Source organism: Myotis myotis, unplaced genomic scaffold, assembly GCF_014108235.1.
Source record: "Myotis myotis isolate mMyoMyo1 unplaced genomic scaffold, mMyoMyo1.p scaffold_m19_p_10, whole genome shotgun sequence".
In the NCBI taxonomy this organism is placed as follows: domain Eukaryota; kingdom Metazoa; phylum Chordata; class Mammalia; order Chiroptera; family Vespertilionidae; genus Myotis; species Myotis myotis.
Window position 1 is genome coordinate 46,319,816 of NW_023416314.1, and position 144,179 is coordinate 46,463,994.

General features: G+C 41.7%; 2 protein-coding genes and 1 pseudogene across 13 annotated transcripts; all 3 read right to left on the bottom strand.

Annotated features, from left to right (window-relative positions):
• Positions 1 to 8,339: 8,339 nt before the first annotated feature.
• DENND5A (DENN domain containing 5A) lies at positions 8,340 to 88,589 on the bottom strand. Of its 12 annotated transcripts, none has more exons than XM_036325319.1 (24): positions 88,212 to 88,586; positions 60,268 to 60,339; positions 59,385 to 59,494; positions 57,512 to 58,169; positions 53,920 to 54,107; positions 45,144 to 45,461; positions 42,399 to 42,614; positions 41,214 to 41,448; positions 37,310 to 37,460; positions 34,824 to 34,917; positions 34,065 to 34,214; positions 31,590 to 31,721; positions 29,947 to 30,099; positions 23,246 to 23,330; positions 21,644 to 21,728; positions 21,054 to 21,182; positions 15,957 to 16,078; positions 14,204 to 14,349; positions 13,530 to 13,648; positions 12,978 to 13,159; positions 12,322 to 12,404; positions 11,699 to 11,822; positions 10,817 to 11,096; positions 8,340 to 9,356 (listed from the first exon to the last, which is right to left on the bottom strand). In XM_036325319.1, exons 1-24 carry the CDS (start codon positions 88,324 to 88,326, stop codon positions 9,173 to 9,175), a joined length of 4,131 nt encoding a protein of 1,376 aa, XP_036181212.1. In that variant the 5' UTR covers positions 88,327 to 88,586; the 3' UTR covers positions 8,340 to 9,172. The 12 variants fall into 12 exon arrangements, with proteins under 12 accessions (XP_036181212.1, XP_036181214.1, XP_036181223.1 ...); XM_036325321.1 differs by having other exon boundaries at positions 10,928 to 11,206; XM_036325320.1 differs by having other exon boundaries at positions 9,221 to 9,356; positions 10,817 to 11,206; positions 88,212 to 88,588.
• Positions 88,590 to 101,053: 12,464 nt separating this feature from the next.
• Positions 101,054 to 102,790, bottom strand: LOC118664805 (annotated as a pseudogene).
• Positions 102,791 to 103,242: 452 nt separating this feature from the next.
• On the bottom strand, positions 103,243 to 136,778 carry TMEM41B (transmembrane protein 41B). The gene is made up of 7 exons (XM_036325331.1): positions 136,464 to 136,778; positions 123,130 to 123,247; positions 120,021 to 120,149; positions 110,894 to 110,987; positions 109,741 to 109,845; positions 106,743 to 106,881; positions 103,243 to 104,874 (listed from the first exon to the last, which is right to left on the bottom strand). The coding sequence occupies exons 1-7, from the start codon at positions 136,582 to 136,584 to the stop codon at positions 104,705 to 104,707; spliced, it is 876 nt and encodes a 291-aa protein (XP_036181224.1). The 5' UTR covers positions 136,585 to 136,778; the 3' UTR covers positions 103,243 to 104,704.
• Positions 136,779 to 144,179: the final 7,401 nt, after the last annotated feature.

Consider the following 144,179-nt stretch of genomic DNA (forward strand, 5'->3'; position numbering starts at 1 on the left):
GGGCTAAAGTCATGCAATTCCAACTTTCATCAGAGGGGCCTCCCAATGCCAAAACTAAAACAATGAGGCAGCACACAAAGCCAGGAAGCTTTTAGAACGTCTTACAAGATCTTGGTTAAAGGTTTCTTTGTTTCGGTTCTCAGTTGTAACATCACTGAGAACAGTAACATTATGGGAAAGTGAAGCATCAGGAGTCAAACAGCTGCTTGATGCATGACTGCCCACAGAGGTAGGGATGGTATTGGCTGTCCCAGAGGCCAGAAGTTAGCAAGGACAGAGCAAGAGATTGGGATTCAAGAATTTGAACCAAGATGGAAAGTAACACAATCTGATCCAGGGATGCCCTTGGCCCAGCTCTGGGATGAGCAATCAAGGTATGGAAACCAGGCTCTCAGCAATTAATCCTGTAGTTCCGAGGTTGCTACAACTGTCCAGCCTGCGCAGCTCAAGTTAAAGGTCAGACCCTAGAATAAACCTTTCGGAAGTTGAGATCACTATGACCCCAGCCAAGGCTGAAGTGTTCAGGGCCTGCCCCAACCCAGAGGAAACAGCAGGGTCAGGGAAAGGCAGGACGGAACCTCAAGATCCAGGGATTTTCATGTGCCCAGCCTGCCCCACCTCCTCAGAATTAGTATGAGTGAAGGAAGTTCAAAACAGCTGACAGGTGTCCCACAGGCGAATGTAAGCCTATGAGCATGGACATACATGCCACCACACACGTTTTAGCTTGGCTAAAATCACAAGTCTATGTAGTGAACTGAGGCGTAGGCTGTGCATCCCTAAGGCCTGGGAGACATCTTGACAACTCTTCTTCCTTATCCCTAATCCAATCCATCACCAGGTTGTATAGTCTTGCCTCTGAAGCAACACTAGAATCCTGTCCCTTCCCTCTAATTCCACCACTGCCCCTACTGCTTCTTAAATGCCTAGAACAGTGTCTGGCACATAATTGGGACTCAATAAATATTTGTTGGAAAAATGAACAGAAGAATAAATAAAAACACTATTGTTTTTAAGTGTCAGTCAGAAGACTGCACCATGCTGACCTACTGGACTACCTCCAGCAGGCCAGAGCTGACAGAGAGGCAAGCTAGCTCAGAAATGGTCATAGAAATGATGAGGCCCTGAAGTAAAAGAGGCCAGTTGGTAGAACTTAACCATCAGATGCCAGGAGGCCATCATTACCTCAAAGCCTGACAAGGTTGGAAAGACAGACAAGGGTGCTTGACCAGCAGGGAGCTGTGAAAATGGTCAATAGAACATAATGTCCCTAGGAGCAAAACTGACCGCCAACAAGGGAGCTACTTAACTTCCACAACCAGAACTGAGTAGCAGAGGGTGGCCACCTCAATAGAAAGCATGATCAGTTCCCAGAGCTATGCCAATATTTAGATACAAAACTCACTGACTAAAGGGAAGGCCAGTCCCCAAGACCTAGTGACAACTATTTACTACATAGATTCCTGTAGGAATCCAGGAATGACCTATGGCTATCACCACTTACCCAGGCGACGGTACTGTGGCGACTGTGGGAAGGGGAATGCCCGGGTGTTTCAAGGACTACTGGGAAAAAGGTCTGATCTACTATTAACATACAAAGACCCAAAGTGTCATCATGACCCCTGCCCTATTAGAGTAGGACTTCTGGGGCTAGATAAATAGAGCCCTGGCTAAAGCTCAGTTGCAGTCCCCTGAGTCCACAGATCAGTCCAATTGGTCATTTCCCCAATCCCCATGTGTGTAATTGGAATTGATATACTGGCAATTACAGTAACCTCAACACTGAGTCCTTAGCCTAGAGATCTGAGCAATCATAGTGGGAACACCAAGCAGAAGTCTCTGAAATTGCTCCCCACCCCCACCTAGCCAAGATTTAAATTTTTAAAAAATCACAACTTGTGGGAAAGATTAATGCCACCAAAAGACCTAAAGGATGCAGGGATGGTGGACCCTATTATATCTCCATTTAATTCTCCAGTCTGGCCCCTGGAAAGCCAGATGAATCCTGAAGAATAACATAGGCTATCACAGCTCAGCCAAGGAGTTGCCCTAACTGTTGTGCTGGATGTGCTATCATTGCTAGAGCAGGCACTCAGATCTCAGATACATGGTATGTGACCACTGAGTTGGTAAATGTGTTCTTTTCTATTCCAATGGAACAGGAGGATCAGAAACAGTTCACACTCATGTGGAACAGACAATAATATTCATTTACCGTTTCCCCCAAAGTTACGTTAACTCTTTTGCCTTCAGTGGTAATAATGTCCAAAGAGATCTGGACCATCTGGACAACCCATAGAGCATTACAGATCCGTTACATCATGGTGATTGAGTGGGAAAAGCAGGAGGTGGCTAGTTTATTGAAAACCTTGGTAAGACACGTGATCCAGAAGGTGGGTATAAACCAGTGATGGCGAACCTTTTGAGCTTGGCGTGTCAGCATTTTGAAAAACCCTAACTTAACTCTGGTGCCATGTCACATATAGAAATTTTTTGATATTTGCAACCATAGTAAAACAAAGACTTATATTTTTGATATTTATTTTATATATTTAAATGCCATTTAACAAAGAAAAATCAACCAAAAAAATGAGTTTGCGTGTCACCTCTGACACGCGTGTCATAGGTTCGCCATCACTGGTATAAACCCTAAGAAGACTCAGTGATTTGCTACCCTGGAGCAGAAGAAGGTTCTACAAGAGATTCAAGCTGCTAAGCAAATATTTTATCATTTGGGTCATATAATCCAGTGGACTCTATAGTGTTGGAAGTGTCAGTGATGAGTAAAGAAGCAATGTAGTGCTCACTGCAAACCCCAGTGAAAGAATCACAAAGCAGGCCCCTGGGCTTCTGGAGCAAAGCCATGCCATCTGCACCTTTTGAGAAACAGTCCCTGGCATGTGGCTTGGCCCTGGCTTAAATGAAACGCTAGCCCTGGCCAGTGCGGCTCAACTAGTTGGAGCGTCGTCCCATATACCAAAGGTGGTGGGTTCAATTCCTGGTCAGGACACATACCCAGGTTGTGGGTTCGATCACCAGTTGGGTTGCATGCAAGAGGCAACCAATCAATGTTTCTCTCTCATCGATGTTTCTCTTTCTCTCCCCTTCCTCTCTCTAAAATCAATTTTTTAAAAAATGAAATAAAAATAAATGAAATGCTAGACCATGAGCATCAAGGGACAGTACATCAAGAACTCCCCGTTATAAACTGGATTCTATCAGACCTGCCAAGTCATAAAGCCAGGTGCAGCCAGCAGTATTTCATTGTAAGACGGAAATGGTAACTGAGCTTGGTTTGCTAATGGGTCAGCTTGGTATGTGGGTGGAAGCTGAAAATGGACAGTGGCTGCCTGACAGTTACACCCAGGAGCTGCCTAGAAAGACAGTAGGAAGCCAGGGAAAGCAAGAGAAAAATCTACCCAATGAGCAGAGCTGCAGGTGGTGCACCTGGTTATGGAAGGAGAGCTATATGCAGGAGAGTATATATACATTCCTGGGCAGTGGCCAGTGGTCTAGCTGGCTGGTCAGAGGACTGGAAAAGAAAAGTCTGGAAGACTGAGGGCAAGAAGGTCTGGGAAGAGGCATATGGATGGACATTTTAGGAGTAGGCACAAAGCATGAAAGCCTTTTGTATCACACATTAGTGCCACCACAAAGCATCTACCATAGAAGAAAACTGAACACACAAGTAGATTAAGTGACTCAGCCACTTTGTCATTGGCCATCCTGGAACTGGCTTAATAGGCACATCAAGGAGTTGGTCACAATGGCAAAGACGGAGGCTATGCATAGGCCCAACAGCATGGCCTCCATGTACCAGCGCTATTCTAGCTACTGCTACCTCTGAATGTCCAATCTGCCAGCAAGAGACCAATGCTGAGTCCCCGATAAGAGGAGATCAACCAGCCACTTGATGGCAAATCAACTATATTAGGCCTTTTCCATCCCGAGAGAGCCAGCAGTTCATCTTCACAGGGACACAGCTCTATTCTGGGAATAAGTTAGTTAGTCTTTTCTGCCCACAGAACCTGAGACAGCACCAATATCCAGAAGTTCAGACCTGATCATCAGGTATGGAATTCCCTCCAGCATGGCTTCCAACCAGCACGTCCATTTCACAGGGAAGGAAGTTAGGGAGCGGGCCCATGCTATTAGGATCTACTGGTTATCTATATACTGCACCATTCGGAAACTGCCAACCTCAAAGAGCACTGGAATGGCCTACTGAAGGCACAACTGAAGCACTAGCTTCAATAATCTGAGGCAATAATATGCAAGGATGGGGGAGTGCCATCCTTCAGATTATAATGCATTAAATCAGAGACATGTATGTGGTACTGTGTGTCCCTAAGGAAGAACACATAGGTCCCAAAACCAAGAAGCAGGAATGGCCACAGTTACAATCACTTCCAAAGACCCACTGAGGGAGACTGTGCTTCCTGATCCTTGAACTCTGGGTTCTGCAGGGTTGGAAGTGCTGGTCCCCAGAAAGCGCACTCTCTTGCGAGGGACCTAAGCTCTATAGGTCCCAGTACCCTGCCATCAGGGTCATTTGGACCACTTGTGTCTAAGGACCAGCAGACCAAAAAAAAGTCACCATCTTGGCAAGATCATTAAACCTGAACAGCAGAAGGTGGCAGGGCTGCCTTTATACATCAGGGATGGGTAAAACACATGTGAAGCTTCTTAGCAAAATTACTAATTCCAAGTCGAGGACAGAAAATGTACAAGAAGAGCCTATAGCATCTTGAAATACCAGAAAGCAACCACTAGTCATCTCAGGAGCCAACTTAAAGAGGCTCCTAACAGCCAAATAGGAACAATAATAATAATAATTGCAATGGGATGAAACCATCAACTACATTTAAACCTGAGTTCATCATCGTATTTTTTTTTAAATGCCACCTTCTGAGGATAACAGGGAGCCAAGTCCAGTTCGCTATCTTAAAAGTTGAGTAAATAAAATTACACACTTATCCTGCTTTTCCTATACAAACTCTGAGAGATCAAATAGATGAGGGGCAGCATTTCCTAATAAAATTACTTCATCTAATAAATTAAAACAAAAAGATAGGTTAGAATATCTCTATGTTGCATTGCCCCCACCCAAGTAAATTACTTATAGGATGTAGGCATTGAGCATCAATGGCTGCTAACATCAAAAAAGTAAACACCATCCCTCGCCGGTTTGGCTCGATGGATGGAGTGTCTGCCTGCAGACTGAAAGGTCCCGGGTTTGATTCCAGTCAAGGGTACATGCCTGGGTTGCAGGTTCGATCCCTGGTGGAGGGTGTGCAGGAGGCAGCCAATCAATGATTCTCTCTCATCATTGATGTTTCTCTCTCTCTCTCTCTCTCTCTCTCTCCCTTTCCCTTCCTCTCTGAAATCAATAAAAATATTTTTTTAAAAAAAGTAAACACCAGACATGATGTGCCTCCTGATAAATGAGCATACAACCATCTAGAGTTCATCAAACCTGAGGCAGATCAGGTCTCTGGATCTAGCTGCTCATTTGCAGAAAACGCAGAGATGATGGAGCACAGTAAACTGCACCCTAGCATAAAATTAGCAAAATCCAGACTGGAAAACTACAGATCAATGGCCCAGGTTCTTCAACAGATAAACTGTAAAAAAAAAAAAAAAAAAGGCTGTGTGTGTAGAAGGGGCCCTTTAAAACAAAACTTAAAAGCTGTATCACATTTTTTAAAACTGAGGCTGAAAACTATAGTATGTAAGGATACACACTGGGTGATAAAACAATAAAGAAACTTGCCGTGGCCACGTTTTCTCAGTGGTTAGAGCATCAGCCCTCGGACTGAAAGGTTGCAGGTTTGAGTCCGATCAAGGGCATGTACCTCAATTGCAGGCTTGATCCCTGGCCCTGGTCAACCAATCGATGTGTCACTGTCATATCAATGTTTCTTTCTCTCTCTGTCTCTCCCTTCCTTCCACTCCCTCTAAAAATCAATGGAAAAAATATCCCCAGGTGAGGAGTAACAAAAACAAACAATAAAGAAACTCAAGTAAGTGATTATTACTATAATGTCAAGAAGTTGAATGGAGGGAGGTAGTTGGGACTGGGATGAGGAGCAGGGGAACATGGAGTTCTGGGGAGACTGGTAAAGCTCTATTCTTGACCTGGGGTGCTCCCCCGTCTGTCTCAGACTCTTCTCTAGCACTAGACTTCCTATAATCTTCACTATCTAGCACCTTCACAGCTCCATCCATGCCTTTGCTCCTGCTGTTCTCTCTACATGTATCTCACTCCCCCACAGCACTTGCCTCTCAGCTCCTTAAGGACAAGAGGTCTGGATCTCAAGTCAGGAACCAGAACAGGGCTTAATACGATAGGTTAATTATAACCACCAACATTTATCAAGCACTTAGTATACACCTTATCCTATTGCAAGCATACAGGTAGAGCCATTTAGTCCTCACAACAACCCTATGATGCAGACACTATTATCATTCCCATTTTATAGATGACTGACATTCGGGAGTTATGTAGCTTGCTCTAGTTGACAGTAACAGAGCAAGGATTCAACCTAAGAACTTTGGCTCCGTAGTCTTAACCACTGCCAATGAATTCACTTATTCCACAGATTCTTATTGGTTACCTACCATGTACCAGTTACTACTTAGTGAACAAAGCAGACCATGTCCCTCCCTTATAAAATACACATTTAGAATTAGCAATTAATGAGTATAATGATTGTGTTAGGAAGGAAAATAAAACAAAATGAGAAGGTAAAAAGTGACTGACCTGTTGGTATTTTAGAGCAGTCAGGGTAGGTCTCTCTGATGACATCTGAGCAGAGACCTGCATCAAATAAGGGAGTAGTGGTCAATGGAAAAGCCACAAGCCTAGAGTGACAGTTCTGGTAACTACAAACTGCTTATGAAATAGTGTGGCCTTAGGCAAGTGATTAAACTCTGAGCTTTGCTTTCCTCACCTGTAAACCAGGGATAATCTACAGAGTTGTGAGGAAAGAGGTGTGTGTGTAAAGCATGACTTAAGGACACCTCTGGCCTAGGCCCATAAGAGCCATAACATAGATGAGGTCCATGCTGCCCTTCTCACCCAGCCAGAAATCCCCCTTCCTGCTCCAGAAGCTGCACTTCCAAAAAACCTGAAGACTCCCCTTGGCCTTCAGTTAGACAGCTGTAGTGCAGCCCACTAACGCCCCCTGCCTGCAGGATGCTGCACTGCTGCCGTCTTAGGAGCCTCCAGTCCCCTTGGTCATCTCTTCAAAAAGCCTTAGCTGGCACTCACCACCTGTCAGACACCAGGGACTAAATGAACAAGAGGCCCTCTCTGCCCTCTAGGCGCTCAGGCTAGGAAGTGGCCCCAACATGAAGGCAGCAATGAAAAATGAAGGAAATGCCAACATGTAAGAAACTATAGGAGCACAATGAGGGAATGATCAACCGTGCCCACCGGAATTAAGGAAGGCTTTATGATGGGTGACTCCTAAAGTACACCTTGAACAATGAACAGGAAGTGGGCATGAGGGGAGGCAGGGTGAACAGCACATGCTGAAATCAGGGAAACACAAGAAGATACTGGTTTGAGGTGTTCTACCTGATCATTGCCTCCATAAAGCAGCTTGTTTGAAGAGCTGGTTCCCAACACTCTCATAAAGCTACACCTGCCATCCCAGGAAAAGTAAGCCCCTGTCTCAAGAAAGAGCTTTTTTCCTGGGAGCTGTCAGGATCTCAAGTGTCCTATGTTCCCACCCCTACCCCTCAAGAAATGGCCCATCCTGCCTGTCAAGTGACGATCTTTGCAACCTTGGCCAGGTGTTTGCCCTTCTGTCTAGTCCAGTGATGGCGAACCTTTTGAACTTGGCGTGTCAGCATTTTGAAAAACCCTAACTTAACTCTGGTGCTGTGTCACATATAGAAATTTTTTGATATTTGCAACCATAGTAAAAGAAAGACTTATATTTTTGACATTTATTTTATATATTTAAATGCCATTTAACAAAGAAAAATCAACCAAAAAAATGAGTTTGCGTGTCACCTCTGACACGCGTGTCATAGGTTCGCCATCACTGGTCTAGCCTTTTTCTTTGTAGAGTAGGAAAATAACCTGTGTGCATCCCTCTCAAATAACCATGTGAGTTAACAGCTGTGAAAGCTCCTAGTGCTGCAGCGGGAAGGACCCAGGAGACACAACCCCTCAGAGGCACCCTGGGCAGCCCACAGCCCTGAGCCAGCGAGCCAGCGGGGAGAGGGGAGAGAAGCGATGCTGCAGCCCGGTCCTCAGTAGTGAGACCACACTGCACCCTCCGCCACCCACTGCTCATAAACCCCCATAAAAATCAGGGACCATGCAGTTTTGTTTCAGGTGTTTTATTAAGTGGGCCATACTGTAGCTGGTTTCTAAGTTGCAAAACAACATAAATTTAACAATAATATAGCCAGTTAGACTGTGACAAGCTTTTTCTTTCCTTAAAAAAAGAAAAAAAGAAAGACTTAAAACACACAATGGAGGGTTAAATAAATAATATGGGGGGGAAAGGAAAACCTGTTAAAACATGCTTGCTTTCTTCTGCGCAACTGCGTGCCAAGAGGAAACGTGATTTTTCTACATAATGAAACATCTTAGCATGTCTTCTTCCCAAATAATACTGACAAAAAAAGAAAAGAAAAGATGTGGACTGACTTGTCAGTGCTTGAAGAGGCACTACTAAAAATCCCTTTGATTGGAGCTTCGGGCTTCCACTCAGCACACCTGTGTGTGGCCCAGGAAAGTCAAATATCCATAATAATGTTAATATAGAAAACATTAGTTAAAAACGATGTGGAATGGCCTCACTGACGCAGCAGGGCAAGGAAGCGGAACTGCCCTGCACGCGGTGCCAACCTCAGTCCAGGGAGGCCGCAGGCTCCCAGCACGCGGCCACAGCGAGGGAGGGCACCAGCTTCAAAATAAGCAGCACCAACCTCGTCTCCCTCTCCCTATCACTCTTTCACATGAAAGTGTGTAAAAAGCAAATCAGCAAATAAACTCTAAAATAGATTATTTATTCCAAAAATCCTCTAGTTTTCTTTTTACAGTGAGTGTACATCTCCGTCTCCTGCACAACTCGCTTAAGTCCTTGGGGAAGACGGGTCAGAGCTGCAGGGTGAGTCTTTCTCAGTCCTGTTGCTAGCTGGTGCTGAGAGGTCAGATGTCGATGCCCTTGACCAGGGACGTCTCTAGCGTGATATTGAACTCCTGCAATGTCTGCAGCACGCGGATCAAGGAATTGACAAGTGTGTGGTCTTTGATCAGCGCCACATCCTCATACATGTGTGCGGTGATGGGGCAGTCAGCCAACAGGGCAATCCAGTGGTGTAGGAGGTGATCTCTGGCAGGGCAGGATCAGTCCAGGTGGGTCAGAGGGAAAGAAAGGGAGACAGTTAGTGGAAGGCCAAGGGGAAACCTTGAACAAAGTCTGAAGCTGGAGAAGTGGATAGCTCCCCACAACCCCTTTTTTCCTCCAATAAGGGCTTGGGAAAGAGGCCTTACACAGCAATAAAAGACTCCTACTGAGGGCTGCCCTGCCCAGGACACCAGCCCAACCTGACCCAAATCAGCCCTGACATCTGCCACCAGGCCTGTTCCTCTTTAGATAACCCCGCCACCAAACAGACACCAACTCCAGTCAGCACCACTACATCCATCTCAACAGCCAGTCTCTAACCAATAGCAGTCAATCCTTCCTCCCCACAGCTACCACCACCAGGAGTGATACTGAGAGCTAACATCCACATAGAGCTCGGCATGTACCAAGCACTGTCATAAGGTATTTAACGGTCACTCCACCCTATGATATGATATAATGCCATTACTGCTGTTATAATCCCCACTTTATACAAGAAGAAATTGAGAAGCATAGAGGTTAAATAGCTTTTCCAAGATCACACGGTTATTAAGTGGCTGATGTGGGATGTGAATCCCACACCCACTCCCTGCCTTTTGTGCCTGAACAAACTATTGCCTTAGGTTCATTAGGGCTTCATGCTCTCACCTGACCTACTGGACTAGCCCCTAACCATCTTGCCCACTCTCATGCACACCATCCATGATATCAAATTAGTATCATTTCAGTCCCCTGGTTAAACAACTCTATCTTAACAGGGAAGGATCCTCTGGCCCAGGTCCTTAGCGCCTCCTCCCTGAAGCCTTCTCTGATCTTTCTCCTCTGTATTTCCAGCATACTGTATAATATAAATGTGTACCTCTTGTTGGGCTCTCACAACCTCCTGCCTTGTACTGTATTTAATTGGGACAAGTAAACTTCCACACGGTAGAGGCATGTTTCATTCAGCTCTAGTCACACTATCTCTATTCCCACCATCACGAGGCCTGGCACATTCATATGTTTGTTGAAGGAATGACTATATATACTCTTTTAAATTTCTCCAGTGGGTGGTTTTATTCCTTCCATCAACATGTGGCTCTTGGGCCTGGTTGGTATGGCTTATTCATTGAACTTTGACCTATAAACCAGGAGGTCACAGTTCTATCCCGGTCAGGGCACATGCCCGGATTATGGGCTTGATCCCCAGTGGGGGGGGGGGGGGGGGGGGGGGCAGGGGAGTGCAGGAGGCAGCCAACTGATCAATGATTCTCACATTGATATTTCTCTCTCTCTCCCCCTCTCCCTTCCTCTCTGAAATCAATATATATAATGTATATATATTTTTAATGTGGCTCTTCTTCCCCAGCTACACACACTCTCACCCCCACCTCCACAGATCCCCACCCATACACATGGTACATAAAGGAAATTAAGGGGCTCTAGGAAGTCCTCTAAGGCCTCACCTGCCCAAGAATGCCTGGTCATCAGCTACTCCCCACCCCTGCACCACACTAGGACTCCAGCACCACTTCCAAGGCTGGCTGCTATGTACTCTGGGGTTGAGGCTGCAGTACCTGGCTCCCAAGCACACCAGCATCTGGAACTTGCCATCCTTGCCAATGTTCCGGGGAGTATTGTTGATTGCAGTGACAAATCGGCAGAAATTCCGGGCCCTTGTATGCCAATTTTCCTCAGGAACAACTTCATTCTGCTCCAAAGTCTCATAATAGGTTTGTGCTTTTTCTGTGAAGAGGAGAAAGCTTGCTGATGACAAAGCCTCTTAAAGCCGCCCTGTCTCTGACAGTCCTGCAGGCCACCAGCCATGGGCATCTCAATGTTATTGATGTAAGCAACTTAATGAGAATAACATGAGTGTTCTGATGTTACTCATCACCTTTCAAAATGATTCCTATATTCCTTAACCTTATTTTTAAAATTTACGTGGCCCTGATATAAAGATGCTACTTTCTCTAGTCTTAAGATTTCTAAAAAACTCTTGAAGGAGAAGCTCCTTGCATAAAAATTCTCTAAGGGGTGCAACACAGGGCTTGGGCTGGCCTTCTAGATCTCCAAGAAAAGAGTGTGAGGACTCATGACTAAGCCTGTGATATACAACAGATGCTTAGAGAGAACCTTCTCCATCCGGTTCTCAGGAGGTGAGGGGTGAAGGTGGGGAGAACTTCTGTCATTACCTTTGGGAAAAGGCAGAGCAAACAACAGATCTAATCTGAGAGTTACCTGATTTGGCTTCTGTACCTCAGGCCCCAGTGGTTAGCACCCACGTTATGCTGGTGAGTCCCCATGTCTCTCCATGCTTTCCCACCACACATCCTAGTCCAACTCACCCAGGAAATCCCAAATGAAGACATTTTTGAAGAGACGGGGCGATTTAAATCCATGCTGGAAAGCCTGTTCCAGAGCCGAGACAAGGCCACACTCTCCACAAAGCAACAGCGTCAGACTGCCTCTCTAGTAAGGAAACAGGAGAGTGACAGGCTTGCCTCAAGCTGCCCTCCCACCACTGCATCCTCAAATCCACAACCCACAGCTGAGAGGGCAGCAAAAGACAGGCAGGGACCTTGTCTGTTCCCCTAGCACCTGGCACAGTGCCTGGCTCAGAACAGCTCTCAGTGAATAGCTATTGAGTAAATGAATAAATGAATAGATGATGAATATGGGTTCCCACCAGGGGGACAAAGCCAATGTGGCCATTATTCAGGGAGATGGGCAAATCCTGAAGAAAATAGGAATATACACTGTTCACTAGAGGCCCCAGGACTCTGTTGGGCCATTAGTGTGTAAGGAAAACAGGGTAACCCAAGCAGAGATCCCCAGAGGAAAAAATCTGCTCAGTCTCAAACTGAGGCACACACTCTACACTCCAGGCTGTCCAAGCACATGGGCCAAGAACAGTATTATTCTCTCTCACTCAATGTAAGGCCCTGGGCTGGAGGACAGGAAGGCTTACCTCTTTCTCAGGCTTATGGAAGTGCTTCACGATGCCATTGACTGCCTCCCCAATGGACTCCTGGATCTGCCCAGTGTTCAGCTCTGATAAAAATCAAGCAGACACCCCTCACCAATCTCAGAGGCTAACAGTGCTTAGCTGCCTGAGCAGGACACTGAGGACATTGTGAGGGCTCATGGGAGAGGTAGGGGAGCCTGACCTTAGCAAAATCAGCTCTCACCCACCAAACTGTGCTGAGCTAGCTCTTCCTAAAATCTTGGGGAGGAAAGCAAAGTCAATACCTTCAAGTTCTGTCTCTAAGAGATGCTGGTAAAGTTTATTTTCCATTTACCCTGGAACGTTTGGCAGCCAAAAGAGGGCCAAGACTGGCTGTGAAGCCCAGGAACCAGGAAAGAGAAGGCCTGCAGTTGACCCCTCACCTCTCTAGGATCATATACAAATAGTACGGAGGCGCCAAGCCAGCCTCCATAAGCGCTCCCTCTCCTTCCAGGCCTCTACGGAGAGTGTTAGATCCCCTGAGGCTGCTTTGGTGACAGAGGTGGTTCCTGAGGCAGCTCACAAGCTGGGATTTGGGCTAACATATCAGGGCTCCCAGAGATCTGCCCACATTTCCCAGGCTGGGTAGGCATGAGGGCCCAGCCTCTCTTCCCACTTACTAGGCTTGTTGTTAGGTGAGATGGTAACAAGCCTGCGGATGACGCTGGGGGACTGCTGCAGGGGCGGGGTCCGACACGGCCTCTCGTCCACCTCGGGCTGGGATGTGAGCAGCTCTCCCACTAGGACCCGCTCCAGGCTTCCGTCGTCCATGCCCTTCCCCAGCCACCGGCCGCAGGGGAACCTACAGGTCGGACAATGGCCTGTCAGAGCTGCCAGCTCCTCCCATGCCCGTCCCCCTACTGCTCAGAAAGAGCCATCAACAAAGCCATCCCTGAGGATCCCTCAAGGGCCTGCTCATCCATCCCCTGTGCACAATCAGGGAGTGATGGGTGAGCTGGAACCTCTCACAGCAATGTCACACATCTTCCCTTGATAAACTCTCCTCCTATTTTTTTTTTTCAGGTGCATGAGGCAGAGCCAAATAGGAAGTTGCCCCAGCCTATCACAGCCTAAGCAGCCTCCTTGAGAACTCCACATACCCAAGCATCAAACACAGCCCCTGGTGGTACCCTTGCCCCAGCATTTTAGAGCACAGCTAAGGGAACACTTACTTGTAGGTATGTCCTGTGATCTCATTCCTGACCATCACATACTCCACCAGCCATTTGGCATACAGCCCAGAGTTATCATGGCCTATCTGCACAGTAGTGAGCTTCCCCAGGTTCTGGCACTATGAGAGAACAGCCAGAGAAGATGAAGTAGAAAAAGGAAATAGGAAAAACTAGTGACACTCCTTGGAGGCAGACATCTGATTGGCTGCCTGCAACCTGGCAGGGACAGAGCTCATGGTTCCACCTGTCACCAAAGCCAACAGTACAGTACCATCTCATGAGGGGTCGATGGCTGCTACCTACAGAGAGAACAGGGCCCGGGAGCCTACAGCTCTGGAAATGGGATAGCAGTCTGAGGTCCAGAGGTCTCTGTGAACATATGGGCCCAGCAGCTGAAAGAACTCTTGGGGATTTCTCAGCACACCATGGTCAGGGAGGTATGAAAATTCAGATGGGTAAGTGCTTTCCAGCCAGAGACTATTTAGACAGGGAAGGCTCCCCCCTCCTTGGGTCAGCCCTTGGCTCCAATCATCTCAGGACAGGTCAGCCGTGCTGATGCATAACACTGTATAGAGCAAAGCCTCCAAAAACCTCTGCAGAAAGCTCCAGAAAAGCAACTGTTGCAAACTCAGATTTCCACAGAGCTTAGAGTGTGGTTCCCGGACAACACGTACCTCGAAGGTCATCTCCAACACGTTCCTGGGAATCTGCAGGATCTGTGTCTCACCCAATTCTCCCGAGATGCAAATCCATGGGTTGGCAGTGAACATGGAGCCCCCCAGCTTCTTGCTCGGTACAATCAGGATGTGGTAGGGGATCACTGTTTAGAGGAAGCCACAAAGGCATGGAGGAGGATCAGGAATCCCTCCCATACCTAAAAGGGCCTGACCTGCTCCAGGCATGCTCACATGATAGCAGCCCCAGCACAGCCGGAGCTGCAAGTCACCAGGATCTAGTCTCTGGTTGGCTCAGAATATTAGCCAACCCTCCCATCAATCTCACTCCCCCTGGGGTTACCCCAAACATCAAAGATCCAAGCCCATATGCAGGCTCAGAGCTAAGTCAACCTATTCCTTAAATAACATCACCAACTCAACATTGTACTGAATTGCTTTTCAGAGCACTTCCACCTATCATCTCTTGCACTCTAATAACAATCTCAGGAGAGGACATGCAGGTATTCTGTTGCCTTTTCTGAGGCACTGAGAGGGAATTCGTTTCCCTTGGGTCTCCTAAATTCTAGTTCAGTGCTGCTTCTACTGAAGCCTACAGCCCTCTTCTCTGAGAGGGAAGACGGATGTCATGTAGAAACAAAAGTGCACGCTGTGACATTCAGCTGACCATTTGGGACCACAGAATTTCCATCCTAGAACCATGGCCCAATTTGTCCGCAACCTTGTGGAGAAGGCCCCTGTGCTAGTAAATGCTGCTGTGACGGACTCAAAGCCTTACTTGGCCACATTTTGGCACTGTGCCGAGGCTGAGCTGATTCCTCTAACCCTTGCTGAGAGCCTGAAAAAAAAAGTCACTAGTACTCAAAATGATAGCTTCAAACAGCTGTTAAGGAAGCTCTGCTGAGTAGTTTGGTGGCCACTGAGGTGTGGATGTGATTTTATGTTGCGAGACCATAGACAAGCATGGCATCACTGACTCTAATGTATGAAGACCAATCTTTAACATCTGCTTCTTTTTGGTCTATTATTTGAATGTTCTTGGACCATGAGCGATCAGAATGGTATTTGAATTTAAAAAGATATGTAACAAAAGAGTCCACACCACACCACTGAGGCTGTTGAGTCACTGGCCAAACAATTAGTCATGGGACAAATTCAGAGACTACCCCCCACCCAACATCCTGGCACCAAAGAAAGATGAGGCTCCAGGGGCCTGCCTTAGACTATTCTGAACCCTCTTCCTCACTCTGCAAATAGGGGACTGAGGCCCACAGGAGGGGCAAACTCTGCTCACAGAAACATAATGAGTTAGGGTCTGGACCCAAACCTTCATGGCTATGTGGAAGAGCTGCTTGTCCCTGTGGGCAGTTCTGAAACCTTCCGTGATACTGAATAATGACTCTCTCAGCCCAAAAACAAAGGGAAATTTCTTTACAGGTATCTAGAGGGCAGTGAACTCCCCCACCACACCCAATCCGATCCATCACCTGAGGCTCCCAGGGCAGTGCCTAGAACAACAGTGACAACACGATGGCCAAAAAGACTGAGCTCCCCAGTTCAGAGCAACAATAAGCAGCTTCGGAGAAAAATAACCTCCAAGGAGGGCACTGCACCTCTCTCCCACAGAAGCAAAAGGCAAATCAAAAGTACAACTGATCATCTTTTTTCTTAAAAAGGGGACAGTGAGTTAGCCTCAGGCAGGCTCATGGAGACAGGAACTAAGAAGGCTAGTGGGGAGCACAGGGCTACTCACGGATAGTTGTGAAGACATTGGTGAAGCAAAAGTAATCGACGGCATTGAAAGAGAGGAGGTGGTAGAGGAACTGCTCCTTCTCGTCATCACAGCGCAGGAAGGCATAGCGCTTGTACAGCTTTCTGTCGGAGAGGAAGCAATACATCAGTCTCCCAGCCAAGAGGAGAGGAAAGAGACTAGAATTACTCAGTTCTGGAAGGAGCCAGCTAGGGGAAGAATGAGATGTCAAGCCCTAAGTTCTTTAGAGCTACCTGAAAAAGGAACAAAGCCAGTTACTCCAACTGAGGGCTAGAGGGAATGTGGCTTAAGCTATAGCAGGAACAACAAAAACCAAACTCTACCCTGTGTCCAAGGGTTGATGTTCCTACAATGTAGTGTCAGAGGTCTTGGAATCTCCTTCCTTAAACTGAGGGCCCAAATGCAATTTTCTCTGGGAAAGACACAGGCCCTCTCAGGCATCTTGCTAGGGCTTCACCTAGTGTGTGGTGTTGGAAGAGCAACGACAGAAGATCTGCGATCAATACTCATTCCCAGGCCAAGTCTCAGATCCCAGCTGACCTGAGACCCACGAGTCAGAAAACTGCTCTGAATGTGAATGTAAGCCAGGGACACTTCAGAGACAATAAAGGGCAATGAAGGGAATGAGCCAGCTCACAGACCAGGGAGAGCTATGCAGGCCATTTCCTTCCCCCCCCCTTTTTTTTAATTAAATCTTTATTGTTCAGATTATTACATTTGTTCCTCTTTTTTCCCCCCCATAACTCCCCTCCTCCCAGTTCCCACCCCACCCTCCGCCCTCACTCCCCACCCACTGTCCTCATCCATAGGTGCACGATTTTTGTCAAGTCTCTTCCCGCATCCCCCACACCCCTTTCCCCCTCAAGAATAGTCAGTCCATTCCCTTTCTATGTCCCTGATTCTATTATAATCACCAGTTCATTCTGTTCATCACATGATTTATTCACTTGATTCTTAGATTCACTTGTTGATAGATGCATATTTGTTGTTCATAATTTGTATCTTTACCTTTTTCTTCTTCTTCCTCTTCTTAAAGGATACCTTTCAGCATTTCATATAATACTGGTTTGGTGGTGATGAACTCCTTTAGCTTTTCCTTATCTGTGAAGCTCTTTATCTGACCTTCAATTCTGAATGATAGCTTTGCTGGATAAAGTAATCTTGGCTGTAGGTTCTTGGTATTCATCACTTTGAATATTTCTTGCCACTTCCTTCTGGCCTGCAAAGTTTCTGTTGAGAAATCAGCTGACAGTCGTATGGGTATTCCCTTGTAGGTAACTGAGTTTCTTTCTCTTGCTGCTTTTAAGATTCTCTCTTTGTCTTTTGCTCTTGGCATTTTAATTATGATGTGTCTTGGTGTGGTCCTCTTTGGATTCCTTTTGTTTGGGGTTCTCTGCGCTTCCTGGACTTGTAAGTCTATTTCTTTCACCAGGTGGGGGAAGTTTTCTGTCATTATTTCTTCAAATAGGTTTTCAATATCTTGGTCTCTCTCATCTTCTGGCACCCCTATAATTCTGATGTTGGTACGCTTGAAGCTGTCCCAGAGGCTCCTTACACTATCTTCGTATTTTCGGATTCTTTTTTCATTTTGCTTTTCCGGTTGGGTGTTTTTTGCTTCTTCGCATTTCAAATCTTTAACTTGATTCTTGCGCTCCTCTGGTCTGCTGTTAGGAGTCTGTATAATATTCGTTATTTCAGTCCGTGTATGCTTAATTTCTAGTTGGTTCCCCAATATAACATCGAGGGTCTCATTAGTTTTCTTGTAGATCTCATTAAGTTTATCGGCGGCTTCTAAACAGTTCTTGAGAGACCTTAAAAGTGTGGTTCTGAACTCTGTATCTTCCATTGACAATTTTGTCCTGTTTCTTTGTCTCCGCATTTTGTTATGCTTCCTTGGTGCACCCCCTAGTGGTCTTTGTGCGCAGTCCTATAAACCTTGATTGTTGTAGCTAATACCAGGGAGGGTTTGACCTCCAGGCCAAGTGGCTATGAGAATCAGCTGTGTCTGCAGTGAGAGAACTTCTGTCCTCTAGGGAGGTGCTAATCTGGCGTTTGCCTGAGGCTATCCGGCAAATGCCTCTGTGCAGGGCTTGGGCGGGGCGGGTCGCACAGGATCAACAGGGTGGGCCAGAGAGAGCAGTTATGGCGGCTCTCAGTCCTGTCCCCCGGGGCTCTGCCTCTCTGAGTCCCAGCACCCGCTGCAAACCTCGGACAGAAAGCTGCACTCGCTCTGACCGAAGCCAGACAGTCCCGCCTCTCCCGGTTTGAGTCTGGGTCCCTAAAGACTCGCCTGTATCTGGAGCTCAGAGTCTGCGACTCCCTCCCGATTGAAAACGCCAACTGCGCCCTCCGCCGCCAGCCCGCTCCGCGCACTCCGCACCTCAGAATTTGACTTCAGCACTGCGCCTCCTCTGAGTGTCCGTATGCGTTTCTCTTTCCTCCTAGTTGTAGGACTTCCACTCAGCCAGTGTTCCTGTGGTTCGGGGTGATGTCCGTTCAGTCTTTTAGTTTCACTTTTGAAGTAGTTGTTCAAGGCAGCAAACTCCGGTGTTAACCTATGCCGCCATCTTGGTTCTCTCTTCTTTGCATTTCAAATCTTTAACTTGATTCTTGCGCTCCTCTGGTCTGCTGTTAGGAGTCTGTATAATATTCTTTATTTCAGTCAGTGTATGCTTAATTTCTAGTTGGTCCTTTATCACAACATCAAGGGTCTCATTAGATTTCTTGAGGATCTCACTATATTATAATCGGCGGTCTCACCAGTCTTTTCGAGGGCCTTACTAAATTTATCAGCGGTCTCACCAGTCTTTTCGAGGGCCTTACTAAATTTACCGGCGGCTTCTAGACAGTTCTTGAGAGACCTTAAAAGTGTGGTTTTGAGCTCTATATCCAGCATTTTGCCTTCCTCCATTTCTGTCCTGTTTCTTTGTCTCCGCATTTTTTATGCTTTCTTGGTGCACCCCCTAGTGGTCTTTGTGCACCATCTTGTTGTAGTTAAGCCTTGATTGTTGTAGGTAACACTAGGGGGGATTTGACCTCCAGGCCAACTGGCTGTGAGAATCAGCTGTGTCTGCAGTGGGAGAACTTCTGTCCTCTAGGGAGGTGCTATTAGTCTAGCCTTTGCCTGAGGCTAACCAGCTAATGCCTCTGTGCAGGGCGGGTCCCAGAGGATCAACAGGGCAGGCCGAGCGAGCGAGTGAGCGAGCAGTTATGGCTGCTCTCAGTCCCGTCCCCAGAGGCTCTGCCTCTCAGTGTCCCAGCGACCGCTGCAAGTACCTCAGAGAGAAAGCTGCCCTCGAGTTCCGACCGATGCCAGACAGTCCCGCTTCTCCCGTTTGAGTCTGGGTCCCCAGAGACTCGCCTGGAACTGGAGCCCAGAGCCTGAGACTCCCTCCTGATTGAAAATGACAACTGCGCCCTCAGCCGCCAGCCCACTCGGCACGCACCTCTGCACCTTAGTATTTTACTTCCATACTGCACCTCCTCTGAGTCTCGGTATGCTTTTCTCTTTCCTTCTAGTTGCAGAATTTCCCCTCAGCCAGCTTTTCTGTGGTTCTGGGTGATGTCTGTTCCGTCTTTTAGTTGTATTTTTGAAATGGTTGTGCGAGGCAGCATTCTCCGGTGTTTACCTATGCCGCCATCTTGGTTTCCTATCCCTTCCCCTTTTTAAACTTTCTCCCATCTCCACCCGCATCCCCACTGCTTACTCATCAAAGACCAACTCCTTTGTCTGACATTGCAGGCCTTCTGCAACTGCTCAGCAATGATACCTTCTCCAAGGAGAGGGGACACAGAGAGCCAAATGTACAGGCCCTCAGCACAGAGGAATGCACACATACACAAAACAAAAGAATGTAACTATCCTGGTTGCCAAGATTGCAATCATCATGGCCAAAGAGGTATGGGATTCAGTATACCTGTCAGGTTCTACCTAATCAGGTTTATTAGGTACTTTCAACAGATACTTCACCAAACAAGGTCTACTATGTGCAGGTGCTAGAGAGGAAAGCACCTACCCTCAAATACAGTATAGGTGAATTAGTCAGGTAAAGGCCACAGTATAAGACTGCCCATAATGAGCTGCCAAATGCAAGGCTCTCTGGAAATTTAAAGAGCCATAAACTTCAATGTTCCTAGAACAAGAGGAGCCTGAAAGACAGCACAAATTTAAACAGGCACATAGGAAGAGGATAACAGAATGTGGAAACCAGTTTGACTAGGGTTGAGGGCTCAGAAAAGTGATCAGTTAGCAATGAGCCTGAAAAGTTAGGCTAGAGTCAAATGAAGGAAGGCCCTAAATATTTAAGCCAAAGGGCCCTGCCAGCATGGCTCAGTGGTTGAGTGTCAACTTATGAACCAGAAGGTCACATTTCAATTCCCAATTGGGGCATATATCTGGGTTTCAGGTTCAATCCCCAGTGTGGGGAGTGCAGGAGGCAGCTAATCAAATGATTCTCTCTCATCACTGATGTTTCTATCTCTCCCTCTCTCCCTTCCTCTCTGAAATCAATAAGAATATATTTAAATATAAAATATAATTTTATATATTTAAGCTAATATCTGCAAATCTGCCCTACAAATAATAGGTTCCTACAACTTGCCCTAGAAGTAAAGGTCCAGAGAGGAAGAGCAAGGACTTGGTTACTGTGGGCTTGCCCTGGGCCCAGGAGAGAACAGAAGAGATAAGGGTATATATATATTTTATAAGTTTCCTTGTAATTCTCCAATCCTTCAGGAAAGAGACAGAAAAAATGCCTGTGATATACAAGTCACCAGAGTGCATAGAGAGGAGGAGCCCCCAAACTCTGAGGTAGCCAATGAGGACCCCATCCTTCTCACTACTCTATAAGAAAGCCATTTTGGGCATGCCGATTGGGAAGGTAGGGAGAACAAATACAGCAGAATTATTCTTCTGCAGATAGAAGTGGAAATGCTTCAAAACCTTCATATGCAAATTGAGTTTAGCTGAATACAACAGTGATGACATATTGACTACCCCCGCCCCCCTTCCCACACAGGGGTTTCTAATCCCCCCAGCATTCCTGAGAGTCTGTTCTACTCCAGGTGGAGTGGACTTACTTGGTGAGCTCATGGTCTGAGAGAAGCTGCTTCAGGTGTCTGGAAAGTAACTTTTTTTCCATGGAGAGTCGCACCCATGCTCTGGCCTTTCCCACGTCAGTCTTGATTTCCCCGATGTTCTGGATATGCCTGAAGGGGAAATGGGAAAAAGTGAGGGTGGGTGGGAGATGAACTCACTACCAATACCTCCCCCGTAAAGCCAAAGGAGACCTAGAGAGACAGCTCTATCCACCCCTGGGAGAGTACATCTCTCTTATTCTATAAATCCTGGGCTTCCATGTAGCTTTGCCAGATAGGCTCACCTGGCAAAGGATGGGGGTTGGAGGTGACAGTACAGCTCTCAAAAAAAGTCAGGTTAATCCCAGAGCCCTTAGGCCTGGAGATACTCTGATATAATTCTCCAAAAATGTCAGGAAACCCAACTGCTCTATAAACACATCATAAAGCACAAGACCAATGAGAAGGGCTTTCTGGTTAACTGAGATGCTGTGGAAGCACGGGTCACTGAGACCCTGCTCCATAACGTGGACACCTAAGCAGCAACTGGAAACAGGATTTCAGTGGCTTATTATGTCTGAGCCCACACTGACCTCATATCCTGAATGAGGGAGATTCTCAAGGGAGACATGACTGAGCTGGCATCGGACTTCCTCCGTTCTGAATCAACAAGTATTCCTAGAACAAAGAAACTGGTCATTTCTAAGATCGGACTATCCAAATAGCTAACTACCCTTCTAATCTAAAATCACATATTTCTACAGGAAACAGTTATTTTTTTTTAACACTTTGAACAATCATTTCATAATATTTATTAACTACCCATTAGGTTTCAGATTTAATACTTGTATGCATATTATCACATCTAATTATTTAATAACTTATGAGATAACCAAAGAAGGTATCATAGAGGGAACCGAAATTCAGACAGGTTAGCTGCTTTGCCCAGTCACCAAGTGGCAAAGTCAGATCCTCTGGCTCCTAACCTGCACGTTCTCATCATAATGCATTAGAAGGTAGTGCTTCCACTTGGAGGCACTACTTTTGTCCTGCTCTTGCCTCAAAATAGGTTACAAAAGAGCCAACAGGATGTGTAAAAAAACACATGTTGCAGAAAACCAGACCTCTATATATAATACCTTTATATCTGCACATCTGGCCCAACGTTTAAAACTTACTACCCTGATTACTCGGCTGTTGAGAATTTTCGGCTATAGTTTACCCCTTAGCAATAATGTCAATAGCCTTCCTGAGAAGACTCTCATATCCAGAAAGTGAACCAAAAAACTCTTAAAAGGCTACTTAGGGAGCTCTTGTACCTCGTTTTCAGTCAATTATTCTCCCCACTTTCAGTGCTAGTTGAGGTCAACGAACTCAAGAGCAAAGACGACACTGAGTTCATGCCTATCTTTTAACCCCCATTTAAACTGATCTTTATCATTAGGATAAGAACATCCAAGAAAGGTGAACAAACTCCTGAGCAGAGAGAGAAGAATGAAAGAGGTGTGAAGGGGAGATGTTGAAAAGAAGAAGAGGAAGGAGGAGGACTGTCCTGGAAGGGACACTGTAGAATGGTCTAAAGAACACAAGATTAGGAGACAAGAGAACGGCTCCTAATCTGGCCTCCTCTATCAATTCACTGGGTGATCTCTTGTAAATTCAATTCCTCTCTCAATCCCAGTTTCCTCCTCTTGTAAATAAGGGGCTGGACTAGGATATCTCTGGGGTCCCAGACAACTCTGATATTTTCATTAAATTAGAAACAGAAAGGAAGTGTAAGGAATTATTCACACCAGGCCTTAAGGTAGGACATTGCAAACAGGCTCCCTTACTTGATAGGATAGATCATCTCAATGCCCATCTAAGAGAAATAAAACAAAAGACTCTGAAAACAGTCTGCTCCAAACACAAGACATTAGTACCACCCAAATTCATTTAAAACTTAAACTCATTCTAATGAGACATGCCTTGCTGATATGTCTTCTATTTCACTGATCAAAAGAGTACATAATGAAAGCAAACTCCATGGCTATGGCATGCTCTGTGGTTCAAAGGACCCGGGGGCTTAATATGTAAAGAAGAAAACATCACAGACCAAAGGCTTCAGTGGCCTGAATCACTCCTGCTGTTCTCTCCAGTGGGGGATGGAATGTGGGTGGAGGGCGTTCTCTCCAATGAAGCGGAGACAGTCTTACCTGAGGTACTGAGGCTTCCGGATGTGAGCTTTCTCTGTCGGTTTTCCTGATAATGTAACAGGTGAGACCACAAGGCTGATTTCCCCTGGAACCAACACAAGGGGAAAATATCTATCAGTTTAGATTTCAGAGGCCAAGGCATCCAGTGGACAGAGACAGAGATAATTTAAACATACAGATTCCAGCTTTTGATAAAAAGTACCTGTACAGCAAGTCCTCAAATAACATTTCATTCAATGTTATTTTGTTGTAATGTTGATGAGATGTCATAGAAACTTAACTCTTGTTTATATAAATTGGCCTATGGTAAAACTGGTTTCGTTGTACATCATTTAACTTAAAGTCTCAGAATCTATCAACAACGTTAAGTGAGGACTTGCTGTACTATTTCTTACCTCAGTGTACACCAGATGCAATGTATACACATATACCCTGCTACTAAAATCCTGGAGAAACATAAGAAACAGAAAAGAAAAAAGGTCCCCACTGGGAAGGAGGAGGTCATGGTCAGAAAGAGTTGTGAATGAACCAGTGGATGAGAAAAAGTCAAATAACCTCTAAATGGTTTGCTAGTTGAAGGTCAGCTTAGGTAGAGTATGAGTTTTGCATAGAGAAGCTGATATCCAGTCTACAAGATTGTAAGACAGCTCCTGAATTTCCTAAAATACTGACATTCCTGCCCTTAGTGCAGGCTGGGGAGAATAAATCATCACTAAGAGGAGGATTTACTATTGAAGGTACAGTGGAAGAAGCCTGCAGGAAGGTAGGCTGTTACTCTACTGCAAAGCTGAGATATTGCAGTCAGCATAAGAGAACCTTGGCATTTGCAGTTGAAATTATGGGGTGGGGCAAAAGTAAGTTTACAGTTGTGAGTACACAAAACACAGTTTCTTATTCTATTATTATTTGTTAATTATTGTATTATTTCCCATATGAACAACTGCAAACCTACTTTTGTCCCACCCTGTGTTTGAGTCATGTAGTAATTAGTCATTTTATTTTATTTTATATATCTTTATTGGTTTCAGAGAGGAAGGTAGAGAGAGATAGAGATAAAAACATCAATGATGAGAATAATTGATTGGCTGTTTACCCGCATGCCCCCTACCGGGGATCAAGCCCGCAACCCAGGCTTGTGCCCTTGACCAGAATAGAACCTAGGACCTTTTAGTCCCCAGGCCAACGCTCTATCCACTGAGTTAAACCCGCTCTCATCCCTTCTTTCCCCTCCAGGGCTCCAAGTGCTGACAGCTCTGGGCCACACTATGGGCTAGGGCAGTGTTCGGCAAACTGCAAATACCACATACGGGCGCGCACGTACAGTGCAATTGAAACTTCATGGCCACACCCAAGGGGCCAAAGAGTCGCATGTGGCTCGCGAACCGCAGTTTGCTAACCACTGGGCTAGGGCATAATTAGTCATTTCAATAAGACACAAATATGAATAGCACTTGCAATCCTGATGTAAGGGAGCAATTTGCCTATGCAGTGAATGAGCCCAGCTAGCCCCCCAGCAACTGCTTTGTCTCTTCCCAGTCATCCTTCAGTACACAGAGACTCTCATTATGTGATAAAACCTTTATTTCAGATTCATGGTGAATGTTCCTATACAGTTGATACAATATAATGTAACATAATGTTTGTTTTAGTAGTAGAATTTATTATAAGTTTTATAAATAACTTTAGTTCTGCATTTTATGAAAGTAATAATAATGACAGAAGCTACCATGTCTTGCTTGAGGTGTGCTATAAACTATGTTAAATGTTTAAAATATAACATTTTATTTAATGCTCCCCAAAATCCTATAAGGTAGGTACCCCTATCCTCATTTTCTTTAGAAAAGAGCAAATTGGGGATCAGAAAGATTGTAAGAGATCACACAGCTAGTAAGTAGAGTGTTGAAATTCAAGCTTAAGTCAGGTAACCACTACTCTTAATAATGACGCTAGGCAGACTGCTTCTGAAAGGGATCATTTACCTTTGAAGTTATACCTTCTGAAGAAAATTTTATGCTCTGGGATAAATGTGAAACTTTAAGGTCTCAAGATTTTTCCCTTGAAAATATCAATAACCTATTTTGTTTCTACCCATCACTTTGATCTATTTGGGGGGAGGGGGGAATAAAGCATCTGAATGAGAGAAAACCCTCATCAATGGATCAGCAAGCTGTTATCATATGTTTGCTGTATATTTGGATTTCCTACAAGATTTAACCAGCTTAAAACAAAACCCAACTTCAATGGCGATTTTAAAAAAACACACACACAAACACACAAACATACACATTAAAACTACAGAAGGCCATTTTTTTTATTCATTGAAATACCAAAACTTTGAAAAAATAGAGGTTCAACAAAAATCAATGAGACTTACAGCTCCCATACACTGTTACTGTTATATTAATAGAATATATGTAGAATACAAAAGCTTAAAATAGCCATGCTCTTTGAGATAGTAATTCAACTTCTAGAAATCCATTCATCCATTCATTTATCAAAACCATTAGAGTAGGCTCCTAAAAGGGCAGGGACTTTGACTTACTCATCACTATAGTCCTAGCATCTAGACTGACTTGGAAGACAGCCTCCCTTACAGGACTGTGTGGATGTGATACAAACTAAATATAGCTGGTCACCTGAGAGCCCTCACATGCCATGCTGCTGAAGAACCAAGGGCAAGAGCAACACCAGGCCACTGTGCCAGAAGGATGCCCGGGCTCACAGTGATTATACTAGTCAAGGAGGGAGGGCAAGGCAAAAAGTGAGAGAGTAGCTGAAGCTTAGTAAGAGGGCACTGGGGTCTTTCTAGTGCAAAAGACATGAATTACTCTTTTTCCTCTTTTGCAAAAGGACTGATAGAGACTGCAAGGTTCAATATAGTCTGACTACCCATTCAGGGATGTGGCCACATGACACATAGATAGTACCAGATTCTCCAAGAATGTCAATGCATAAAGGGTTAGAAACAACCCCTTTTCACTTACCAGTCCCCAAATGACAGTAATTATAAAACTATTATGAAAAATCAAACCTCACCTCTTACTGTCAGATAAATATCCTAGAGCAGGATACCTATTTCCTTGGAATATGTCATCGAAAGTGAAAGAGAGTGGTGAGGATTTGCTGCAGACAGCCTTCCATGCAGACCAACACGGCTGATAACAAAATTTAGGAAGCTAGCAGTAAAAACTGCCGGTTGGTTCTCCCTACTTTATAAGTAGATAAAATAGGCAGTTGGTCAGTAAGGTGCCTCCAGGAAGAGATAAGATAGTCCTCTGAGAGTGAATTTGGTCACAATCTGTGCATGATCATGCACAGTCTGCATGATGGAGGAGACCAGGTAACCAGGTATAACCTTTGGATTGGAACATCACTGAGGACTGTCTCAGCAGAAGAAAGGTGCTCTACACACAGACCACGAAAATGGAGATCTAAGGAGCATGCTGTAGGAGCCCAACAGAGATAGTCAGGGTCACTCTCCAGTGAACATGTGTCCCTCAGGGCATAATTGCCCTGCCACAGGCACAGGCCCTCACTTCCCTCCAGTGACACTTTAATGACCCAAAAGCAGAACTCAGAAAACAGAACCTGAACAAAAAAGCCCCCATTTATGTTGTACTGGTTTCGCACCAAATAAGTAGCCTCTGTCTACCCAAACTGAGAGAGGGATCAAATGAATCCCAAAAGAAATCCCCATAATCTCTTGTAGAATATGTTGCCAAGCTTCAGAGGACAGGTTTAGAACATGTGATGATAAGGTTATTTTTTTTAAATGCCTTAAGATTTTTATGGCAAATATTAAAAAGTTTTGAGGGCATGTTTTATCAAAAAGCTCAAAGAGCTTACTTAACCATAGTGTCAGGCTTGCTAAACTTTCAGAAAAACGATAGAATAATTATGTATATTTTACTTATTTGTTTACAAAGAAAAGGAAAGAGCCCTGGTCAGTGTGCTCAGTTGCTTGAGCATCATCATACACACCAAAAGGTTGCCGGTTCGATTCCCAGTAGGGCAACATACCCAGGTTGTGGGTTTGGTCATGGGTCAGGGTGCATACGGAGGCAACCGATCAATGCTTCTCTCTCATATCAAAGTTTTTTTTCTCACATCAATGTTTCTCTCTCCCTTCCTCTCTCTAAAATCAGTAAAAACATATTTTTAAAAAATAAAGAAAAGGAAAGAAACAGAAATCCTTCATGTAGAACCTAGCATAATCATAGCTGTCATATGTTACATACCCACCACATGCCAGGTACTTATTTTTATTACATCTAATTATCATAACAACCCTGAAAGGTAGGTTTTATTAATTCTGTATTTTGGACAAGGAAAATTACTGTCAAAAACTGCAAATCACTAGAAGTCACCCAGTGGAGCTAAGATTCAAATCCGTCTTTCTGACTCCAAAGCTCATAGTGTTGCTATTACACAACAGCACTCTCAAAATTGTAGGAATGTGACACACAATCTTTAACATTTTTAAAAAATCTGTAATCGCGATGTTGTTTACAATACTGACAAATCAAAATAACCTAAATGACCAATGATAAGGGATTGATTCAAGTATGGCACATCTATACAATAATACATTAATTAAAACTGAGATTTTAGAAGAAGAATAACCACAAATATTTACTAAGAATCTCCCAGATACCAGGCTTTGAGCTTAGTGCTTTACATGAATTATCAAATCCTCACAAGAATCCTATGGAGGTGGGTACTTTTAAAATTCCATCATACATATGAGGAAACAGAAACTTAGAAAAGCTAGGTACCTTGCTCAGTTTCATAAAATTATTAAGTGGGAATCAAACCCAAGTCTATCTGATTTATAGTCTGAGCTCTTAAATACTGTAATATCATCTAAAAATTAGTTAAGGACATGGAAAAAATAATGAGGGGAAAAAAAGCAAGTTATAAAACATTATGTACAGTATAATCCAATTGGATTTTTTAAACAGCTTTATCAAGATATAATTCATATTACCATAAAATTCATACTTATAAAGTATATAATTTTCTGCACACACAAAAAATCTGGTTTCTAATATATTCAAAGAGTTGCGCAACCATCAACACTACTTAATTTTAGAACATTTTCATCACCCCAAACAGAAACCCCATATCCATTAGCAGTCACTCCCAGTCCTCCCTCCCTCCCACCTCTGGCATCTTTTAATCTTTCTGTCTATGGATTTGCCTAAATGGGTCATACAATATGTGGTCTTTTGTGACTGCTTCTTTCATTTAGTATGTTTTCACAGCTCATCGATGTTGTGCTATGTATCCATAATTTATTCTTATTAAATAATATTCCATTATATGGATAGGCCACACACATTTAGTTTATGTATTCATCAGCTGATGGACATTTGGGATTTTCCACGTTGGGCCTATTTGGAATAATGCTGCTATGAACAGTGTGTACATGTTTTTATGTAGACATGTTCCCATTTCTCTTGAATACATAGCTAGAAGTGGACTTACTGGGTCACAACACTATGGTTAACATTTTGAGGAACTGCCAGACAATTTTCCAAAGTAGCTGTACCATTTTACATTCCACCAGCAATGTTATGAAGGTTCTAATTTCTCCAAATCCTAACACTTTATCTTTTTTTGTTTTAGTTATCCTAGTGGGTGTGAAAAATTAATTCATTGTGATATTGCTGGATTTTTTTAATACACACCTGTATATGGGTATACTAGTATGTGCACAAAAAAATGTTTTGAAGGGCACATGTGGTAGCCTGCCTCCAAACCATGAGAATGGAAACTCCAGAAGGGCAGAGATACTGGTCTGTTTTTGTTGTTGTTTTTGTTTTTGTTGAAATAGAAACATCAATGATGAGAGAGATTCCTTCATCGGCTGCCTCCTGCACACCCCCTTCTGGGGACTGGGTCTGTAACCCATGTATTGGCCCTGGAGCAGAATCGAACCCTTCAGTCCGCAGGCCGACACTCTTATCCACGGAGCCAAACCAGCTAGGGCATCTTGATCTGTTTTGTTTACTAAGGTTATCTCAAGTGCCTACAATAGTTCCTGGAATACTGTAAGCCCTCAATAAATATTTGCTGGATACTTATATATAGTTTCTAATTTGTCCAAAATAAAATTGCTTCTGATAATGTTTCAAGTTCTTTTCAAATTAAAAAATGCATAAAAGTAAAAGTTGTCCATCTTGACTTTTCAAATTAGAGTATTTTCAAATAAGAACATTCTCTGGGTATTAAGCAGTAAAAATCAAACTTACTCAACCTCTCTCAGATCTTTAGATAGCTAAGCTATCCACATGTAAACGAAATGTTAATGACAGACCTTTATCCACTGGGAATGTACAGCTAATGAAGGACTCAGGGTACTAGTATGTTTGGTACTTCTGAGCCTCACGTCCCCTCTTTCTCTATGCTCTATCTCTAGGGCCAGCTGCCAAACAGGATCTATCAGTATGGCCTTAAGCTCTATTTGCAGGACAGAAGCACCACTTTTAAAATGTCTGACAAACACACAGATTTATGAAGTTTATTTTTAAACAAAATAGTTTAGATCCTATTTAATTGTTTGTTTACCTATTTCTAATCTCACTCCATGCATACTATGTACCATTCTCCAAAGCCAGCCAGCTGGAAGAGTATGGGAAAGCTAGTAAGTGAAAACAAGAAGATAGTTTGCACAGCAGAAAGGGCTCTACATTCATTACCTGTTTTACTTGAAGTCCATGGCTCCAGATCCTTTCCAAGAGGTCACAAAGGCTGGCAATCAAGGTGTTCTCTTCCACCCCTGTGATGTTGACCTCTCCGTGGCCTAGCTCCACAGCCTCTCGGCCCATCTTCTCCACCAGCATTCTCTTGGTCTACAAGGAATCAGTCAGTAGGATTAGACAACCACAGTGAACAAGGTCACATGCAACTGGAGAGGGTTGTGGCCACCTGCACATCTGTTGAGCTGGGAGGGACAAGATAAGTGAAACCCAGATACATAGAGTATATTTCTTCTCCACCATACAGATATAGGTCAGGTCATGATGAAACGTATTCTTTAAAAGTTTAGTTAAAAGATAAGAACATAGCAATTACTGAATGACCCTGAACAAGTGATTTCATCACTCTGGATTCAGTTTTTACATTTATGAGATAAAAAGAGTTGAATAAAACCCTCTGGTCATGCTCACTTCATACATTCTGATTCTCACTGCTTAACTGATCTCATTAAACAAAACTTCAAGTGCACAAATACTGCACTTATATGGGGTATCTAAAATAGTCAGACTCACAGAAGCAGGAAATAGAATAGTGGTTACCAGGGGTTGTGGGGAGTAAAATTGTTGCTGGATAGATATGAAGTTTCAGTATGCAGATGAGTAAGTTCTAGAGATCTGTTATACAACATAGTACCTATAATTAACAACAGTATTATGCATTTTAAAATATGTTAAGAGAATAGATATCATATTGTGTTCTTATCACAAAAAAACAAACAAGTGAAAACCACAAAAGAACATAAAATTTTGGGAAGAAATCGATATATTTAGCACCTTGATCATAGTAATAGTATCACGGGTGCATGTGTATATCCGAAGATACATACATTAAATGTGTGCAATTTTTTGTATATCAATTCTCAGTAAAGTTTTTTTTAAAATGACTGTCTTTGTAGAATTGAGAAAAACACCCCATAACAGCTTAAACTGAATAACACTCTTTGGCCTGGCACATAGTAGGCATTCATAAATTCTTGTGTCTAGACATATGAAATCATTGCTATCAAATTAAAATAGAGGCAACATTTTCATGTGTGTAAGACTAATCTGCTGAAGACAATTCAACTACAATGATTTCAAAAAACGTTAGATGTCTAAAATTAAAACTGTATCTCTCAGTTTTAAAGAATACATATTTTATCAACAAACTGTGCTTGATCTTGATTAATGGTTTATTTTATGTAAAACAAATATGCCGCCCAGCCAGTGTGGCTCAGTGATTATCAACCTATGAACCAGGAGGTTAGGGTTCAATTCCTGGTCAGGGCACATGCCTGGGTTGTGGGCTCCATCCCCAGTGTGGGGCGTGCAGGAGGCAGCCGATCAATGATTCTCTCTCATCGTTGATGTTTTTCTCTCCCTCTTGCTTCCTCTCTGAAATCAACAAAAAAAAATTTTTTTAAAGATGAGAAAAAAAGAAAAAACAATATGCCTAATTCCAAGTTAACAGGATCTTAAAATTCATACTATCCCATTATATTAACAATATTTTTAAAACCAAGAAAGAACAGTCAGAGCCAAGCCTTGGTCTCACCTTGGCTGCCAAGGGAAATAGCACACACACAGAGGCGTCCACAGCTCACCTTGTTGCGGCATTCCTTCAGTAGGCCCTCTACAAACTTCCAGTTGGTTTGGGCAATCACTGACGGGGAGAGGTTGGACAGTTTGGGCTGGCGGATGGTGCTGCCCATATTCCTGGCTTCTTGGATGTACTTCTACAGCAAACAGAAAAACAAAGACTCTATCCATGCACACAAGATAGGCGACCAGTACTGGTGAGTGCCTGAAGAGGGCACTACCACCCAGCGCTTTCTTACTGCTTCTTTCCAAGGCTCAGATAAAGTTGGGGCAGAAAGTTTAAAATGTAACTCTGTAGCCCTGGCTGGGTAGTTCAGCTGGTTACAGCATTGTCCCTATACCCCAAGGTTGCAGGTTCAATACCCGGTCAGGGCACATATACAAGAATCAACCAATGCATGCATAAATAAGTGGAACAACAAATAGGTGTTTCTCTCTCTCTCTTTAAAAGCAATCAAAGATTTTTTTCCAAATGCAATTCTATATAAAAGGGAAAACCTGAGAAAATATGAATTCTGTTTTCTCTGATGTAAAGCACTTCGTAACTGCTGTAATTACCTTTTCTTTAAAGATACAAAAAAAACATAGCTGCAGCTTGTATAGATCAGTTTGTCAACCCAAATCTCAGAGTATTACTGAAAAAAATCATTTTACCTAAGCTGGGAGGAATTTAACTCTTCTGCCCATATCAAAGATAACTACTGTTTTCATCATAAAGTATAACAACCTTGCACAAAACAACAACTGTATTTTCTGCAAAGTGTTGGTGATTCTCCACATGCTGTTTGTTTTAACACAGAATGCATATAAATGCAGAGAACTGCACACTGACATCCTCTCAGTATTCCAGGTCACAACAAACACTTTTACCCCAGGCTTCCTTCTTCCCCCATATTTATCCCAGTAGAACATTTCTGTCTGGCCCCTCAATATGCCCTTACTACCAATCCCCAAGGTTAGGCTTCAATTACTACCTGGACTACTGCTACCTGCCTCCTAACTTGCTAGCTATGTAGCCACTTCTAATACCTCCTTCCTCCAAACATTCTGCCAGTCTTCATTACATAACAACCACCAAGCTTTTGGTCCTGTATTTCCTCTACTTAAAATATTTTTCTTTGTCTCTATAACAATCCTATCATCCTCCAAGGCCTCAAACAGATTTTGACTCCACCAAAAAGTTTTGTTTGATGACTACCCCAGGTAGAACTGACATCTGCTTTCTCTAATCAGTGATCACACACTGGCTTGCCTCTTATATGACCCTTTAACCAGACTCTTCTACTAAAGTTATTTGTGTACCTGACTTTGCTCCCTTAATAAACTGGTAGTCCCTGAGGACAAGGCTAACGTCTTGTCATCTTTATATTTCAAAGTGCTTACGACAGTGATTTTGACCAAGAAAATGTGCTCAATAAATACTGCTGAAAGAAGTAATCAGGAGGTGAGGTGGAAAACCCAGGGGAGACTTTAAAAATAACACCAATACCCAACACCCCTTACAGCACACTCGCAGAACTCTAAGCACAACTGTATCCTATAAAGCAGCAGTTAAAAATTTATAACCATACCTTGTGATTTTAATATATTCCTTTAAAATATAGCAAAGGCAAAACATGCAATTTTCCCATTCACTGAGGTGCCAAACACATATGAAAACAATATGCTTTATTGGGTTTTATATGTATACTAGAGGCCCAGTGCACAAATTCGTGCACAGGTGGGGTCTCTTGGCCTGGCTGGTGATCGGGGCTGATTGGGCTGGCCCGCCCTGATTGGGGCTGATCAGGGCCAGCTGGTGGGGGGGGGGGGGGGTGAGGGATTGCAGGAGATGGGTTGGCCGGCCTGCCTCAATTGAGGCCATCGGGTCTGGCTGGCTGGCCCAGGGGGAGGGACTGAGGGAAGTTGGCTGGCCACGAGAGGTTGGCTGTATGAGTGCACTGACCACCAGAGGGAAGCTCCTGCGTTGAGCGTCTGTCCCCTGGTGGTCAGTGCATGTTGGTTGTTCAGTCACTTAGGCTTTTATATATATAGATAACACAATTTGCAAGGTATTTTCTCAAAGAGAAGTTCCTGAAACAGGTTTCTGAAGGTTAAATTCCCATTTTCACAACTTCTCTGCAACTGAGTCAGGCAGGCAGGGTTTCCAACTTGAGTTTTATAACTAAAAGCTTTACTGGGAACAAGTTATAGTAGAGCTGAAAACTCAGCCTATAAGCAATGAGGACTCAGGAGGTCAATTCAAGAAGCCTCAACACCCCAGGCACCTGAAGATAACATTCCTCTCGTTTGCTCCTCAAAGAAAAAAAAGTCAAGATTATCTGTTTTAAATTACGATACATAAAAAATAGGGGGAAAGTACTCCCTCCTCCCAGGTTCAGATATTGACAGCATTAACCCAAGTTCAGCTTTTCTTCCTTCTAATTCTAACAAAATTAATTCTTCACTACCATACCACACACAAAAGAAGCCTCACAAACTTTAAAAGGATTTCTCCCAAGTCTCGGGCTCTCATCTCCTGAGGTTCTGTCACACTCCCCCAGGAGTATGATGTATGAGGAGTCCTGAAAGGACAGTGAAAGGCTCTCTTCTAAGACTGCCATCATTCCTGAGTTGGCTGCAAACAGGGCCTGGCACAGAGAGAGGACCTACATGGTTAGTGGCTAGCTGTCATGTGCAAAACATCATACATCCTAGATTTGTCCTAACCTAGGCCCAGTATCAGGTATCAGGAACTACTCTACTATTAACCCTTCTTTACGGGGAGAAGTCTCTAAATGTGGAGTAGAGGCGACCCCAACAGTCTGCACAGACAATCTCTGCTTAGACCCCATCCCTGTAAGTAACTTCCCTACAACAAATCCCATTATAATCTATAGTAGGGGTGGGAACTTTTTATCTGCCAAGGGCCATTTGGATATTTATAACATCATTCTCAGGCCATCCAAAATTATCCACTTAAAACTTAGCTGCTATATTTGGTCAAACATGTAATTAACTCACCCCTAATGCCTTGACAGGGCCAGACCAAATGATCTCATTGGTCTTATACAGCCTGAAGGCTGGATGTTCTATAGGGGTGGCTGCTTTGTTTTTTGGCCTCAAATAACCTTCTTGGTTCGGTGGTCACTGTACTGTTAAGACACTTGAATCAGACCAGAGGTCAAAAAAATAGGAAAAGAGAAAGAGAATGTAGCATGATAATAGGCCCATTTCTTGTCAATCATAAGGTGGCCTACCTCTCTCTGGTCATTGTCTAAACGCAGGTGTTCTGTGTGCTGCTTCTGCCGATCTTTCCGCCTCCACTGGGCAGGGGCATTCCTTTTTGTCCATCTAAAAGAATCAAAACAGGGAATTAACAATATCCCAGTAAAAAGTAAGGTCAGCCCTGGACGGTGGCTCAGTGGTTAGAGTGCTGGCCCACATATTCCCCATGCCGAACTCAAAGGCTAACACGGGCCATAAAACAAGGTTTAAAGTTTATGTGGCCCCATAAAACAAGCATGTCAAACTCAAAGGCTAACACAGACCAAATAAACAAGGTTTAAAGTTTATGTGGCCGCAAAAAAAAAAAAGCTTCAATTTTCATAGAAACATAGGTTTATTTTGATAGAGACATGCTGAATACAAAGGGCTGAAATAAATAATTGTTGTAAAATAGAACATTTTAATAAAAATTAATATTTTTTCTTGAACATTAACTTACCAGACATTGAATAACTGCACAAATTAATAAGCATAACGCAAATAAACCTATTTTTCTTGTTCTCTGAAAGCAAAATATCTCCTGCTGCGCACACCAAACAAGTCAGTACAAGACTAATGACGTGGCAATCGGCTGCTAAAATATTCACTGCTGCCTTAGCCGGTTTGGCTCAGTGGATAGAGCGTCAGCCTGCGGACTGAAGGGTCCCAGGTTCAATTCTAGTCAAGGGCATGTACCTTGGTTGCGGGCACATCCCCAGTGGGGGGTATGCAGGAGGCAGCTGATCGATGTTTCTCTCTCATCAATGTTTCTAACTCTCTATCCCTCACCCTTCCTCTCTATAAAATATCAATAAAATATATTTTTAAAAAAATAATAAAATAAAATATTCACTGCTAATATTAATGGAGAGAAATGGTGTACCTGTGTGTAAGGCACGTAAGGGAAATGAATGCAACACAATTATAGTAATCAGTCATTAGCAAACGTTGTAGTTCATTTATATATATAAAAGGCTAAGTGGCCGACCATACATCTGTCTGACCGGCGGGTGCATATGACATGCACTGGCAATTTAAAAATAAACATTGACTCATGCATGCTTGATACATATAAAGCTCTCGCTGGTGCCAACAGCACACATGTTTCAATCTGTCATTGTTGATCCTGAATTTGGTTAATTTGAAGACAGTTTCCCGTGATGCCAGCATCTGCAATGACTATTAATAAATCACAAGGACAAACTCTAGACAGTGTAGGAATATTCCTACCTAAACCCGTTTTTGGACACAGTCAGTTATATGCTGTTTTCTTTTGAGTTCGAAGAGCATGTAACGTTAAAGTTAAAGTTGTAAATACTTCATCACAAGGGAAATTAGTCAAGCACTCTGAAAGTGTTTTTACTCCTAATGTGGCATACAGGGAGATATTAGAAAAAGTTTAATCAATTTATCAGTCATTGCTTTTATCAATGTTTTTTATCATGTTTTTGTTGTTTTTATATCATGTCTTTGTTGTTATAGCATGTTGTTATTGTTTATTTGTTAATCAATTTATATATTATTTTCATATACATTTTACTAATTTTCTTTCATCTCTGACACTTCTATTACAGAGAAAGGGTGAATAGTGATATTAAAATATTTCTTCTAATTAATTTCCTTTCAATGTGCATGAATCCGGGCACCGGGCCACTAGTTATTAATAATTATGTATAACAGGATATTGTAAAAATTAAGTTATATACCGTTATATTGGCTGGGCTGCGAGTTTGATATGCTTGCACTAAAGGGTGTGGGTTCAATTCCCAGCCCAGTTGGGGCGTGTGTGGGAGGCAACCAATCAATGTGTCTCTCTTACACCTCCCTCTCTTCCACTCTCTCTAAAGATCAATGGAAAAAATAGCCTCTGGTGAGGATTAACAACAACAAAATTCTTTTTAAAATAAAAGTAAGGTCAACTGACAGAAAAAAACTGGAATGTCTAGGGACCAGTTCTGGGCACAGAAAACCACCAAAGAGTCACCAGAGATAGCTCAGAGAGCTTGGGGAAGAGCAGCTTAAAGATCAGTGAGTGGGCAAGAAGAATAACTCCCCAAGGAACACAGACATATCTCTCTTCAAACATTTACATCAAGTTCACATGCAGATCCAAACTATACTCAGCTCTGTCTGAGCTTTGTTATATTCATCTCCAAACATAACTAAAGACCAGTAATCCTGCTAAGTTACCTACTTCCAGTTCAGACTCCATTTCAACTACCACTTACTGGAGATAAAATGCCAGTTACATGTTGTATGGGATTTAGTCATGAGATCATTTCAACCCATCTGCAGCCTGGCTTTTTGCAGATCCTGGGCATATACTCTGTCACCCATTTTCTTGTTCAAAAAGTGAAAAACCTGGAGAGTTTTGGTCTTCTCCATATTTGCTTTATAAAATTCAGGGGTCTTCTACCAGCTCAGGCCCAGATACTGGATGGTTAGGGAGCTGAATCAGGGAATCCCGGGGTTGACTCACTTGTTGCTGGCAGGCCCAATGGAAAGCACATCAGACTGCAACTTTGGGAAGAAACCTGGTTCATACTTCCCTTGTCCAATCTTCATATCAAGTAAATGGGGGTGAACCGCAGTATGGTCTATTTTTGCCAGACGCAGCTCAATTGCTTTCTCTGGATAAGAAAAAAAAATTCAAACTTTTAAAAAATATACCATATTCTGGGCCATATAACACTCAATAAATTTAAAACAATTTGAATACAAAATATGTCCTCTGACTACAATAATCATTAAGAACATCTTAAAACTGAATAACACACTTCCAAATAACCCACCATCAAAAAAATCAAAAGGGAAATAAGAACTGAATAAAAATAAGAACACAAAATATAAGAATTTGTAGTATGTCATTATTACTTGAAAGAAAATTTATGGCACTAAATGCCTATCTTAGAAAAAAGAAGAAAGGTCTCAAATTAATGACCGTGGCTTTCACCTTATAAAAACTAGAAAAAAGACTAGCAAATTAAATTCAAAGTACAAGAAAGGAAATAATAAAGGCCAGAGTGAAATCAATGAAATAAACAAATTAATAAATCCAAAAACTGTCCTTTCAGAAGATCAGTAAAACTAATAAATTTCTAATCAGACTGATAAAAATAGAAAGTAAAAAAACACAAATTACCAAAATCAGTAATGAGAGAAGTGACAGACTCTACAGATATTAATACAGGACATACTATAAAAAAAACTTAATGCCAACAAATTTGACAACAGGTGAAAGGGACAAATTCCTTGAAGGATGCAAACAGCCAAAGCTCACTCAAGAAGAAATAGCTCATCCGAATAGCCCTATTTTTTAAAATGAATCTATAGTTTAAAATCTTCTCACACAAAAAAACAGCAACAACAAAAAAAACCTCCAAGCCCAGAGGGCTTCACTGATGAATTCTGCCAAACATCTAAAGAAAAAGTAGTAACAAGCTCTTCTCGGAAACTGAAGAGGAGAGAATACTTCCTAACTTTTCTTTCAGGCCAACATTATAGTGACACCAAATCAGACAAGGTATTACAAACAAACTATGAGCTGATATCCTTCATGAGCATAGATGCAAAAATTCTGAACAAAACTGTAGTAAATTGAATTCAACAATATACAAAAAAAAAATCATAATCACATAAAGACTTTATCTCAAGAATGCAAGGTTAGTTTACTAGTACACCTTTAAAAATCAATAAATTGCCATATTAACAAACTAAGACTAAAAAACCACACAATTATCCCAATAAAAGCCTTAACCAAGAGGGCTGTCATCTTAATGAAAGAATTGAATTGAGAACTGAAAGGTAAAGATAGAAGGCTAGAGAATGTACTCAATGAAGGCAAATGAAGGCATGACTTTGTCCAAACTGTCACCAGTTGTATCTTCAAAACTTAGAAAAATGTGTATCCTCAGATGAAGATTAAAAATAAATTTAAAAAGCTATATGTTTAAAACCTAGAAAAATGCTTGACATGTTTATTCATTCAGTACATATATTTGTGAGCACTTACCATATGTTAAGCATGTACTGGGTATCTATCTACACTAATAGAAGAGAAACATGCAAATTGGTGTCACTCTGCTATGCCCACCAGCCAATCAGATGTGTATGCAAATTAACCCAACAGAGATGGCGGTTAATTTGCATACACGGGAGCAGAGCAAAGACTGAAGGCTCTGGCCTGAGTGAAGACTGAAGACTGAAGAGGCTTGGCTTCTCGGCTGCGGCTGCAGTGGAGAAGCCAAGCGGCCACAGAGCTGGAGGCATGGGTTGCCCCCAGCAATGGAGGAAGCCAAGCTTCCAGCCCGCCCTGGCCGCCACTCAAGGAAGAGAACAACAGCAGGCATAGCCAGGAGCCTGAGAGATCAACACAGGGGCACCTGCTCCAAGCCTCCACACACGGGGCAACTGCTCCGAGCCTACATGGTGCGGCTGGAGGCAGGCCCCTAGTGGACACACACACATGCGTGCGCACACACACACAGAGGGTGCCTGCTCCGAGCCTCTGTGGCGTGGCTGGGGGCAGCCACCAGTGGACACACACACACACACGGGGCGACTGCTCTGAGCCTCCGATGTGGCTGGGGGCAGGCCCCCAGCGGACACACACACACACACACTCACACACACACACACACACATACGCACACACACACGAGGCAACTGCTCCGAGCCTCTGTGGAGCGGCTGGGGGCAGCCACCAGTGGACACACACACACACACACACACATACACACGGTGTCTGCTCTGAGCCTCTGCTGCCAGACTGTGGCATAGACCTGCTCCAGGAGCGGGTCTAAGCCGTCAGTAGGACATCCACTGAGGGCTCCCAGACTGTGAGAGGGGGCAGGCTGGGCTGAGGGATCCCCACCTCCCTGCATGAATTTCATGCACCGGGCCTCTAGTTTATAATATTTAGTAAATGAATGAACAATATATACAAAATAGCCACAAGGACACTGAACATCCTATAAGAAAGTGAACAAACTACTTAATCTGCACCTCAAACTGAGACTATTCTCTAGCTATACTCATCTAGATGGGACGTCTATGAACAAAAAGGCCTTTTCAATCATGCATGTAGCAAACCACTTTTTAAAAAATATATTTTTACTGATTTCAGAGAGGGGGAGAAGGAGAGAGAGAAACATCAATGATGAGAGAGAATAATTGATCAGCTGCCTCCTACATGCCCCCTACTGGGGATCGAGCCCACAACCTGGCATGTACCCTTAACTGAAATTGAACCCAGGACCCTTCAGTCAGCAGGCTGATGCTCTATCCACTGAGCCAAACCAGCGAGGGTTAGCAAACCACTTTTAACATCTGTCATAAATACAATGCTAGAAGTTGGGGCAAGAAAATAAGTAAATACAGTCTCTGCTCTTAAGTTGTTCCCTAGTAATGACAGCTCAAAAGAACAGAGATTACAGAGGGGAGGTAAGAACAAAGCACCACAGGATAGAGGAGGAATCCACCAACTCAGCCTGAGGGCATCAGAGAGGGCTTCACAGAGGAGACATACCAGGTAAGTTTTTGTGGCAAACACTATGAACTGCTTACTCATAACTCATTTGCTCCTTCTTTCTTGCTAATAAAACTCCGACATTGTTCAGGGTAACATTACATCCAATTCACTACTCCCTTTCAGTCTTTCTGGCACTTAAGTATAGTCACATAACATGGTTCTGGCCTATGAGACAACAGAAAGCTTTGGCTGATAGCAGCCTCCCCTCTTCTTACCCTGAATATGAACATAAAAAGCCTCTGGTAGGCCAAGCCGGTGTGGCTCAATTGGTTCAGCACTGTCCCATTCACCAAGATGCAGGTTTGATTCCTGGTCAGGGCACATGCTCAGGTTGCAGGCAGGGGGCATGCAGGAGGAAGCTGATTGATCTTTCTCTTTCTCTCTCTCTCTCTCTCTCTCTCTCTCTCTCTCTCTCTCTCTCTCTCTCTCTCTCTAGTAAAATAAAATGAATAAAAACATATTTTTTAAAATTCCCAGCATGAATATAAGTCGATACACTAAGGATAGCTGGGTAAAGACAGAACCTCAGTTCCTGATTACACTGTCGAGCAGCTGAACCAACACCAGCAACCACCAATTCTGCATTTCTTGCTAATCTGGGGAACATATCTCATGTTTCTAGCCCACTGCTAATTAGATTCTCTTCTCTATTACCTACAGCAGGACCCATTCCCAATTGACACAGTGTTAAAGGATGAAAAGAGCTAACCAGGCAAAAAAGGAAAGAGCTTTTCAGGCTATGGGGAAAACTTAAGCAAAAGCAGAAACAGAAAGAAGCTGGCATGTTTAGGAGCAGGGACACATTAGTGACATAATCCAAGAAGCTAGAAGTACAGCAACAAGGAGGCCTCACCTGCTTCATCCACAGTGGTACACTTCTGGTACATGGATGTGCGGAGAGTAGGCGTCCGAACATTCAACAGTCTGATCTTATCTACTCGGGAATCAAACACCCGGAGCACAGGGTCTTTATCATCATCATCATGAAACATAATTTTATTGTCAATGAAAGAAGCAAACATCTGGGTCTCCAGGAATCTTGAGAGAAAGGGCAAGTAGGGCTCAGGCTGATCTGATAGAAAAGATGCCTGGTGAGACAAGGAAACAGACAGTCATCCATCAACAGAGAAGAGGAAAAAGGGAAAAGGGTATCTCACCTTTAACCAGCAAAGGCAACATACCCAAAGGATCTAATGGGATAATTCTCTGAAGCTTCCTAGGTCTTTATGAAAAGCCAATAGCAAAATCTCTTCAGCATTTTTTTTTAAACAATGAAGGTAAATCACCTGATAGTAAGAACCAGCACTCTGTTCTAAAGCAACAAGACCTTGCATTTTATCAGCACCAGAAGGATCATGAACTTGTTTCCCATATTTAATCTTGAACAACATAGGTTTGAACTGCACAGGTCCATTTATACATATATATTTTTCAATAAACATACAATTGGCCCTCCATCCGTATCCCTAGATTTTGCATTTGTGGAGTTAAACAACTGCAGATCGAAAATACTGTTGGGAATCCATGGATGTGGTGGGCTGACAGTATGCCTTTTTCTAAATCATTTTTAAACTGGCCGGCATGGCTCAGTGGTTGAGCGTCACCTATGTACCAGGAGGTTATGGTTCGATTCCCGGTCAGGGCACATGCCTGGATTGTGGGTTCGATCCCCTCCCCAGTTGTGGGGCATGCAGGAGGCAGCCAATCAATGATTCTCTCTCATCATTGGATGTTTCTATCTCTCTCTTCCTCTCTGAAATCAATAAAAATATTTTAAAATAAGTAAATAAAAATAAAAATGGAACTTGAGCATCTGCAAATTTTGGTATCCATGGGGTCCCGGAATCAAGCACCAACAGATACCAAAGGACATCTGGAGTTTTGGAGGAGTCAAAAGCTATAGGCAAATTTCTGACTATGAAGGAGATTGACACCCCTAACCCCCACATTGTTCAAGGGTCATCTGTATTATGAAAGAAAAACTCATTATCAGTTAAATCTTCATTCCTCACCCTCCTCCCCAGCAAATTACACTCACTTTATCAAAGTTTTGCATCTGTTCCCTGTTATTAAACCAGGACTCCTTATCCTGGCTGGGCTGAATGACAAACACCTCATAATCTGCAAACATCTGAGTGAAACGATTTGCAAAAACTTCCCGGATCTGAATGTTTAACTGGTAAATCCTGAGTTCTTCTTCATCACACTGAACTTTCAGATCCTTATTGCTGCTGGGGTCTTCACGCACTTCCAACTATAAAAAAAGAGAAATGACAATTGAGAACACACAAGCTTTTCCTTTTATCCCTAAGAAATGCAACTGGTTCGTTCCTTTTCCCTTCCCCCTTATCATTTACTTTGCAGCAAATGGAAATGAGGGAAAAAGAGAAAATGGGAGGAAAAAAAGAAAGGAATTCTGACATGGAGAAGAGATAAATGAGATGTTTCACTTGCAGGTACCCAGTAACTCAGTGAAAGTAATCATTATGGGCAGAGAGAGATTCAGCAATAGAGAAAGGTGCAACTTATCTCAAGGGTCTGGGGAAAGAGGGAATCTGGAAGTCAGTAAGAAAATGATACTGCAAAGCAACATGGTTAGATTCTAGCTCTACCTACATCTCTTTGATTTTCTCCCACATAACACTTACCTTATCTTTCTCCCTAAGAATTTTTCCTTATTGTGTTTTTCTTTAACCTTTTTAATATATCTCAATACTTCTCTGCTCTACAACTGGCCATGATTTTTAACTTATTTTTTTAAAATAAATTGATTTCAGAGAGGAAGGGAGGAGAGAGATAGAAACATCAATGATGAGAGAGAATCATTGATTGGCTGCCTCCTGCACACCCCCCACTGGGGAACGAGCCCGCAACCCAGGCATGTGCCCTTAGCTGGAATCGAACCTGGGACCCTTTAGTCCGCAGGCTGATGCTCTATCCACTGAGCCAAGCCGGCTACGGCCTGGCCATGATTTTTTAAAAATATTTTCAATTAGAGTTAACATGCAATATTATTTTATATTAGTTTCAAGTGTATAGCATAGTGGTTAGACAAACATGCACTTTACAAAGTATTCCCCTGATATTTCCAGTATCCAACTGGCACCATACATAGTTACTACTAACTAGCCATGATTTTTTTAAAATATCTGCTCAACTAACTAAATAAAGCAGGAAAATGAAATGTTTCACACTTCACTAAGAAATAGCCCAGCAAACCCTGGCCTGAATGGCTCAGTTGGTTGGAGCATTGTCCATGCACTGCAAGGTCCCAGGTTCAATTCCCAGTCAGGGCACATAGGACAGGCAATAGATTAATATATCTCTCTCGCCGAAACCAGTTTGGCTCAGTGGATAGAGTGTCGGCCTGCGGACTGAAAGGTCCCAGGTTCGATTCCGGTCAAGGGCATGTACCTGGGTTGCGGGCACATCCCCGGTGGGGGGTGTGCAGGAGGCAGCTGATCGATGTTTCTCTCTCATCGATGTTTCTAGCTCTCTATCTCTCTCCCTTTCTCTCTGTAAAAAAATCAATAAAATATATTTTAAAATAAAAATAAAAAAATAATATCTCTCTCTCACATCAATGTTTCTGTTTCTTCTCTCTCTCTCTCTCTCTCTCTCTCTCTCTCTCTCTCTTCCTCTCTAAAAAAAATAAAATAAAAATAGCCCAGCAAAATGATTACACTGGCACATTTTGCTTATATGTAATTTACAAATATAATTTAACAATGAGAATAGGGGAGGGTGAAGAGATGGGTAAAAAAACTGATAGTCTCATCAAAGTCAAACAAGGGAAAGCTAAGTAGATCCCTGGAAAGAGCATAGGACTACAATTCAAGGGGACCAGGGTCTAGCCCAGGGGTGGGCAAACTTTTTGACTCGAGGGCCACAATGGGTTCTTAAACTGACCGGAGGGCGGGAACAAAAGCATGGATGGAGTGTTTGTGTGAACTAATATAAATTCAAAGTAAACATCATTACATAAAAGAGTACGGTCTTTTTTTTTTTTTTTTTTTTTTTTAGTTTTATTCATTTCAAACTGGCCATAGTTTGCCCACGGCTGGTCTAGCCTCAACTCAGCCACTTACTAGGCCAATGTTAGGCAAAGCACTCAGGCTCTCCTCGGTTCCTTGTGTCAAAAGAGAGATAAGCCCTTGCCTGTCTGGCTCAGTGGACAGACTGAAGGGTCTGTCAGCCCGCAGACTGAAGGTTCCTGGGTTCGATTCCAGCCAAGGGTACATACCTCAATAGCAGGCTCAATCCCTGGCTCTGGTTGGGGCACGTGCAGGAGGCAACTAATCAATGTGTCTCTCTGACATCGATGTTTCTCTCTCTGTGTCTCTCCCCCTGCCTTCCACTCTCTCTAAAAAAAAAAAATCAATGGAAAAATATCCTCAGGTGAGAATTAACAACAACAAAAAAAAAGTTAAAAATACCTGCTCTTGTATGCTTTAGGCTGCTGAGAAAGAGGTATGAACACAAGAGATTACCAATATCATCTCTCCGAGTCGCTCTGCTGCGTGTTCACATAGGATGAGAGCAGACTCTCTTTAATGCCCAAGTGAGAAAGTACCCAGATTTAACCCCCAATTTAGATTCCAGTAGCTTTTGCGAGGATAATATTTTCCAAAGCTGAATCCAGTCTCCCATACCAGAGCATTCTTTCACTCTGACAAATGTGCCTTTTCCTGAACTGAGTGCTTTCTCACCCGACAACTTAATTCACCAGGACAGTACCCTAGCACAGACCAAACCTGTCACAGATTCGTACGCAGCATCTTACCTTTTCCAGGCTCACCCCAGTCCTCTTGACCAAGGCTTGCAGCCGGGCGATAGTTTCATTCTCCTTGAGTAGCTCATAGGAATGCAAAGGGGAGCCTGCAATGTTCCCATTCCTCTTGTCAGAGACAAGCTCAGAGGCCCGGAGCCTCTTCAGCTTGGAGGCACTCTCACTGCAATGAAGGTTCCCTTCAGGGGGAATGCCAAATGCCATGAGAATCTCAGAGACTTCCTGGACAAACTCCAATTTGTTGGGAAACTGAGGCAAGTCCTCTGGCAGCTCAATGAAGTGGTTGTCAATATCCACAAAGCAGAGGTTAGCCTGGCAGTCAAAAAAAGGATGAGGAGTGTAAACAAAGCACTAAGAAATAGTTTTAGGAAGGATAATGAACAAATAGGAAAGAGAAAACATCTGACATGGGCACATATGAAGTACGGTATAAAGAAGATGGGGCTTGCCCTAGCTGGTGTGACTCAGTTGGTTGGAGCATCATCCCGTACACCAAAGGTGATGGGTTCGATTCCCAGTCAGAGCGCATACCTAAGTTTCAGGTTTGATCCCTGGTGGGGATGTGTACGGGAGGCAACCAATCAATGTTTGATCAATGTTTCTCTTTCTTTCTCTCTCCCTCTCTCTTTTCCCCTCTCTTTAAAAATCAGTAACACATATTCTCAATAAGGGTCTTTTTTTAAAAAGAAGATGGGGCTCAGGAAGAAAACAGACCTAGGTTCCAATATTACCCTGCCACTTTCTAGGTGTATGATCTTGAGAAAGTTATTTAACCTCTCTGATTCTGCTTCCTCAGCTATAAAATGGAAATAAAGAGATAAAATCAGAGTGGTAAGGATTATTATCCTGAAGTCTCACAAATAATGCTCATAAATGTTTAATTCATGAATTCTTACAATAGTAAAAAGAACACCAGGAGTAAGTCAGAAAGTCTAGGTTTCAGACCTGACTCTGTCACTATCTCTCTACATGACCCTGAGCGGACCATTCTCTCTTTCTGAGCCTCTGTCCTGATTTGGAAGATTTAGTGGCTGTTCATGATGCTTTCTGTGCTTCCTTCTGGCTTTAAGATTGCTTCTGGATAGAGAGACTCTCATACATTGCTGGTGAGGTGGGTAATCTAGACTAACAAAGAACAATTTGGCAATATCTATCTATCCTTATTTTACAAACAAAACTGACACAGAGAGATAAATCTGTCCAAAGTCACACAGCTGGTAAGTAGTGGAGCTGGGATTTGAACTCCGCTTACCCTGACTTCAGTCATACCCTCAAGCTCTTAACCATCCACTCTTCCCCTTAGTGGTCATATATATTTCTTGTTCGGTTTGACTGAAATATTTTATAGTTCCTGTCCCTGTTGGGATTGTCTTGCAACTGTAAATCAGAAATGCCTATTACTTTGTATTTATCTTATGTCCATGAACCTGTTCTAGCCAAGATAGGTGTCATTTCCTTCACTGAACTGCACTGCTGTTTAAAAATTTGTCTCTTTCATTCATATAAGAGGAATATTACCTATATCACAGGTTTGTTTTGAGGATTATAAAACAATAAATGTCAAAGACTTAGCACAGTGCCAGGCCCATAGTACATAACAAATGTTAATTAACATTGTTAATGTAGAATATAAAACTTCAATAGATATATAAATACAGTACTACTAGATAGGAAAATTCCATAATAAAAGATGCTAATGTTGGTATCATCAGATTTCTTAATTTTGCCACTGAAATGAGTGAATTTACACTTCTGATCCCTAGGAAATTTTAAAATGTGTATGTTTTATGTAATACTTTTCATGTTTTTAACCCGCTTTTCTATTGGATTACTTAGCATCATTCTTACTGATTTGTAGGAGTTCTTTATTACCTGCTGATGCTAATACTTTGTAGGTTATATGCGTTACACATATCTTGTCATAGTTATCTTTTCATTTTAAGATGTCCTTTTCTTAATTTATAAAATCAAATTTATTAATATTTTATTTTATGTTTTCTGTATCCTATTTATGAAGTCCCTACCCAGATGTCAGAAAGGTACTTATTAATATTTTCTTCCAGAAGACTTAGAGTTTTGCTTTTGACATTTAACTTCTTAATCCATCTCAAGTTTATTTTGTTATGGTGTGAGGTAAGGATCCTTTTCTACTGTTTTCCCCTTTGAACAAGCAAATTTTCCAGCTCTGTTATTAAGCAGTCCCTCCTTTGGCATGGTACCTCTATTGTATAACAAAGTGATGGTCCATTGATTTTTTTTGTTTATCCCTGTGCCTATTAAGTCTTGTATTCTAAAAGAAAGGCCGGAGGGTAACATAAGTCCAGCTTAATATAACTATTTCACAAACTCTCAATCTATCAAAACTGTATGTTTTAACATATCTGTGCATGCATTCATTCAATAAACATTTGCTCAATGCATAAATTACTCTGCCTACCAATCTATAACTAAAAAAGAAAACTTTCCTATATCCATGATCCAAAGATTAGGAGAAGAATCACTTTAAATTTAGCTTTCTACAGTATCTCACAAAATAACAACTTTAAGCCCTGCCTAAGTTAAAGGGCCAATAATGTTTAAGATCTAAAAATAGGCTATTTTTGTTTATTCTATTAAGACTTTAAAATTATAAATGCTTTCAGAACAAATAATTTAAAAAGATAGTAAAGACAGAATTAAATTATCTAGGCATAAAGATAACCTGCCTGCTTCCTTAGCCCTGTCCATACAGCTAACAGAAGAAAGCACTGTGACCCACCAGAGGCACAATGCATGTACCCCATGGGTTCTCCTCTTTTTAGAAGAAAAAAAGCAGTTTGTGCAATAGGAAACACAGAGGTAGCTAAAAATAATTGCATCCGCTCAACAATGCCTGGTTGGCTTTTCTCCCAATGCTGTGAGCCAAATATAGAATGTCTGTAAAGAATTTTATGAAGTCCAAATGCTATCTCCACACATTGAAGATACACTCCTGATCAGAGGTGGCTAGAGTAGAGGAAGCCACTCAGGCACACCTCACAGATGCAGAGTAAGATAGGTGCCTATGAGTAGATTCCACTAGCCATTCTTTGCAGAGTTGGCTTAAAGGAGATAAAGATAAGAAACCAAAGTAAAAAAAGGAGGCCGTTCACTTGCTAGGCTCATAGAATAGCCTCATGCTATTTCCTGCCAGCACAGGGAGGGCTCTGACAAACAAAAGTGTGCCTCAAACTCCTCATGCACCCCTTTCCTCAGCTGAGAAGAGTAGTACTGCAAAACAGACTGGCGGACAAAAGTATTCTGTAAGAGGCACTAAATCCAAGTGATAGGTTTTCCTCAGTTAACCTCCTGCCTTCTTGGGAAAGGCCATGTCAAGACTTAACTACTCTGAGGTAGTGACCACACGGATCTCCCAAATCCCAAAATCTCTTCCAAATTTCTTCCTGCAAGAGATCACAATGCCCTTGCCCAGCCCTAAGTTCCTAACACCAAATCACAGCCAGCCTGACCTCCTAGTCCTCAGTGATGGCGTGTCAGAGGTGACACGCGAACTCATTTTTTTGGTTGATTTTTCTTTGTTAAATGGCATTTAAATATATAAAATAAATATCAAAAATATAAATCTTTGTTTTACTATGGTTGCAAATATCAAAAAATTTCTATATGTGACACGGCACCAGAGTTAAGTTAGGGTTTTTCAAAATGCTGATACGCCGAGCTCAAAAGGTTCGCCATCACTGTCCTAGTCTCTCTCCATGTTATTCATTGAAGGGAAGCCCAATCCACAAATTACTGGGTAAAGACACTGAAGGAGTATTCTGAGAAAGACGGGGGAAAGCAGGAGAGAAAGAAGGGCACAAGAGAGAAAGAAGTAGCACCCCCTTCTTTACTCACATCTTCTGCTTGCTTCTCCTCACATAGCTGTGGATGAATTGCCTCCTTCCTGAACTTAGACAATGAAACCCAGAAGGGAAGGACAGGACAAAGGATGCCTCACAAAGGAGCCCAGCACTCTCACTTGCTCAGGGCCAGCTGAGATCATGTGTTGGTGTAAAGAGAAACAAAGGGCTTCTCAGACTTTTGATGCTCAAAGATGGAGCAGCAACTGATGAATTCTGACACAGAGGAGGGTCAGGGAATGTACACTCTACACTCTGGATCAGGGATGGGGAACCATTTTTCTGCCAAGGGCCATTTGGATATTTATAACATCATTCACAGGCCAAAATTATCAACTTAAAAATTAGCCTATTATATTTTATCAAACATTTAAATAACTCACCCTTAATGCCTTGGCAGGGCCAGACCAAATGATTTCTCGGGTCTTATTTGGCCTGAGGGCTGGACATTCCCCACCCTTATGATAAAGTCCCTTTTACAGATCAAGCCTGCCTTATCCCAGTACCCTGATAATGCCTTTTTGCACAAGTCCAGGCGAATTTCCCTAGTACTGCCTCAAAGCTTCCTTCTAGCAGCATAAATATACCACAGGATGCCCACCAAAATGTTGAAAGTAATTATCTCTGGGTGGTAAAATTAGAAATAATTTTTACTTTATTCTTTATGCTTTTGTGCACTGTTAGCATTTTTTACTATATACTAGAGGCCCGGTGCATGAACTCGTGCAGCAGTGGGGTCCCTCAGCCTGGCCTGCGGGATAGGGCCAAAACCGGCTCTCCAACATCCCCTGAGGAGTCCCGAATTGCAAGAAGGCGCAGGCCAGGCCTAGGGACCCCACCGGTGCATGATGGGAGGTTGGCCAGATGGGGAGGGGCTGCAGGAGGGATCCAGGGCATGTCCAGCCCATCTCGCTCAGTCCCGATAGGCCGGACCCCAGCAGCAAGCTAAGCTACCAGTTGGAGCGTCTGCCCCCTGGTGGTCAGTGCACTTCATAGCAAGCGGTTGAGTGGCCTTAGCATATCATTAATATATTACGCTTTGATTGGTTGAACGGCTAACTGGACAACTACACACTTAGCATATTAGGCTTTTATTATATTGGATATACCACTTATGAGACATCCCAAAGTTGTCTTTCAGAAATATTACCATTCTCCATTCATTATGTGTACCCATCGGTAATACACAGATATCCCAGAGGTCATCTGCTAAAAATCAATGTAGAAAATATCCAGTTATGAAACTGCCCCCTGGGTGAAGTGGGACTCTGAAACCCTATAACTGCTTATTAAGTACAGACATGTATTCTATAGTCCCAGTGTCACCACTCCTTCCCAAATAGACCACAGGGAGAATCAAAGGATGCAGCAATGATGGGGAAAACTGCAAAAGTGAAAGCCCCAATACCCAGAACAGTGTGAACTCTCAGGTTTCTCAAACAATCCTGCTAAGAAAATTGCTAATGTCCTTGCAATATCTTCATACAAACATATATATGAAGCACACAAAAAATGATGCTGAGCCTTAGCCAGTTTGGCTTAGTGCACAGAAAGTCAGCCCATGGATTAAAGGATCCCAGGTTCGATTCCAGTCAAGAGCACATACCTCGGTTGGAAGCTAGATCCCCAGCCCAGTGGTCAGAGTGCGTGCAGGAGGCAACCAGGCAATGTGTCTCTCTCACATCAATGTTTCTCTCTGTCTCTCCCCCACCCTTCCACTCTTTCTAAAAATCAATGGAAAAATACCCTCGGATAAGGATTAACAAAAAATAAAACAAAATAAATAAATAAAACATTCCATTAAAAACAAAAAATTATGCTGAGAGATCCTAGAGGGAACAGAACTTGCCCTAAGTATACAGCAAGCTAATGCCAAAGATTAAAATAAAACTGACAAATCTGGCTTGTTGCCTAGTGACCTATTTATTGGATTATGCATGTAGCATGCCTTTTTGGCTTTACAGTTTCAACCATTTTTGTTATTTTTATTTTGACTTTACAAAATTATAATTAGGTTTACTAGGAAGAAATGTCAATATTAAATATGCATTTGTTTAGAATAAACAAAACAAAAAATCCCTGTTCTCCAATCTTTGGTATCTACTCTTAATGTATCACAGTGTCCCTAAAAAATGTACACACATTTTAACAGCTGACAGCTCAATTTTGAAAATGAAATGTATTTTAATAAACACTGCCTTTATAATTATTCAAAGTGTGTATATACATTTTTTGGAACACCCTATATTTATCAGTAGAGTAGACAAATACATATAAAAACTCAATACTCCCAATAGTTTTCCCCATCATTTAGATATTTTCTTCCTTTATTAATTAATCTTGTCCCATCCAAAATAGCACAAAGCTCTACAGAATCAAAGGAGCAAAAAAGGCAGAAATTTAAAAAGCTACAAGAAGACATTTTAATTCTAAAACCAAAGGAGAGGAAAAAAGAGTACAGAGATGCATTTGACTATAATTTAAATATCATAAATGTGATCTAATTATCAGCAATTTCATCAAGCCTGCTGTCCAGATATGCCTAACAACCTGAATGCTGCTCAGATACAGGAGGTCCCCTTAATCATATTCTTCAGTTACACCCCAAAAATTTCCTCCTCAAAAAAATTCTGATGGAGGAAAGAAAGTCATGTTCCAAAGTCTTCTTCCCAGACCTTTCTAATGTCTAAGAAAATCAGAGTAAGGCCCGGCTGGTGTGACTCATCGGTTGAGTGTGGACTCAGGAAATAAGAGGTCACCCTTTAGATTCCCATTCAGGGCACATGTTCGGGTTGATCCCCAGTAGTGGGGAAGAGGCAGCCAACTGATGTTGATGTTTTTCTCTCATTTATGTTTCTATCTCTCTATCCCTCTCCCTACCTCTCTCTCTAAAAATCAATAAAAGCATATTTTAAAAAAAGAAAGTCACAGTAGGAAAGCCGTCTTCCCAGCTAGTTTCATACCAGTCACAAAATGACCTAAAAAGGTAAACCAGTTCTATTGGTAATTGTAGGAAAATAAAAAGTAAAATAATCTTATTTAAAAGCATGCTTTAAATCTATTTAAAATGAACTAGGAAATAAACATGTAAATACAAATTTTTAATCAATTCTTTTGGTATTAAAAATAGGGAAGAAGAGCAGGCCACCCTCACAGCAAGAGAAGCATTTTCTCAAGGCCTTCCTATACAGAACAAGGAAAGTTTATTAAGCTGACTCTGTACCACAAGAATCACAATGATCAAGTCAACTTTTATAGATCAACTGTGGCCTGTAAAAGAAAACCACTGATTTATTAATATACAGCTGATTACTAGAGTATATATAAAACTAGAGGCCCGGTGCACAAAAATTTGTGCACTCGGGGGAGGGGGGGGTCCCTCAGCCCGGCCTGTGCCCTCTCGCAGTCTGGGACTCCTCGGGGGATGTCCACCTGCTGGCTTAGGCCTGCTCCCCGGGTGATCAGGCCTAAGATGGAAGTCAGACATCCCTCTGGCAACCCAGGAGGCCTCGGGGGATGTCCACTTGCCAGCAGGGAGCAGGCCTAAGCTGCAGTCGTAGATCCTTAGCGCTGCTGAGGAGGCAGGAGAGGCTCCTGCCACCACTGCTGTGCTGGCAGCCGTCAGCCTGTCTTGTGGCTGAGCAGAGCTCCAGCGTCTGCCCCCTGGTGGTCAGTGTCATAGTGACCAGTCATTCCCAGTCATTCTGCTGTTAGGGTCAATTTGCATATTACCCTTTTATTATATAGGATGGAGGCCTGGTGCACAGGTGGGGGCCAGCTGGGGTGCCTGACCAGCCTTGGTGAGGGGCTGAGGGCCGATTTCAGGCTGGCCATACCCCCTTCGGGTGGGGGGCCCCGCTGGGGTGCCTGGCCAGCCTGGGTGAGGGGCTGATGGCTGTTTACAGGCTGGTCAAGCCCCCCAGTGGGGACCTTCACCCCATGGGGGTGTGGCCAGCCTGGGTGAGGGGCTGAGGGCTTTTTTCATGCTGGCCACACCCCCTTCAGGGTGGGGGTCCCCACTGGGGTGCCTGGCCACCTGGGTGAGGGGCTGATGGCCATTTTCAGGCTGGCCACGCCCCCCAATGACCCAAGCTCCCAGCCTCTCTTTTTTTTTCTTTTTTTTTCCTGGGATTTATTTATCTTCTATAATTGAAACTTTGTAGCCTTGTGCAGAGCACAGGTCTCCTGGAAGCCTGGGTTGCCCCTGGTAACCCAGGCTCCCAGCCCCTCCTTGAGCCGGCTAGAAGCAGGTATCTGGGATTTATTTATCTTCTATGATTGAAACTTTGTAGCCTTGAGCAGAGCCCAGTGCCCGGGGGCAACCCAAGCCTCCTGCTCACTTCAGCTCCGTGGCCATCGCCATCTTTGTGATGGAGTGACAGAGTGATGGTTAATTTGCATATTGCTCTTTTATTAGATAGGATTCTATTTTGTGGATTTCCTTAAAATAAAGGAGGCAGAAGGTATAGAAATAAAAAATAACATAAAATATAACGTATAACTATTGAAGCTCTGGGCACTGAGAACATACAAATTCCTTATGCTACTCTTTTGTATATGTTTAAAGTTTTATATAATAAAAAGAGTTTCTAATAAATACCTTTAAAAGTGTGTGAAGTACTGTGTTTGAAAACCTGTATGAAAAAGGCAATTCACAACTGTATAAACACAGAGATATGTCATGTGATAAAAATGACCACTGTTTCTGGAATGATATAAACCGAGCTAAATGTTCATTGTTTTTTACTTTTTTCCTGGAAAGTTATTAATGTTCCCCAAAATAAAAGAAAACAAACTTGGTGACACCACAGTGGGCATATTCCAAAAGCCCTTCTCTCCCAATCCTAGATTGGGCCAAGGGCATCAGCACTCAAGCTCCACATTTCTCTCACCTCTTGAGGCAGCTCCAGCTTTGACCGGTCATCCAGGCCATTGGAATGCAAGCCCATCAGGTATGGAACAGGAGCATCTAAGAAATGTAGGAGAGAAGCCGGGAGAATAGGGACATAGACATGCTGCCACTGGAAAGGAAACATGAGAGCTGTAATTGTCTCCGCCACAGTCATCAGTCTCTGGTAATCTAGGCCAAAAAAAAACACACACACAAACCAAACAGTCAAAAATGAGGCACTTGCTTCTCAAATAGTAAGTTAAAATTACAATTTCACATTTAGAAAGGATCAGAGTAAATTTCAGCAAGGGTATGCGTGTGAATCCCTAGTGGGTGTCAGAGACCTCAACAGATCACAAGTTGAAATATACCCTCCTACATACAGGTCCCTGCTTATAATAAAATTTAATGTGAAAATATTATAGAAATCATAAATAGCACCTTGTTAAACCAGAATGTTAAGTAGATTCTCTTAAGTGGAACTGAAATGAAAAGAACAGTAGTCTGGGTCTCCGTTCGTTCAGCATGGAAGCCCAAACAGGCCTTTTAGCACTCAGATGTGTCTGCATTCTATAAGCTACAACCTTTCCTGAATGAGAACAGCACAAAGGTGTTATTTTAACACTTCCCTAGAACTTGAAAGACCCACAAGACTTAACTTTAATGACTCAAAATTCTTGTTTTAGGTCAAAGATAGAGTGGAGAGGAAGGCTTGTGCTCAAAGTTTAGCTCTTCTTCAGAATGCAATTTCTAGAACTGTTTTATTATTTTTAAATGAGTAATAAATACACTGGCAAAGCCAATAAAATGGACCAGTTAAAATTGAAACTAAAAAAACTACTATTCATAAATGGTATGTCCCTTTTTCAGGCAAAAAGGGCCAACGCAGGAACATACATTTTAAAATCATCCTTCGGGAATGGCTGGCTTCAAATGAGCTTTCATAAGGGTTAGTGGTTTCATGTACTAAAAACCCACCCCATCATTTAAAATCACAGCTTGGTTCATAAAGAAGTTATAAGTAACAAGAAGCTTTCCAGAAAATGAGGAAGACTGAGTAGGAACAGAAACTGGTATGTATCAACTAGGTAGAAGTTTAACAAAGAATCCTATATCTGCTTACTAATGCTTTGAAAGTTATCACCCTGCTCTTGGCTAAGGAAAGAACAAGACCTGGAAATCATTTTATTATTTTTTTAACTAGTAATGCAAATATAGCAATTATTGACTAAAACAGGGGTCCTTAAACTATGGCCCGCGGGCCACATGCGGCCTGCCGAAAACATTTATCCGGCCCACCCAGTGTTTTTGCCGCCGCTGCCTGTCCTGCTTAGCCTGTCCTGCTTAGCAGCCGACTCGTCCCGGGCCCACAGTGCACATGTGTGGAATGTCTGAGGGACAGTGAACTGGCCCCCTGTTTAAAAAGTTTGAGGACCTCTGGACTAAAACTTCATCATTTATAACATTTTGTTGCTGTTGTTAATCCTCACCCAAGGATATATATTTTTTCCATTAAGAGAGAGAGGAAGGGATGAAGAGGGAGAGAAAGAAACATCAATGTGAGAAAGACACATTGATTGGTTGCCTCCTGCACGCACCCCACTCAGGCTAGGGATCAAACCCATGACCCTTCAGTTCACAGGCCAGCGCTCTAGCCACTGAACTACCGGCCAAGGCCATAGTCTCTAACATTTTTATTATACTACAGAAAAGTGCATCAAGGAAGATGATCTGACTGGGTGGTGAGTGCACAATGCAATATGCAAATTATGTATCATAGTAATGTACACTTGAAACCTATCTGACCCTATTAGCCAATGTCACCCCAATAAATTTAATTTTAAAATTAAATTAACACGTGTGTACTCAATGTTTACATAAAAATAGTGCATTGTTTAAAAATATTTGGGAGGAGGGCATTAAAATAATTAAAAGATCATGGGGGTAGAACTCTAGATCAAAAAAGAGGAAAACTTACAACTTTCTCTGCATTGTTTGTCCACATATTATTTGTTTTTTAAAACTATAATTTTCATTAGGAATACACAAAAAATTTGATCTGTGGCAACCACAGGAGAGAAAGAGGGAAGATTTCATTTACTACCTTTAGAATTGTTTTAAGTATATGACTTGAGCATACATTATTTTTGCAATAAAAAAACTAATGTCGGGCGGTGGGGGGGAGGTTGGGGGTTAATGGGGGGGATGAGGACACATTTGTAATACCTTAACTAATAATAAAAAAAATATATATATATATTAAAACAAACAAACAAACAAAAAACCAATTCTGGCCCGGCCAGCATGGCTCAGGGGCTGAGCGTTGACCTCTGAACCAGGAGGTCAGGGTTCGATTCCCAGTCAGGGCACATGCCCAGGTTGTGGGCTCCATCCCCAGTGTGGGGTGTGCAGGAGGCAGCCTATTCGTGATTCTCTCTCCTCATGGATGTTTCTATCTCTCTCTACCTCTTCCTTCCTCCCTGACACCAATAAAAATATTTAAAAAAAAAAAAAAACTAATGTCAAGGATTTGTTTGTACTAGTTGAACCTATAACTGGATTATATACTTTAGCCAAATAGTATGCAAACAAGTGGTGAAATACAAGGGCAAAAGAAAGAACAGTTTCTGTGAAAACAAAAGTCAATGCTTTAAAAAGATTCAGTAATACAAAGTCGCTAAAGTACTATAGTGAATTAGGAATATCTTGAGGCAATAAAGTACAAACTAGGGAAAACTGCAACAATCTACAGGTAGCCTCCATTCTGGTTCTTTTGCAATGTTCTTAAGTTCTAGCTCCATTTTTTAAAACCGGTATCTGCTAGGGGTGGGAGTGATGGGGAGAGGTCAATGGGGGAGGGGGGAGGAGACATATGTAATACTCTAAACAATAAAGAGTTTAAATTTTAAAAAAAGATATCTGGCACCCTGGCTGCTGTTGTTCAGTGGTTAGAGCAGTGGTTCTCAACCTTCTGGCCCTTTAAGTACAGTTCCTCATGTTGTGACCCAACCATAAAATTATTTTCGTTGCTACTTCGTAACTGTAATGTTGCTTCTGTTACGAATCGTAATGTAAATATCTGGTACACAGGATGGTCTTAGGCCACCCCTGTGAAAGGGTCGTTCGACCACCAAAGGGGTTGCGACCCACAGGTTGAGAACTGCTTGGTTAGAGCATCATCCCATGTACCAAAGGGTCATGGCTTCATGGCTTCCTCGTCAAGGGCACATACCTAGGTTGCAGGTTTGATCCCTGGCCCTAGTCAGGGCCAGAGCAGGAGGCAACCAATCAATGTCTCTCTCTCACATCCATGTTTCTCTTTCTCCCTGCCTCTCTCTTTCTCTCTCTCTCCTGCCCTCCCTCCCTTCCACTCTTAAAAATCAATGGGAAAAATATCCTCAGGTGAGGATTAACAACAAAAAGAACCGGTATCCCTCTCATGGTCCATTGGTTTGCCATCTACCACATACCTGTAAAAGATCTGAGTTTTGCTCAAATTGTAACAACCCTAGACCTTTACAGTCAGCCCCACTGTATCCGATATGAAAAGGGAGGCCCTATGCAAGAAGAGAGCTGAGTAAGCACTGACTTACGCTGTGAGTAGAGCAGAATCTGAAACTCCAGAAGAGCACAAGTAAAAAGCTGAAACACATTCTCCACCCCAAGCAGTTCAAAGACTTCTTTGACAGGAAAGTCGAATAGGGGAAGCTCATTGGTACTTGGTCTCTGGCAGATTATTGGCCCATAGACCCCAGAAAACTTCAAGGACCGGCCGGGAGGTGGGAGTGGCACCTCGTAGAGTACGTTATATATGTAGCTCTCAAGGGGCAGTGGAGGGGGCTGAGGTGAAGTGACTGCCTGGTGAAGTTGTTCCAGAACACTCCGACATGCTTTCATGAAGGACATGGGCGTGATGAGGCAGATGCACTTAGAGACATACAACGTGTCCCGGCTAATGTCATAGGAGTTGAAGCGCTGCAGCTTGGTCCCAGGAGTGCCTTCACCATCCTCCATGTCACTGTGGTCTCGGCCATCAGCAGGATGAGCATGTATGACATCATACTCAGCATTATGCATGTGGTAGAGCGTCTGCATTGCACTGCAGATCTGCTTGCTAGTCACCTCCTCATAAAATGTGAGGGCAAACCCAAATGTCCGAGAGCCATCCTCCCTTGTGATAATAAAGGCATGGAACTGTGGCTCTCTGGGATCAGCCTGGGTCTTGAATGCTAGCCCTTTGGGCATGCATAGCTGCAAAGACAAGGGAACAAGTGGTGAGAATACTCACTGCTGACCCTCTTTTCAGAACACCCACCACTATTTCTTTACTTATAGTGCACCCACTTCCTGGGTGTTTGGGATATCAAGATCACACAGCTAAATACCTGTCCTAAAGGTCTCCCATTCTAAGTAAGATATACAAGTAAATAAAATGATAATGCAGTTATCAGGGCTATAGAGAAGTATATACAAAGTGCTAGGGGAAGAAAGAACAGACAACTCAGTCTAGGAACATCAGAAAAGGCTTCACAGATGAGGTTATGTTACAATTCATCAGGTAGACAAGGAAAAGAAGGGTATTTGAGAGACAGGAAAAATGCACAAAGGAAAGAAGGAAAAAGAAAGCAGCATGATAGCACATATTGAAAGATGATGCTAGAAATATATCTGAAAATCAGATAGATATAACTTTGTATCTAAAAATAAAATAAACTTTTAGACTCTATCAGCTCACAGAATTTTGTCATCAATAAAACCTTCTTTCTATTCATAGAAAAAAGGGTGCTCATTTCATACAAAGCAAGGAGATGACATAATCAGGATAAAGATGTACTTTTTTCACTTTAACTCAGATGGATTATATAAAGAAACTTGGAAAGCTAATCAAATTGACTTGAATCAATCAGTCCCCATTTACATTTTACACAATCCTGCCTATACAAACGAACTACCAGCAGCCTGGATTAACAAATACAACGACCTACATTATGTTATATCCATTAGCCTTGACCTTGACTTCCCAAAGTCTAGGTGTTTTTAGAATATAACATGAAATAAGCACTGGACTAGGCATTTAAAAACTTGAGGCTCTCCAAGACTGTTAAAAGTAACAGTGTTTTTATACATGTCCTACCTAAAATGATGATGAAACAAAAATAGTCATTTCTGTCATATAACTCAGACATGTATAACACAGATTGAGATTACTTTTAAACCTAACTCTTAGGTAATCCCAGTGCTATAAGCAACCAACAGTTAAGTACCACACAAAAAGAGTTTGCTGACCCATTATTATATATTTGTCTGACACAATAGAAACACACTGTGACTTTTAGTATTTTGATATATGTATTCTGAATATCTGATATACTGATCAAAATGCAGAATCATGAGCAATATACATACAACCCCTTTTTTAAAATTTGCTCTTGTAAATTCTCATATTTGTGGTTAACAAATACTAACCATTCCCACTGCGTCTTGGTCAAAGGGATTCCATTCTACATTCTCAGGATATCGTGCAAGGACCTTAGATTTGAATGTTCGTCTTAATGGTGTCTGCTCAAAATTTTCGCCTACAAGAAAAAGAAAGAAGTAAATCATCTCCACAAAGTCCCTTGCAATCTCAGGATTATGAATGTCTGAGCTTGGTAGTCCAGCAATGTACAGAAATAAAGGCAAAGCAAGTACAGAAATGCCAGCCATCTAAGAATAGGAAAGGTATTAAAGTTATTAGGTAAGTAAAGATGCTGAAAGTTTAGCATGGTTAATATTGGACATCACTAGCTATCATTCCTTTTCATTAAAATGAAAATAATTACTACAAACCCAACAGTTAATTTTCTTGGGAGAGAGGGGAGAAAGCACAAGGAAAGGTAAAGGATTATATCCATCTCTTTTTTTCTGAATGCCATATTTAGTTTGCTTAAAGTTAACTAATAACAGCATTGAAGCATAAATGTTTTTAAGGTCAGAATGAAATATGCATTTCTATGCTCTCTTTAAAAATACAAAGGAACTAAAAGATTCAGGAACAGCAAGAAAGCAGATTTTAATGAAAATCTAACAAGCTATTTTATCAATTCAAAATCATTCAAAATTTCTGAAATTCTCCTTTGTTTCCCCCTTCTTCCTCCTAAAAACATTACAGCATATTGAAAACAGAGCATTACAGTGAAAAGAGGAAGAACCAAAGAACCCACCGCCTAGAGGGATACAAATGTGAAAAATCTACTAGTCAAATAGGCACAAGAAAGTTAGAAGGTCAAAGGGCACAAAATGCCACCAGAGAGACATATTTAGAGGCACCAGAAAGCTTTGGGTAGTCTCAATTTTGTTTTGTTTTTACCTTCAGTTGTACTGGAAATGAAAGGGCTGGCGCCGTCCCTGGCTTTAGAAGCCTGTATGTACTGGCATAATGCTATATGACAAATGAAATAACAGAGTATTACAATAAAGTAGTGTGATTCAAACTTTTTGACCATGACTCCAGTATGAAATAAATTTTTCATCATGAAGCAATAAACACACACATATGTATATCTAAATTTACCTAAAACAAAATTTCACAAAATACTTACCCTCTCATAATTTCTGCTCTATATCATTAAAACTAAATATGCTAATTGCTGACCTACTAATGGTTACAATTCAATTTGAAAAACATTACAATATAGTATAATGGGATAAAGGGCTCAACCAGTATCAAAGTACTACAAAGTTACTAGTGATTTATCCAAAAGTATGCTACCCAAAATATTGCTTTTCCTTAGGGGTTACGGAGTAGGGAACAAATTAAATGTGCCTAAATACGTCAAACAAATAAATTTATTAGGAGTCACAGAAAAATATGTAGGAAATATGATCAAGGACAATTCAATTGAATTCTATGTCTGTTTATTGAGCAATTGAATTCTATATCTATTTATGCTATTCAAGGGCCTTAAGTACTGTGGGGGTTAAAAATAATCCAGATGAGCAACTATTCTTAAGGACCTTACTATCAAATATATATAGGGAAAATAACATATACAAATAACCATTCACAGGGAGGTTCTTATCAGGGAGGCTCCAAATCTTCAGTTTATTTGGTCTAACTATTCAGACAAACTTGTAGGATCCAGTTCACATGCCCTAGTTGATATAATAAATTGTGTTCCAACTATAGTTTTTATAAGTTGGTTTGAAACCCAAAGGGGCTGGTGATTACTAAGAAAGATGCATTCTTGCCAAAACCGGTTTGGCTCAGTGGATAGAGCGTCGGCCTGCGGACTGGAAGGTCCCAGGTTCGATTCCGGTCAAGGGCATGTACCTGGGTTGCGGGCACATCCCCAGTGGGGGATGTGCAGGAGGCGGCTGATCGATGTTTCTCTCTCATCGATGTTTCTGACTCTCTATCTCTCTCCCTTCCTCCCTGTAAAAAATCAATAAAATATATTTAAAAAAAAAAAAAAAAAGAAAGATGCATTCTTCACCAATACTGAATTGGGGTGACCTAAAGTCAGACAGTCCTTCACTCTAAATCATCCCAGAGACATTGAAAAAAAATTTTTTTTAAGTATATTTTGGCCCTGGCCAGTATGGCTCAGTTGGTTGAGTGTCATCCCATGCACCAAAGGGGTTTCAGGTTCAATACCCAGTCAAGGTGTGTGTGAGAGGCAACCGATAGATGTTTCTCCTCTTCTCTCTTCTCTTCTCTTTTCTTGTCTCTCTTTCTCTCCCTCCCTCTCCCTTTTTTTCTCTAAAAAAGATTTTTTAAAGAATATTTTGTAATAATTCTAAGGCACCTGTTCCAGAAACTAATAATGTTACTGCTTTTAAAACAAAATCTTCACTTCCATTCTCTCAGGTTTTGTCCATCATCACTGTAAGCCCACTTATTCATAATTTTCAACTTCCTTTCTGTTAGTAAAGCAAGTACCACAATTTCAATTCCTCCCATTTCCTGATCCCTTCTTCCAAACTGACTTTTCTGAAACTCTTTTCCAATAAATTGCATCTCTTAAATGACATTTGGTAATCGTCACTAAAGAACACTGGCAAAATCAGCAGGCCACTGGTACCAGCAGTATCAATAAAGCCCTGCAACACTGCAGAGCTGGTCTCGGAGCTTTCAGTGACACCTGCAAAGAGCCCACCCATTCCAATCTGCACTTATAGTACAAAGTAATTAAACAGCAAGCAGACGACATAATGATCTTGTCTACAGTCTGAGATTCTCAGAATGTATTTTTAAACTGTATTCAGTTCTGAGAGAAGATAAGAATTTCTTCCTGCTAAGCTTCTTCACTTTTGTCAGTTTGCTCATTTCTTCCTTATTAGACTAGAAAATCCCCTCATCAAAAACCACAAAATGTATGAACCTACAGTAAGTCCTCACTTAATGTCATCAATAGGTTCTTGGAAACTGCAACTTTAAGCAAAAAGACGTATAATGAAACTAATTTTACAATAGGACAATTGATATAAACTAGAATTAAGCTCCTTTTGCATATTTCTGGTCACAAAAACATCACTAAACTTCTAAATAAAGACCCAAGACACTTCTAATATTAAACTCTGAAATATGAAATATATATATATATATATATGTGTGTGTGTATGTGTGTGTGAATATATATGTATATATGTGTGTATATATGAAAGATTAATACAAACAAGTAAGATCATTATTTCCCAACCCACTTATTCCCGTTCAGGGTTGCAGGTGGTCATCTGACAGAGCAAAGCAGTACCCAACCCTGAACAGGATGCCATTCCATTGCAGGGAGCATTAACACCCATACTCACTCAGACTGAGACAATGCAGACAAGCCAATTCACCTGACATGAACATCTTTGGAATGTGGGAGGAAACCACAGTATCCAGAGAAAACTCATGCAGATATGGGGAGAATGTGCCAACTCCACACAGACAGTAGCCCCAGCCCAAAATCAATTATTTTTTCATCAATGTTATAATGAAATGACATTGAATGAAACTACATTATTTGAGGACATGCTGTATATAGGAATCAGGGCAGTTACCACTGCCCTATTTGAAAGCCTTTAGAAAAAGATATTTTCCTAAGATGGCAATGAAGTGCCTCCTAAGAAATAATGAGCATTGAAATGATGAAGGAGATTACTTAAGGAGATAATTTAAAAAAAAAAAAAAAGATGAAGCAGAGGTAAACATGATGAGCTGAACTGTTGCATAGACAAAGAAGAAGAGGAAGCTATGAATTACAGGGAGAAATGGTCTTTAGATCCTCTGTCCTCACCATCACCTCTCCACCTCCTGCCGCTTCTTCAAACAAGCTGAATAAAGAAGTCTTAAAGATAAAGAGTCCGGTTCTGAGTAGAGGCACCACAGAGAGTGCCAACCTTAAAGAAAAATCCTCCTGTGTATTAGATTGGGCCTATCAACAGGAGCATAGCATTTTCACTGCGAGGGAAAAGGGAGGTGTACTAAGAAGAGTTATGAGGCCCCTGAGAACCAATCATGTTTATCATAGCCACCCTATAAAGAGTGTGAGAAAAGTAATAGACAAAAGCGATTCACAAAACTAAGGTTTTTTTTTATTAAAAAAACAATTGGCCCTGGCCGGTTTGGCTCAGTGGATAGAGTGTCGGCCTGCGGACTCAAGGGTCCCAGGTTCGATTCTGGTCAGGGGCATGTACCTTGATTGTGGGCACATACCCAGTAGGGAATGTGCAGGAGGCAGCTGATCGATGGTTCTCTCTCATCGATGTTTCTAATTCTCTATCCCTCTCCCTTCCTCTCTGTAAAAAAATCAATAATATATATTTTTTTTTTTTTAAAATTGAATTTTTCATCATTTTACTGAGGGCTGAGTTTTGAAAATAAGCACTAGAGCAGTGGTTCTCAACCCTGGCTGCACATTAGAATCACCTGGGAATCTTTTTAAAATCCTGATTGCTGGGCCTCATCCTCCGGAAATTCTGTTTCTTTGTTACTAATGTTGTGGCCCCACCCCATAACAAAGAAACAGAATTTCCAGAGGATGAGGCCCAGAAATCAGGATTTTAAAAAGATTCCCAGGTGATTCTAATGTGCAGCCAAGGTTGAGAACCACTGCCCTAGAGACTTAATGCCTCAAGAACACCAACCTTAGCCCTAACTCCTGAAACCTGTATGCATATCACAAGCTAATCCTCAATTATTTAGAACTTTGAAAAAGTAAACAGGCCAGGCTGGTGTAGTTCCGCGGATTGAATGTCATCTCATGGACCAAGAGGTTCCAGATTCGATTCCCGGGGTGTGGGCTCAATCCCCAGTAGGGGGCGTGCTGGAGGCAGTCGATTGATGTGTTTCTCGTTGATGTTTCTATCTCTCCCTCTCCCTTCCTATTTAAAAATGAATAAAAACATATTTTGAAAAAAGTTAAACAATATTAGGAATATGACATCACAACCACAACTGTCCTATTGTCCTAGAAATAATAAGCTATTATTTGCCCAACACATACAGAGCATACAAATATTGGTAGGTCTGGATATCAAAACTAAGGCCCATTTCTAACAGCTAGATTACAATTAGTCAAATAGGTGTCTATCTTTGTGAATCTGCCACCAGGAAAATACAGTTCAGATAAATCATTGCAGATTTTTTTTTAAGCTTGTATGCCTTGCAAAGACTTTCTAATAGGTTCTTTGTTTACTTGTTCTGCTCTGACCAAGCCAGAAACAAACTGACATTTGTATTGCTATTTGCCCGTTGGTACTTGTTTAATTTGAATAACCCTAAATGAGGGATGCTTATGCTGAAAAGCTTCGAAGCCAAAGTCTCTGAAGATTTATAAAAATTTGTATAAATATAAATTTTGTTTAAATATAAATACGTTTATATTTAATATGTGCATTTTTCTGGGGAGAGAACACAATTTTCATCAGTCTCAAAGAGTCCCATGACCCAAAAAGGTTAGAAACCACAGCTCCAAGTGTTTCTTCTAATTTGGGCAGGAAACATTTTGATCACTTACAGATTAACCTAAATGGGCAGGTTTTCACAGAATCTAAAGTAGAACGTATGTACTACTAAATAACTACTTTCTAGGTAAACAAAAAATAATAATTGACTTTGTCAATAGAATAATTTTTATCTGTGATGAGGGTTTTGCTTCCAGTTATGGCAAAGAGCTCCTATGAGACCAACTCTCTTACACATATATATGAACTCTGGACAAAATATTTTTTTTAAGAACAACTATCCAAAGGTACTGAAGAAGAAAAAGCATGCAGATTCTGAAGTAGGAAGGAGGGTCAACACTTGGAAGAAGGTAACAACACTGGTTTCCCTTATTATGGCTTTGGGCCAAGGAGGTCTCAGTCTGTACCATGAGAGGTGGCTAAAATTCAGACAAAAGCCCACAGTCTTACTAGCTTGAAGAACCTGAATACAGACTATAAAGCAACCACTGCAGCTGGCAAGTGAGGGTGGGAAATTCCAGAGAAAGTCAGAAAGGAGATACCCCAACCCATGTATAAACTCTGTCCAAATCTCTGGATGATCCTGGAACCATACATGCATGGAGCAGACCCCAAGCAACCAAGTTAGGACTAAAAAAACTAACAGAGATTTAAGCTGCTGCTTACTACAGGGGAATAGAATTTATCAAAACAACCAAAATTCAATGCTCTTTGTTGGAAGTTAACAGAATCCAGAGTCTCTACAACATAGGTATCTCAATATCAAGAACACAGTCCAAAACTGCTCAGCATTTAAAGAAACAGGAAAACATTAATCTCTTGAAGAGTCAATCAACAGAAACCAACCCTGCATTGACCCAAATATTGGAATTAGCACACAGGATTTCAAAAGAGCTAGATCATAATAATGAAAAAATAGATCTCAACAGAGAAACAGACAGTAACTCAGTGGATGGGCTTAACAGCAGATTAAAGATGCAGAAGAGTTAGTGAACTTAAAAATAAATTCACAAAAATTATCCAATCTGAAAAACAGAGAGAAAAAAACTGGGGGGGGGGGGGGGATCCCAGCAGAGAGGACCCGAGAAATCTGTGGGTTAACAAGTTTAACATACATATAATTGGAGCCCCAGAAGGAAAGGAGAGCAAATGAGATAGAAAACAATATTTTTAGAAGTAGTGGGGGGGGAAAAACACAAAATTTTCCCAAATTTCGTAAAAAGATATTGTGAAATAATTGAAATAGACAGGTACCTGCCCCAGTTCCTAGCACAGAGTTCCTGAAACCCTTGTGATTTCCTAAGTGATAAAAACACTAACAGCATCTCTTATTCTAATATTAGTCTTTGACCTCGTCCCTGACATAAGGTTCCTAAAACCCATGTAAATTCCTAAGTGATAAGAGCATTAGGAATATCTTTTATTCTATTGAGGTGACTCTGTGTAAAGCCCCTAGATGGCTCCTGGATGGGGGCTAGTCCAAATGCTGATTAGAAGCTTGGAATTTTCAGTCCCACCCCTCATCCTCCATAGAGGGAAGAGAGAATAGAAAAGGAGTTAATAATTGATTATGCCTACATGAAGGTTCCATAAAATCCCAACAGTGTGAAGTTCAGAGAACTTCCAGGCAGGCAACCACATCCATACATACCCAAACTCCACAGGGACAGAAGCTCCTGCACTCAGGACCTTCCAGACCTCATCCTATGTATCTCTTCATCTGGCTGTTCAACTGTATCCTTTATCACATCCTTTAATAAACTGGTAAACACAAGTGTTTCCCTGAGTTCTGAGAGCCACTCTAGCAAATTAATCAAACCCCAGGCGGGGCTGTCTTTGGAAGCTCAATGGTCAGAAGCACAGGTGATAACCTGGTATATTTGAGATTGCTGTTTGAATGGAGCCAATCTTGTGAGACTGAGTCCTTAACCTGTGGGATCTGTTGCTATCTCCAGGTTGACAGTGTCAGAACTGTAGGCCACCCAACTACTGATCAGAGAATTGCTTGCTGGTGACCAAAAGTGTCAGAGTGAAATATTCTTTTTTTTTCTTTTCTTTTTGTGAAGTGTTCTTCGTAAGTAGTAAAGGAGATACACAGGCAAAATACATAGCATAGAAGAACTGGGTTTTTCCCTACCTACAAAGGAAAAAGCTGTTTTTTTTCCTTTTCAAATCTAAATTTACAGATTCAAGAAGTTCAGTGGATCCCAAGCAGGATAAATACAAAACAAACAAAAAAACATACATAGGTACATCATATTCAGATTTGGGGAAGAAAAGGGGGAGGGGGAGAAAAGAAAAAAAACTAAAGAAAAAGAATCTTGAAAGGAGCCAGAAAAAAAGAATACATTACTTTAAGGAGAAAAAAATAACTGAAATTACCTTCTCATCAGAAACAATGGAGGTTAGAAAATATGGACCAACACCTTACAAGTAATAAGGGGGGGGGGGGGGGGGCGGGGGCATAAAATCTTGTCAATCCAAAATTCTACTAATAGAAATAAAAGAACCTTAAAAAATGAAGACAAGCCCTGGCCGGTGTGGCTCAGTTGGCTGGAACGTGGTCTTGAACTCTTGAACTCCCTAAAAGTAGTTGTTCAATTCCTGGTCCAAGCACAGACCCAACAATGCAGGTTTGATCCGAAATGGGAGGCAACCTATCATGTTTCTTTCACACTCTCTTCTCTCCCTCTCTCTCTCTCTCTCTCTCTCTCTCTCTCTCTCTCTCTCTCTCTCTCTCCTCTTCCTTCCCCTTGTCTAAAATCAATAAAAGCATATCCTTAGTTGAGAATTTTTTCTTTAATGAAGACAAAAATAAAAACATTTTTAAGTAGAGCAAAACTAAGAGAATTCATCACCTGCAGACCTGCACTACTAGCACAAGAGTGAGAAAAGTCCATTCCAATATATTATATACTGTCTAATTTCATTTATATAACATTTGTGAAGTTACCTAATTATAAAAATAAAGACAGATTGTTGATTGCCAGAGGTCAGAGATGAGGGGCTATAAAAGGGCAACCCCAGAAATTCTTGTGGTAATGGAACACTTCTGTATCTTGATGGTATCGTTGTCAATATCCTGGTAGTGATAATATATAGTTTTGCAAAATGTTACCATTGACGGAAACTGGATAAAGAATACAGGGGAATCTCTGTACTGTTTCTTACAACTGCATATGAATCTATTATCTAAAAGTAAAAGTTTAATTTTTAAAAGCAAATTATCTGAAATCAAAAGTTTAATTTTTAAAAGCAATTAATTAAATAAAAAATAATGTTTTTAACAATCTGTCAATGTTTTAAAGCAGAGGTTTCAAGCATTCAAAGCTATACTCTAGAAGACAAAACTCGTTGAAGGCAACTGAACTATCCCTCTCTCCAGGCCTGAAAATGTTATATGAACTGCCTTACCTCACCACATCAACACCAATCCTATCGTCATTCCCATTACCTATAGTAAGAGTGATGAAATTCTTTTTCTTGCGAGTGGATATAGCCAGATTATTATGCTATCCTTTGCATACTGGCATTTTGGGATATCCTAGAATTGATCCTGTTGGTGACATCAGTCACCAATTCAGTGCCACTCATGCTATAATCTGTTTACTTTCTGCACTAAAAGATGTCACTGTATCTTGCCTGTTACAAACTCCTGAAACAGACTGTCCATAGGAATAGCAGTACTATCAAGTCGAACTTCTATTTCTAGTGCATGCTGAAGAACCAACTTGTGTTTTGTGTTCAACTCATTTGCTGCCCCAGCATTTCAATTCTCTTTGGCTTCCAGATAATTTCTGAGCCCCTGTACAAATCAGAGATTATTTCCTGTCATCTGATCGGTGGGGCACATGCAGTAAGAGAAGGGAAGGCCAATTTCTAACTAAATGATAATTAATCTTGCTGCTACTTTCGGGTGACTACTTCATTATTATCAGCCATTTTTAAATAGAGACATCTTTTAAAAACACAATAAGGCTAGCAGAGTTTTTTGGTAGCTACAAAAAACTGTCTCACACTACACTCTATTCATGACTCTCCGTCACTACTTCTACATATGAAACTGAAGTATATTACAGCTCCTGCAGCATAAAGTGAAGAAGGAAACTGCTCCCTGAAGAGACATCCTGTACCTTGGCCCCACATCACTAGCTGACTGTGGTGCTCAGGAGTCAGACATTCACAAACAAATACCCAGAACGCAGGCAATGAGCTGCCCCTATCTTGGACAGGCCACAAGGCCTCTTTAAGGCACTAACGCAGGAAAGCTGCTCACCAAGCTTTTCAATGGAAGAGGAACAGAAACCATCTGTTACTGCCATGTTTTCCCCTCGAGGCAGATTTGTTCATTTTCTCAACATATTTTCTTTGTAAGATAAGTTTAGATTTGTATATACAGTCATTACTTTTATTGATAATTTGCCTTCTGCTTGACATCTTTCAGGCACCAACCTAGTCCAACTCATGTACCTAATTCTAAAATGTACTATTTTAACATGAGACTGTTTGAGAACCTATCCAGATAGGACTGCTCCAAACCACAGCTAGGACAGAACTTTGGTAGCAAGACATCAAGTACAGATACTGCCTCCCTTTCAGCCCATCTGAATACCCTGCAGGGCACACATCTGTCAAGCTAACATCTAAGTGCTGGCAAGGATGTGGTGAAAAAGGGAACACTGTTGGTGGGAATATAAATTAGTCCAACCACTACGGAAAACAATACGGAGGTTCCTCAAAAAATTAAAAATAGCCTGACGGGCGTGGCTCAGAGGTTGAGTGTCAACCTATGAACCAAGAGGTCATGATTGATTTCCAGAGTACAAACCTAGGTTTTGGGCTTGATCCCCAGTGGAGGGTGTGCAGGATGCAGCTAATCAATGGTATTATCTCATCCTTGATGTTTCTATCTCTCTCCATCTCCCTTCCTCTCTGAAATTCAATAAAAATACATTTTTTAAAGATTAAAAATATATCTACCACACAATCCAGCAATCCCACTTCTGGGTATATACCCAAAGGAAAAAGGATTTCAAGGAATATATGCACACCAATGTTTAATTGCAGCATTATTCACAATAGCCAAAATATGAAAACAACCAAAATGGCATCGACAGATGAATGGATAAAAAAGACATGGTATGAACACACAATGAAATATTAATCAGCCATGAGAAAGGAGGATATCCTGCCATTTGCAACAATATGGATGGACCATGATGAGCACATTATGCTAAGTAAGATAAGTGAGACACAGAAAGACAAGTACTGTAAGTTATCACTTATCTGTGGAACCTAAAAAAGTCAGACCATTAAAAAAAAAGATAGTTACCAGGGGGCTGGGGGGAGGGGGGAAGAGGAGGAGATAAGATTGATGGTATTCAAGGATACAAACTTGTACAAGTAGTAAATAAGTCATAGAGATCTAATGCACTAAATGAACATCCTACATAATAAAGAGGTAATATGCCAATTGACCGGCACACCCTCACACAAGAAGGCTGCCCCTATGTGGCCAAAGATGGCCACCTCGATGTGGTCACAAGATGGCCAGCAGGGAGGGCAGTTAGGGGCAACCAGGCTGGCAGGGGAGGGCAGTTGGGGGAGACCAGGTGGGGAGGAAAGGTCAGTTGTGGGGGACCAGGCCGGCAGGGGAGGGCAATTAGGGATGACTAGGCCGGCAGGAGAGGGCAGTTGGGGGCAATCGGGCCGGCAGGGGAGCAGTTAGGAGTCAATCAGGCTGGCAGGGGAGCGGTTAGGGGGCCATCAGGCTGGCAGGCAGAAGCAGTTAGGAGCAATCAGGCAGGCATGTAGGCGAGCAGTTGGGAGCCAGCAGTCCCAGATTGTGAGAGGGATCCCAGAATGGGAAGGGTCCAGGCTGGGCTGAGGGACACACACACACACACACACCACCACCAGTGCACCAATTTTGTGCACTGGGCCTCTAGTAGATAATAACATTGTACAAAGATGTAATGTGACAAATATTGCTTCAATGGCAATCATATTATAATATATAAATGTACCAAAGTAAAATGCTGTATACTTTAAATTTACAAAGTTTAACATGTCAAATAAAAATATTCAGATTTATAAAAAAAAAAAAAAATACCTGATGAAAGGAAAGGAGAAAGAGCTCTTGAAAATAAGTGAAAAAGCCTGGAATTCTAGGCCTACTACAATTAAGACTTACATAAATCACTAGAGGCCTGGTGCATGAAATTCATACATGGGGGGAGAGGGAGATGTCCCTCAGTCCAGCCTGCACCCTCTCACAATCTAGGAACCCTACAGGGATGTGCAACTGCCGGTTTAGGCCTGATCCCTATGGTGATCAGGCCTAAACCAGCAGTCGGACATCTCTCTCAAAATCCGGGACCACTGGCTCCTAACTGCTCGCCCACCTGCCTGATCGCCCCTAACCACCTCTGCCTGCCTGCCTGGTCACCCCTAACCACTCACCTGCCTGCCTGCTCGCCCCTAACCGCCTGTGCCTGCCTGCCTCATCGCCCCTAAATGCTCTCCTGCCTGCCTCATCGCTCCTAATCACTCTGCCTGCCTGACTCATCACCCTAACCACTCATCTGCCTGCCTGATCACCCCTAACCACCTCTGCCTGCCTGATCGCCCCAACCACTCACCTGCCTGCCTGATTGCCCCTAACTGCTCGCCTGCCTGCCTGATCAGCCCTAACCACTCTGCCTGCCTGCCTGACCACCCCTAACTGCTCACCTGCCTGTGATCGCCCCTAACCACCCCAGCCCCCACCGCTGCAGCTCTGTCCAGAAGGATATCCGGAATGACGTCCGGAAGGTCGTTCAGCTGTCTGGTCTAATTAGCATATTATGCTTTTATTATCATAGATTTTTTTTAAACATCTTTTTTTAAAATATATTTTATTGATTTTTTACAGAGAGGAAGGGAGAGGGATAGAGAGCTAGAAACATCGATGGGAGAGAATCATCGATCAGCTGCCTCCTGCACAACACCCACTGGGGATGTGCCTGCAACCAAGGTACATGCCCTTGACTGGAATTGAACCTGGGACCCTTCAGTCTGCAGACCGACGCTCTATCCACTGAGTCAAACCAGTCAGGGCTATTATCATAGATTTTTATCCTCATGGGTGTCCAGTTACTACACCTTCATATAAAGCACCTGTTAACTTCCCCGTTCTCACCCACCAAACCCCTTCTCTCCATCTTTATACTTTATCTGTGCTAACTCACTGTATTTCCTTAAATATGGCATGCTTTTTCATGCCTTCATTCTTTTGCAGATGCTATCCTCTCCCTAGAATGAACTTCATACACTTCTGTGCCTGTTAGCCAATCTACAATTATTCAAGTGAGTGCTATCAAAATCTATGGTATTCCAACAATGTTGCCGTTTCTCCTTCTCCAAGTTCTCCTGGGACTCTTCTGTGGAAGCTATTGTCAGAGTCATTTACTAGTGATAAAACAAATCATTTGAACTTAATTCATATGACATGGTTTTCAGTTCCCTGACCACCCTGACTCCTAGTACTGAAATTAGTATTCTATCTAGGTGTGGTCTAACTAGCATAATTTAAAACAGGACTGTCCCCTCTTTTTAAACAATATATATTAATGCAAGCTAAAATTCACAACTTTTTGTCAACTAAATCATACTTTTGCCATAAATCAAACTTGTAACCAACTATAAAAGCCTTACATTTTATTGTCTTTTTGGGAGGGTTAATCCTCATCAAGGATATTTTTCCATTGATTTTTAGAGAGAGTGGAAGGGATGGGGGTTGGGGGAAGAAAGAGAGACAGACAGACAGACATCAATGTGAGAGGCATATCAACTGGCTGCCTCCTGCACACGCCCTGACAGGGCTGGGGATCAAACCTGCAATCCAGGTATGTGCCCTTGACCAGGAATCAAACCCAAGACCTTTGGTGTGCAGACCAATGCTCTAACCACTGAGCCACCGGTCAGGGCAATCCTTACATTTTAGTGTTGCTATTAAATCCCATCTCCTTTCTATACTTCTACTTTTGCAGCACCTGCTTCATCAAACAATTGAAATTTCTCTCTTATCCCCAAGTATATCCTAATCATTCCCTTCAAAACATTCCTGAATTTAAAAATGATAGCTGACAGTATTTCCCTCTTCTACCAGTGAACTCCCTTAATAAAGAAAATGTGGTTAGTCTGACCTAACATACTTTTAGTGGGCCCATGTTGGCTCTTCATAATTACAGTTTCCTGTTCTAAATCCCCATATCATATATTTAAACCATTCTAGATTTTTACTAGGAATACGTAAAGCTCTTCCAGTCTCAGTTTTGAAAATATGTCTTTTTGTGGTAATTCCATGAGTCCTTAAATGTTATTGACAAAGAGCAAATGATCTCATCCCAAAATTCTTTCAGAACTCTGGGCTGTAATTTGTCTGGATCAGGAGACATGAATTCATTCAAAGGAATTAAATGCCCCTGTATAAATACTTAATGATCTCAGAGTTGAGTGTCCTCTTACTAATTCAATTCTATCCTTTCCAATTTATAAACAATTTTCCTACATTTTGGGGGGGAAAGCTTCTGAGGCCTTTTTAGTCTTGGAGATATTTGAAAAATTTGGTTATTTAGGATTCCACATTTAGAGTACTGCCCAGCATAAAATACCTTCTTGAAGAAATATTTAGCAAAATAAAAGTTTCTTCTGATTTTTTTTTTCTTTTTAGGTTTTTCAAAACAAACCCATAAAACTGTTAGAGAAAGCAAAGATACTAATTATAACAGTTCTTTATTATTATTATTATTATTGATTTCAGAGAGGAAGGGAGAGAGAGAGAGAGATAGAAACATCAATGATGCGAGAGAATCATTGATCGGCTGCCTCCTGCACACCCACTACTGGGGATTGAACCCACAACCCGGGCATGTGCCCTTGACTGGAATCGAACCCAGGACCCTTCAGTCTGCAGGCTGACGCTCTATCCACTGAGCCAAACCGGCTAGGGCTAATTATAACAGTTCTTACCACAGCAGCAAAAACCAAACTAGCCAATCTATTACAGAATGAGGCTAAAGAATTTTGAAAATGAACGTATCTTGCAACCATAGAGAAAGAGAAGAAAATGTGCCAAGCCAAAAATTTAAATTATCCCTAAAGGTGAAAATATCCCCACAGCCCTAGCTGGTTTGGCTCAGTGAATAAAGTGTCGGCCTGTGGACTGAAGGGTCCCAGGTTCGATTCCGGTCAAGGGCATGTGCCTTGGTTGCGGGCATGTCCCCAGTTGGGGGTGTGCGGAAGGCAGCTGATCGATGTTTCTCTCTCACCAATGTTTCTAGCTCTCTATCTCTCTCCCTTCCTCTCTGTGAAAAATCAATAAAATATATATTTTAAAAAAAGAAAATATCCCCACAATTCATCACCATATCAATCTACAAATATTTATTAAATGTGCAAGACTTAATCAAAACAATTCATCCAACACCTCAAATCCAAGCTACAAATATATGCAGTCAGAGTGATGTTTTCTCCACCCAGCCACCGTGGGATTGAGAACTTGTCTACCCCACACTCAGCCATTCTGCTACATTACTACATTATTCCATACTCAAGCGAATTCCTACTATGTACACAGCTCTATGCTAAGTGCTAAAGAGACATAAAAATGTATCTTTCAAAGCTAACCTCTCCTAGAATTCATGAACACATCTGAGTAAACTTGTATCTCTTTCAGGTGAGGCAGGCCTCACAAATCTGAAGGCCCTCTCATCCATATAAAGCCAGGAAGGTACTACAGTATACTAGTATCCTGTGGTATCCTATATAATAAAAGGGTAATATGCATATTGACCCTAACAGCAGAACGACTGGGAATGACTGGTCACTATGACACACACTGACCACCAGGGGGCAGACGCTCAATGCAGGAGCTTCCCCCTGGTGGTCAGTGCGCTCCCACAGGGGGAGCTCTGCTCAGCCACAAGCCAGGCTGATGGCTGCCAGCACAGCGGTGGTGGTGGGAGCCTCTCCCGCCTCCTCAGCAGCGCTAAGGATGTCCAACTGCAGCTTAGGCCTGCTTCCCGCTGGCAAGTGGACATCCCCCGAGGGCTCCCGGGCTGCCAGAGGGACATCTGACTGCCAGCTTAGACCCATTCCCCTGGGGAGTGGGCCTAAGCCAGCAGGTGGACATCCCCCGAAGGGTCCCAGACTGGGAGAGAGCACAGGCTGGGCTGAGGGACCCTCCCGAGTGCACAAATTTTTGTGCACCGAGCCTCTAGTATACACTATAATGGAAGAGAGGACTTTAAACACAGGCAAATCTAGATTCAAATACTAGTTCCATTCTCGTTGAATTTTACGTAACCTGCTCAATGTCTCTCTTCTATAAATCTCAGTTTCTCATCTGTAACATGGGGATAATACCTATTTCATAGGCCTATAGAGAGGACTGAGCGAGTTAACATATGTAAACCATATGGGACCTAACTGTATGGAGCACACAAGGTACTCAACAAATAGTAGATCTTTTCCTCCCAAAAGAACAGCCATACATGCAGGAGTCTCCTCTAAATCTATAACTAGAAAAACAAGACACAGAAATGCCCTGGAAATTCCCAAATGCTTCCCAAGAAGGAAGCCTCTGCTGCATGAAAAGTGACAACATCTATCTGCTTCACAGAATGCATACCAAAGTAGAGCCCAGAGCAGCAAATATGGCTGTACCCAGAACACTGGCATGTCCATACATCCAAATTTCAATCCACACCTTAAAAGAGGGGACCTCCCGCCACCCCACCCACCACCCGCCCCAACAGCCTCTTCTTCCCCAGAGCACACAGATTTAAGAATCTGGGAGCCTCCTGTCAAGATACCCTCAATAACAGAAGAAATTTTTCTTTAACCTTAAGACTTTTTATAGTAATAAATTATTTTTGTACAGAGTTTTCTAATCACTAAAATTTTACCCATTGATACTAAATCAAAGCACAAAGACTAGCATTTGTTTTAATAAATGTGCCCTAAAAGCACTGTATTGGTCATATCAAAAGCCTTGTTGTCTTCAGGCCCAGCTGTGAGAGCAATGGAAATGTTTCTCTTTCACTCTGTAGAGTGCTGAAAATAGCTTTCCCACAAAAAAGAAGTTGGGGAGCTTTTTTCAAGCAGTACAAAGTAGTGCTATAGCATAGTGTTTAAAAGTTAGCTCTGGGATTGCAAGTCTAAATGTGAGAGGTGAAACAATAAAACCTTTAAGAGGAAACAAAGATGTTTTAAATAGAAAACAAAATACACTAAACATAAAGAGAAAAGACTGAAAAATTGGACAATATTATAACTAAAAACTTTTGTTCCTCAAAAGTAAGTCACCATAGAGAATGAGAATACACGAAGGTTACGAGAATATATTTTCAATACATATCCCTGACAGACTCACATTTAAAAGTATACACACATAAACCCACGTATGATAAAAATTGAAAATAATTAATCTGGGTGATGGTTACAAAAATGTCAAGCTACATACTTACGATTTGTATTTAAGATATACTGCAATAAAAAGGTTTTTAAACTAGAAGGTACTACAGAAAGACATCAAATGCTAACGGCTTAAATCTGGATAGAATTTTGAGTGACTTATTTCTGTATCTTTCTATAATTTCTAAAATATGTTTTTATTGATTTTAGAGAGAGAGAGAGAGAGAGAGATTGAAACGTAGATGAGAGAAGTATCAATTGGCTGCCTCCTGCACGCCCCCTACTGGGGATCAAGCACACAGCCCCAGCATGTGCCCCGACTGGGAATCAAACCATGACTTCTTGGTGCATGGGTCAACACTCAACCACTGAACAACACTGGCCAGACCTTTTTTATAATTTCTAAGTTCCCTATAGGAAATATGTACTTTATAACTCAGTTTTATTTTTAGAGAGAGAAAAATACTATTTCTTACATGGTCCAACCCTCAGATTCTATAATTTATGTATAGGCTCATAGGTATTTTTACACATATTAAATGAGCACTGAATTAATCAATAAATAATCCGAGTATTGTTTTTGTTCAGGATCACCTCCAGGGCTAAGCACTTCACAGTAAATACTGCAAGACAAACTAAAAAGCTGAAGAACTCTTTCCCTCTCCTGAACCATTATCTGTTCTTTTTTTTTTTCCCCTTTTTAATATGTTTTTAACTGATTTTTTTAGAGAAAAGGAGAGGATGGAGAGATAGAAACATCGATAGGGAGAAGTATCGATCAGCTGCCTCCTGCATGCCCCCTACTGGGGATTGAGCCCACAACCTGGGCATATGCCCTGACTGGGGAATTGAACCGGTGACTTCTTGGTTCATGGGTCAATACTTAACCACTGAGCACACCAGCTGAGCTGCTCCTCTCTTAATAAACTGATCCTTTTCTGCAGTTATTGGTTCACATGTATGACTCCTCAGAAGACTATGAGCTCTTCAAGGACATCAACTATATCTATACATCTATGCAAGCAATGTGCCATCATTAAGCTGGTCTTTCAATAACCGAAAGTTATGTGGTAGAGGTTTTGAGACAGAGAAAACAGGCTTCCCATTCTTGCTATATGATCTAGGTCAGTGGTCACCAACCGGTGGTCCGTGAGGTCCGAAAGTTTGGCGACCGCTGGTTTAAGGAAACCTTTGGAGCAGCAATTGCCAACCAGTGGTCACTGGTGGTCTGTGAAGTCCGAAAAGTTGGCGACTGCTGATCTAGGTCATATTACTTAAATTCTCTGCATTTCAGTTTTCTAATCTATAAAACGGAAATAATGTCATCTGGGACCTGACACTGAAGTGTATTTAATAAACAATACGTGTCTAGTAATATAACTATCATCCTATATAATAAAAGCCTAATATGCTAAGTGTCCAGTCAGTTCAAACAATCAAAGCGTAATATGCTAATGATATGCTAAGGCCACTCAACCACTCGCTATGACGTGCACTGACCACCGGGGGCAGATGCTCCAATCGGTAGGTTAGCTTGCTGCTGGGGTCCAGCCGATTGGCACTGAGTGAGACAGGCCAGACATGCCTTGGAGCCCTCCCACGGTCCATTGTGTCCTCCCTCTCCCCCCCGACCCAGGGCTGGCCAACCTCCCGCGTTCCTCCCAAGCCCCGATTGTGCATTGGAGGGGGTCCCTCGACATGGCCTGCACCCTCTCGCAATCCAGGACCCCTCGGGGGGATGTCAGAGAGCCGGTTTCAGCCCCATCCTGCAGGCCAGGCCAAGGGACCCCACTGGTACACAAATTCGTGCACCAGGCCTCTAGTCTATAAATAACAGGAATGAAGTGCTACTCTAGCATCACTTTCTTGCCTATGGCCCTGTCCCCTATGCCCCAGAGTGTACTTGCAAGTGGGATGGTCAGTTGAGGCTAGCACAAAAGTGGGTAGAACAAACTTAACTGGTCCATATGGAAATGGATTCAATGACCTTGGCCTCATTAAATGGACAACACTCATAATCAACTGAGCTAAGCAGCCAACAGAGCTGGATCAGCTGACTAAAACATTAAACATTCCTCTAAGATAAAACGAGTGAATGCTTAAATATCACCTTCCACACAATAGAAATGCAGGGGAAATAATGCGTTTCAGACAGATGATGTGAAAAAATGGGGGTGGGAGAAGATTAGGTAATTACTTAGCAAAAAAAAAAAAGGGGGATTAAAAATTATTGGGACAAACAAAACCTCAAAGTTAAGCAAAACTGATGAATGTCAGTTTGGCAGATAATACTTCTAAATATTTGTCTTTTTGTTCTCAATAAGAGATTATGATCCTGAGTTAATAGAAATGCTTAAATAAACTAAAACAAGATTCATTAAAAAACAAAAAATGTACAGGTTCATCTGAACTATTATAAAATTTACCTGTATAAATTAAAAATTATAAAATAATCAGAGTGCAGCACAAAATGCCTTTCCCATCACACCATTTTACCTATAAATCTGACTCTGGCCCTCAGCTTTTTGAGTATGAAAAAACAATCTTGCCGAAACCGGTTTGGCTCAGTGGATAGAGCGTCGGCCTGCGGAGTGAAAGGTCCCGGGTTCGATTCCGGTCAAGGGCATGTATCTGGGTTGCGGGCACATCCCCAGTAGGAGATGTGCAGGAGGCAGCTGATCAATGTTTCTCTCTCATCGATGTTTCTAACTCTCTCTCTCCCTTCCTCTCTATAAAAAATCAATAAAATATATTTAAAAAAAAAAAGAAAACACAATCTTAGCCATTCCTCTCTGCTACGGACCCCTACATTCTTCACTTAGTACTTTGAAAAGCTGTGGAAATCTGGCTTATTTATTCTAAAAAGTTAAGTATTATACCATATATAAAAAAGAGGAGATAATATACAATTCTTTAAAACTCTGAATAGGTAATCTTGATTTTTTCATAATTAATACAACAAATCTTATCAAGCAACTACTATGTGAAGCACTATCTTTAATCCTTAAATTTATAACAAGACTAGCACATTTTTAGAGGGCCATTATTTTACAACTACAAAAACAAAGAAAGAAAAGGGCATCAAGGATGAAACAACTGAGAACCAAATCCTTTGACATTCCTGGAAAGTAATTCTAATGCATTATAACAAAAGTGCATGCTTTTTCTAAATTGGGTTTACTCACTTACACAGGCATACCTCATTTTATTGTACTTCACTGAGGTTGTGTGTTTTTCAAATTAAAGGCAAAATCCTCTATCAGCAGAAAATGACTTACTTTATTGTGGTGCTCTGGAACCAAACCCACAGTATCTCTGAGATAGGCCTGTAAATCGTGATTTATAATTATTAATTCTAAATCATTTCCTCCTCTCTCTTCCTGCCTTTAAAAATCCTGAAAGTTGCTTTCCATATCATTTCATTATAAAAATTGGTAAACCAGAAGTCACAGACAGCCCCAAATTACAACCACAAAAGATGCAAACTGCAGGCTACACTGAGGAATTTCTGAGGTTAGCAAATGCAAAACCTTTTTTTTTTTTTTTTTTCAAAGAAAACAGACCTCAAACAAAAAGCATAAAACATCCTGAAACAGTCACACACAAAAAGGGAGCTTCAGAGAAACAAAGCCCTAATAACTATTTGTTCTAAGAAAAACATTTCCAGAACTGATAAGAGTGGGGAAACAGGAAAAAATATACACAAAATAATATCCAGCCTTAACTACAATTCAGAAAACGAGTGACCTGACTCCTTTCCTGACAGAGCTCCTCTACTGAAATGTGGGTTGGAGATTGAATTAAAGAGGCCATGCCACAACTCTGCTATTTAATGATTAAGCCGCTGCTTTGGTTTTCCCAAATCTATAATTTAAAATAATCTCATCAATGGTGAGACAGCAGATAGAAGACCTAGATTCTAACAGTTCTTTCTAAGTTGCTGGGTGATGCAGAACAAAAATTTGTATATTAAGTAGGGCTGAAAAAAAATCCAACTGTTTAAAAGTGTATTGCAAAACTATATAGTCATTTATAAAAATCACTAGAGCCCTGACTGGTTTGGCTCAGTGGATAGACCGTCGGCCTGTGGACTGAAGGGTCCCGGGTTCGATTCCAGTCAAGGGCATGTACCTTGGTTGCGGGCACATCCCCAGTGGGAGGTGTGTAGGAGGCGACTGATCGATGTTTCTCTCTCATCAATGTTTCTAACTCTCTATCCCTCTCCCTTCCTTTCTGTAAAAAAATCAATAAAATATATATTTTTTTAAAAATCACTAGAGGCCCGGTGCACAAAAATTTGTGCACTGCGGGGGGGTGGGGGGGTGGAGGAGGCATAGTCCCCTCAGCCCAGCCTATGCCCGCTTGCAGTCTGGGACCCCTCGGAGGATGTCCACCTGCTGGTTTAGGCCCGCTCCCCGGGGGATCGGGCCCAAGCTGGCAGTCAGACATCCCTCTGGCAGCCCAGCAACCCTCAGGGGATGTCCACTTGCCAGCGGGGAGCAGGCCTAAGCTGCAGTCGGACATCCTTAGTGCTGCTGAGGAGGCGGGAGAGGCTCCCACCATCACCGCTGTACTGGCAGCCATCAACCTGGCTTGTGGCTGAGCAGAGCTCCCCCTGTGGGAGCGCACTGACCACCAGGAGGCAGCTCCTGCATTGAGCGTCTGCCCCCTGGTGGTCAGTGTGTGTCATAGTGACCAGTCATTCCCAGTTGTTCTGCTGTTAGGGTCAATATGCATATTACCCTTTTATTATATAGGATAGAGGCCTGGTGCATGGGTGCGGGCCAGCTGGTTTGCTCTGAAGGGTGTCCCGGATCAGGGTGGAGGTCCCGCTGGGGTGCCTGGCCAGCCTGGGTGCGGGGCTGATAGCTGTTTGCAGCTGGTCACACCCCCTTCAGGGTGGGGGGGGGGGTCCCCATTTGGGTGCCTGGCCAGCCTGGGTGAGGGGCTGATGGCTGTTTGCAGGCTGGTCACACCCCCTTCACACCTGCTGGTGTTGCTCAGTGGCTGACTGTCACAGTTGGATTCCCAGTCAGGGCACATGCCCGGGCTTCAGGCCCGATCCTCAGTAAAGGGGTGTGCAGGAGGCAGCCAATTGATGATTCTCTCATCATTGATGTTTCTCTCTCTCCCTCTCCCTTCCTCTCTGAAATCAATCCTATATCATAAAGAGCTAATATGCAAATGGTCATCGCGCCCTCGTTCCCTCACGCCAGGGCCAGGGGACCTGAGACTGCGCCCCCCGCCCCAGTACCAGGCCAGGGGACCTGAGGCCGCACCCCCCACCCAGTGGGGCTTGACGGGGGACCTGAGGCTGAACCCCCCACCCAGCAGGGCTTGATGGGGGACCTGAGGCTGTGCTCCCCACCTGGCAGGGCTTGATAGGGGACCTGAGACTGCGCCCCCCCCCCCACCCAGCAGGGCTTGACGGGGGACCTGAGGCCGCACCCCCTGCCCGGAGGGGCTTGACAGGAGTGGGGCTGGCCAGGTCTGGGTCTTGCACGATTTCGAGGCGCGCGCGGGTGGGCAGGGACTTGACTCTGGGTCCTGCGGCGCACCCCAGACTCTGACAGGAGGGAGATTTTCATATACATTTTACTAATTTTCTTTCATCTCTGACACTTCTATTATAGAAAAAGAGCAAATAGCAATATTAAAATATTTCCTCTAATTAATTCCCTTTTAATGTGCACAAATTTCGTGCACCAGGCCACTAGTAATATCTATAATAAAAAAGCATAATAGGCCAATTAAACCAGACATCCTTCAGGACGACCTTCCGGACAAAGCCGGGGCTGTGAGGGCCGAGCCTCTTGCACGAATTTCGTGCATCGGGCCTCTAGTATATAAGTAAGTGATCAACTTCTAAAAGGCAAGGCTTTCTCTTCCACTGGATCCTAGGTAATAGGAACCTAAAACAGATCAAGTATAGTTACCCTCATGTGTACCTACGTTCCTGAAAGACCTCTAAAACCGCTTGATATTAATTCAAATCCAGGCATGGCAATAGGAATTGAGGAGCCCAGCCAAATCCAAATACACCTTCCACCAGAGTTAGCCAAAAAACAAGCTTATGAAAGGTTATAGCACTGGAAATGGGTGTTGCCAAAGGAGGCCTAAGGCAAAGAAAATTTTATTTTTAATCTAGGAAGGAAGGAAGGGCTGAGCAGAGTCTAAAAGAATTTGGTTTAACCATCAAACACTGGCTCAGGATTTCCTCCTAAGAAGAGAGGATTAGGGCCCCAATGTCATTCAAGTAAAATGTGATCCTTCAATGTGATCCTCCCTACCTGAGGGAGTGTGAAGTGGGGTTCTCTTATGTTTAAGAATATACAGTCTCTCCAACTAAATTTAAAATAAATGCCTTGGGCTGCTCTGTAATTGTTTCTGTATGTTGGTCTCTTCTCTTGACTTCTTACTTGCTCTACTTTATAAAAGGAAACACACCACCTAACTTAGGAATTCTTCCCTGGCCCCCCCTTTCCTTTGCCCCCCCAGCAACCTTTATCTCTGAAAGTGTCACATATGCCTGAGGTAAACTATCAGGATTTGAGTTTCACTTCACCTAGAAAAGAGTCTAGGCCTTAGAGCAGAGATGCAACTATGAGAGGATGTGCACAGAACTGACTAGACTGGTAGAGGAAAATAAAAATTAAGTTTAGCTCATACTGACTCCCTGTTTGAAACTGGCTCATCAAACTTTTATAGATACTCATCTCTGGGAAGAAACAGCCCTTTTTTTTTTCTTCTTTTAAGTAAGTTATCCTTACCCATCAAGGTTATGCAAATCAAAACCACAATGAGGCCTTTTCTTTTCCCCTCTCTTCCCCCCCCCCGACTCCCCCCCCCCCCCCCCCCGCGGCACCCACGCCTGTTACCTTTGCCTTTCTAAGCTCCAAGAGCCCTTCTTCAGCCCTCTGTAACTTGTGTCCTGAGCCTACACAGCCCAGCAGGCTCACTTCTACTACCTAACTTTCTAAATAAACTTTCTCTTGTACTTTGGAAAAAACACACACACACAATGAGACACCACTTCATACCTACTAGGATATCTACTAGTATATTGAAAAGTGTTGGTAAGGATGTGGAAAAAGTGGAACCTTTATATGCTGCTAGTGGGGATGTAAACTGACGCAGCTATTTTGAAAAATAGTCTGGTAACTTCTCAAAATGTTAAGCACAGAGTTGCCATATGACCTAGCAATTCCACTCCAAGGGAAATGAAAACATATGTCCACACAAAAGCAGGTACACAAATATTCACAGCAACATTATTCATTATAATAAAAAAGTATAAACCACCCAAATGTCCATCAACTAATGGGTAAATAAAATGTGGTATAGTCACACAATGAAATGTTATTCGGCCACAAAAAGAAATACATGCTACATGCTATCTATAATAATAAAAGCACAATATGCTAATTAGACCAGACAGCCTAATGACCTTCCAGACGAAGCCACGGCTGCGAGGGCCAAGCCCCTTGCACAAATTTCATGCATCGGGCCTCTAGTAACATTAATGATGCATTAATCATGCATTTTTATGAAATATCCAGAACAGGCAATCTATAAAGATTAAAAGGAGATTAGTGGCCGAAACCGGTTTGGCTCAGTGGATAGAGCGTCGGCCTGCGGACTGAAGGGTCCCAGGTTCGATTCCGGTCAAGGGCATGTGCCTGGGTTGCAGGCATATCCCCAGTAGGAGATGTGCAGGAGGCAGCTGATCGATGTTTCTCTCTCATCGATGTTTCTAACTCTCTATCTCTCTCCCTTCCTCGCTGTAAAAAATCAATAAAATATATTTTAAAAAAAAAAAAAAAAAGGAGATTAGTGGTTGACTAGGACTGGAGGTTAAGGAATTGGAAGAAATGGGGAGTATGGGTTTTGGAGATAGTGAATATATTCAAAACTTGATTGTAGTGATGATTGCACAACTCTGGAAATATACTAAAAACCACTGAACTGTACACTTTAAGTAAGTAAATTATATAGTATGTTAATTATATCTCAATAAACTTGTTTATATATATTAGAAAGAGAGAACACATAACTGATAAAGCAAATGGAGCAAAATGTTAACCATCAGTGAATCTGGGAAAAGGATGTACTGAAGTTCTTTGTACTATTCACGACAATGTTTGGTGTGAAATTAACATTAGGAAAAGCTAAAAGATATGCCTCAGGACAATCACACACAGTATTCTTTAACATGAAACAGAAACCCAGCCATCAAAGGGGTAGAAAGAGGTACTGGACTCTACCACCATCTGCCTTCCCACTTAGGATGGACCAACAATAATGGAAAATGTAAATCAAAAGCGATTCTTTCAGATTTGCTTATCTACCTGACAAGCTCAAAAAGCTAACAAGCAAATACAATCTCCTAAAATTGACTATTCTTGTGCTTCACTCATAGAGTACCTTCTATCCTTCCAACCCAAAGAACTTCTTCAATTAACCAGAAAAGAAAACAAAATAATTTCACACCTTCCTCAGTTCCTTGCACAATAAATAAACTACATAGCTTGGCTAAATGCTTAAGTATGCAAGAAAGAGCAAGAGGTGACAGGGAGCATCCTATATAATAAAAGCCTAATATGCTAAGTGTCCAGTCATCCAGTCATCCGTTCAACCAATCAAAGTGTAATATGCTAATGATATGCTAAAACTGCTCAACTGCTTGCTATGATGTGCACTGACCACTGGGGGCAGACAGCGACTGGTTGACCAGTCACTATGACATGCACTGACCACCACGGGGCAGATGCTCCAACCAGTAAGTGAGCTTGCTGCTGGGGTCCGGCCTATCAGGACTGAGTGAGACAGGTTGGACATGCCCTGGAGCCCTCCCGCGGTCCCTCCTGGCTGGCCAACCTGTCACACCCCTCCCCAGCCCTGATCGTGCACCAGTGGGGTCCCTCGGCCTGGCCTGCGCCCTCTCCCAATCCGGGACCCCTCGGGGGATGTTGGAGAGCCAGTTTTGGCCCAATCCCGCAGACCAGGTTGAGGGACCCCACTGGTGCACGAATTTGTGCACTGGGCCTCTAGTCTACTATAAAAACCAATGATCTGGGTCTATGTTCAACATAGCAAACTGTATACTTGCAACCAGACAATGAATCTTAATCCTCCACAAAACCAGAAGAAACACTGAGCATCTTTGATTTGCTTTTTCTGGATTCACTTTTTAATTTATTGGCTTCCCTAGCCAGTTTGGCTTAGTGGATAGAGGGTCAACCTGGGGACTGAAGGGACCCGGGTTTGATTCCGGTCAAGGGCACATGCCCGGGTTGCAGGCTTTGATCCCCAGTGGGGGGCGTGCAGGAGGCAGCCGATCAATGATTTGGTTCTCTCTCATCGTTGATGTTTCTCTTCTCCCGCTCCCTTCCCTCTCTGAAATCAATAAAAATATATTTTTTTTAAAAGGAACATAGCCCTAACCAGTTTGGCTCAGTGGATAGAGCGTCGGCCTGTGGATTCAAGGGTCCCAGGTTTGATTCCGGTCAAGGGCATATACCTTGGTTGCAGGCACATCCCCAGTGGGGAGTGTGCAGGAGACAGCTGATCAGTATTTCTCTCTCATCGATATTTCTAACTCTCTATCCCTCTCCCTTCCACTCTGTAAAAAATCAATAAAATATCTTTTTTAAAAAAAAAAAAAGGAATATAGTGGCTATCTGACACATATAACTTAATTTGCTGGAAAAATCATAGACTTACTCCTCAGTAACTCCCTAGAGCACCTGGGTGCAGTTCACAATTTCCTGTCATTTACTTACTATGACATCACCGATTTGGGAGCTATAAGGCAGGCTCAGCAGAGAAAATGCACCCTGTAGGTCTCAAGACTGACTTGCATAGAGTCATTTGTATTCTGTTTTGTTTTATTCAAAGATTCCCCCTGGGTAGTCCAGATTTCAACTGCCCCCCTCCCCAACCCACCAGAAATGAAATGAAGAAAGAAAAGAAATTCTCCAATCAGTGCCTATTCTAACAAAGGCCACCTACTGAATAAATGGTCTTGACATTCCACTACTGCAACCACATTTTAAAATACAGAAAAAAATACCCTTCTTTAAACATTTTATACAACTCATCCCCCTTCTTTACCCCCCAATAAGCTTTCACAGGAATATAATTTTAGCTCACTGAAAAGCCAGATAATTAACAGATATTTACTTAAAGAGAATTCACATTTTTGAGGATGCACTTGGTAATATGCTTTTTATTTACAGTCTCTTTTGCATTGATGAATTATCTAACTTGCCCCATCACAGAGATATTCTATATAATTTATTATTTCCTTTACCTTTTTCACGTGTCTATACAATTTAATGAACACTCAAAAACACACCATATAACACTGGTTTATTCCACCACCTTAAAGTTTCTTTTACTGGGGAGAACTATGATATTTTTAGTCTTTCTCAACATATTACTCTTTTCTAAAAACCCAGCCAGGCAATGAGATGCAGTTTAATGTCAGGAGAGGAGCACTGGACCAAAAGTCAGGCAATTAACTAACAGGACATTGGCCCTACTGTCCTTCCGAAGCTTCATTTTCACCTTCGAGGTCCCTTCAATTACATGAACCGAATTCCAACAACTGCACCACAAAGTCACATATCTTTGAAATATGTGAAACAGGAAAAATTAACTTCTGCACTATGAGTTCTGAAGACAAAAAAAGTGAACTTGAGACGATAAAGCTTCCCCAACAAGTGGCCTAGTATTAACTGTGTTACTGCTTCATGATTTTTATTTCCTCCACCTGCTATTAATTTCAAGGAGACAGTATATTTGTTCTGACCTTTTAAAGGTCATCAATTTATCACTTTTTTTAAAAAAAGACAGTCCATTTTTGTCATCTGAAGTAGGCACCTAATTTTTTTTTTCATAACACTGGAATTTTTCTGGCGACAAAGACAAACAAACAGACCTGTGTATCTTCCCTGAAGCAAAGTAAATTTAGTCCACAAGATAACCACTTTCAGGAGGGAAGCTTTGCAGTGCATACACCATGACCCAAGACTAGAGAGAGGATCCACACGACACCTGCACACGGGACGCCCCAGACGCAAACTTTCTCACAACTGTTGTCATTCGAAGGCTCCGATGACGGTGCAGTGGAATTCATGGGGGTTTTACAGTTCCGACTCCAACTGATGTCCACCCTGTCGGGACACTGGCCCTGGGCTCCCCCGCCACTTCCCCTTGGAGAGAGGACTTCAGAAGCATCGCTATGCAGCCCAGGCTCTCCCTCCGACCCTTTCATCACCAATGACGCCGGCCTCGCACAGAACAAGAATTACTCTCCATAGAAGAGTGCACGGCCCCGGGCACAAGGCCTTTCTAGAGACAGGAGAGCTCTCACTCCTCCGGTGTGGCTCACGTCCCCTCCCTTCCGTCCTCTCCACCCCGGGGACCAGCCCAGGGCTGGGTCAGAACCGTTCTGAGGAACTGCTAGCACAGGCTTCTTGGGACGAGGCCAGATAAACTCAAAAAGTTTTTCTTTTTCTTTTTTTTTCTTTTCTTTTTTTTTTTTTTTTTTTAAGTGGGTGGAACTTACTTTCTCACGGATGCCTTCTCGCCTCCCTAACGGGTGTTCGGGCTCCCATTTATTTTATACTAAAGTCACTCAACCTGCAACGGGACTGAGCACACTCACCCTGCCCGCTGCCTGGCCAGGGGCGACGGTGCCCAAACAAGGGGCGGGGAGGCCGTCGGGACCCTCAGGGCTCAGAGCCCCGCGTCTCCTCCTCCCGCCCTGGGTCCTTCCGACCGACCCTCGCCCGGCTCCCGGGACAAAGCCGGGGCGAGCGGGGGTTTCCGGGGGAGGGAAGGGGGGTCCCGGCGGCAGCGGGCGCGGGAAGCGGCCCAGCGCTCGGCGGGCGCACTCACCCGACAGCTCGTCTGGCTCCAGCCCGGTCTCGGTGTCCAGCCCGCAGATGACAAAGTAGTCGGCGAAGCGACTGGGCGCCGAGCCCCCTCCGCCGCCGCCGCCGCCGCCGCTCATGGCGCCGGGGCCGAGCCGGGCCAGGCCGTGCGGAGCGCGAAGCCCCCGCACCCGAGTGCCTGCCCGGCCTCAGGCCGCCCCTCCCGCCGCCGCCGCCGCCGCTACCGCGGCTCGGGCCGCCGCCCCCGGCCCTGGCCCGGTCCCCGCGGCCGCTGCGGCTGCCGTGACGGGGCAGGGGGGCACCGGGCCGCCCCGCGCCGCATCCTGAGCGCCTTCCCCGCCGCGCCTCCGCCGCTGCCGCCGACCGAGAACGCCGCGGACCGAGCGAGCGAGCCTGGAGGAGGGCGAAGAGCGCGGCGGAGCCCACAGCCCTCCCCGCGGACCCCTCCCGCGCGCTGCGCAGGCGCCGTCGGCGCGGGGCGGGCGCCGGGCGGAGGGGATGACGTGATGCTCTCGGACCCTGCGGGCCGCAGTTTCCACCGCCGTCGCCGCAGCGCGGCCGGCCGCTACCGTGTCGCCGGTAACCCCCCTCCCTCGGGGATGTCACGCCTTCGAGAGGCTTGAAAAGGTGCGGGAGGAGCGGGCGCGCCCGCAGAGCGGGGACCCGGGCCCGCGCTGCGCTCCCACCCCGCCCCTTCCTGTAGCCGGAGCTCTGCTGACCCTGCCCTGTCGCCGGGGGCGCGGGGAGGCAGCGGGACTGGGCTGGAAGCCCCTCATCCCAGCTCCGGGCTGTCGGCCGAGACCCTAGGCCGGGGGCCCTTTGCCCGGTAGAGCGGAGGACGCCCCCTCTTTTGGCCGAGGTGGATCGGCCCCTCCTACAGACGGGGAAACTGAGGCCCAGAAAGACGTAAGAACTTATTCCACGGTCATATCGTCTAAGAGACAAAGCCTGGGCGAGAGTCCTGGGTTGCTGGCCAGCTTCCAGCCCTCTCACCCCGACCCCCGCCTGGCCTTTTCCCACGAACCATGCTGCCCCCTTTTCTCCCCGCGAGCCTCCTGCGGCCCCTGCCCCTCCGGCGCCCCTCCTCTGCCGCTGGGAATTCTCAGCCGGTCCCTGAGCCGGCCCCCCTTCGAGCAGTGGGAGTCGGGGTGGGCGAGGGCAGAAGCCCTTCCTTGTCTGGGGGCCTCTGACTTGGTTTCCCACGGGAGGGAGGGAGGCAGGAACGTGGAGAGCGGAAGCCAGGGAGCTGATAGAGTAGAAGGTGGCCAGCATGGGCTCTGGCAACAACAGACGGCTCAGATCTGAACGCTGACGTGGTCATTTACCGTTCAACCTTGAGCAGCCACGGTGTTTGTGACTATTAGGTAAGATAAGTGTGCATACAGGTAAAATGGTCGGAATCGTCCCTGTATTCGAAATAGTCCATATGTGTTATAAATCATTACTATTCCTGCAAGAGGTAAGCTCACGGTTGGCTCTGGCAGGCTGCTACTGCGGGCCCTGGAAGGCAGCTGGCCTCCCCAAGGCCTGGCCCTGAGCTCTCTCCTGGGTACGCACCTCAAGCGCTGGTTCCCTCAGAGAGCATGGCCTGGCGGTCACAGCCTGCGTCACTTGGAACCATAGCACCGGCCTGGCCTCTCCCTGTACGTACCCTGCCTAAACCTGTGGAAGAAACGTGGGAAGGAGGAGGTAGCTTCGCAAAGCCCACTGTCAGGAGCAAGGGAGCATTCCCTGAAAGGAATCACTCTCGCTCCTTTTTTATCTTTCCACAACGCCGGGTTTGTTCGGGGAGATCTTCCCAATGAGCAATAGAGTCACATGCAGGTTATGCAAGAGTGGGGAGCTCATGCGGTAAAGGGAGCGGAGCCAGTGTCCAACACGAAGTCCCGTCACTGTTGGCCTCTGCAGGTGGAGAGACGGCCTTTGTCTCAAGTCAGGCAGCTACTGTGGCGGCAAGAGTCCAGGGGAGTGGAAGCCTAGCAGGGATCAGGGCGTGACTCGTGGTACAGCCAACTTCAAGCATTAGGCAGTCGGAGCTCTGAGTTCTTAAAAGTCCTCCAGGGTGGGAGTCCCACTCATATCCGTGTCCAGATGGAGTCCTTAACCAAGTGTCCAGACTTGGTGGTTTTGGGTGTTGGGGGGTCCCTCCTAAGGGCATCCAGTTACACCCCTTTACCTCAGTCTTGACATACACTTGACGAACTATCATGACTGACAGTGAATTGGATTGTCAAAGGTATCCAAAAAAGTCTGCTCTCTACACCCATTTAGGGTGATGTCCCACCCTTTGTAGTATCCTGAGGACACGGAGACACTAGAAGAGGTTCAGGGCGCTAAATAGTTATATGGCACAAAAGAAGGACATCTCTCCCGATTGGGAGATGGTCTGCAAGGCTTATAGAAGGAGGTACAATCTAATTTGAGGTCCAGAGGATCAAAATTAATTTCTCAGGTAAAAAGGGGAGAAGATGTTTCAGTAAGCATGTACAACAACAGGGAGTGACAGATTAAAACAGGGGTCCTCAAACTTTTTAAACAGGGGGCCAGTTCACTGTCCCTCAGACCGTTGGAGGGCCGGACTATAGTTTAAAAAAAAACTATGAACAAATTCCTATGCACACTGCACATATGTTATTTTGAAGTAAAAAAGCAAATGTTTTCGGCAGGCCGCATGTGGCCCGTGGGCCATAGTTTGAGGACCCCTGGATTAAAATATTACATTCAGCCCGACCAGTGTGGCTCAGCAGTTGAGCATCGACCTATGAACCAGGAGGTTGTAGTTCGATTCCCGGTCAGGGCACATGCCCGGGTTGTCATAATCCAGGAGGCAGCTGATCAGTGATTTTCAGGAGAGGAGCACTGATCCAGGGAATGAGAGGAGCACTGGACCAAAAGTCAGGAGAGGAGGCTCAATGCAGGAGGCAGCTGATCAATGATTTTCTCTCATCATTGATGTTTCTATCTCTCTCTCCCTCTCCCTTCCTCTCTGATCAATAAAAATACATTTTAAAATAAAATAAAATATACATTCAAGCAACAGCAAGTAATTCATTTCATGGGAGATGAAGAATTAAAAGAGGATGAAAGCAGGGAAAGAGGAGAGGAGCAGAGGAGGAAAGGCTTCAAATGACCGGCTAAGGAATTTGCTATGTAAAATGTGCAAGTCAGGGGGTGGTAAATTAAAGGAATTTAAGCCGAGGAGTGACAAAATCTGACCCACATCTTCAAATGATCTCAGAAGACGCTTGGAAAAGGCTTAAATGTCCTCAGATTGAAAGTCCAGACTTTTTATCCAATGTGTCTTGGGTGATCAGGTGCTGAGAGACCTCTCAACTCAACTTGCAAAACACAAATTAGAAACAAAAGTCTGACTGTATTAATTTGCTCTGGAAAATGTAACTGCTCAGAGGCCCAGAATATTCAACTGTAAAGTGATCTCCTTCCCAGTAGGAAATATGTTTGGCAGAATGATTGCTTCTTCCAGAGTCGACGGGGGGAGGGGAGGGACAAAGTTGGATGCTCTTAAGATTTAGTGTTTAAATCCCTACTCCCACTCTTATTAGCTATGTGAGCTCCTCACCAAGGCTCAATGAAAAGTTTGCCATGTGCACACTCAAATGAACCCCACTGATCATACAGAAAAACTTAAGCTTCACAATACAGGCTTTCTTAAAACTAGAAACACAAATACAGCTAGCTATAGAGTGACACACCCACAGCCAGCTCTCTCTGCACAGTGATCCAGCTCTACAAAAGGAGTCACACAGGCTTTGCTTTCCCACCAGCCCCCAACACCTTGCTCATAACCAGCATTGGGCTCTTCATGTCTCTTCAATGACCCAAGCTGCCTAAATCAGTTAAAAAATCATCACCCTTCAGCCACCATTACCCATAACAACAAGAAGCCCCAAAGAAGACTCCACATCAAGCAGCATCTGATGTTCTGTGGCATGGGGAAGTATGAAGTTGAGAAACAGGAGGAACAAATTGCAGATAATGTCCACAAGTGGTGCAACTTTCCCCAAAACAGGTCATGAGCCCATGCATGTGTATATCTATGTACATATCTGTTGGAGCTTCTTTATATGTAAGTGAGCATTTGTGTATGGGGGTGATCAGGTATATATATATGTGCTTATATAGATTAGATGTATGTTTGTGTATTTGCAGGTGTAAATAATTGCATGTGTAGTGTGTGTGCATCTGAGGAGGTTGGGTGGGGCAGGATGGCTAGACCAGAGAGGTACCTAGGGCTCTTGACAAACCCAGGAGTGACTCACTGGTGGGCCCCTCTGTTCCCTCTTCCCCTCTACCACCCTAGGTTAGAGCCTTTTGAGAGTCTAGGTCCGTGGTCGGCAAACCGCGGCTCACGAGCCACATGCGGCTCTTTGGCCCCTTAGTGTTGGTCTTCCACAAAATACCACATGCGGGCGCGCACGTACAGTGCGACTGAAACTTCATGGCCCATGCGCAGAAGTCGGTATTTTGTGGAAGAGCCGGTATTTTGTGAAAGAGCCACACTCAAGGGGCCAAAGAGCTGCATGTGGCTTGTGAGCCGCTGTTTGCCGAGCCGCAGTTTGCCGACCACTGGTCTAGGTGGATGACCTTATATGTACTGCATCCAGCCCGCTCCCTTAGAATGTGAACACAGTGGGCTCACTGTTCCCATCAACTTGAGGGCCAAGAGCTTCCTGGGAAAGGCCAGATGGTCTAGTAAGGGGGAGTGAAAGGCCCTTGGACCAGATTCCAAAAGGAAGATATATTTAAATGTGGCTGAGCTCTCAAAGGTTTTTTTCAGGGGTGATGGAATTGTTATATATCTTGATTGTGGTGATGGTTTCACAATTATTTGTAAAAGCTCACAGAATCATGCACTAAAAAAGAGTGAATTTTACTGTATGTAAATGGTACTTTAATTTTTTAAAAGTAGGAAAAGATATAATTAATCATAGAATATTTTAGTACTTTTCTAGCTGACTGTAAACAAAAACATACAGTCATACTATAAATATTCTAAGTTATATCAACCTGCCTTTAGTATGACAAAAAAACATACAAGAATTATGACAGAGAAAAATCAATATTAAATTATTGGAATGATTAAATTTATAATAAATTTGAAAAATTAAAACAGCACAAGACTTTTAACAACACATTAAGAATTAACTACAATAAAACTAAACTGAATTTCTAAAGTTCAGAGCATTGTGTCCTAGATTGTACTGGGAAACACTTTGTCTTTATTCATACATAAGAAGTTGCTCTGCTTTTAAGAGCCACGTTTAATATACTCTGTGACAAAAAAAGAGATGTTATTGGGTCACTAGTAAGTGTAGGGGCTACAAAAGAATTACTAATAACTTATTAAATGCACTACATTCACAATATCCAATCTTTTGGGAAATATTCATGAAATGGTTTAGGTTTTTTCTCTGAGTCTGAATAAAGGTTCATGACATTTTAGGAAGAAGAGGAGGAGGAAGAAGAAAGAAGCAGATGCCAACTTGTGGGGATTGAGAAGAAGCCCGGCTTAGGAACCAGGAAACCTGAGTAGAATCCTAGTTCTGCAATTTACTCAAATGATGTGACCTCAGGAAGGCCCCTCGCGTTCCCATATTTGGCTTACCCACATCTACAAAGAAGGTCCTGGCCGTGAGTAGGGTTTCCAATAGTGGCCTCTTTGAGAGTTCTCTTATTGTTTTCCATCCCCAAGGACCCTTTAATTAGAAAGAAACCTCTGAAACAAATTGTTTTCCCGCCTTTTTTTTTTTTTTTTTTTTTGAGAGAGAGAAAAAGAGAGAGAGAGAGAAACATCAATTTGTTGTTCCACTTAATTATGCATTCATTCATTGACTGCTTCTTGTATGTGTCCTGACCAGGGACTGAACCCAAAACCTTATCATATCTGGATGATGCTCTAACCAACAGAGCTACCTGGCCAGGGCCAGTTTACCCATTTTTTATTAATCAAAGATACGTTATTCTGATGTTCAGACCTTTTAATTAGCACCAGATTTCTGAACTTCAAAGAATTAATGTAACTCCAGCCAAAAGCCAAAAACAAACAAGAAAAAACACACAACTTTATTTTTTCGCCTATATACTAGTAGGCTTCTCCTGGATAAAAATATCAGGCCCATCCACTATGCTTTGTCAAATGTTGGAACTGGCCGTAAGCCCCCACCACAACCATCTTCATGGGCTGCCAAGAGCAAGACAACATAAAGCCAAGAACTACTGGTTTTGATTCTCAACTAACTGGCTCTGAGGCTGGGATTCAGAGGTGTGGCCAGGTCACACTCTGGCCTGCCATCTCAGCTCCTATCTGCTGCCCACTAACGTTGCTAAGCTCAGCTTGTGAGTTATCATTTGTGCCTCTGGCACCCAGGGGACCCTGAGGGTAACAGATGGGCTGCCACTCACATTTACACAAATTGATCATTGTCCCAGACACATCACTTATTGTAGTCATTATTAATTTACATAGTTATTATGACAGTTTTCCAACAGATGGCAGTAAAGTATCTTAAGAAAGGGACACCTAGTTCACCCAAAACCACAATATGAGCTAACAGTGGAGCTGTATTTTCTCTGCATTGCCTAACAGGATGCAGGACACGGAAGTATAACTGGGCCTCACAGAATTAGGAAGTTAACACCAGCTCTGTGCTCTCTCTCTCTCTCTCTGACACACACACACACACACACACACACACACGGTTTCTTCCTGCCCCTCTACTTCCTTTTTCTCACCTCACTTTTCATCCTCACTCATCTGTTCACAAGTGTCTATTCTGGATATAGTAATTGGAAGTCAACTCTATTTCTACCTCCATCTATTATGCTCAGGGCTAGTTTCATGGATGTTCCACCTAGGCACGGGGATTAATATTCAGAAGGGCCACACACTTGGCTTAATGCTCTGCTGTTGCTGTCTTAAAATTCTCCTCCCCCCCCCCTTTTTTAATTGATTTCAGAGGGAGGAAGGAAGAGGAATAGAGAGAGAGACACACCAATGATGAGAGAGAATCACTGATTGGCTGCCTTGTGCACATCCCCTTCTGGGGATCAAGCCCACACTCCGGCCATGTGCCCTGACCAGGAATCGAACAGTGACTTCCTGGTTCGTGGGTCAATGCTCAACAACTGAGCCACACCGGTCAGGCTTAAAATTCTTAATAATTTTATCTTTGAATTTGTGTTTTGTAAGTGAAATCTGATGAGGCAAAGGAGCATGCACACAAGCAGATGCTGTATGAGCAATATGCACATCCGCTGTTCCTTGCGCCTCATTCCCATAGTGTTTGCAGTACTACAGGAGCACAGAATTCCCGTGGACCTGTGATGCCTGCTCTTTCAGTGAGCTCCAAAGCCAGAACAAGGCAAAAATTTTATGTCTAAAACTGCATAAGCAGGGTTGCTGACTATCCTGACAGGGTTGCTTTCCATTCAAACCAGAACTTGCTTCCCACTAAGAAAAAAGGCAATGGCATCCTAAGAAATACAAATGACCAAGGAATCCTCTCTCGTTTTTTAAAAATATATTTTATTGATTTTTTTACAGAGATGGAGAGGGACAGAGAGTTAGAAACATCGATCAGCTGCCTCCTGCACAACCCCCACCGGGGATGTGCCCGCAACATGCCCTTGACCGGAATCGAACCCAGGACCCCTCAGTCTACAGGCCGACGCTTTATCCACTGAGCCAAACCAGTTAGGGCTCCTCTCTCATTCTTATTTATGTGACTTCCTTGTAGTAACCAATCACTTGCTAAAAATGATGACATTGAGGGAAAAGCAACACATCGTTTCCTTTCCTTTCAGTCTTGCCTTACTCATCCATAAGTCAAAGGTAGAGAATGTTGGTAGAAGTAAACTAAAAGCAGCTGAGTTACTTTTTGCAGCATTTCCACTATTCATGTAAGGATGAAATACATATGCATATTTGAGTTTCAAAGTAGAAATGTATAACTTCAGTGATTCTGCCATAGGCAGTTAGACAGACATGAGCATAGCAAATCCGATGGGCCAGGTACAGAAGGTCACCAGGGCAGAAAAACCTGGGTGCCTAGCAAGGGGCAAAACTGGGAAAACAAGGACCTTGTCTCAGGGAAATCTATTCTCCCCTAGCAGATCACTGGTCATTCAGTTTAGACCCCCTGACCTTTTCCTCCCGAAGAGTAACATCTAGGCCTTAGCTGTAGTTCAGCTCCAAGCCCAGAAAAGCAGCAAAACCAGACAAGTGATGCTGTGGCTGCCTCAGGACCAGCTACATTGACTAATGGCCGCCTGCCCTGGCACTGACCAATCATTGGCAACCATGACCCTGAAAGAGCACACCTGGAAAGCTGATGGACATTCTATTGAAACCCTCCCCTGAGAGCTCCCCTAAGATTCTCACCTGCCAGAGAGAGATAAATACCCCAGGTGAGCATGCCTGTCCCATTCCCTTCCCCTCTTCTAAAACAGTGGTTCTCAACCTGAGGGTTGCCAACCTGTGGGTCTCAAACGACCCTTTCACAGGGGTCGCCTAAGACCATCGGAAAACACATATATAAACAGTGGTTCTCAACCTTCCTAGTGCCGCAACCCTTTAATACAGTTCCTCATGTTGTGGTGGCCCACAACCATAATTATTTTATTATTTTCATTGCTACCTCATAACTAATTTTGCTACTGTTACGAATCGTAATGTAAATATCTGATATGCAGGATGTATTTTCATTGTTACAAATTGAACATAATTAAAGCATAGTGACTAATCACAAAAACATTATGTAATTATATATGTGTTTTCCGGTGGTCTTAGGTGACCCCTGTGAAAGGGTCGTTCGACCCCCAAAGGAGTCACGACCCACAGGTTGGCGACCCACAGGTTGGTGACCCACAGGTTGAGAACCGCTGCTCTAAAAGACCCCAAGAGACCTTGCAACCAGGGAGTTATGGGTAGCGGCAACTTGTCCTGGCCTGACTCCCTGAACCTGTCTCCAAGGCCCTTTTCTCTGACTTTCCAGTGAATCAAAGCAGCCCAGCCTAGGTTCTCCTGTTGCTTCTATGCTAAGCCCTTCTTTGTTTCACTGTCCTAAGTATGTTTTTGCTGCGGTCAATAAATTCTTGCTTGCTTTGCTGCACTTTGTCTCTTGATTAAAATCTTTGCTTCAAGAAGACGAGAACCCAGATCTCATCATCTCAGCAACTCCACAGTTAAGTGCTCTTATATTTGCATTTTAAATTGGCACTGCACCATATAAATACAAGTGGAAAATTCAAGCCAATAATTTACATTTTAAATTCTTTTTTCTTAGAACAATATTAAATAGAAAATAAAGACACCATGACAAGTCAAGAAGACCCCAGAGGAAAGGAAATATCTTTATATTTTAGTTTTTCTTTAATGGCATTTTTTCCCTGCTTTTTAAACAAAGGCTGTATTTTTATTTTGTAAATTATGCAGCTGGTCATGATTATTCTTTTCTTTATTGCAGAGGCTGGAAAGCTATGAACTCTAAAAAACAGGAGTTCTGCATGCTAAATAGGCCCCACAAATTAGATGCACTTACAAGAAATTTGAATGGAAAGGAGAAACAGGGACTGTTTTCCTGCATCTTCTGTCAGTGTTCCATGGGCAGGGAGGGTTGTAGAGATGCCAGTGGTCCTTCTCCAGCTTTGTGGATGATGTGACAGAGTTACAGTGGCAAAAGTAGCAGGCTCTCTTCAGGATCTAAGCAGCAGCAAGGGCTCTGAATCACAGATACAGTGGTGAGCTCTTAAACACAATTACTGCCAGTTCTGGATTTTTCTAGGAGTCATTCTTGGATCTTCAGTCAAAAGCCTGCTCCTCCAAACTTTCCAGTGATTTTGTAAAATCTGAAATTCCACATGTGGCCCTGGCAGGTGTGGTTCAGTTGGTTGTCATCCCATGAACCACATGAACTGAGAGCTTGACAGTTCAATTCCAGTCAGAGTATATCTTCTTCTTTCTCCTCCTCCCCCTCCTCCTCCTCCTCCTCCTCCTCCTCCTCCTCCTCCTCCTCCTCCTCCTCCTCCTCCTCTTCCTTTCTCCTCTCCTCCTCCTCCTCCTCCTCCTCCTCTTCTTCTCTCTCTCTCTCAATAAAAACGTATTTTAAAAAAATAACATTCCTTATGTGAAGTTCTTTTCTGCTTAAAATATCTAGAATACAGTTGCTTGAAACTCCATAATGTCACACATTCTAATGGAATGTACTTCTACCATAATATCCTTAATAACGATGAAACTAAGCTAAAACATCTGGTCAATTTAAAAAAATAACACATATCTGGCCAGCGTGGCTGTGGTTGAGCGGTCAACCTATGAACTGGGAGGTCACGGTTTAATTCTTGGTCAGGGCACATGCCCCAGTGTGAGGTGTGCAGGAGGCAGCCAATCAATGATTCTCTCTCATCATTGATATTTCTCTCTCTCTCTCCCTCTCCCTTCCCCTCTGAAATCAATAAAAATATATTTATTTTAAAAACGCATAATTTGTAAGTACATATTTATCCAACCTCCTTTTTTTTTAATAAGAGAAAGTTTATAAAGTTACATAGGCAATCAATCAATCAATCAATCAATCAAAAGAAGCCCTTGGAAGGAAGACATGGACTCAGGGAACAAGTTACAGAGACAAAAAGGACCCTTGGAGCTTAGGAGAGAAAAGGTAACGCCCTTGGGGGAAAAGCAGGGAAGGGGACAGGCTCGGATGTGCTTCCTGGAGGGAGAGCACCTTAAACCCTTTCTTGACTTGAAACAAACAAGCCTGCAGTAGTTTCTTTGACTACACTGACCCATGTCCTGACTCTTCCAACTCAGATTCCAGACTTCACGTTCAGAGCGTTTTCAACAGCACTTCTCTTTTTTGAACGCAGGAAGTTGAAAACTTTGAGCTCTAATCTGCTCAGACCCAGCCTTTGTCCAACTTCCCCTCCCTGAAGTTGCTTATCTCTGAGCACCCCTCTCATCCCTCTGCACCTCGTCCATGCTCTCACTACCTGCCTCCCACCTCCTGGGACTTCTAATTTCTTCAACGCTCCTTTCTCCAAGCAACACAGGGAGTCAATAGGGACTTCATCAACCTTCCCTCCCATCAGCCTATGTCTTGACCTCAAAGAGCTAATGGTTAGGTAAGAGAGGTAGAAGAGTAAATACATGTAACAATATTGAGAACTTTTTCTTCCTTTAGCAGCTGTCAAAAAATTTCTTGTGGAGGCCATCTTGTGGTGTAAGGCTGATATTCCAAAGACTATATATATATATTTTTAATGTATTTTATTGATTTTTTACAGAGAGGAAGGGAGAGAGTTAGAAACATCGATGAGAGAGAAACATCGATCAGCTGCCTCCTGCACATCTCCTACTGGGGATGTGCCCGCAACCCAGGTACATGCCCTCGACCGGAATCGAACCAGGGACCTCCCAGTCCGCAGGTCGACGCTCTATCCACTTAGCCAAACCAGTTTCGGCCAAAGATTATATTTTAAGATGGTAGATCCTATTAACTGGTGTCACATTTGTTGGGTCCCGCAACCCTGCCAATGCCTCACTTTGTTTTTTTCTTTTAATATGTTTTTACAGATTTCAGGAGGGGGAGACTGAGATAGCTAGAAACATCGATGAAAGGGAAACATCAATCTGCTGCCTCCTGCTCCTCCCCTACTGGGGATCCAGCTGCAACCCAGGCATGTGCCCTGAATGGAATTGAACCAGCAACCTCTTGGTGCATGGGAGGATGCTCAACCAACTGAGCTACACCAGTTGGGCTCATTTTAGTTTAAATTTGTTTATTCTGCTAGGTGCTTTAAAAAATTAAATTTAATGAAATGGATTATATCAACTCAAATAAAAGTTTTATCTTTCCCTTCCAATCTTTACACCTAATACTTCTTTCTCTTTCCTTAAAGCATTTGGCCAAAGCCTTCAGTACCATATCCAATTGCAGCACTGATAGTGGGATTCTTTATTTACTTCCCAATTTTAAAGAGAGTGCATCTAAAATTTTCTATTAAAAATAACATTTAATGTAGTTTTTTGGTAAACAATGTATCAAAATAAATTATTCTTATTACTGACTTGCTGCAATTTTTGTTATATATAGGTATTGAACTTTATCAAAAAGTTTTCCTGTATCTATCAAGATAATATTTTCTCCTCTTAATGTGGTAAATGATATTGATATATTTTTCTGATGTTTAACTATCCCAATAGTCTGAATATAAATTCTGTTCTTGATGTATTTTCTAAATATAAGAGCTGGCTCTAGTTATACATTATTTATTTATATATATATTTATATATATTTACATACACACACACACACACACTAGAGGCCTGGTGCACAAATTCTGGCATAGGTAGGGTCCCTAGGCCTGGCTGGCGATCAGGGCCTTCCTTTGTTCCGTGCCACCCCCTGGTGGTAAGCACACATCATAAGGAACAGTTGAACGCCTGAGGGGACAATTTGCATATTAGCCTTTTATTATATAGGACATATATATATAGTGTCAGTGTTCATAAATTAAATGAGTCTTTTCTTTACTGCATTAGTACCTTTTACACATCTAATTGACAATCAATGAATGATCATTTACACACCAGGAAAGCTTCAGCCCTTTTAATTTATTCTGCCCATTTTCTAAAAGCCAAAGAGAACATTACATTTCTTTAAGGTTCTCAAAAGTCAACTATAGCCCTAGCCGGTTTGGCTCAGTGGACAGAGTGTCAGCCTGCAGACTGAAGGGTCCCAGGTTTGATTCTAGTTAAGGGCACATGCAGGAGGCAGTCGATCAATGGCTCTCTCTCATCATTGATGTTTCTATCTCTCTCTCCCTCGCCCTTCCTCTCTGAAATCAATAAAAATATATTAAAAAATACACAAACTATTTTTTTTAAAGTCAACTATAAAAAAATTTAAGGTTTTTTAAAATTTGAAATACAACTTTATTCGGGTTCTAAACGAAAAAGAATGGGAATGACAGTAACAAACAAGGTTTCACCACTGAGTATTGTGATGCAACTGCAGCTTTCTTATAGTTGAAACTCAATAAGGAAACAACTGCATTCCAAAACAGCTAAATATGCAGGTCCAAAAAGTGAAGGTATTTTTAACTGCCACATTCTCTCCAAAGCCCATTCATCTTTCAGCATCCCAAGGATCAAGCACAGGTTCTGATTAGCTATATAACAAAGTGGCAAACACGCGGCACCACTGACATCACAGGACAGTTGCCTGACGCTGGGCTCCAGCTTCCCTCTCACAGGTTGTCATCCTCGTCTGGGAGCGCCGTGGTCTGAGCAACCTCTAGATCAGTGATGGCGAACCTTTTGAGCTCGGCGTGTCAGCATTTTGAAAAACCCTAACTTAACTCTGGTGCCGTGTCACATATAGAAATTTTTTGATATTTGCAACCATAGTAAAACAAAGGCTTATATTTTTGATATTTATTTTATATATTTAAATGCCATTTAACAAAGAAAAGTCAACCAAAAAAATGAGTTCGCGTGTCACCTCTGACATGCGCCATAGGTTCGCCATCACTGCTCTAGATCATGCTCACACTGTGCTGCCAGTGCTGGGCCATGACAACTTCTGGTGGGGGAAGAGCAGGCATGGCGACGAACTCCAAGTTAGGGTCTCCAATTAGTTTTCTAGCAAGCCAGAGGAAGGGCTTTTCAAAGTTGTAGTTACTTTTGGCAGAAATGTCCTAGTACTGAGGGTTCTTTTTATGGTGGAAGACAATTGATTTTGCCTTCACTTTCCTGTCCTTGATGTCCACTTTGTTGCCACACAAGACAATTGGGGATGTTCTCACACACACGCACACCAGATCTCTCTGCCAGTTAGGCACATTCTTGTAACTTTCGAAGTTACATCAAACATTATAATGGCACACTGGGCTTGGATGTAGTAGCAGTCTCACAGCCCCCCGAACTTCTCCTGGCCGGCAGTGTCCAGCATGTTGAACTTGATGGGCCCTCGGTTGGTGTGGAACACGAGGGGGTGCACTTCCACACCCAGGGTGGCTACATACTTCTCAAATTCACCCGTCAGGTGACGTTTCACGAAGGTCGTCTTCCCAGTCCCACGTCACCAACCAATACAAGTTTGAAAGAACTTGGGGTCCTCCTTGGGCGGCCATGGTGATGTCAGTCAGAATCGTCTCCCGGGCCATCTGACTGACAGCAAAATTTAAGGTTTTAAAAATTTTCTTTGTTCTTGAAAATGCACATCAGAATTTCAAGAGAATAGATTTTTATTTGATGAAAGATGTTTTAATACAAATACTAAGCATGAAAAAAATACCAAATTTAATCTTTTCAGTATAATTTATTCTTATTACATTTTAGTTTGCATTTATTAAGTATCTTAGAAATATTACACTCAAGGTAATAGAATTCCAGACAGGGGTTATTAAGAGGGGTACAGTCTCACTTAGTCAGTATGTCAATTTCATAGTTAGCTTGTAGGCCTCCTCACTACACATACTTACTCTCTGTGGTTATTATATGTAACTGTCTTCAAGATGTGGCTGAAGCTTAAATCTACATCTGGCATCAGGCCAACTATGTAAATCTATGAATATGGGCACCAACGGCATTTAGAGTATATAGCCTGCTACAGGATTCTTTCTTGGCAGTCAATGATGATGAATCTAGGAAGGTTGGCTATTCTCTTGAGAGAAAAAATACCCTACTTCAAGTGACAGTTACAGTTTTCTAACAGAAAAAAAAAAACCAGCAAAGGGAAAGAATCAATGATAAGGATAGAGAAAATACTCTGAGAATAGAGTAAGTACAATATATACACAATGGAGTGAATAGTGAGACCTATTCTAAAAAGTCTGACAAAAATTTATTCAATTACATTTTATACAGTAATATTTAGTGACCTTTGTTCAAAATATTATGTTTTAAATTCACATGTAAAAATAACAAAAGCTTATCACTCAGTCTCTGGTCAATAAGAAAGGAAGAAAACCTTGCTAGGTATAATAATAAATAATTTCACACAAAGGCCAGGTGACATAAGAATAGTATATTAATCAATATATTTTCTTTGTATTTACAATAAATCCATTTGTTAATACTGTGATAGAAAAAATAATAAATCAGTCCACATTATGTAGTAGAAACAGGCTCTGAGGATGATCATACCTCTCACAATAAAAACATACAAGGATTTCTCCCACAGTTATAGTACTTTTCAACATGACAGTCTTAATTGAAGGTAAAACTGACAGAGTACTTTACTTTAGATCAGTTATGTCCAAGAATCAAGTGTATTACCATTAAGCAAGCAGCAAAAAGCTGTTTCATTTAAATATAGTAGTTACCATGTGAGAAGTTAATTATATTTTGAGTTATAAAAAGTACAAACACTAAATTGGGAAACTGCATTAACCAAAAGTAGCCCCAAACAAAAGAGGCATTAATAGAAATGAAACAAGGCATTCTTATAAGTATATCATGCATAAAAAAGGATAATTACATAATACAGATGTTAACAACCAGACTAATAAATAAATTAAGTAAATTTCATAGTCATTGGAACAAATAAACTATATTTAACCACTTAAGTGTTATGCTGTCACTGTTTCAAAATATAAGGTAATATAATTAATATAACATCTAAAACCTGCATGTTAAATGTTTGCTTTTTTGATCCCCTTTTGAGATAGTTAAGAGGGAACTGTGTAACAAAATATTATCTGAATATAAATTATCAACACAAAAATGATACAATTATCATGTAATCACCATTTTGTATATGCACAATGGAAATACTGTGAAAGCTAGAAAAAGAAGATGAAAATATATTGGTCAGAATTTTACATTTCAAACGAATCCATGATAATCTGGAACAGAAAAAAAATAAAATAAAATTCACTAAATAGATATAACTTGATATCCTTTCCCAATTCAGTAGTACACTAAGATGCAACTTCTAAACAAATCCATTACCTCAAAGGTAAGAGGAAGATGTAAATCTCTTTTAAATACTGGCTTTAAGTTTATGCTCTGAAAGATGGTTGATATTAGCCAGAACTACAATACTATTTTTTAAAATGCAGAATTTTTGCTTTTGTATATCTACTTTATTAGTAAGGGATAAAAAAGAAAAATATTAAAATATCAAGCCCAGGATAAGTATTTATAGCCAGTTCATGAATAAATTAAATTAACCAATTGGGTCAAAAATTTCCTACTAATGCTGGTTTTAAGTTGTTATAGCTACTCTTAGAATAAAGTAATTTAGAAGATGGCTATCATAACTACCGATAGCACTTTTCATGGTATATCAATTTCCATTCTTCCTACTCTCCTTTGCCACTTAAATGCATTATTTTAACTATTTAATAGGGAATCTTATTTTACAAATTCCTTGTTTCAATTACTGAAGAGGTGATTTGAACACATAAACCTGCCAGTCCTGAGATGATGATGGTGATGATGATAGGAAAACTAAAACCTAGGATGATTTTTCACTCAAATTTCTGCTTTAGTTTTTTTTGGAAGATGGCTGGCAGTATAGAAAGAAGAGCCAAAATCATTAGGACAAATACTGAGTTCCAGGAAACAGCTTCCCCTGCTGTTGTAAGCTGGTACAGTGTTGTTCCTGCCTTAATGGCTATAAAAGAGGGAGGTGCAACACCTAAAAAAAACAAACAAAACCAATAAAAACCATCAGTTGTTCATCTTTTAACATTATAATTTTCTGCATGTATTAATTATCTTTTAAGAATATAGCAACCTCCATTTTGGAAATTTTTAATTTGAAGTCCCTTAAGTTTATTTCCATATAAAGGATTAAAATTTTCATAATCACTTTTTAAGAAAATAAATATAAGAACCCAAGAAAAGTTTCCAGAAAAATTTTACAATTATGAACAACCTTAAAAAAAGAATGTGCTGCCGTGGCTGGTTTGGCTCAGTGGATAGAGCATCAGCCTGTGGCTTGAAGGGCCCTAGGTTCGATTCCCGTGAAGGGCATGTACCTTGGTTGTGGGCACATCCCCAGTGGAGGGTGTGTAGGAGGCAGCTGATCGATGTTTCTCTCTCATTGATGTTTCTAACTCTCTATCCCTCTCCCTTCCTCTCTGTAAAAAAATCAATAAAATATATATTAAAAAAAAAAAAATGTGCTCTGATCCAGCAATTTCAACTTTCGCAAATAATGTATATGAGCAAAGGTCTAATCTCAAGGATGTTCATCAAAGCATTATAATAATAAAAATCTGGAAATAATCTAAATATTCAAAAATAAGACTGAGTAAATTGTCATTCACCCTTGACAGAATATACCTAAAATAAAATAAAATGGTAGGATACTCAGAAATGAAATGAGACTCAAAATACAAGTAAAAAGAATTTATACAAGAGAATACACAAAAGATCATATTTCATTAAAAACCAGAACTGAATGCCCTGGCCAGTGTGGCTCAGCTGGTCGTCCCATGCATTGAAAGGTTGCTGGTTCAATTTTAGGTCAGGGCACGTGTCTGGGTTGTGGGCTCAATACCCAGTAGGGGCCATGCAAGAGGCAGCAGATTGATGTTTCTTTCTCACACTGATGTTTCTTTCTCTTTCTCTCTCTCCCTCTCCTTTTCTCTCTCTCTAAAATTCAATTAAGAAAATAAAAATTATAATAAATAAAAAAAGCAGAACCAAAAAAATTAATTCAGCCAAAGCTGAAGTTAGCTAAATCTCTAGGTATTTAATCTGTAAAGTAAGAAAATATGGACAAAAATTCTCTTTTGAGTCCATAAACGTTAACATTAATTTACAAAATCCCAAATTAACCGTGATATTTTTTAAGTTTGACAATAAATTTTTGAAGTAGTAATAAAAATTGATTTTGATTATTTTTTTCAAAAAGATCTATTCTCGCATGTATTAACTTAAATGAATACTCATTACATGAGGAATCTGCTCCTTTTGTTGGTAGCGAAACAATTCAACTTAAATTTGAAAGAAAAGCAGAATGCTCTTGCTAAAGAACCATTAGAATTCATAAAATATACAAATGAATCTTTATGTCCACTGATTAATTTCAAAATTAAGTGCAGCTCCTTGAAAGCAATATATTTGTTAATCCTTGCTTCCCACATACTTTTGGTAATGCCCATAATAAATATTGATTTCAATAAAATAAAAAATACGATCAATTCTTTACTGAAAGTTCAATATTTCAGTGCCTGATTAGAGGACAAAGGAGAAAATTATTCAAAAAAGGCACTTTTTTTCTCTCCACTGAAGGAGAAAATGGAGTTTAAAAATCCTGCTTACTAGTAATCCTGCATGATTAAAAAAATATCCATAGAGAATGCTCCTCTTTAAAAGAAGCAACACAAAAATACTTAAATTAAGACAATCCAACCAACATTTCTGAGTATCTGTTTACATAGGCCAGGCACTGTGCCACTGTCCTGGCATGTCTGCAAAGCATGAAATCCATCCCAGCTGGACACTGCTAGATATGTACACAATGAGTTCTAATACAGAGTGAACCAGAGACCTTACCTAGAAAAGTGCCAATAAAAAAAACTTTCAATGGCACATTTATCACAGGAGATGTAATATTAATAAACCAATTAGGCAGAAATGGTGTTATTCTCAAAAATATAATGTAGTTAATGAGATGTTCTCTATGACGTTCAACCTGTCAAGAAAGAAAAGAATTGGGATCAAGATAAAGTCAATCTTGAAAACAATGTGCTTAATATAAAATACCTTATTTCAAATTCTCATCCTTGATAGTTCAGAGTTTATCCAATAGCAATAATCAAAAGGGAGCTTGAAAATGACAATGAACTACTTATCAAATGCTCACTACCAGAGCTAAATTAACTTGGGATGAGAGGTTTTTTAAATTGTGCTTAAAGCTTAATGGTACTAAAGATGGTTCTATACCAACCTAGATAATGATGGCTCAACAATGACATTTTAAACCTAAAATGGCAAAATTAAACTTATGGCTAGATATAAGAAACACATCAAGTAATCAACTTTTCAATGCCTTTAACTTCCTATAATGTAAAGGGCTAATATAACACATCAGCATACCCAGCCTTCAATTTTTTTAAAAATATATTTTATTGCTTTTTTACAGAGAGGAAGGGAGAGGGATAGAGAGTTAGAAACATCCATGAGAGAGAAACATCGATCAGCTGCCTCCTGCACACCCCCTACTGGGGATGTGCCTGCAACCAAGGTACATGCCCTTGACCGGAATCGAACCAGGGACTCTTCAGTCCACAGGCCGACGCTCTAGCCACTGAGCCAAACTGGTCAGGGCACCAGCCTTCAATTTTTAAAAATTTCTGATCTTTATTTTACCATTGGCATGCAGGAGGCAGCCAATCGATGATTCTCTCTCATCACTGATGTTTCTTTCTCTATCTGCCTCTCCTTCCTCTCTGAAATCAATAAAAATATTTTTAAAATAAATAAAAATAAATGAGATTAAAGTATATGGAAATATTTAACCAATTAAATATAGGCAATGATTACATTAGTTAATACTTTCTTTGAATAACAAGCTTACTTATGAAAAATAAATAGGTATTCCAAAAATATATGTAAAATAATTTTATTTTATTTATTTTGAGAGCAAAAGAGACATTGATTTGTTGTTCTACTTCTTTATGCACTCATTGGTTGCTTCTTTTTAAAAATATATCTTTATTGATTTCAGAGAAGAAAGGAGAAGGGTAGAGAGACAGAAACATCAACGATGAGAGAGAATCACTGATCGGCTGCCTCCTACACACCCCCAACTGGGGATCAAGCCCACAACCCAAGCATGTGCCCTTGACCGGAATCGAACCCAGGACCCTTCAGTCTGCAGGCTGACATACCCTACGCCAAACCGGCTAAGGGCGCCTCATTGGTTGCTTCTTAAATGTGCCCTAACGGGGGGGGGGGGGGGGGGGGGGGGGGGGGGATCAAACCACAACTTTGGTGTATGTCAGTATGATGTTCTAAACAACTGAGCCATCTAGCCAGGACCACATGTAAATTAATTTTAATATCCAGTACATATGTGGTAAAGTGAGAAGAGCACTGGACTAAAAGTCTAGAGATCTGAGATTCCGCACCTTGCTTTACAAGTAAATAAATGTTTGATTCTAGGTCAAATGCTTAATTTCTGTTAATATGCTAATCATAAAACAAAGGAAAAAGGCAAAGGTAATCTATAAAATTCCTCTGAGAGTTAAGTGTTTCTTCTGATTCTTTATAAAAACAGAATTTTCTTAGCAATACTATGTTAGATTTTTCTGTATAGTATAGCTTACATTATATTGCTAGTCTTTGCAGAGACCCTGACTAAAGATAACAGTTGTGTCAGACCAGTGCAGCTCAGTGGATGAGCATCAACCTATGAACTAGGAGGTCACGGTTGTCAGGGCATATGTCTGGGTTGCAGGCTCAAGCCCATGAGGGGCATGCAGGAGGCAGTCAATCAATGATTCTCTCTCAGCATTGGTATTTCTTTCTCTCTCTCCCTCTTGCTTCCTCTCTGAAATCAATGAAATATATCAATATATATAAAAGCCTAAGCAGCCCTAACTGGTTTGGCTCAGTGGATAGAACGTCGGCCTGTGGACTGAAAGGTCCCAGGTTCAATTCCGGTCAAGGGCATGTATCTTGGTTGCGGGCACATTCCCAGTAGGGAATGTGCAGGAGGCAACTGATCAATGTTTCTCTCTCATGGATGTTTCTAACTCTCTATCCCTCTCCCTTCTTCTCTGTAAAAAAAATAAATAAAAAATCAATAATAAAAAAAAAAAAGCCTAAGCAACAGTTCAACCACTCGACCGTTCAACCAGTAGCTATGACGCACACTGACCACCAGGGGGCAGACGCTCAATGCACAGGCATGGAAACATGGAACAGACTGATGAATCTCAGAGGGAAAGGGGGGAGGGCAGGAAGAGATTAACCAAAGATCTTATATGCATATTATTGGCCCGATGCACAGATTCGTGCACTGGTGAGGTCCCCTGGCCTGGCCTGCAGGGATCAGGCTGAAACCAGCAGTCTGACATCCCCCAAGGGATCCTGGATTGTGAGAGGGCGCAGGCCACGCCAAGGGACCCCACTGGTGCACGAACCCGTGCACCGGGCCTCTAGTATATACATAAAAAGATAACAGTTGTTCCCACAGGTGAAATGCATTAGAGGAGTTTTTCATTACAAGTTTTTCACTGACAACATAACTACATCAACACAAAACAGGTGAAGCATCTAAATATGTGGTTGCCTTTACACTGGCATTTTGCCTTCTCTGCTCTAATTGAACTTACTAGAAATGAAGAATTAAAATTACTGTTATGGGTACAAAAACTTTGTCTCTGAAATTATTAACATTTATCATTTGCTTCCCACTTGATTTTATGTTGGCCAAAAAATCATTTTTATTAAAGCCTTGAGTCTGAGTTAATTTATGTAAGGACTATATATTGACCTCCCAATTAGCCAAAGACTTACATTAAATAATTTAAAAACACATGTTTACCTGCTGTGACCATTTTACTGCTTTCTCTGTTAGATATTTGTATACAACTGGTCTCCCAACTAAATAGGAGAGCATATAGCAGAATGAGGCACCAAGTCCAGAACACTAGAAAACAATAAGAAGCCATGAGCATTTTGTAGTTATTCATATGGATATATTCACCTAAGGAAATGCTGAACTACTTTACTTCTTTTGGGGCTGGGAAAGATACTCTGCACGCCATCTCTTGTGCAGAGAGCAAGAACCCATTTGAACGAGTCCTTTCTCAGACCAAATTATAACTAAATTAAGATCAGCTAAAACTAACCGACACGATTAAATTTAGTGACTATATCGAATAGTTAATGTTAGCCTTTAGCCTAAGAATAAAACTTCAAGAGCCAATGTTTTTCTTTCAATTGCTTTGCTTGAAAACACCATCCCCAGCTCTGGGACTTAACTCATTGCATCAATCAATACTCTTGGACTATTTGAATTACAAAATACAATAGAACAGTGGTTCTCAACCTTGGCTGCACATTAGAATCACCTGGGAATCTTTTTAAAATCCTGATTTCTGGGCCCTGGAATGAGGCCCAGAAGTCAGAATTTTAAAAAGATTACCACCCAGCCCTAGCCAGTTTGGCTCAGTGGATAGAGTGTCGGCCTGCGGACTGAAGGATCCCAGGTTTGATTCCGGCCAAGGGCATATGCCCAGGTTGTGGGCTCGATCCCCAGTACGGGGTGTGCAGGAGGCAGCCAATCAATGATTCTCTCTCATCACTGATGTTTCTATCTCTCTCTCCCTCCTTTCCTCTCTAAAATCAATAAAGATATATATTTAAAAATAAAAATAAAAAGACTCCCACCCAGGTGATTCTAATGTGCAGCCAAGGTTGAGAACCACTGCAATAGAAGAAAAGATTAAAAGAGAGCCTATAAATGCAATCAAGTCTATGATACCCCAGTTCCAGGAAAAAAAAGAACTTAAGTTAATCTAACATAACACATCCTAATGGAGGGACTTAACAAATAAACATTAAACTCCTCTTAAAACTAATGAGTTTATGTTTATATAAATAAGTGGGACTAGTAATGCCATCCTACTTGTCCTCCTCCTCATTCTATTTTAAGCTGTTCTTTATAGTTTTCCAATTTGATTTAATATACTTACCAAACAAACAAGAAATAAGGCCAGTGGAAATGGATAAAGAAACCCTGAGAGTATACTGAGAAATATAGAACCTGGAATAGCAAATGTTTGCAAGCTGTTAACTTTTAAGTTAAGGATTAAAACATAATTAAGTGGAATTTTCAAGACAAAGCCAACATTTCTGGAAAAAATATCAGTACATAAGTAATCATGTTAATAAGATTACATCCACATTTCAGTATTAAAAATAAGGTAAAATTATATCCAAAAGTTTAAAAAATATATGACTTCTCAGTTGTGATGCCTTTATCTCGAAGTTCACTAATACAAGCCAGGAATCAGGCATTGGCAAAAAACAAACAAAAAAAGAGGAGGAAAAGAAAAAAAGAACAAAAGAGGTCTCCAGTAATCTTTTTTTTGTTCATTATTTTTATTATTTTTTTAATTGTCTAAAGTTTTACATATGTCTCCTTTTTCCCCAGTTGACACCCCCCCCCCCCAGCATTCCCACCCCCCCGGGCAAGCCCCCACCGCCCCAGTGTCCAGTAATCTTGTAAATATGCTTCTCTAATGCACTGCACTTACTCCAAAATATTTTCAGGAAATATGATTTCTGTGGAAATCTAGGTACATATAAGGTATAATAATTCCTTATTTGTAATTTAACTTATACACGTTTGCCTAAATTCATTAATCTAGAAAAAAAGATAAGGGTTACAAAATATAATAAAAGTCACAAATCTTATTTTAAAAACAATTATGTTTTTTCCTTTAGTTGCCAGTTTGGGCTTGGACCCCTTTTTAAGCCCTCACATGATTTACTTACAAGGTCAAACTGAGTGAACTCCCTCAACATCTCTCCTTCCTACTTGAAAATGTCTGTCTTCATCCATAAAGACTCCTTCTCCTTCTTTCTCTAGTTTCCACTTTACTCATGTTTTCATTGAAACATGAAACATGAATCTTCTTCCTCCTCATGTGTTTCTTAAACCTCTTGTTCTTCCACAGAAGCTGCCCTGTTTAAAACTACTCAGATGCCTATAAAGAAAATCTAGGCTTTCCTTGACCAAGGTTATCCTACCCAATTACTGCCTCTCATCTTTCTTCCTTGCAAGACATTCTCTCCTCTTCCCTTACAACCTGGCTTACCCATCCACCACTCCATTGAAACTTCCTCCTGGCCAAAATAAATGACTTTTCTCATTTTTTAGCAATTCCTGCATAGGATTAAACATCCTCTCTCATTTAAAAAAAAAAAAAAAAAAAAAAAAAAAAGCACTTTTCTTCTACATTACAGATCATTACATCTCTAGCTTTTTTCTTCTTCTCACCCTCAACTCTTAAGATTTTTCTACCATTCTGTTGACCATACTCTTCTCTCCTTTTCCTTCAATAAATTCAGCGATTTGCATGGTTTCAAGTATTTGGCCATATATGTTGATAACTCTGAATTCTCTATCTTGATTCAATCTTGCTAATCAAAGACAAGTCTCAAATTTTCTATCAACTGGATGCCTCCATTAAAAATAAATTTTATCAATTTATTATTTATTACAGGGTTCTTTAGAACCTGATGGAAAAGTTTCAAACATATGAAAGTATAGAAATTAGTATGATGATGCCCTATATTCCTATGCACAGATTCAACAATTAACACTCAACCAATCTTAATTTGTCTTTTTCCCTTACACTGGATTATTTTGAAGAAAATCCGAGACATATCAATTCATGTGCAACTACTTTAATACTTTAAAAGGATAAGGATTCCTTCTCTTTTTACCATAACTATAATACCGCTGTCAGACTTCCAGAGATTTCTTACTATAATTCCTTACTATCCTGAATATCTATTTAGTCTGTATTCAGATTTCCCAAAGACCTCATAATTTTTTTCTTTTACAGCTAGTTTGATTAAATCAGTATAAAAAAATGCTCAAACATGGTATTGCTTACTTTATCACTTAAGTATAGCTTCCATTTTTCCTTCTTCCAATGTATTTGTTGAAGAAACCAGTCATTTGTAGAATTAATCACCTTTTAAATTTTGCCTATTGTATCTCTTAGAATGGTTTAATATGTCCCTGTCCTTTATCTTGTAGTATTAATAAAGCTATTCTCTCTGCATGGGAATGTCTTTCGAGCTTAACTTTCTAGCTCTGTTTAGATTGTTATTTCTTTCCTCTTACACTGATAAATAGGAAAGATAATGACACAGGGCCTACACAAAGCACACTAAGTAAGCAATGTTTGCCTTAGCAGCAAAAGCTTTTGTAAGTGTATTTGTTACTAAGACATATATTTTATATGTATAATATATAATCCAATATGTAGTATTATTTGCAAATGACATGATATTGTACATAGCAAACCCTAAAGACGCCATCAAAAAACTACTAGATTTAATAAAGGGATTTGGCAACGTGGCAGGATACAAAATTAACATTCAGAAATCGGTGGCAATTTTATACACCAATAATGAATTCTCAGAAAGAGAAACTAAACAAACAATCCCATTTACCACTACAACAACATATTAAGATACTGAGGAATAAACTTAACCAAGGAGGTAAAAGACTTGTACTCGGAAAACTATAGGATATTGAAAAAAAGAGAGGAATATATAAACAAGTGGAAGAATATACAGTGTTCATGGATTGGTAGAATTAACATCATTAAAATGTCCATACTACCCAAAATAATCTATAGATTCAATGCAATCCCTATTAAAATACCAATAGCATATTTCACAGATCTAGAACAAATATTCCAAAAATTTATATGGAACCAAAAAAGACCCTGAATAGCTGCAGCAATCTTCAGAAAGAAGAACAAAGCGGGAGGGATCACGATAAAAAATATCAAGTTATACTACAAAGCCACTGTAATCAAAAGAGCCTGATACTGGCACAAGAACAGGTATATAGATCAGTGGAATAGAACAGAAACCCCAGAAATCGACCCAAGCCATTACGTTCAATTAATATTTGACAAAGGAGGCAAGAACATACAACAGAGTCAAGAAAATCTCTTCAATAAATGGCGTTGAGAAAATTGGGCAGATACATACAAAAAAAATGAAACTAGACCACCAATTTACACCATAGACAAGAATAAACTCAAAATGGATAAAAGACTTAAATGTAAGTCGTGAAACCATAAAAATCCTAGAAGAAACTATAGGCAGCAAAATCTCAGACCTCGTTCATTGCAATGTTTATGGGTGCATCTCCTAGGGCAGTGGTTGGCAAACTGCGGCTCTTTGGCCCCTTGAGTGTGGCTCTTCCACAAAATACCACGTGTGGGCGCGCATGTACAGTGTGATTAAAACTTCGTGGCGCGGAGAAACTAAGATGGCGGCATAGATAAACACCGGGAAATTGCTGCCTCCCACAACAATTGAAAAATCTTCTAGGAACACAAAACGGACATCATCCAGAACTACAGGAAGGCTGGCTGAGTGTAAATTCTACAACTAGAAGGAAAGAAAAGCACTCTGAGAGCCAGAGGAGCTGCGGAAGTAAAGTGCAGAGGTACGGGGGCTCGAGCGCGCGGAAAGGGGCTGGCACCTGAGGATGCGGCTGTCTTTTTGAACCCGGAGGGAGTCACAAGCTCCCGACGGCTCTGAACTCCGGTTCCGGGAAGTCTCTGGGGACCCAGGACTCATACGGGGAGAAACTGGACTGTCTGGCAGCGTGCGAAGTTGAGGGCAGCTTTCCCTCAGAGGTGCTTGCAGCCGTTACCGGGACACTGAGACGCGCGACTCCTTAGGGCAGGGCTAAGGATCCACCATAGCTGCTTGCTCCACCCTTTGATTCCTTGAGACCCCGCCCCACCCAGGCTGCGGCAGAGGCTTTTGCATATGAATGCCCCGGCCCTTTGCAACCTGATAATTACCTAACTGCGGCCGGGCCAGACAGACCCAGAACTTCCAAGAGAAGGCCCAAGGCCCCACAGCAGCTTGCATTGCTTCACAGCTGAGCCTCATCAGGTCACCTCCAAACTCCAAAAAAGGAAGGGGAATCTGCAGTTCTCTTCGTAGCTCCTGCTGTGTAACCTCAGGCAGAGGCAAAATTAGCACCTCCTTAGATGCAAGAGCCAGTGTACCCAGTGGTCAGAGGGGGACCATCCAGATTACAACTCCTCAGATCCATAAGGGACACACTCAGGATGCAGACTCAGTGAGCACCAAAACCCCACTGAAGCAAGTCTTGCCCCAGAAGGGTGTCTCCAGCACAGAAGTTCTCCCACTGCAGACACAGCTGATTCTCACTGCCAATTGGCCTGGAGGTCAATTCCTCCCAGTGATCCTACAACAACCAAGGCATAACTACAACAAGACTGTGCACAAAGACCACAAGGGGGTGCACCAAGAGTGTCCACCTCAGGTAACTGGGGAGGCTGAGACACTGGGCCCTACAGGACACCTAGCATACAAAGCCACTCTATCAACACAGGGAAGCAGCCAAAATGCGGAGACAAAGAAACAGGTCACAAATGGCAGAAATGGAGGAAAGCAAACGGCTGGATATAGAGTTCAAGGCCACGTTTATAAGGTTTTTCAAGAATTTTATGGAAAGCGCCGATAAATTTAGTGAGTCCCTCAATAAGTATAGTGAGACCCTGGAGGACATGAAAAAGGACCAACTAGAAATTAAGCATACACTGACTGAAATAAAGAATAATTTACAGAGATCCAACAGCAGACAAGAGGATCCCAAGAATCAAGTCAAAGATTTGAAATACAAAGAAACAAAAAATACCCAACCAAAAAAGAAAAAAGAAAAGAGATTCCAAAAATATGAAGATAGTGTAAGGAGCCTCTGGGACAACTTCAAGCGTACCAACATCAGAATTATAGGGGTACCAGAAGAAGAGAGAGGGCAAGATATTGAAAACCTATTTGAAGAAATAATGACAGAAAACTTCCCCTACCTGGTGAAAGAAATAGACTTACAAGTCCAGGAAGCGCAGAGAACCCCAAACAAAAGGAATCCAAAGAGGACCACACCAAGACACATCATAATTAAAATGCCAAGGGCAAAAGACAAAGAGAGAATCTTAAAAGCAGCAAGAGAAAGACAGTCAGTTACCTACAAGGGAGTATCCATACGACTGTCAGCTGATTTCTCAACAGAAAACATGCAGGCCAGAAGAGAGTGGCAAGAAATATTCAAAGTGATGAATAGCAAGAACCTGCAACCAAGATTACTTTATCCAGCAAAGCTATCATTCAGAATAGAAGGTCAGATAAAGAGCTTCACGGATAAGAAAAAGCTAAAGGAGTTCATCACCACCAAACCAGCATTATATGAAATGCTGAAAGGTATTCTTTAAGAAGAGGAAGAAGAAAAAGGAACTCTTACCATTTGCCACAGCATGGATGGAACTGGAGAGCGGATAAATACCACATGATCTCACTCATTTGTGTAATATAATGAACAACATAAACTGATGAACAAGGACTGATCCAGAGACGGAGAGGCATTGATTGGACTGTCGGGCCTTGGAGGGAAGGTAGGGGAGGGTGGGGGTAAGGGGGAAAGATCAACCAAAGGACTTACATGCAAGCATATAGGTCTAACCAATGGACACAGACAACGGGGGGGTGAGGGCATGAGGGGGAGTGGGTAGAGGGTAACGTGGGGACAAGGACACATATGTAATATCTTAATCAATTAAAAAAAAAAAAAAACTTCGTGGCCCATGCGCAGAAGTTGGTATTTTGTAGAAGAGCCGCATGTGGCTCATGAGCCGCAGTTTGCCGACCACTGCCTAGGGTAAGGGAAATTAAGGAGAAAATAAACAAATGTGACTACATCAAAATAAAAAGCTTCTGCATAGCAAAAGAAACCATCAACAAAATGAAAAGGGAGAGGGAACCAAGATGGCGGCATAGGTTAACGCCGGAGTTTGCTGCTTTGAACAACTACTTCAAAAGTGAAACCAAAAAACGGAAGGGACATCACCCAGAACCACAGGAACGCTGGCTGAGTGGAAGTCCTACAACTAGGAGGAAAGAGAAACGCATACGGACACTCAGAGGAGGCACAGTGCTGAAGTCAAATTCTGAGGTGCGGAGTGCGCGGAGCGGGCTGGCGGCGGAGGGCGCGGTTGGCGTTTTCAATCGGGAGGGAGTCGCAGACTCTGAGCTCCAGATCCGGGCAAGTCCTTAGGGACCCAGACTCAAACGGGAGAAGCGGGACTGTCTGGCTTCGGTCAGAGCGAGTGCAGCTTTCTCTCTGAGCTTTGCAGCGGGTGCTGGGACTCAGAGAGGCAGAGCCCCTGGGGACAGGACTGAGAGCCGCCATAACTGCTCTCTCCGGCCCACCCTGTTGATCCTGTTCAAATCGCCCCGCCCAAGCCCTGCACAGAGGCATTTGCTGGATAGCCTCAGGCAAAGGCTAGATTAGCACCTCCCTAGAGGACAGAAGTTCTCTCACTGCAGACACAGCTGATTCTCATAGCCACTTGGCCTGGAGGTCAAACCCTCCCTGGTATTAGCTACAACAATCAAGGTTTATAGGACTGCGCACAAAGACCACTAGGGGGTGCACCAAGGAAGCATAACAAAATGCGGAGACAAAGAAACAGGACAAAATTGTCAATGGAAGATTTAGAGTTCAGAACCACACTTTTAAGGTCTCTCAAGAACTGTTTAGAAGCCGCCGATAAACTTAATGAGATCTACAAGAAAACTAATGAGACCCTCGATCTTATATTGGGGAACCAACTAGAAATTAAGCATACACGGACTGAAATAACGAATATTATACAGACTCCCGACAGCAGACCAGAGGAGCGCAAGAATCAAGTCAATGATTTGAAATGCGAGGAAGCAAAAAACACCCAACCGGAAAAGCAAAATGAAAAAAGAATCCAAAAATGCGAGGATAGTGTAAGGAGCCTCTGGGACAGCTTCAAGCGTACCAACATCAGAATTATAGGGGTGCCAGAAGATGAGAGAGAGCAAGATATTGAAAACCTATTTGAAGAAATAATGACAGAAAACTTCCCCCACCTGGTGAAAGAAATGGACTTACAGGTCCAAGAAGCATGGAGAACCCCAAACAAAAGGAATCCAAAGAGGACCACACCAAGACACATCATAATTAAAATGCCAAGAGCAAAAGACAAAGAGAGAATCTTAAAAACAGCAAGAGAAAGAAACTCAGTTACCTACAAGGGAATACCCATACGACTGTCAGCTGATTTCTCAACAGAAACTTTGCAGGCCAGAAGGGAGTGGCAAGAAATATTCAAAGTGATGAATACCAAGAACCTACAACCAAGATTACTTTATCCAGCAAAGCTATCATTCAGAATAGAAGGTCAGATAAAGAGCTTCACAGATAAGGAAAAGCTAAAGGAGTTCATCACCACCAAACCAGGATTATATGAAATGCTGAAAGGTATCCTTTAAGAAGAGGAAGAGGAAGAAAAAGGTAAAGATACAAATTATGAACAACAAATATGCATCTATCAACAAGTGAATCTAAGAATCAAGTGAATAAATAATCTGATGAACAGAATGAACTGTTGATTATAATAGAATCAGGGACATAGAAAGGGAATGGACTGACTATTCTTGGGGGGGAAAGGGGTGTGGGAGATGCGGGAAGAGACTGGACAAAAATCGTGCACCTATGGATGAGGACAGTGGGTGGGGAGTGAGGGCGGAGGGTGGGGCGGGAACTGGGAGGAGGGGAGTTATGGGGGGAAAAAAAAAAGAGGAACAAATGTAATAATCTGAACAATAAAGATTTAATTAAAAAATAAAAAAAATTAAAAAAAAAACAAAATGAAAAGGGAGCCCACTGTATGGGAGAACATATTTAGCAATGATATATCTGATAAAGGGTTAATATCCAAAATATATAAGGAACTCATACAACTTAACAAAAGTTAGACAAACAATCCAATTTAAAAACGGGCAAAGGGTCTAAATAGACACTTTCTAGGAATTTGTCCTAAGAAACCCGAAATACCAATCAGAAAGAATGTATGCAACCCTATGTTCATAGCAGCACAATTTACAATAGCTAAGATTTGGAAACAGCCCAAGTGCCCATCAGTACATGAGTGGATAAAAAAGCTGTGGTACATTTACACTATTTCATGCATCAGTAAAAAAAGAAAGATCTCTTACCCTTTGAGACAGTATGGAGGGACCTGGAGAGTATTATGCTTAGCAAAATAAGCCCGTCAGAGAAAGACAAGTATCACATGATCTCACTCAAATGTGGAATCTAATGAACAAAATAAACTGATAAACAAAAAAGACCCAGAGACATAGAAGCATAGAACAGACTGCAGAATCTCAGAGGGAAGTGGGGGAGGGTAGGTAGGTGGGAAGAGAACAACCAAAGAACTTGTATACACATATGCATAATCCATGGACAAGGACAATAAGGTGGTGAAGGCCTGGGACAGGGGGCAGGGTGGGCTAGAAGGGGCTTATGGGGGGAAAAAGGGGACATATGTAATACTTTCAACAATAAAGATTTAATAAAAAGAAGATTAATCACTAGTAGCCTAAGCAACTTGAAAATATTTAGAAAGATTAAAGTTATTTTCCTGACTAGTTAAAAATATAACATATATGTCTATAAACAAAGAAATAAATACTAAGTACTATTTTAAAAATCCATATCCTTTGAATAATTATCCTTTTAGAATTTTTTTTGACAAAGAAAACCATTAAATGGAAGAAAAAATATCACACAAAAAAAGATTCATAACATAACATCTAAAAAAAAATTAAACACAAATTGTATCTTCAAACCTAAGAGAATGTTTTAAAATTATGGTATGGTGACTACTAATTCAAAGTTATTATTTAAATTAAATTAAGACAACAAATAATCATAAATAAAATAATTATCTCAAATAATACAGAGGGAAGGAAAATGTTTATAATAAGTGAAATAAGCAGAATAAAACATAATATTCAAAAATAGTAATTGAGTTGAAGAGATAGGATTAAAGTGGGAAATTTTTGCATTTTAATTTTTCAATATTCTATTTAATATTGTTATATTGCATTAATATTTTTAAAAGAAAAAATAGTTATGTATAATAGAGCAGCAGATTTTTTAAAAAACCATTATCTTGAACAAAACTAGAAGACATTTTTCAGTTAAAAGGATACAAAATATATGTAGCAAAATAAGCTACAAGTACTTGTACATAAAAGGTGTCCTTATATTTGGATAAAACTTTCCCTAGAGCCTTGGCATCATCCATATCTCTGGGAACCTTCATATTCACTCTTTCTTCTCTAAAAAAATAAAATCAAAGTGAAAAATTTTAAAACAGAAATTTGCTAAGATAATTAACATTACAGTCAGTCAACTTCAAAACATGAAGTTTTATCCAAAATGATGCCTTCATCTATATTAAGCATAAATTCATAAATTTTAACTTTAAAAGTCCATACATTTTTTAATGCTTTAATATAATTAATATGAGACATGTGCTCTATATTTGAAAGTTCAAAGTGACCCAAACTAGATGGGTTTTTTAAAGCATTTGTTCCAACTTTGGTATAAATTTTGAATTAAGAAAAACCTGATGTTAGCAATATTTAAAACACATTTAACATCATTTTGGGTAATCTTCACGATAAGCTAAAGTCAATAATCAATTACAACTGAAATTAAGTAAGCATTTTATTAAATTTATAATCTGTACCCTTTCTGAAATATTCCAGCTCAGAATCCAGAAAACTTAAAACATTTTCTGTTATACACCTGAAACTAACATAACATTGTATGTCAACTATAATTAGAAAATAAATTTCAAAAAACTTTAACATTTTCCCCCTTTCTATTAATTTTACTTTATATTTGGTTTCTTGCTTGGAACTGAATTTCTTGCTTATAAAAGCCTCAAATAATCACCTTTGCATTTAGTGTATATTGTGCCCATTTGTTTACATGATAAAATGTAACTGACCTTGCAGAACAATGATAGAATACTGCTTAAGTCCTATAAAAATAGCAGGTAAGCCCTAACCGGTTTGGCTCAGTGGATAGAGTGTCGGCCTGCGGACTGAAGGGTCCAAGGTTCGATTCCAGTCAAGGGCATGTACCTTGGTTGCGGGTACATCCCCAGTAGGGGGTGTGCAGGAGGCAGCTGATTGATGTTTCTCTCTCATCGATGTTTCTAACTCTCTATCCCTCTCCCTTCCTATCTGTAAAAAACAAAACAAACAATAAAATATTTTTTTTAAAAAAAAGCAGGTAAATGCCCGTCTGATGTGGCTCAGTGATTGAGTGTCAACCCATGAACCAGGAGGTCACGGTTTGGTTTGATTCCCGGTCAAGGCACATGACCAGGTTGCAGGCTCATCCCCAGTAGCGGGTGTGCAGGAAACACCCGGTCAATGATTATCTCTCATCATTGATGTTTCTATCCCTCTCTCCCTCTCCCTTCCCCTGAAATCAATAAAAATAAAAAAGGAAAAATAGCAGGTAAACTAAAATGGGTTTTCTCACTATAAATTTAAACACTGCCACATGCATGCTTATACACACACATAACACATAGAAAGAAATAAGCAGAACAACAGGTTTATAATAACACATTATTATATACATGTAATGTTATTCTTAAACCATAGTGAAAACAAAGACAACCTTAATCTATACCAGCCATGGGCAAACTACGGCCTGCGGGCCGGATCCGGCCTGTTTGAAATGAATAAAACTAAAAAAAAAAAAGACTGTACCCTTTTATGCAATGATGTTTACTTTGAATTTATATTAGTTCACACAAACACTCCATCCATGCTTTTGTTCCGGCCCTCTGGTCCAGTTTAAGAACCCACTGTGGCCCTGGAGTCAAAAAGTTTGCCCACCCCTGATCTATACTCTACATTATTGCCCTCTTTCAATCAGTTCTCTATTTCCTAATCTCTGATCAAAACCAGACAGAATCTAAAACTCAATCATACTAATATTAACATAATACATGCTATCTTCCCAAAGGCATTTCAAGAAATCAAAGTATTAAAATATATAAGTTTAACTATAAATTTTCAAGCATAAGAAATTGTTAGTGAGGAATTTAGAGGAAACAGCAACTTCCTGGTACTATGAAATCACATTTCAGTTATCTGTTACTACACCAGGCTGGCCCTGGTTGAAAGTCTAACTACATTTCAGTAGTCTTTTGCAAGGTCCATTTCACTGTGAAAAGTACATATTGAGACCATATTATTTCCATAAAACAGGGAAAAGAAAAAGTGCTAGGATACACAGAACTAATGGATGAGGAAACGAGTAAACAGAAGACAAAAGTTGGTCATAAAGAAAAGTAAGAAGGGAGAAAACAGGGATGGATAAAAAGGGGAAAGCAGAGAAGATCATCACTATTTTTCAAAATAAGGTCAATATCTATTATAGACTGTAAAATAAACTTACTTGATCACTATTATCATTAAAAAATAAAATGCAATAAACCAAATAGTTTAGAAATATCAGAAATCACCACTTGTTTCACAAAACTTTAAGTTAGTTTTATATGTATATATGTATGCAAGTGAAGGGAGAAGAGGAGAAGGAGGTAAATAAGCACATACATATATGCAAGATCATTAAAAACATTAGACCTTAATTAGAGGAGCAGTGCTAGAAAAATCTTTCATAGAAAATCAAGAGGTATATTTGGACAGAAGTCATTTTTTAAAAAATATATATTTTATTGATTTTTTTTTAGAGAGGAAGGGAGAGGGAGAGATAGAAACATTAATGATGAGAATCATTGATTGGCTGCCTCCTGCACGCCCCCTACTGGGGATGAAGCCTGCAACCCAGGCATGTGCCCTTGGCCAGAATCGAACTTGGGACCCTTCAGTCCGCAGGCTGATGCTCTATTCATTGAGCCAAACCAGCTAGGGCAGAAGTAATTTTTTAAAAATAGGTTTTTATTGATTTTAGAGAGAGAAACATCGATGAGAAAGAAACATCTATCCACTGCTTCCTACATGCCCCCTACTGAAGATCAAGCCCACAACCAGGGCATATGCCCTGACCAATAATCAAACCACCAACCTTTTGGTACATGGGACATCGCTCAACCAACTCTTACCAGCCAGGGCAAGAAGTATTTAAATAACAGTGTCAATATCAATATCAATATTGCCACAATCCGTGAGAGCTGATATACAATCACCATGACAGTTCTGTTGCTTAAAATTAGTTTAACTTTTAATCTACAGATGTCTAGATATTTTCAGTTTCTTTCAGTATACTTACTCACTAAGCTGAGGAAAGTTTTTATATACCAAAAACATAACAAAAGCCGCAGATAAGAAAATGGACACCAATATAAGAAGTGACATTCTTGCTGACCCAGCTTCTGCACAGGCTTTTTCTGAAACAAATAAATAAAAAAAGATGTTATAATTATAATAAATATAAAGGAAGACAGTATTCCAAACCAGCAAATAATTTCCTTAAAGGCTCTACTCCCAAAAAGCTGTTCACACTTTTGCCAAAAAAAACACCCTGTAACATTAAATTTTAGGTACAGTTATTAACCAGGCATAGTACTTTTCTGCCTATATCCATTTTATTTTATTTTTATTTATTTATTTTTAAAATATGTTTTTACTGACTTTAGAGATGGGAAGGGGGAGAGAGGGATAAAGAGAAACATCAATTGGCAGCCCCAACACGGGCATGTGCCCTGGCCAGGAATCAGATTGGCAATCTTTTGGTGCAAGGGACGATACCCAACCAACTGAGCCACTCCAGCCAGGTCTGGTCTATATCCATTTTAGAAGCATAAAAAAACAAAAAACAAAAACAAAACACCAGAATTTGTAGCACTGGTTTGTTGATAAGCCAAAGGGGGAAAATGGGTATTGCTCTAAGTGTTTTCACTGACTTTCAATTTTATTATCTACTCGAGGCCCGGTGCATGAAATTCATGCATAGGTAGGGTCCCCAGGCCTGGCCCGGCGATCAGGGCCGTGGCCTTCTGGATGCCGGCCAGCGCTTTCCTTCATTCCGCATCGCCCCCTGATGGTCAGCACATGTCATAGCGAGCAATCAAACTCCTGGTCTCCTGGTCGAACTCCAGAGGGGACACTTTGCATATTAGCCTTTTACATATATAAATATTGGGAGGTGACAGCATAGGCAAAATAGCCTCTTAGGAAAAATGAGGTACCCTGGCAATTAGGTCAACTGTCATAAAAACCTAGAGATTTTGCTATTGCAGTGATTTTCAACTTTTTAAATCTCATGGCCCACCTTAATGAATTACTAAAATTCTGTGGCAATGACAAAAAATTAAGTATGATTTTGATTCATTCATACCAGACAGCTATTATGTTGACTGTTGTCATTTTTTTTTTTTTTTAACACTCTAAGGGAAAATAGGTCAGTGCCCCTGACTAAATAGTCAGGTATTGCATGCTTTAAAAATTCTTACAGCACTGCCATGGCACACCAAATGAAAATTGCTGTACTAATGCAACTGGTTAATGTTTCTCTTTACACCAAAGGCTTCAGAATATAGTTGAACCTCAAATGTATCTGGGTGGCTCTATCTGCGATTCCAAGAATGGGACAATTTGTTTGCATTCCCTCACAAGTTAATCTTAATGTTACCTTTAAAATTTTATGCAAGATAAAAGTATAAAATGAGATCCAGGAAACAGCAAGCAGAAGAATGAGCAGGCTGTTTTTCCCTGGAAGCAGTCAATAGTACACCTTAATAGTACTCACTGGGGAAGAGACAGATACATTATTCCATGTATATACTGATAACACTCATGAGATTTAAAAAATATATGTATACTATAATTAGGATATATTACTTTCAGTTCTCTGAGAATGGATTTACCACTATGCCCCACCCAATCACTGTTTATATAACTTTTATTCATGCTTTTGTGAAGTATGCTTTTACTCTATTCAATTTAGCAAATCATTCTTCATGAAAAGTTATAAAGGTGTATCAGGCAAATGTTATTGCCTGCTCTAGTAAGACTCCACTTCTCTGGCAACGAGCACCTTTCCCATGTCCACCCCCCTCTCCAAAGAGGCTAATCTCATTGGCCCTATTCTTACCATGTGATCCCAAACATAGAAGGCTAGCTCACTCAAGGTTGGACACCTGACCCAAGTAGAAACAATTCATTCCTAAGCATCTAAACCAGTGGTTCTCAACCTTCCTAATGCCATGACCCTTTAATACAGTTCCTCATGTTGTGGTGACCCCCAACCATAAAATTATTTTCGTTGCTACTTCATAACTGTAATTTTGCTACTGTTATGAATCATAATGTAAATATCTGATATGCAGGATATATTTAAAGGGGTCGCAACCCACAGGTTGAGAACCGCTGAATTATAAACTAAGAAAAAAGATACTGCTGTCAAGGTCTTGAGGCTGAGAAGTCAAACAATATAGGCCACAGTCAATAATATGGCAAGCCAAAGACATGTATCAGAAAACATAAGAGGGGAGATTGGAAAAGAAATCCAAAGAGCAGAAATGGGAGATATAGATCAGCTACTGGATTTTTAACTTTCCACTTCACTTGAAACCTGGCTAAATTTTTTCTTGCTCATAGATACCAGTGAGATGGTCTCTTATATTCTTAGAACAACTTCCATATTTATTTATTTATTTATTTATTTACATCCTTACCCAAGAATATTTTTCCATTGCTTTTTAGAGAGAGTGGAAGAGAGAGGAAAAGACAGAGAGAAATATCGATGTGAGAGAAACCATCGATTGGTTGCTTCCTGCCCTGAACAGGGCCCAGGCCAGGGAGGAGCCTGCAACCAAGATACATGCCTTGACCAGAATCGAACCTGGGACTCTTTGATCCACAGGCCAACGCTCTATCCATTGAGCCAAACCAGCCAGGGCCAACTTCCCTTTTTATTTGTGCTGGTTTTAAACAGATTACTGTTCCTTTTCAACCCAAAAGCTTTAACTTTCATGTTACCTTTTGTCTCATTATGAGTTTATGTTACAACTGAATTAGCAAGATTTTGCTAAATTCTATGTTGAACATAAAGCAATAGAAACCATCAAGCCCCTTCCTACTCAAAGCATGTTCTGTGAACTACAAGAATCAACTTCATCAGTGAGCATGTTGAAACTGCAGATTCTCAGGCCAAAATTCCAGAGCTACTAAATCAGAATCTGTACTTTAATAAGATACCCTGGAGATCTGCATGCACATTAAAGCTTAAGAAACAACAATCTGATTCACCCTACCTATTTTAAAGGTAAGTAAATAGAGGCCCAAAGGAAGTTACACTATTTAAAAAAAAGTACTAAGCAACCAAATAGTGTTAAGTATATCTCCAAGGCATTTTACTATCAATTTACAGTTAACTCATAATCTCTGCTGAAACACCAATTGCTTAGGTTAATGCTTTAATATACTAAATGTAAATTATTCTTACCTGTTCATTAAAGCAGGTTTTCTAAAAGACAATATAAGGTTTATTGAGTTCTAGTATGTGAACACTAAGGTTAAAAAATGTTCTTTTCCAACTTTCTATAATGTATACATATCACAAATCAGTCTAACCTCTTAACTAGTACCTACCATTTTAACTTTGTTATGTTTCATCTTAATCTCAAAAAGAACTTTACTTCAAAAACCAAGACACAAATAGAAATTTATTTGCTCATATCATACTTCTAAAATGCACTGCAGGAAAAAAAATCTATACATATAAAAGGCTAATATGCTAAGTGTCCATCTGGGTAATGACATCACGTAGCAACGCCTGGCTTCCTCTCCCTAGCAAAGACTAGCCTCCTTGCAGTTTCTTCAGCCCAGGAATACGACTTGCTTTATAGCCAGGTGTAAACATTTCACCCTTTAACCAAATGTCTGTGAAGCATTTTCCCATGCCTCATCTCATTTGATCCTCACAGAAGTCCTGGAGTAGGTAGATAGGAGACTTGGTGGAAACCTATTTTCTTTTTATTAGCCAGAAAACGGAGATTTAGAAAGTTTAGAAACTTGACCCAACTGAAAAGAAGAAATGGTGGACCTTGAAAATGACTTCCGGTTTCTCATTGTGCAAAATATAGTCAAACGCTGCTGCAGTTAAATATTTTACCGTTTGCTCTCCCTGCATGATCTACAATAATAATCTGCTTCATGTTGATATTTACTGCTGTGTTGCTGACAATTACCTGAAAGAGAAGTTGGGGTGCTTCACTGGGCTGGAAAAAGTTTAGCTACATCAGAAAACAGGTCTAATTATACTATATATACTAGACGCCTGATGCGTGAAATTCATGCAAGAGTAGGCCTTCCTTTCCCTGGCTGCCAGCACCAGCTTCCCTCTGGCACCCGGGACCCGGGCTTCCTTCGTAGCCACGGCTTCATCCAGAAGGTCATCTGGAAGGGTGTCACAGCCAAATGTCCTTCTGGATGAAGCCGGGGCGAGGACCGAGACAAGCCACCATAGCTGTGAGGGCTTAGCCCCTTGCACAAATTTCGTACTTCGGGCCTCTAGTTATAGATAAAATGCTAAGTTGACTTGCGCACGTGAGATACATATAAAGCTCTCACTGGTGCCAATCACATGCGTGTGTTTTGATCTGTCATTGTCAATCATGAATTTGGTTGACACTTCTATTATAGAGAAAGGGAGAATAGCGATATTAAAATATTTCTTCTAATTAATTTCCTTTCAATGTGCATGAATCCATGCACCAGACCACAAGTGAGACCATAAAATAATACAAAAGATACCTTCAATGAAAAATAAACCAAGCATACTTGACGTTTTTTTTTAATCCTCACCAGAGGATATGCTGTGTGTGTGTGTGTGTATTTTTTAAATTGATTTTAGAGAAAGGAAGGAAGAGAGCGAGGGAGGGAGGTGAGAGGGAGAGAGGTAAGGGGAAAAGAGGAGGGGAAGTGTAGGGGGCAGGAGGGGAGAGAGAGAGAGAGAGAGAGAGAGAGAGAGAGAGAGAGAGAGAGAGAACATTGATGTTAGAGAGAAACATTCATTGGTTGCCTCCTGCACACACCCCGACCGGGGATCAAATCCACAACCTAGGTATGTGCCCTGACTGAGAACTGAATCCGCAACCTTTTGGTGTACAGGAGAACAATCAACTGAGCCACCCAGTCAGGGCAGCAGCATGCCTGTCTCTTAATACTCTAGTTCAAGCATGTCAAGCTTATGGCCCACGGGCCGCATGCAGCCCACAAGGAATATTTTTGCGGCCTAGCCAATATAGCGGTGTATAAGAAACATTTTAATAAAAATTTCATAGCTTAATTTTTACAATATCCTGTTATACATAATCTATACTAATAAAAGGGTAATAGGCTAATTAGACCAGGAGACCTTCTGGATGTCCTTCCGGACAAAGCCATGGTGGCAGGGCTGAGGCAGAGGCAGTTAGGGGCAAGCAGGCTGGCAGTAGGGAGGAGTGGGGGGCAATCAGGCCAGCGGGGGGGGGGGGGGGCAGTTGGGAACGAGAATGCCAGTGGGGGGAACAGTTGGGGGTGAGCAGGCTGGCAGGTAGAGTGGTTAGGGGCAATCAAGTAGGCAGGCAGGTGAGTGGTTAGGAGCCAGCGGTCCCAGATTGATAGAGGGATGTCCCAGATTGGAGAGAGTGCAGGCCGGGCTGAGGGACACCCCCTCCCCCCCCTCCCAGTGCACAAATTTCGTGCACCAGGCCACTAATTATGTTATTAATAACGAACTACAACTTTTTCTCATGACTAATAACTATAATCGTGTTGTATCCATTTCCCTTATGCGCCTTATGCACAGGCGCACCATTTCTCCCCACTAATACAAGCAGTGAATATTTTAGTGGCAGATTGCCACATCACTAGTCTTGTACTGAGTTGTTTGGTGTGTGCAACAGGAAATATTTCGCTTTCAAAGAACAAGAAAAATAGACTTATTTGCATTATGCTTATTAATTTGTGCAGTTATTCAGTGTCTGGTAAGTTAATGTTCAAGAAAAAGTTAATTTTTATTAAAATGTCCTATTATTTTATGTTAACAATTACTCATTTATTTCAGCCCTTTGTATTTAGCATGTCTCTATCGAAATAAAGCTACGTTTCTATGAAAATTGAAGTTTTTGGGGTTTTTTTGCGGCCCACATAAACCTTGTTTATTTGGCCCATGTTAGCCTTTGAGTTTGACATGCTTGCTCTAGTTCATGAATCTATTTACATATTTGTATTCATGCTCTTTTGCAGCACAGAGAATTAAACAGAGACTGTAAACATCTGAGGTGGGTCAAATATGAAAGATCTTTGCAGAATTTTATGACAACAAATGCCAAATTGCTCACTACATTTTTGCCCAAATTATGATATCTAATTCAATGCATATCTTGAAGACTCTTAATAAATCATATCTAGTCACCCTGAAAAAAAGAATAATCATCCAAAAGTTACAAAAATATCCAGTGCACACTAAAGCCAATTCAACCAGAAATCCTTATTTAAACACAAACTGTTCTCACAAGGCTAAAATGATTATTTTCCTACTTTATTAAATAAAGATGTACTCTACTAGAAAAGGAATAAGGATTATATATATATATATATATAAAAAAGCCCAGCAACCAAACGGCAGAATGACCAGTCACTATGATGCACACTGACCACCAGGGGACAGACACTCAATGCAGGAGCTGCCCCCTGGTGGTCAGCGCACTCCCACAGTGGGAGCACCGCTCCACTGACCGGGATGAGCAGCGCTCCCACAGCAGGAGCAGCTGCTCAGAGCACGGATCCACAGCCACTCAGAGGGCAGGTCCACAGCCACTCAGAGGGCGCGTCTACAGCCGCTCGGCTGACCAGGATGAGTGGCGCTCCCACAGCGGGCCAATTCCTGCAGGCCATCCCCCCCACACCAGTGCACGAATCCGTGCACTGGGCCTCTAGTATATAAATATTGAGTATTTTGACATAGTTTTTGATAGGTTGACATCAAAGCAAAGAGACATTGCCCTGGCCAGGTGGCTCAGTTGGTTGGAGCATCGTCCCCTACACCAAAAAGGTTGCAGTTTCGATTCCAGATCAGGGCACATACCTAGGTTGCGGGTTCAATAGCCAGTTGGGGTGGGTAGGAGACAACTGATCCATCTTTCTCCCTCACACTGATGTTTCTCTCTCTCCTTCCCTCCCTCCCTTCTTCTCTCTCTAAAAACAATAACAACAACAAATACCATATTAACAAAGGTGTATAGTCTGTATGATTTTTCTGGAGGCCTATTACCTCTTCAAGGTATGCTACTTTTAAATCTATCTGGAATTAATTTGCTTAGTCCTTACTTTCCACTTACTTCCTTGCTAAAATCAGGTCCAGAGTACAAAAAGTACTGATACAAATAATTTAATATTAAGGGTATCTTTTAAACTCTTCAAAACCACCAATAACTTGATTTTTTGTTTTTTCATCCTGTAGATATTTGTGTACACAGAATAACTTCTAAGAATAAATGGTTGATTTTCTCCCCTTTCTTGAAACATCTCTTAGGGTTTCTACTATGCAAGGTGTGCCCTCAAATGTATTGTTGCTTAGAACTATCTGCTGAACATCAACTATGTACCAAATATTTTGCTCAATCTCAACTCTTAAGAATCTGATGCTGCTCTTAGCTAGACCCCCAAGGAATGTTAAAAGGGGCTTTGAAGTTTATAGAAAAGCAAGATTATTGGGCTTGAGTGATGGATGCAAGATTCAAAGAACAGGTGGAAATTTAGTTGAAGACTAAAAGATGAGAAAAGAATATATAGCCTTGCCCTAGCCAGTTTAGCTCAGTGGATAGAGTGTTGGCCTGCAGACTGAAGGGCCCGGGTTCGAGTCCAGTCAAGGGCACATGCCTGGGGTGTGGGCTCGATCCCCAGTAGAGGGCATGCAGGAGGCAGCAGATCAATGATCCTCATCATTGATGTTTCTATCTCTCTCTCCCTTCTTCTCTGAAATCAATAAAAAATATATATATAAAAAAGAATATACAGCCTTCATTGATCAGTTGCTTCCCATATGCACCTTGACCAGGGACAGAACCTGCAACCTAGGTATGTGCCCTGACTGGGTATAGAACCTGCAATCTTTTAGTATATGGGCCAAACACTCCAAGCAACTGAGCCACCCGGCCATGGCTAAACATATTTTGAAGACTTCAACAGGTAACACAGTTCTCTTAAATTAAAAATTAGCCCAACCGGGTGTGGCTCAGCAGTTGAGTGTTGACCCAGGAACCAAGAGTCACTAATTCAATTCCTGGTCAGGGCACATGCCCAGGCTGCTGGCTCCATCCCCAGTAGAGGGTGTGCAGGAGGCAGCCAAGCAATGATTCTCTCTCATCATTGATGTCTCTATCTTTCTCTGCCTCTCCTTTCCTCTCTGAAATCAATAAAAACATATTTTTTTAAAAAAATTAAATAAGACATTTAGCATGCTAGTCCTAAAATTAAACTGTAATATTTTTCTTTCCATTATGAACTCACCAGTCCTAAGTAAAGGGTTAGAGGGGAGAAAGGTGTCAGACAACATTTAACAGGACTACAGAACACTAACTACCCTGACAGTTCTTTAACTACACATCTCTGATTGCTACCTGTCTTAGAGTTGGATGATGAAATATATAGACACTTGAACAAATTAACCTCCAAGTTCATTTTCTTCACTTTCTAAAATTAGGCAAACTTTTGTAAACATTGTGTTCAACAGTAATACAAACACTGATAAGAATGCAATAAAACTAAGTGACATTCCATTTTGAAGCCCCCTTTCACACAAACTGGTAAATAGGGAAAACTGGCTATTATGATTCAAAAATCCTTCTTGAATATAATCCTAATAAACCCAGATACTAGCATGTAATTCATTTAGTTCTAAACAGATAAAAGGTAAAGAATTTGTTCTAAGGATAACTCTACATCTAAATGTGTAGCATAAATACAGGGTGTCCCCCAAAAATGTATATGCACTTTGATTGATTATAAAGTCAGTGTTTATTAATATACAATTCATTTTCAAATTTTAAAAGCTTCTACAGAAATGAATATTGTTTTTATCAATGCGTGTTTTCAAATGAATAAATTTTTTAAATCAATGTCTTTTTTTTTTTTTTTTAATCAATGCCTGTTCTGGTCCAGGCACTGCTGATAACTCGAAGCAATGGAATCACAAACATCAAGAATAATTTCATTCAGTATTTGTGTGCTCTCACTTCGTCAACTGTTACTGGTTTTATACTGTAAACGTTATCTTTTATGTATCCCCATAAAAAAAAGTCTAGTGGCAAGTTAGGATAAATTTTCTTTGTTCAAAGTGTAGTCTGGCTTCACCCATTATTTAAAATCAGTGCAACTGTGAAAACTGAGTGAGTTATCAGCTATTAAAGTGCGTATACATTTTTGGGGGACACCCTATATTTATAAAGTGCCTTCTTCTGGCTGCATTAGACACGTGTCATTAAGCATTTAGAGCTACCCACACCAGTACTTTGTACATTCATTAACCTCTAACTCTTCCATCATATCAATTCACAATCAGAATCATCCTATTATCTGCTTTCCAACCCCCTCCCTAGCCAAAGGTACTGTTAGAAAAAGTCAGATCATTGTGCTCCCTTGGCCGAGAACAAGTTCACATGTTTTTCTATCTTCAATTAAGATTATCACTGGCAAACAATAATTCTTTTACAGCTCTCTCCATGAGGGCTATTTCAAATCTCTTCAAGCCTTTAATTTTACCTTCCACTACTATCAACCAATGACACTGCCTCCACACTCTAGTGAGCTCCCAATCTCTAACTCAAGATCTGCTCACAAAATTATCTTCCCTTGTCCCGTTCCCCTTTTCTTTGCATTAAATGCCAGCATACTCCCTTTCAGATCTTGCTCTCAGAATTATTTCTCCATTCACGTAGTATCTTTAATTCCTCCCTCTTACAAGTACCTTTTCTCTAACTTCTAATATGTATATATACATCCTGAAAAAGTCCAATTTAACCTTAATGCCCTTGTACTAACTTCCTATTTCTCTTATTACTTACATATCAAAATCTTCCTATGTCTTTAAGATCTTAGGAATGACTCTTAATGTCATCTAGTCCATTAGTTCTCAATATTCTGTTTCCGTTAGACCTACTTAATCCTATCATGAAGGAAGCAAAGATACATATCTCCTGAGAATATAACTTCACAGGGACTCTAACAAGTTTTTAAGTTCACAAGAATCTACTGTAATATTGTTGGAAGTAAATTTTATTTCAAGGACTTTCAAATGTTTAAATTATTAATAAAAGTGGTAATATCATCAAGCATAAATTTAAACGGTTAAAATAACTATAAATTACCCCAAAAAATAACCATTAAAAATCACAGAAAGTATGTTTGTAGGTGGCAGAAGAAACAGCACTACCTATTTTGCATAAAAGCTCATTCTCTTAAGACTTATGCCCTACAATTCTGCTACCATTCAACCCACACACCCTCACTCACTATCATCTGATGAGATGTGCCCTTCAGGCACTTCCACCCATCACTGAAGACTGAGACCAAGCTTATAGCAAACTTCTTTATAATCCTAAAGGATTTATCATCCATTTGTATGATCCACCTAGCCTCAAAATTTTTAGACCTTCATTTCTATTCAACTTTAGCCAACCACTTCCAGGGTACACTAAGTTCTCACATCACCTGAGACTGCTCCACCATGGACATTTTAAACTCCATTATGTCATTCTTTGATCGCTTGTATTCTTTCTTGAGCTTACTCACTTCATTTTCTACCTTCTGTTGGATTCCTCACTTCTCTTCCTTTCATGAAAACAGCCTGGACTTGATAGTGTATCATCTGAAGCAGCACCTTTGATTGGAATCTTTATCCTTTCCTTATATATACTCTAACCCAAAATAGGTATTACAAGTTTACTTTCTTCATTCCTACTCTCTTTTCTAGGTGTAGGATCAGGCTGGCCCAATCATGTTATTCTTACCTTCTGACAACAGTGCATTTGATTGACAATCTAATCAGAGTGAATAACTAGACTTTTATTGTTAATGTTAAGAAAATGATTCTCAAAATTAACAAGATAGCATTTAGCTACCTTCATGAGGAATCAACCTTAAAGTAAAGCTAACATCCAGTAAGCAGACCACGACATGAAAGAAATCTAATCCTGATGTTACCATTGAGCCACTGGTTCCAGACTGAAGCCAGTGAATCCCACTTAATCTCTCAACTTTTTAGTTCTATGAACCAATAAACTTCCTTTTAGCAAGGATTTAAATTGTGTTTTCTATTAATTATAAGCAAAAGAATCCTGATACATAATATTTGGATTGAGACTGGCATCAACAAATCAGGCTAATAATACATTGGTTAATGTCCAGTTGCCAATTTTAATCTAACTTTAGTTCCCAGTTATCAGTAACCAGAGAATCCCTAACACTAACTAGAGACAAACTGACAGAGAAAGGAAGACAAGAAAAAGAAAAAACTAGGAATTTTTTTTAAAATATGTTTTTATTGATTTTTAGAGAGGAAGTGAGAGTGAGAGAAAGACAGAAACATCAATTATGAGAGAATCGAACCATGACCTTCTGGTTCCTAGGTCAATTGCTAAACCACTGACCCACACCAGCTGGGTTTGCCTAGCCCTTTAAAGTCCTCCATATTATCACATAATTTTGACCATGCCATGGCCAACTTTATTTCCTACTAATTACAAAAATGCTTCACCCCTGATAAGTTACTCTCTTTACTGACACACATAAAGGGTTCACATTTACCTTCAATCCCATTCCCTTCTCTTATCCAAAACCTATTTATCCAAACCCAAGGCGTCCATGAAGGCATGCTTTCACTTCTCTTCCCTCTATCTTCCTATAGATGTGTAGTCTACAGAAGTCATTTGACAGCATCATAAAAAATAACTGGCCGAAACCGGTTTGGCTCAGTGGATAGAGCGTCGGCCTGCGGACTCAAGGGTCCCGGGTTCGATTCCGGTCAAGGGCATGTACCTGGGTTGCGGGCACATCCCCAGTGGGAGACGTGCAGGAGGCAGCTGATCGATGTTTCTCTCTCATCGATGTTTCTAACTCTCTATCTCTCTCCCTTCCTCTCTGTAAAAAATCAATAAAATATATTAAAAAAAAATAACTGTATTGAATGTGTTGTTCAAATGATAAAATAAGATAAACAATTTAAAAGTACTTTGGAGATTTCAAGTTTTTATTTTCTGAACAGAATTAGGTTTTTTTAAAAAAGGAATAAATCAACTGACTGCTATCACAAAGCAAATGACAATCTTTTGGGATGCGCTACCTGGAAAACACTTTTCAGGAAAACCCTGGATTATTGTCACTCTCACTAGCAGCATCTTCAAAACATTTATTTCATTTGAGTGGATTTATACATTGAGAGCAATTCATTTCTGAGTGACTAAAGTTATTTGGCTTTACTGTCTATGCATAGAGCTTAAAAAGCCAAAGTACGCTGGAGACATTTTTAATTATTTAAAAATAAAATATCATTTTCTGCTAGACACTCTTTTCATTTAATACATTTTAAACTCGACTCAAAAAGTATTTCAGCTGAATGTTAAACATAGTATCTTCATGTTTATAAATCTTAAGTGTACAATACTTTATTACTGACTATAGTTACAGTGCTGGTAGACACTCTTACAGTCCCTCTTCTTACCCATCACTGGTTGTGGAACACAATAGCGTGAGTAAGCTGCAGACAACACAATGGCCATTTGATAGGATCTCTTCAAGGTAATGGGCTTTAAAAGCATCTAAAGAACTTGATCATGTTAGTTGCTGGAAAGCAATGAAAAACCTTATGCCAAGGTGGAATCAAAATATTTAATTTCTAGGTATGCTTCTTTGGGGGGGGGGAGCTCTTATAGCTACAATAGTAATCGCTGATATTTAACCCTTACTTCATACAAGCCAAGCATTACCCTAAATCCTTTACATGAATTACTTCGTTTAATCCACGCACCAGTCTAAACAGATACCATTAATGTTATCATCATCCCCATTGCACACACAGTTCAGACACTAAGCTTTGAAAGATAACAAGTCCAAAGTCTTAAGTAAGTAGTAAAGCAGGGACTCAAACCCAAGTGTTCCTGCCACCTGAAGTCACACCTGGACGTAGGTAAGTCCTTGCTCCTAACGAGACCTTACTAATCTGGCTTTGTCACTTTGCGCAAGTCATACAGCCACCCCGGGCCTCAGCCTCCTCACCTACAAAAATAAAGCAACGAATGCCTAAGTTCTGACAGCCGTCTAGCTCCAGTATCATCAACCTTACACTCTCCCTAGCGTCAACCAGCCAGTGCCATTCCTTCTTTCAGCTGAATTTAACTAAGACACTACGGCTCACCTACCAGGTGTCCCGCCTGGGGCTGGGCAGCGGCCCAAACGCAGGTGCCCCATTCTCCCTTCTCTCGCCTGGAGAGAACAGGCCCCAGACCACCAGCAACCCCCCGGAACCCAGCTGGGGTCCTCCCACCCCCCCACCCCCGGAACCCCCACCGGCACCCTCCCGCCTCAGATCCAGGCCCAGCTCTGGTCCCTGGATCCACTCACCCTTCAAGTGGTCTCTGCTGCCCGGCGCTGTGGGAGCCCGCGTCCCCGCAGCCCGCTCTCCCGCTGGGGTCGACTGGAGTGACTCCGTCTGCGATCTTTCGGCGACTCTGCCTTTCGCCATGGCTAGTGCAGCCAAGGTGGAGGGAGCGGGGTGATGCCGCGCCTCCTTAAGCACAACTCCGCGTCAGGTCCTTGGAACACCCAGGGCCACAACCACAGCCAGTTCTGGGGCGACCGCCTAACCTGAGTCGCCCTCAGTCGGCCGGCACAGTGACGCTCCGCGGAGACCTGCAGCGCCCACTCGCACTAGGCTCCGCCCCGCGGCGCTCGCGCGCCCGCCCAGTGACCGCGAGACCAGTCAGGGTCCCGGCCCTCCCCTTCCACTGACCCGACCCGCCTCACGACTGCGGGGAGCATGCGCAGTGGCGGCACCGGAGTCACCTCGTGTGACTCGCGGACCCGGACTTGCAGTGCGCAGCTTTAGTTATCCGGAAGTGCAGTTCCTGCGGCTGCAAACCCTTTGTTCCGGCCGCCGGAAGTGCCCGCGAATGACTAGTGTGCGTTTTGCAGCGGGGGCTGGTTCAGCCCACTCCCATCTCCACCAATTCCGACGCTATTGTCTGGAATTCGGAAGGGCTAGAGAGAATGCTTGGTATGCAGATGTTGGAGGACATGAAACCAGGGGCGATTCTACCGAGTTTCGGAAAACTAAGGCTGAGAGAGGAGCTATAACCTGTGAAGGTCACTGGGTGGCAGAAATGGGTTTAGAATCGGAGTTTTCCTGTTCCCAAGGGAGTGCTGTCCTTTGTCATCACCCCGCGCCCCTGGCTTGTAAACCCAGGTCTGCTTCATTACAGTTAGCTTTTCCTTTTGCTGAGCCCAAACGTGCCATTTTTTTAGTTACTTTCTCCCTTCCTACCTCTCCCTGCAGTAGTCGGTTTTCTCACTGGAGAGTGTATTGGAATTCCCTCTTGAAAGCAATTTGTGTATGAAAGTACTGTTCCTAACCAGTAACTACATTTATAGGAACCTATTCCTTGGAAATATACAAAGAGAGTTGTTTCTAATTGTTTATTAGTGTAATGGTAAATGTGGAAGCAATCTAAAAACAGTAAAGAAAAATGGTTCAGGCCCTGGCCAGGTGTTCAGCTGGTTAGAGCATCGTCCAGAACCCGCCAATGGTGCGGGTTCCATGCCTGGTCAGGGCACATACAAGAATCAACTAATGAATGCATGGATGAGTGGAACAACAAATTGATGTTTCAAACTCTCTCTTCCTTCCTCTCTTTCTAAAATAAAAATAAGGTTAAATGGTTACGTAAATTATGGGAGATCCATTTAATGCAGTGGTTCTCAACCTTGGCTGCACATTAGAATCACCTGGGAATCTTGTTAAAATCCTGATTTCTGGGCCTTGTCCTCCGGAAATTCTGTTTCTTTGTTACTATTGATGAGACCCAGAAATCAGGATTTCAACAAGATTCCCAGGTGATTCTAATGTGCAGCCAAGGTTGAGAACCACTGATTTAATGGAACTGTTTTATGTGCACGTCACGTCCTCTGCCTACTAACATTAAGGCATTCAGTGACCACTCTAAGAAGTAGATACCCATTTTATTTCCTTCATAGTTGTTTTTAAAAGCAATAATTACTTGGATTATTTGTTTGCTTGTTTATTGTTTGCCTGCACCTCTAGAATGTAGGCTTTATTAAGGTAGCGGCCTTGTCTTTTTTTCATCTTGTATTCCCTAGCAGCTAAGTGGACATTTGATAAATTTATTGAATAAATTTTCAGCCATAGAAAATGATATTTATGAAGAAACCAATAATCTCGAAAATGCTTATGCAAGAACTCCAAGAGCTAATTATACAAAAACAAAAATATTAGAAGACATAATTAAGCAAGTAAATTTATACCAGTGTAGAGGTCTTCTAGATATATTTTACTACACACAAAAATTAAGTATGAGAAAAACACACACGAAAAAAACCAACACTCTACAAACTAAAACTAAGACCAGACTGTGAAAAAATATTTGTCACATAAATAGGAATTTCTATAAATTAGTAAGAAAATCACAACTCAACAGAAAAGTGAACAAAATATAAATTGTCAATTCCCAGGAGAAAAAAACTAAATAGCCAAAAACGGATGAACAATCTCATTTATACAGTGTGATAACACTAATAGGTGCATGGATTGCAATAGCAGAAAGAGGCATATTTAAATTAGAATGGGGCTGCAGTGAAGAAATATTTTTAAATTGATTTACAGGATAAGTGGAATTTTTTTTTTCAAGATCTTTTTTTAAAGTTGATTTTAGAGAGAAAGGGAGAAAAAGAGAAACATCAATTTGTTATTCCACTTAATTATGCATTCATTGGTTGATTCTTGTATGAGCCCTGACAAGGGATCAAACCTGCAACCTTGGTGAGATTATGTTCTAACTAACTGAGCTAGCCAGCCTGGGCAGAATTGAGTGGGAATTAACAACAAAAGGAAGGAAGGAAAGCTACTGCTTATTTTTTTAAAAGCTGCAAGTAAGAAGAAGGAGAATGGAAATAAATAAGATGAAAGAGATAAGACCAAGGACCTTATGACAAAGTGCTAGAAGTTTGAACTAAACCCTCCAACATCCAAAGCCACTGAAGAACTTTTTTTCTGAGTGCCTTCTCAGAGCTAATTTACTTATTTGTTTGTTTATTTTACTTTTCAATGACAGTTTACATTCAATATTATTTTGTATTAGTTTCAGATGTACAGATAATGGTTAGACAATTACATACTTTACAAAGTATTCCCCCTGATATTTCCAGTACTCACCAGGCACCATACATAATTATTACAATATTATTGCCTATATTCCCTATACTGTACTTTATATCCCTGTGACTATTTTGTAACTACTAATTTCTACTTCCTTTTTTATTACTGTTAACCCTCATCCGAGGATATTTTTCCCATTGATTTTTAGAGAGAGTGGAAGGGAGAAGGGGAGACAGAAACATCAATGTGAGAGAGACACATTAATTGGTTGCCTCCTGCATGCACTCTAACCAGGGCCAATGCAACCAATGTATGTGCCCTGGACCAGAATCATACTCGGGACCCTTCAGTCCAAGGGCCAACGCTCTATCTACTCAGCCAAACTGGCTAGGGTCTAATTTGTACTTTGTAAATCCTTTACTTTTACTCCCAGTCCCCCATACCCGCTCCTCTCTGGCAACCATCAGTCTGTTCTCTTAGTCTGTTTCCTTTTTGTTTGTTCATTTATATTGTTCTTTAGATTTCACATGGTATTTGCCTTTTTCTGTCTGACTTATTTCACTTACCATAATACCCTCTAGGTCAAGCATGTCAAACGCGGGCCACATGCAGCCCACACAAATATTTTTGCGGCCCTGCCAATATAATGGTGTGAGCAGTTATTTACAACTAGAGGCCCGGTGCACAAAATTCAAGGGGGGTGGGGGGGTTGGGGAGAGGTCCCTCAGCCCAGCCTGCACCATCTCTAATCTGGGACCCCTCAGGGGGATGTCTGACTGCCGGTTTAGGCCCGACCCTGCAGAACATCCCTCTTGCAATCTAGGACCACTGGCTCCTAACTGCTCACCTGCCTGCCTGCCTGATCACCCCTAACTGCTCTCCCCTGCCAGCCTGATCGCCCCTAACCGCCTCTGCCTCAGCCTCCGCCACCGTGGCTTTGTCCTGAAGGACGTCTGGAAGGATGTCCAGAAGATGTCCAGTCTAATTAGCATATTACAGTTATGTTATGTATAGATTAGTATATGTATAGATTAGACTATGTTAGTATAGATTATGAAAGGAAATAAGTCTCCTGTCAGATCCAGAATTACTGACATTCACCTTAGGTTAGTTTTTTTTTTTAATTAATAAATCTTTATTGTTCAGATTATTACAGAAGTTCCTCTTTTTTTCCCCCCATAGCTCCCCTCCACCTGGTTCCCACCCCACCCCATGCCCTTACCCCCTGCCACTGTCCTCGTCCATAGGTGTAAGATTTTTGTCCAGTCTCTTCCCGCACCCCCCCACACCTTCTTCCCCCCAAGAATTGACAGTCCACTCCCTTTCTGTGCCCCTGCTTCTATTATATTCACCAGTTTATTCTGACTTAATTTTTAGGTTCACTTGTTGATAGATATTTATTTGTTGTCACTTTGTTGTTCATAATTTTTATCTTTACCTTTTTCTTCTTCTTCCTCTTCTTAAAGAATATCCTTCAGCATTTCATATAATCCTGGTTTGGTGGTGATGAACTCCTTTAGCTTTTTATTTTTTTTCCTTTTTTTTAATTAAATCTTTATTGTTCAGATTATTACATTTGTTCCTCTTTTTTCCCCCCCATAACTCCCCTCCTCCCAGTTCCCACCCCACCCTCCGCCCTCACTCCCCACCCACTGTCCTCATCCATAGGTGCACGATTTTTGTCCAGTCTCTTCCCGCATCTCCCACCCCTTTCCCCCCCAAGAATAGCCAGTCCATTCCCTTTCTATGTCCCTGACTCTATTATGATCACCAGATTATTTATTCACTTGATTCTTAGATTCACTTGTTGATAGATGCATGTTTGTTGTTCATAATTTGTATCTTTACCTTTTTCTTCTTCCTCTTCTTAAAGGATACCTTTCAGCATTTCATATAATACTGGTATGGTGGTGATGAACTCCTTTAGCTTTTCCTTATCTGTGAAGCTCTTTATCTGACCTTCAGTTCTGAATGATAGCTTTGCTGAATAAAGTAGTCTTGGTTGTAGGTTCTTGGTATTCATCACTTTGAATATTTCTTGCCATTCCCTTCTGGCCTGCAAAGTTTCTGTTGAGAAATCAGCTGACAGTCCTGTGGGTATTCCCTTGTAGGTAACTGAGTTTCTTTCTCTTGCTGCTTTTAAGATTCTCTCTTTGTCTTTTGCTCTTGGCATTTTAATTATGATGTGTCTTGGTGTGGTCCTCTTTGGATTCCTTTTGTTTGGGGTTCTCTGTGCTTCCTGGACCTGTAAGTCTATTTCTTTCACCAGGTGGGGGAAGTTTTCTGTCATTATTTCTTCAAATAGGTTTTCAATATCTTGCTCTCTCTCATCTTCTGGCACCCCTATAATTCTGATGTTGGTACGCTTGAAGCTGTCCCAGAGGCTCCTTACACTATCTTCGTATTTTCGGATTCTTTTTTCATTTTGCTTTTCCAGTTGGGTGTTTTTTGCTTCTTCGCATTTCGAATCTTTGACTTGATTCTTGCGCTCCTCTGGTCTGCTGTTGGGTGTCTGTATAATATTCTTTATTTCAGTCAGTGTATGCTTCATTTCTAGTTGGTTCTTTATCACAACATCGAGGGTCTCATTAGATTTCTTGAGGATCTCACTACATTTATTGGCGGTCTCCCCAGTCTTTTCGAGGGCCTTACTAAGTTTATCGGCAGCTTCTAGACAGTTCTTGAGAGACCTTAAAAGTGTGGTTTTGAGCTCTATATCTTCCATTTCTGACATTTGCGTCCTGTTTCTTTGTCTCCGCATTTTTTTATGTTTTCTTGGTGCACCCCCTAGTGGTCTTTGTGCACAGTCTTGTTGTAGTTAAGCCTTGATTGTTACTGGGGGCGATTTGACCTCCAGGCTAACTGGCTATGAGAGTTAGCTGTGTCTGCAGTGGGAGAGCTTCTGTGCTGGATCTCTAGGGTGGTGCTAATCTAGCGTTTGCCTGAGGCTATCCGGCAAATGGCTCTGTGCAGGGCTTGGGCGGGGCGGGTCCCTGGGGATCTACAGGGCGGGCTGGAGCGAGCAGTTATGGCTGCTCTCAGTTCAGTCCCTAGGGGCTCTGCCTCACAGAGTCCCAGCAACCACTGCAAACCTTGGAGAGAAGGCTGCCTTCGAGTTCCGACCGAAGCCAGGAAGTCCCGCTTCTCCCGTTTGAGTCTGAGTCCCTAGAGACTCGCCCGGATCTGGAGCTCAGAGTCTGAAACTCCCTCCCGATTGAAAACAACAACAGCGCCCTCCGCCGTCAGCCCGCTCCGCGCGCACTCCGCATCTTAGTATTTCACTTAAGCACTGCGCCTCCTCTGAGTCTGGGTATGATATTCTCTTTCCTCCTAGTTGTAGAATTTCCACTCAGCCAGCCTTCCTGTGGTTCTGGATGATGTCCGTTCTGTCTTTTAGCTGTATTTTTGATTGGTTGTTCGAGGCAGCAATCTCCGGCGTTAACCTATGCTGCCATCTTGGTTTCTCCTTTAGCTTTTTCTTGTCTGTGAAGCTCTTTAGCTGACCTTCAATTCTACATGATAGCTTTGCTGGGTAGAGTAATCTTGGTTGTAGGTTCTTGCTATTCATCACTTTGAATATTTCTTGCCACTCCCATCTGGCCTGCAAAGTTTCTGTTGAGAAATCATATGACAGTCATATGAGTACACCCTTGTAGGTAACTAACTGTTTTCCTCGTGCTGCTTTTAGCATACTCTCTTTGTCTTTAGCCCTTGGCATTTTAATTATGATGTGTTTTGGTGTGGTCCTCTTTGGATTCCTCTTATTTGGGGTTCTCTTTGCTTCCTGAACTTGTAAGTCTATTTCTTTCATCAGGTAGGGGAAGTTTTCTGTCATGATTTCTTCTAATAGGCTTTCAGTATCTTGCTCTCGCTCTTCCTCTGGCACCCCGATAATTCGGATGTTGGTACGTTTGAAGTTGTCCCAGAGGCTCCTTACACTATCTTCATATTTTTGGATTCTTTTTTCGTTTTGCTTTTCCAGATGGGTGTTTTTGCTTCTTCGTATTTCAAATCTTTGACTTGATTCTCGGCATCCTCTAGTCTGCTGTTGGATCTCTGTATATTATTTTTAATTTCAGTCAGTGTATGTTTAATTTCTGACTGGTCCTTTTCCGTTTTTTTTTTTTTTTTTTGGCATTCTCATTAAGATCCTTGAAGGTCTCACTAAGTTCCTCGAAGGTTTGTAGAAGATTCTTGAGTAGCCTTATAACTGTGGTTTTGAACTCTATGTCCTCCATTAGTTTGCTTTCCTCTACTTCTTTCATTTGTGACATGTTTCTTTGTCTCCACATTTTGGCTGACTGTGAGGACCCGCTGTGTCTACCGTGGAAGAACTGCTGTGCTGGAGACACCCTTATGGGGTAGGACTTGCTTCAGTGTGGCTTTGGTGCTCACTGAGTCTGCTTCTTGAGTATGTCCCTTATGGATGTGATGAGTTGAAATCTGGTATCTGACTAGGGGTACCCTGGCTCCTGGATCTCCAAGTCAACCACTGTGTGAGTCTACCCAGCAGGAGCTACAATGATATCAGCAGATTTCTCCTCTTTGTTTGGGGTTTGGAAGTTTTGGAGCTCTCTGACCCAGCTGCAGTTTGTTAGGTTAGGCTGCAAAAGTGCAGGTGATTCCTTTGTGCCGCTGTGCACAGCTTGGTTGGGGATGTAAATTGAGTTGGGTGGGGTTGGACAATCACCAGGGCGGAGCAAACAGCAATGGCTGTTGTCAGCCTCTCGGAGACTGCGCATCTCTGAAACTCACGTCTCTGCATCCCGAGTCCCTCTGCATCCCCAAGTCCCGTGCCACCACAGCAACAATGATCCCTGCGAGCAGCTCTGCTAGAAAGCCACCCTCTCTTTCCGACCCGCTGCAAGACAGTCCAGTTTCTCCCCGTAGGAGTCTGGGACCCAAGAGTCTTGCCGTAAACGAGTTCAGTGCTTTCGGGAGCTTGTATC

Excerpts from the sequence above, each read along its gene's own strand:
- DENND5A (XM_036325319.1), bottom strand. The coding sequence starts at position 88,326 with ATGAGCGGCGGCGGCGGCGGCGGCGGAGGGGGCTCGGCGCCCAGTCGC. Across the intron at positions 23,331-29,946 it reads ATGGACTTCAAGTAAAACAG|GGGAAATCAGCCTTGTGGTC; the intron begins GTAATGAATGTA and ends TGTTGGTTCCAG. Across the intron at positions 9,357-10,816 it reads GACCAGGCATTCTTGGGCAG|AGATCACCTCCTACACCACT; the intron begins GTGAGGCCTTAG and ends CTGCCCTGCCAG.
- TMEM41B (XM_036325331.1), bottom strand. The coding sequence starts at position 136,584 with ATGGCGAAAGGCAGAGTCGCCGAAAGATCGCAGACGGAGTCACTCCAG. Across the intron at positions 123,248-136,463 it reads CAGCAGAGACCACTTGAAGG|AAAAAGCCTGTGCAGAAGCT; the intron begins GTGAGTGGATCC and ends TATTTGTTTCAG. Across the intron at positions 104,875-106,742 it reads TTTTATTGGCACTTTTCTAG|GTGTTGCACCTCCCTCTTTT; the intron begins GTAAGGTCTCTG and ends TGTTTTTTTTAG.